General features: G+C 44.8%; 4 protein-coding genes and 1 pseudogene across 11 annotated transcripts; 2 read left to right on the forward strand and 3 right to left on the reverse strand.

Moving 5' to 3' along the window:
* Nucleotides 1–461: 461 nt before the first annotated feature.
* MAML1 (mastermind like transcriptional coactivator 1) lies at nucleotides 462–37908 on the reverse strand. Of its 2 annotated transcripts, XM_070516919.1 has the most exons (5): nucleotides 37461–37908; nucleotides 11009–12424; nucleotides 8346–8585; nucleotides 6290–6386; nucleotides 462–3975 (listed from the first exon to the last, which is right to left on the reverse strand). In XM_070516919.1, exons 1-5 carry the CDS (start codon nucleotides 37767–37769, stop codon nucleotides 2996–2998), a joined length of 3042 nt encoding a protein of 1013 aa, XP_070373020.1. In that variant the 5' UTR covers nucleotides 37770–37908; the 3' UTR covers nucleotides 462–2995. The 2 variants fall into 2 exon arrangements, with proteins under 2 accessions (XP_070373020.1, XP_044633472.1); XM_044777537.2 differs by lacking the exon at nucleotides 8346–8585.
* Nucleotides 37909–39874: 1966 nt separating this feature from the next.
* On the reverse strand, nucleotides 39875–71689 carry CANX (calnexin). The gene is made up of 15 exons (XM_014860859.3): nucleotides 71421–71689; nucleotides 56227–56403; nucleotides 55868–55941; nucleotides 55371–55429; nucleotides 54755–54896; nucleotides 54208–54289; nucleotides 53535–53727; nucleotides 51405–51594; nucleotides 48492–48605; nucleotides 48034–48190; nucleotides 46528–46743; nucleotides 45761–45880; nucleotides 44408–44534; nucleotides 44218–44297; nucleotides 39875–42238 (listed from the first exon to the last, which is right to left on the reverse strand). Exons 2-15 carry the CDS (start codon nucleotides 56398–56400, stop codon nucleotides 42185–42187), a joined length of 1782 nt encoding a protein of 593 aa, XP_014716345.1. The 5' UTR covers nucleotides 56401–56403; nucleotides 71421–71689; the 3' UTR covers nucleotides 39875–42184.
* Nucleotides 71690–75748: 4059 nt separating this feature from the next.
* LOC106843707 (large ribosomal subunit protein uL30-like) lies at nucleotides 75749–81147 on the reverse strand (annotated as a pseudogene).
* Nucleotides 78420–81695, forward strand: CBY3 (chibby family member 3). The gene has a single exon (XM_070516918.1). The coding sequence runs from the start codon at nucleotides 81146–81148 to the stop codon at nucleotides 81563–81565; it is 420 nt and encodes a 139-aa protein (XP_070373019.1). The 5' UTR covers nucleotides 78420–81145; the 3' UTR covers nucleotides 81566–81695.
* Nucleotides 81696–107176: 25481 nt separating this feature from the next.
* HNRNPH1 (heterogeneous nuclear ribonucleoprotein H1) lies at nucleotides 107177–116544 on the forward strand. Of its 7 annotated transcripts, none has more exons than XM_014860864.3 (14): nucleotides 107177–107373; nucleotides 107841–107969; nucleotides 109321–109476; nucleotides 109688–109831; nucleotides 111338–111476; nucleotides 112427–112605; nucleotides 112690–112761; nucleotides 112818–112951; nucleotides 113117–113252; nucleotides 113665–113724; nucleotides 113817–113906; nucleotides 114582–114674; nucleotides 115145–115194; nucleotides 115792–116544. In XM_014860864.3, exons 2-13 carry the CDS (start codon nucleotides 107873–107875, stop codon nucleotides 115192–115194), a joined length of 1350 nt encoding a protein of 449 aa, XP_014716350.1. In that variant the 5' UTR covers nucleotides 107177–107373; nucleotides 107841–107872; the 3' UTR covers nucleotides 115792–116544. The 7 variants fall into 7 exon arrangements, with proteins under 7 accessions (XP_014716350.1, XP_014716346.1, XP_014716352.1 ...); XM_014860866.3 differs by having other exon boundaries at nucleotides 107240–107373; nucleotides 113817–113876; XM_014860860.2 differs by lacking the exon at nucleotides 115145–115194 and having other exon boundaries at nucleotides 107224–107373.
* The last annotated feature ends 1267 nt before the right edge of the window (nucleotides 116545–117811 follow it).

Raw genomic sequence — 117811 nt, forward strand, 5'->3', positions numbered from 1 at the left:
TCTGCCACCATCATCTCATGCCCCCTCACAGTTTGACAGACAGCAATGGCTGGGTGAATGCGCCAGAGCCCATGTTCTTCACAATAAAAGGGAGACGAAATATGACCTGGAGAACTGCTTTGAGGGTAACCCTAAGAGCTTTAAGTAAAACATTTGATCTGCTAGCGACCTAAAGTACCCCTGAGTTACCTGGTCCCACTTCCCTCACGTTAGACACAAGGACACAGGTGAGCCCCAGAGAGGGGAGAGGCTGGTGGCCCTGAGTAACGTCAGTTCTCATTTCATAGCTGTCGTCACACAACAGAAGTTACTCTGAGGTAAATCAAATCCCCGGCCGCCACCACCATGCAATAAGAAAGCAGCTAAATCACAAAAGAAAGCCAACCACCAAACAAAGCAGTCACGGCCAGGTCCAGCTCCTACCTGCTGGCATGGCCATGGGAAGTCAAGTACACGGGCAGTTGCATACTAGCAAAATATTTTTATTATTTTATAATGATAAAACAAGGAAAGTAAAGATTTCTTTTTGGTGTATACCAGAGTTAGGGGAAGTAGAAGAATAAGGGGATTAATAGGATTTTTATGTATTCTGATGACAATAAAAAGTTAACAATACCAACTGTTTGCCATAAAACTTATCATAGCTCCCCCAAAACACATATATAAAGGATCATAGTTTTAAAATCTATAAAAGTAAAAAATATACAGTCAGAAGCTCTAACGCTTATTCCATCTTTAATAGAAAATTGTAAACATTTATTTACACAAAGCGAATGTGTATAACAAAAGTCCGAGCACCCTTTTGAGTCATGGTTCCTAGAAGATGGGGATCTGCGCTGAAGCCGAGTCACCTCCTCCCTTGCCCACGCAAAAACCAGACTCACGAATAAAGCCACGGGCAGCTCCCTGGGGGGACCCCAGGCGTCACATTTTATTGCTCTGACACTGCAGCAAGTGAGCAGCCTGGTGTCTAGGCAGCCTCAGGACTAAGGCAAGGGCAGTCCTCCCTGGGATGGGAGGCACAGCACCCCAGGACAGAGGTGAGCAGCAGCCAGAGGGAGACCAGGAGAGGAGGAAGTGCCCATCACCAGCCTTCAGCCCACGATTTTTGGTAGAAAACCTACTGAAGTCACCCTCCTTCCCCTTCAGATTGGGGAACTCACTCAGAGGGTGGAGTCTTCACTGGCTTAATGATTCATTCCCTTCTTTGAGAGCTAAACTCAGCATTTGGGCAAGGCAGGGAGGGTATTTAAAGGGGAAATGGCCCAAACACCACCTGTGGTGGCAAATGGCTATTAGAGAAGAGGATCTGAGGGCCTAAGTACCCCCATGAAAGGCACTACTGGTGCAAAATAATTACCGAAGTGTGTACAACCCTTCACCCCCTCAAAGCCATTCAGGCTGGCTGTGTGAATATGTTCCTTGGCTCAATTCTTTACATACGATACTCCTTGAATTATCCATTTTGAGGCTCCAGGGAAAACAAAGCGGGGTTGTGGTTTCTCCGAGACCACTCTGCATATAAGCCACTCTATTCAGTGTACTATCTTCTCTCCAACACTGTTTAAAAGGGTCTCACCCTGCGCTACCATTTTGCTTTTATTATACCGAAGTGCTCTCTCCGTCTTTGCTTTCCACAAATAGCCCACAGGTAATCGCCTGCTTTGTGGACTCTCAGCTTAGTCAACTCCACTAATTGAGAGAGAAATCCATTTGAATCTTTATAAAAGATGTATTAGTGTTATAAAGCAATTCTCTTTAAAAAGTGCAAATCATATGGTATGGGAGTGGAAGGAGTAGTACAGCAGAGCGGAAGGCCGTTCTCTGACCAGGCCTGCAGACTCCCTGCAAATGGGGCCACCTCTTTTCTCCCTCCCCCAAACCTTTCCTTTCTGGGGATGGGATACCTTCTTCCCTACAATGCCAGGGCCTCCTAGGAATTTCACTGACTCTCTCTTTTCCCCTCCAATCTAGTAAATCTTTGCTTTAGAGGTTTTCCATTTGGGCTGGAGAAAGGAGGAGAGGCAGGAAGAAAGGACGTGGGAACTGACGATGGGGTGAAGGAAAGACATCTGTGCGCAACTCAACAATGACCACCTTCCTAACATGTTAAACGTAAGTTTTCAGAGAAACTGCAAATGGCGGGAAGTTACAAACAGAAGAACACATAGGAATCCCAAATATGCCATTTCAGCATTTAGCCTGGGGGTTGCCTAGGATCCCACTACCAACGCCCTGGGGAGGTCCTTGACAGGTCCTGGTAAATGCCAACCTGGAAGAAGAGCGTTCTAGAAGGAGGAGGAGCTGCTGGAAAGATCTGTCACTCGCTCTGCTATCTCACGGCATCCTGTTCCTTTTTGGCACATGCAGTCACAGCCTGCACTTACACAAATGATTTTCCAGTGACCCTCATTTTCCCCTGAAAGCTGACAAAGAGCACGAATAAAAAAGGCTCTTAATCAAAAGGAAACCCTAGGTTCCCAATGCCACTTGATCAATTTAAACCACCACCTATCCTAATCTGTTTTAAAACCTTTTTAAAAAAATTTTTTTCTATGCTACAATTTGCAAATAGTTCTGCTATATAAAGTTTCAACAGAACCTGTCCCCAACACTAGGGCACGTGGAGAAACCTTGGACTGAGTCAACATGATAGCAGACTTTTACAAGCCTGACATCGTGGGGCTTCACTGTCGTAACTGTTGGTTTTGGTCACTTGGATAGAAAACCACCTGTAGAACCCTGTCCTGCTGTCCCAATACCAGGTACTGATGCCAGCAGAGGGGCTGGGGCCAGCCCAACGGACCACAACTGCTGGCTCAGAGCCTCGGGCCCCACAGGTCCTGGCAAGGGCCGGGCCTCAGCCTCAGGGCTCTGGCTCTACCCGTCCAGCTCCCTGGGCCCTGTGCTTTTGGTCCAAAGTACTTGCTCTTTCTTGAATCTGAGAACAAAAATACAGGATGTATAAACACTGAAAACACCACAAATTCTGCTGTTACTGAGGCCCTAAAAGGTCATCCAAATCATTCATCCACTCTTCCGAAGTCCTGTTCTTCAGCAGGGAGTCGATCAGGTCGGCATCTCCAGCCATGCTGGCCAGCCCGCTGCTGCCTGGCTGCCCACTGTAGGCAAAGGGCAGCTCCTGGCCCGCGGTCCGCACGGGGTAGGCCTGGGTGCAGTGCAGCCCTGCCCGGCCGCCCATTGGTGGAGCGGAGCTCTGGCTGAAGGCTCCCAGCTCAGGCCCTGCTGGGCTCAGGCCTGGCAAGCCCTGCTGCGGAGCTCCCTGGGGAGGTGCTGGGGCAGGGGCACTGGTCCTCTGCTGTGTGCTCACAGGGGGCAGCATGGATCCCGCTGCAGCTGCCGAGCTCATGGGGGCCATGGGCCTGCTGGGCATCGCCTGGGAGAATTGCGCACTGGACATTTTCAGGTGGGCCTGCTGCAGGTGGAAACTGGAGGCTGCAGTGAAGGGGCTTACGGTGTTGTTCCCTGGGGTCTGGCCACTCAGGTTTGCCATTCCTTGATGTTGCCATGAGGGATTCTGGCCTCCCATGGCCGCTGACACCCTTGGGACCTGTGGCTTAGTTAAACCAGAGTTCAGGGTTCCCTTATTGTGCTGTTGGGAGAGGCCAGAGCTCCCCAGAGAGTTCTGCCCATAGGCAGCTGAAACTGAGGTGTTCTGGCCCACGCTGGCCTGCCGTGGAATGTGGGCATGTCCGTTGGTGACCTGTGGCGGGGGCTGGGCAACTATCTGGGTTATGCCAGAGGCCATGCCATAGAGGCTGCTCTGTGGCATGCTTTGGGAGCCAGCGAACTGAGCCACACCTCGGTCCTGCTGGCCTGAGTTCGACGGGACAGAGGAAACTGAAGTGTGCCCAGGGCCCATTGGCATCAGATTCCCGGCTGAAGGGAACACTCGAGGACAGCTGGAATTAGATGGACCCAAGTTGTTCATGCCAGGCATGGCAGCAGAGGACCCTAGAAGACAGAGAAGAGTCTGTCAATCAAGCTGGCATTTCTTGACCACCACTGTGGAGACACCTTCAAGACCCAAGCTGCAGCTGCTACCCTACAGGGAAGAGAGGCAAAATCAGAACCCAAGATATCTCATGGTCAATGGAACCTCAAAGAAGAGCGCACTGGGGGCCAAGGGGCAGCAGGTTTCCCACAGGGTGAAATGGAGGCTTGTCTGGAGCAACGAGGGGATTAAGACAGGCAGAGAGGAAGGGGCAAAGCCCAAGGGGAGGGCAAGCCAGTGGACTCGGTTCACCTTTCAAAGGCCCACCCCATTTCTGCTCTGTGGTAGGTCCTGTGCTGGGCACTGGGGACTCCAAGACGGACCCAATCTAGGATCTGCCTTTGGGAAGCACAGACTCCATGTGGTGTGACAGGGTTACACCAACAAAGGCTGGGCAGCAGGCTGTGGGAGTGCAGGGGACTGAAGGTTTAATGCCTGGGAAGATTTGGAGAAGGCTTCAGAGAGATGATGACAAATATATTGGGTTTTAAAAGCGTAGAAGTTTAGTAATTAATAGTTTAGAGCAACAGTATTCTAGACAGAGAAAAGAACATGCAAAGGCACGGAGTTATGGAAGGCAGTCTGTGTGGGGACTCTGTGGCTGGGGCGTGGGGAAAGCATCCAGTTGGTTAGAGCTAAGACTGAAGAGACAGTCCTGGCCAGATCCAGAAGAGCTGCGGCTGCCACGTGAAGGGAAGAGCTGCAAGGCCAAAGGGTCACTGGACCAGGATTGTGGTTTAGACTCTGCTGGGCAGAGCTGTTAAAATCACTTAGGTGAGGGGCTCCTCCAATGTGGCACGGGGGGTAAAAGAGGGAGAATGTGAGCTCCTATTCCTTACACCACAGAACAAGGTGGTCGTGGGAGGGAGAAGTCTAGACTGACGTTGGCAGATGTTTCCCAAGCACCTGCTCTGTGCGAGGCGCTGTGCTGGAGAGATAGCAGGGAACGGGAGGACAGAGAGGTCCCGTCCTCAGGGAACCTGCTGTCTGGGGCTCTGCCTTCAGCAACAGATGCACAAGTGATAACACTGAGACAAGCTTTTGTGGGTAGGAGAGTGATTGTCCCAGGGCTGGCCACGGCTCAGTGCTTTGTTTCTCTTCTCTCCCTCTCTACTAGCACCTAACTGAAAACTGGGCTGAAGAAAAGAGGAGAGCTGAAATAGTCTGTTTCACTCCCACTGACAGCCCACAGCCACATTACGGGGGGTGAAGGCAGAAGAGCTGGCTGAGACCCAGGCTTCTGAGATGCCTGCAGATTTCGACTCCACAGTCTCAGTTAGCACACACATAAAACTCCATCTAGTCTCCTCCAGAATGCTCAGCTGTAGTCAGCTTCTCTGAGACACTTTATAGTGAGAGTCATTAACCAAGAAAGGAAACGTTTTGAAGATATTCCAAGAAGAGCTAGGAAGGCAGGTACAGACAACATTTTACTGCACCTGTCAACTAAAATCTATGTATTTCTGGAATGACAGCCTGAGCAACGGCAGTCAGGTTCCCTTGCATATCTGAGACATGACAGCTAAGACCTCAAAGTGCTTCCTGCCCTTTTCTGATGCTGCCACTCGTGACACCAAAGTGAGCAAACAGGAAGAAGTGTAAGGCCACACAGTGCGTTGTCTCTCCTTATCTGGAAAATAGGAGAGGGTCATTTTTTGAAGAGACAGATAACGGCAGAAGCAAAGAACTTTCTTAAGAATTACAGAAGCCGTTTCCTATTGATAAGATATTCTCCAACTAGAAATGATTTTGCTTCAGGGGCCGGCCCGGTGGCGCAGCGGTTAAGTGCACACGTTCTGCTTCGGCGGCCCAGGGTTTGCCAGTTTGGATCCCGGGTGCGGACATGGCACCGCTTGGCAAAGCCATGCTGTGGTAGGTGTCGCACATATAAAGGAGTGGAAGATGGACAGGGATGTTAGCTCAGGGCCAGTCTTCCCCAGCAAAAAGAGGAGGATCGGCAGCAGTTAGCTCAGGGCTAATCTTCCTCAAAAAAAAAAAAAAGAAACGATTTTGCTTCAGAAGAATGTATAGCCAAGGAACCAGTCAAAGTGCTTAGCCACAGCAGTCTGCCTCAATGACCCTGTTTCCTGGCCTGCGGGGTAAGTAGAAAGCCAGGCTCCTTAGGCAGACTGAATTTACTTGAGTGAGTAAATCCATTTAGCACCTAGCGTGAAGCTAGGCAGACAGCAGGAACTCAGCGCAAGTGGACCAGACCTTTGCTCTGTCGGTGCCTGCCTCCCCTGCCCCTACTCCATCGCCTCGGATGCCCCTCACCTGTGAACTGTCCAACCTGTTGTGGGAAGGTGCTCTGTGTCGGGTCTTGGTACTGGGGTGGTGGGCGGGTCAGATGGCGCTGGAACTGCTGCTTCTCCTAGAAAATGCCAACAACAACAGAACAAACCAATAAGATGCACATAAAACAAAAACAGAGTTAAATCAGAGAAAAGTGGACTACCTAACTTTGTTACTCACAGAAGGACTCCTGTGGAGATAACGCTGGTGATCTCATTTGGGGGATTTTACAAAAACAGTATAAAACAGAAGGAGGGGGCAGGTCTAAGGAACGACGATTTTAAAAAAAGGTGGTATTATCAGGTTAAAGAAATGGAGGGCAGATCAGGGAAATGCAAATCAAAGCCACAGTGATACACCACTCCACACCCACCAGCATGGCTAGAATCAAAAGCCAACTATATGGGGCCAGCCTGGTGGCGCAGCAGTTAAGTGCGCACATTCCGCTTCGGTGGCCCAGGGTTCGTCAGTTCAGATCCTGGGTGCGGACATGGCACCACTTGGCACACGATGCTGTGGTAGGCATCCCACATAGAAGTAGAGGAAGATGGGCATGGATGTTAGCTCAGGGCCAGTCTTCCTTGGCAAAAAGAGGAGGATTGGCAGTAGTTAGCTCAGGGCTAATCTTCCTAAAAAAAAACAAGTAACAAAAAACAAAAAACAAAAGCCAACTATATGTGGCAAGGACGTGGAGAAACTGGCATCCTCGTACACTGCTGTGGGAACATAAAGAGTGCAGCCGCTTTGGAACACAGTCTGGTAGTTCCTCCAAAGGTTAAACATAAGAGTTACCATACGACCCAGCAATTCCATCCCTGGGCAGAACACTCATGAAACTGAAAACCTATGTCGACAAAAAGGGGAAACAACCCAAATGTCTATCAACAGGTGAATGGATAAATAAAACACAGCATACTCATACAACAGAATATTACTCAGCCATAAAAAGGAGGGAAGTACTGATACAGGCTACATGGTTGAACCTTGAATACATTTATATGAAATGTCCAGAACAGGCAAATCTACAGAGACAAAAAGTAGATTAGTGGTTGCCTAGGCCTGGAATGGGGCAAAAACTTTTAATGGGTATAGGGTTTCTTTTTAGGTGATGAAATGGTCTAAAGTTGACTGTGGTGATGGTTGCACAAGTCTGTGAATATACTAAAAACCAGTGAATTGCACACTTTAAATAGATGAATTGTATGTCATGTGAATTATACCCCAATAAAAAATGGCAGAACTGAGGCAGTGATGTGGGTTTTAAAGTCGTCCTCAATCAACTTTACCCTCTGGGCAGCTAGTTCTCCTCTTGTCTTAAAGATGTAACTTAAAATCCTGAGAACTCTTGTACTTGGTGCCCGTACGCTACACTCGATGACCAAGTAGGTCAACTGCAGGACTTGGAGGGGGCTTGTCGGTCCTGATTCTAGGATCCTAGGACCTCAGGGACATTCCCCTGCTTCACGTTCTGGCTTATAATAAACTATATTGGGGCCGGCCCCGTGGCCAAATGGTTAAGTTTGTGCGCTCTGCTGCGGTGGCCCAGGGTTTCACCGGTTCGAATCCTGGGCACGGACATGGCAGTGCTCATCAGACCACGCTGAGGCAGCGTCCCACATGCCACAACTAGAAGGACCCACAACTAAAAATACACGACCATGTACCGGGGGGCTTTGGGAGGAAAAATAAAATCTTAAAAAAAATAAATAAATAAAATAATAACAAACTATATTTACAACAAAGCTGGGCCCTGCAGGGAACCAGCGGACCAGTTGGCTTAGTGCTTTGGTAGAGGCCAACAAGGGTCATGGAAAAAGGTTCCCAATACATTTAGCCACAGATTCTGCCTCCATTAATCCCCCCTAAGTGACATAATGCTGTTTCTGACACAGGCCACCACTGTCTGAAAAATGCCACACTCCTGGAAAGGGGTTTAAAAGGGCAAAGCACTTGAACAGTGGACATGCCGCCACTGTGCTGACCTGGGAGGCAGGCAGAGGTAAGGGTGGTGGGGCTTTTATTCCACCTTTCTTTTTACCTGTTCTGCCAGAAGGTGCTGCTGCCTTTGCAAGAACTGCTGTTGCTGCAAATGCTTTTGTTGCTGCTCCCTCTGTTTCTGCTGGTCCAAAAGCATTTGATGCTGCTTCATTACAGCTGCCTGCTGCTGGCTACTGAGATAGGGGGTGCTGCTGTGAGTACTGGCCACAGACGCAGTGGGCGGCTGCGCCCCACCGCTGGCAGCCTGGGCTGGCACAGGGACATTGGGAGGGTTCTGCTCCTGTCAACAGAGATAAGGGGGTCTCAAGTCAGGTGGGACACAGTGAAGTCTACAATCCCAGATTAGAGCAGATGAGCTCTGCCCAGTGAGAGCCTGGCTCAAGGCTTTCTCTTAAAGCCTCGGTTTCCCTGAAGACGATTCCAGTGCAACCATCCTCCAGGGCTGGACTGGAGACCCAAAGAGCTAACACCAGAGTGCCCAGGCCCAGCAATGAACAGTCACTGGCTCCAGGTTAGCTTTGCTTCCTATCATTCACCAGTGTTAAGGTGTGATTTTACACTTAAACTTGTATATCTGCACACAACAGTTCTAGTATGCAACTGTAGCTTAGAAATGCTTGCTTACTGGAATTGCGTGAGTGCAGATGGGCCCCCAGAGGAGGAAGGCTCTGAGGGGCTCTGGTGGATGGAGACACTAAGTTCCACATGTGCAAAACGTGGATCCCTGGCCGAGGGGCTGGCCCTGAACCTCCTGAAATTGTATAGTTTGTCGACGTGTGTACAGCATTTCTATGGTTTGTCCACGTGTGTAGAGCATTTTCCTGGGAAGAGACTGCTTGGCTTTTGTCAGATACTCATGCTTAAAAAATACTGCATACTGATGAGAACTTTAACCAATATTCTCTATTAATACATAGACCAATAGTGACAGTCATGTCAAAGGTTACCACAATATTATCCCAACACCATTACTTACATTTTTAAAGAAGGGGAAAATTTAACTCAAAACAGGAAAAGGTAAAAAGCAATGATCACTTAAGTTCAACTTTATGAGCTCTTCTCCAATCCTCATTTGTTTGTATACCTAATCTTTACAAGATTCTAATGTCAGTGCAGATAGATTCTGATGTAATTTCTTCACCCCAATCAATGGAAGCGTATGGGCTACACGAGTGCTCTGTGAAGGGCAAAGCGCTACTAAAATCGCAGTTGTCACTGTGCTGCCCTTCCTGAAGGTCTCTGTTAGTGGCTGTGCAGCAGTTTAATTGCTGAAAGTGGAAGTATCAATACTGACACATGCATTCTCCTGTTCAGAGATGCTTAAATTGCTTCTGGTTTTTGGCTATTAGAAATAATCATGCAGGGCCGGCCCGGTGGTGCAGCAGTTGAGTTCGCACGTTCCACTTCTTGGCGGCCCGGGGTTCGCCAGTTTGGATCCCGGGTGCGGACATGGTACCGCTTGGCAAAAGCCATGCTGTAGTAGGCGTCCTACATATAAAGTAGAGGAAGGTGGGCACAGATGTTAGCTCAGGGCCAGTCTTCCTCAGAAAAAAGAGGAGGACTGGCAATAGTTAGCTCAGGGCTAATCTTCCTCAAAAGACAAAAACACAAAAATTAAAAATTAAAAAAATAATAAAATAAAATGACACTATTAAAAAAAAGAAATAATCATGCAATGAATATCTTGTAGATCACTTTCTTCGTTTTTTGGATTATTTCTTGCAGGGGTATAATGTGTTGATGCTTATGAAAAATATATCATGCCAAAATACTTTCCAAAAGCAATGTACCCATTTAGACACCACCAGTATATGAGCGTGTCAATTTCCTCATGCTATCACCACTACTGAGTTTTTAAATTTTTTAATATTTTAGAGTGTGCTACAAATATACAAACTACACACAAAGGTATTCACTGCAGGCTTACAGTAGTGAAAAACAGGAAGCAAGGCAGTACGCCTACACTCTGGCACATTACATACTGCTGTCACACAACTGCTAAAAAGTATCAATGGATCTGCATACACAGATGTGGAAGACAGTCCAGGACAGCGTGGAGGGAGAAAGCAAGCGTGCTTCATCTCTGTGGAAGTCCGTGTTTATTTACTGTACAAGCTGCAGCCACGAGAAGGCTTCCAGGGAGGAGGCAATTTAGAACATATTTAAACATGAGTGGAAATGCCAATAATGATCAGGATAAAACTGGTACTTGGCCATTCTCCACCCTACAGAGCCACGTGATTCTGTTAGGTTTGAGCGTCATGACTAAAGAATCACGGAGTTTAGATGTGCTGGGAAGCAGTACTCACCTAAAATGTTATAAGTGTTCTAAAACTTAAGGTAGTTTGAACATAGAGATCTGAATCATGGTTAAAAAAAAGCACAGCCTCTAAGAAGCAAATTAAATATGATCTTTACCTGCAAAATACAGCCACAAATGACTTAAACTGTGTAGTATCAAAGAGACATGAGACTAAGTGCAGTTGATTCCTCAAATGTGTGTATACTTAAAACCAAGTATACTAAGGACTTTTATCCTATTTTTGTTTATTAAGAATCAACCCTGGCTTGCTCGACCAATTTTCACTCTCAAGGGGGTTAAAGGATGATGGTAGTTGCTCCCTCCCTCCCTCTGTTCCTCAACTACCTGGGAGTTGGTAACCAGATGGATTCCAGGAACAGAGAATAAAGCCACATGCTCACCTGGCTAGGCGGAACCAGTGATCGGAAGGGCATGTTTCCCGGCGGCTTTGGTTTCATCAAAAACAAGGAGTTCTGCTCGCTGCTCAGATGGGGCAGCTGCTGGGGAAGATAAGCCATCAGGGCCGTCTTGCTCTGGCCAGACCCAGGGCCACTTTGCCCACAGTCTGCTTTGTAATGAGAAAGGGGTTTGGTATTGCCATAATCCAGCACTGACCCTTGGTTAGTCACAGCGTTCTGATTCAAGTTACTTGGTGGCTGGTGACTCAGCAGGTTCACATGGCTGGGCTGGAGGTAGGGGCCTCCGGGCCGAGGGGAGCTCTTGTTCACACTGGGCATCATGAGCAGTTTGGAGTTGGTGAAGTCTTGCTTATAGCCAGGAGGGCTGGCAGGCTTCTCCATAGGATAAGGGACATTTAAGGGACTGTGGGAGGGGCCTGTCTGCTGCCACGTGGACATCTGGCCTGGGGCTGCTGCTGGGGCAGCCTGCTGTGGGTTCTGGATCATCTGCTCACGCTTCTGCTTGGCAGCAATCTGCTGGAGCTGGTGGGCAGAGGATAGCTCTGAGGCCCCTCCTGGGCCCTGGCTAGGTAATACCACACTGGAGAGGGCTCTTTGCGCATTCTGGGCCTGGGCTGATGCTGGCATTAGGTTAGGACTGGGATTGTCTGGCCCGGGCTGTCCAGAGGCATGGAAAAGAGGCTGAGAGGCCCCTAGGCTGGGTGAATCTGTGCTCACAGGGCCAGACGAAGGCCCCATAAAGGTCTGTCCTGCAGACCCAGCCCTCCCTTGTGGAGAGCCTAACTGTTCTTGCTCAAAGGCTGCTGGAGAGAATTCTGTCTTAATATTAATGTCCTGTGCCAAAGGGGTCTGTGTGGCAGAACCAGAAGACTCTGGGTCCTTCTTTTCTTCAAAGTCCTCATTAAACAGATCCTTCATGTCTTCATCGGGCACTGACCTGTTCAGCTCCTCAATGAGCTCCTTCCACTCCTGCTCGTTAAGGTTGAGATCAGGCATGAGGTTGCTTTGAGATATGGAGCCTCCGGCCCCTGCGATCATGCAAGGCAGGTCATCGACTGGCTCCTGCTTCAGTTCTTTATTCAGGCTCAGAGGAAAGGAGTCTCCGGGGTTGCTGCCTCCGTTCAGGTGGAGGCTTGAGTCTGCTAGACACTTCTTGTTGATGGAGTCCAGTCCCAGTGAGTGCTTCCCGCTGGCCTGGAGGGCCTCTGCACCAGGCTTGTCAGGCTGACCAAGAGGGGAGGCCGGAGGCAGGCCATTAGAAGAGACAGCTACTCCCAGAGGGGTCTCCCGGCGGGTCTTCTTGTGCCCAGGAAAGAGATCTCCATAGCCATTCTGTTGATCGCCATTCTGAGGGGAAGTGGCGCTATCGAGATTTCTCTTCACTGTATCGTGGAGATGCTGAAAAACATGGAAAAGAGTTACTTAAGTACACAATGTCATATATGAGGCCCCTCTGCTTCTAACAGTGACTTAAATCATGGGCCTTCTCCTGATGATTTTGCTTGCCCAGTTTACACTCCTCACTTCTGAGAACACACCCCCATTTCCCCTCTGGGGTTGCCTCTCGCTCCCCTAGGTTCTGTCACCTCGCCTGAGTCAGGATGACTAGCTCAGCTGTGGGAAAACAACCCAGCTGCAGCCAATGCATCATTCCCTGGACTTATACAGCCCTCTCTCTTTGCAGGATACGAGCCTGGTGCTGGCCATAGTCATCTAGTCTGAGGGTGTACCCAAGAATGGAGCCAGTGAGAAAGGGCCAGAGGAGACATATACCTTCTTGAGGGTAGCGTTGGAGTCCTGGATCTACTTATACTCAAGACCAGCCATTCCCCTGGATTTTTCACTTATGGGAACCAATAAATTCCTTCTTGTGTGTAAGCCAGTTTAACTTGGATTTTTCTTGCTTTCAGCTGAAAGAGCCCTGGCCAGTACAGCCCCTTTCTCAGACGTTGGTGCGGCTGACCACAGCCCCAGGCCTCCATCTTGTTACACAGGTCAGTTTTCATGCCCTTCTCAGCCTTTCTAGGATCCCTTGCCTAGCTCCACCCCTTCTCTCCAGGCTGGACAGCTCCTAGGCCTCCATACCTGCAGGCTCTGCCTTTTGGTTTTTTTTTTTTTTTTTTTTTTTGAGGAAGATTAGCCCTGAGCTAACTGCTGCCAATCCTCCTCTTTTTGCTGAGGAAGACTGGCCCTGAGCTAACATCTGTGCCCATCTTCCTCTACTTTATATGTGGGACACCTACCACAGCATGGCTTGCCAAGCAGTGCCACGTCCGCACCTGGGATCCGAACTGGCGAACCCCGGGCTGCTAAAGTGAACGTGCGCACTTAACCGCTGCGCCACCAGGCCAGCCCCTGCCTTTTGGCTTTTGTCCCACTCTCCTCCCTGCCAACCCGAGCACCTTCCTGAGAGTGCAGGGGCAGGAGTGGGGGTGGGAGGAGAGGAGGTGGTCTCCTTCCACTCTTTCGCCAATCTGTGGTCAGCTGTCAGGACAGAACTCCTCCACTCACAGCCTCTAAACTGGTGCTACTCCTTTCCTATGTTCACTTTCATTACATTTTTGTCCTTCACCCCCAATCCCAATTCCATCCCTCCCTGCCAGTGATCCTAAGCATCTATGCTATTTGCAAAGCTGAGCTATTTACAAAGTGACAACAGCCTTCATGTTCTTTACACCAATTTCAGAGGAGTCAGAGAACAGCAGGCAGCACTCTGCACGCAGTTCTCTGGCTGCAGAGAAGGGCCACACTGAGCCCCCACAACAGCCAGAGGAGCCTGAGTGCAGGAGGACTTCTCCCTGGGCTCCACGGCACTAGCTTTCAGCTAGACCCAAATGCTCAACGAACAAGAAAACAAGGAGGGCAGTTTTCTCAGTCTCTGAGTCCCAATTCTTTTTTTATTTTTTTAAGACATTTTATTTATTTATTTTTTAAAGATTGGCCCTGAGCTAACATCTGCCACCAATCTTCTTTTTGTTTCTTCTTCTCCCCAAAGCCCCCAGTACATAGTTGTAGATTCTAGTTGTGGATCCTTCTGGCTGGGCTATGTGGGACGCTGCCTCAGCATGGCCTGACAAGCAGTGCCATGTCTGCATGCAGGATCTAAACTGGTGAAACCATGGGCCGCTGCAGCAGAGCACGGGAACTTAATCACTCTGCCATGGGGCCGGCCCCTGAGTCCCAATTCTGATGCTCTCATTCCTTTTGTTCCTCCACTTCAAGACTTCCTTAACTGTTAAAGCCGACTACACAGTGCTCTATAAATCCTGGCTGAGACAACAATTTTAAAAATCCGTATCTTGGTACCTAAGTTAGCTCAGAAAAACTAGGAACATTCGGGAAACAGAAGTGCAGGGCAGAAGTGTGAACAAAAACACAATCCTAGGACCCAACTCAAGAACAGGGCCCTCTAACAGGACATCTGCTGTACTTTCAAGTAGGTTCTTCTGCTTCTTGCTGCCACCTAGGGGTCAGAGGTGGGAAGGGAACCACGCTCCGAAAATGGACACTATAGATGGATCCATTGTTTGAAGTTTCCTTTGGGAAAGGTAATTTGTACTCATTTACTCAGTCTGAAGGAAATCAAAATTAGTTGCTAATTTTTCTAGGATTTTAATTCATTCTATTATTTAAATTCTTTTTGGAAAATCATTTGTTCCTCAGTGTCAGGTTCGGGCTGTCTATAAGCTCGGGAGCTCAGTTTTCCATTTTCCTAAGGGGAAGATGGAAACCTAAGAGGTCAAGGCACTTGATGAGTCAGCTGGGTGTCCCAGATTAGAAACAGAATCCTTCTTTGCCCAAACAATTAGAAAGGCTATCACTCCCTCTTTCAATATCCACATGCAAACAGCTGCAGACAAGTTCCGAAGTAACAACCCACTTTTGCAATACCAACTGCTTCTAGCCAAAGGAAACACCAGGCCATTTTCTCAACTGCTCACAAAATGTAACTGGAATGGTGTAGGCGGGGGCTTGGAGTGTAGAGTGTGGTGGCTCTGGCAGATTTTTAAGCCTTGAGCATTTGCAGGAGTGCCTGATATATACAGGGCACTGGAGAAGAAGGCAAAGATGAGTAAACCAGGGAGCCTAATCCCCAGGAATTTACAAAAGAGATGGAAAAATGGCCTGAACAGATTATAAATTATAGAAGGACAAACAGAGTAGGAGCTATAAAGCATACAAGGCTGGCTGCCATGTATAAATGTGTGTGCTTGCTCTCCAGCATATCTGGTACTTCTGGGCGCTCAGCTCAGAGGTTCCTATTTTAACTACCAAATGGTCTTGTGGTACACGGGGTTCCAGTAGGATCCACTTGCAGGATAACATGATCTGGTGCTCACTTCCTCTGCAAGGGGGTTTTGCTGAAGAATACCACATGCCTGATGGTAAGCTGAAGGCCTTGAATGCTCACTATCTTCCACCAATGCATTCTGCAGGCCTGACTCCTACCATAGCCTGTGTCACCTGCCATCTTCCACTCTGGGAGAGGGGCCCCAGGATGGCAACGCTGCTCTCAGTCAAGCTGGAGTTGCCACACTTTGTGGACACCAAATCAGCATCTTGTCCCCTGCTTGATGCACTAGTCTAACTGGACAGTCCCTCACCTAGTCTCTACTTCCTCCCTCTTACATCACCCACTGATGAGGATCAAGGCCGCCCCAGGGAGAGAAGCCAAAGGCGTCCTGCCCTACATCCGATCTGCATCATCCTCCAGAAACATAGGAGGTCCTGGCCTGATCTGATCTGACTCTTATCTAAAGTTATAGGACCACCCAATAACCAGACCCCACCTCCTACATTTTAATGACTTTTTTACATAATCTGTCCTTTGTCTTGTAAAGAGATAATTCATATACCTATGCCTTAACTTTAGCCCTACCCTCAACCCATGTTTGCAGCTCTGACTGCCCATGGGTCCTGTCCCCATGCTATTCTCTGAATAAAGGAGTACTACTACCAGACCTTGAGAGTCCAAGAAATCTTTCTTTCGACTCCTCGGCTCGCTGAGCCCGCATCACCACCACTGAAATTCTAGTGTGCTTTGTAGTCCAACACTCCAAAATGATAACACCTATACTCTTCTACTCTGAGTTAACAGATGCGGCTGAGACACAGGGATGGCTCTCTCATCAGTGCTCCTTACACACTAGCAGCCACCTGGGGCGGCCACCTGTGCTTCCTGCCCCTTCTCACTGGGCATTCGCTTTTTCCTCCTCCTCCCTCTTCAGTCATCCTCCTATCAAACAATACCCCTGCCTCCCCAACAGCTAGCATCTTGGTCCACTGCAATATGGCTTCCATCCTTCTGGAAACTGACAGGATGTTGGATGTGGGGGTAAAAGAAAGGAAGATTTAGGAGGACTGCTTTCTCTGAGGCTGGCAATGATCTTCATGCTGCCAAATATAGTCCACATTTTCAGTCTTTCCTTTTCCTTCTCCCTCCATCATCTGCCACTTAATAATTCCCTTCATCTTTAAAGTTCTCTTTCTTCATATTTCTTTACCACATTATCTTGCTTTCTCTTCTACTTTTCTGGTTGTTTCTTTTCAGTCCTTTGAGGTAGATCTTCTCTTCAAATAAAAATATCAGAGTTCTCTCCTCTTTTCACTCTATACACACTCCAAGTGATCTCATCCATTCGCCTGTCTCAAATTCCCATGGTTGAACATCGCACTCAGAATAAACCCAAGTGCCCAGGGACCAAGTGCTGATCTATCACCTCCTGCCCGCCTCTAACCTCCTCTCACCCTCTCACTGGCCTCTCTATTGTGCACCATGCTTGACTCACTGCAACCTCACAGTTCCTCAAATGTGCCTGCTCATCCCTGACTCAGGGCCTTTGCACTTGCTCTTCTCCTTGCCCAGAACACTTCTCCCCGCCATCTTCCCAGAGGTGGCTCATCTCATAATTCAGGTCCTTTATCTCTACAGTCATTCTCTGATCACCTACTCCTCCACCACAGTCACTCTCTATCCTATTTCCTTGTTAATTCCCCCATGGAGGCACTCATTTGAATGGGTCAGCTCCCCTCATCAGAATGAAAAGCAAAGACCCCAGTACCTAGAACAGTGCCTAGCACTTAATAAATATTTGTGAAGGGGCTGGCCCGGTGGCACAGCAGTTAAGTGTGCACGTTCCACTTCAGCGGCCCGGAGTTCACAGTTCAGACCCCAGATGTGGACATGGCACCGCTTGGCACACCATGCTGTGGCAGGCATCCCACATATAAAGTAGAGGAAGATGGGCATGGATGTTAGCTGAGGGCCAGTCTTCCTCAGCAAAAAGAGAAGGAGTGGCAGATGTTGGCTCAGGGCTATACTTCCTCAAAAAAAAAAAAAAAAAAAATGTGAATGAATGTGCTATCTCTAACCCACTCACGTCTACAGAGCTCCAGACTCCTGTTTGTCCAACTACCTAGCTGGTGCGCTCTACTAGGGTATAACACAGACAACTCAGACTAAATCTGTCCAAACCTGAAGCAACTTCTCCCCAGTCACGTTTCCCTTTCCTCAGTTCTTGTCTCAGAGAATGTCACTACTACGCCCCCAGTCACATAAACCACAATCTAGAGAGTGGCTATTGCTCCTCCTTCTTGACTCCCCTCATCCAATCAGCACCCTAGCACTACTGAGTCCACCTCCTTAGCACTTCTTGAATCCATACACTTCTCTCCATTCATTAACACCAATTTCTCTTGCTTGAATTATTTTAACAGCGTCTGAAGCTAGTCTTGTTGCAACCCCAACTCATGTCTATGGTCCCAGTGATTGTGCTGAAGGGCAAATGCTCTTCAATGGCAGCTTGTTGCCCTCAGGTCTTAATAATCCTGGGCTTGGCCCCACCATCCTGCAGGCTCTGGCATGGGTTTAATGCCCCACTAACTTGCAACCACACCCATGCTGCTTTCTAGTGGCATGGCTCACTGGAACTCCTCAAAAGTACAGGCTGAAACATACAAAATTATAACTTAGGTAACAATGGTTAAATATTGGCAATTTCAACCTAACATAATGCTTGCTTTTCCTTTCCCCATGAGCTCTTCTAGCACCCTGTATGTATACTCAGAGGACCCTAAGGAGCCCTGATCATTATTGAAAAAGACCTCCTTTGGGTAAAGTGGACCTATTTTCATGCAACATTCAAGGTTTCAATGATTTGAGGAAAAATCCACTAAATCCACATCAAGCAGCAACTTTGATAAGGCACAAATCTGAGGCAAACGCTACAAGGACAAGTCATTCCTGCCTTGCTGTGCCTCACAGACCACTCAGCACCTGCACTCACTATGCATGTTGTTTCAGAAGCTCACTCGACCTTTGAAGGCACCCTGAGGAGGAGAATTATTGTTCCTGTTCTCCAGCAGATGGAAGTCAGACAGTGACACAAGGTTTCCTGAGGCTTGAGCATTCCAAGGTCTTGGGAAAGATCTGCTGCAGATCCCTCCAGCCCTGGCCCTCCCCTGCCAGACTGAGAAGGGCTCGAATTAATCCCACTGCTGAAAAAGGAGTTTGTATGCTCGTGGATGAAGCACCAGCAGCAAGGAGTGAGTCAGTTTCAAACCAGAGAAAAGGAGCACCTCCCTGAGGCCACACACAAAGAGCTCCATCAAGGTGTCGTTACCAGAAAAACAGGCTGTGCCACGAGGAAATCCACACACCATGGCCACAGACGATTCTTTGTAAAATATTTGAAGAAAAAGAAAAAATATCACAGAAGCTTCTATAATCTGCTACTAAAGATTTCCACTTTATGACATTACTTGTCTTAACAGTTTGGTGTCATCACTCATTCAGAAGCATGTGAACACCAAAGAGATCTATGAGCACCACTCCTTGCCACTGAATCCACCATCAAGGACATAACAAAAATAGTTCTGAAAAAAGCCTTTTCCAGAAAAGTTTATAGTTTGGTGCCTAGACAGTTTACCATCACCTTTTTTAACTTTTTATTTTCAAAGAATTATAGATTCATAGGAAGTTGCAAAGAGAGCACCCCTCACCCGGTTTCCCCCAATGGTGTTTCTTACATAATTAAAAGCACGCCTTAAAAGCAGGAAGAAGATATGGATAGTTCTTCTACCCCTGTGTGTGTGAATAGTTCTATGTCATTTCAGCATATGACTATCACTTTTTTTGACAGAAAGCTTTTTAAAAGCTTTAAAAAAAAAAAGCTATTTAAGAAAGTAAGGCTATATATTTAACACAATGTAATCTCTTCCTGCATGATTATAAAGCAGAAAGTTAAAATTTATACTCTATATTGAGAAACAAAATTGCTAATAGATTGGTTCTTGTTGGCAGAACAGTCCATACATTCTCTTTGTGATAGAAAAACCAAATTGGGAAGCCCCATGAGGGTCAGAAGGTTGTGTGGCACAAATGAAAACACAGCAGATTATTGCTTGTTTATTTATTTATGTATATTTTTTTTGAGGAAGATTAGCCCTGAGCTAATGTCCGTGCCCATCTTCCTCTATTTTGTATGTGGGATGCATGCCACAGCATGACTTGATAAGTGGTGTGTAGGTCTGTGCCAGGGATCCGAACCAGCGAACTCGGGATCGCTGAAGCAGAGTGCGCAAATTTAACCGCTATACCACTGGGCCAGCCCCAGCAGGCTATTGCTAACTGGCTCTGTAACCTTAGTTAAGACACAATCCTTCTAGGATCTGCTTTCTTGACCTATAAAATGGAGATGCTGGGTAAGATGACCAAAGTTCTACTCAGCTGTAAAGGTCCATATTCTACCCTTCTAAAATCAATTATTGCCCTGTGCAGGGAGATGTCCTCAGGGTCCATACAGTAGTCATTCACCGAGATCCTACTATGTGCCAGACACTGCCCTATAGAGGCTGTGCACAAAATGATGGTCAATTCAGATATTCACCAGATTTTTACCAAATTCTAGGTAGGGCAATAGGCACTAGGGATAGAAAGATAAATAAGATACAGCTCCACGCCCTGAGATGTGATGGAGAAGCTATGGAGGCAGGCCAGAATATTATGGGAGGAAAGAGAAGGGAGGGTAGGACAGGGTGGGGATGGCAGGGCTGACTTCCTGGAGAAGGGGACACCTGTGTTAGGTAATAAAGGAGCAGAGAAGTCATCCAAGAGAAGGGGGAAGGCATTTAAGGCTGAGAGATGAAGGCAAGGACACACAAATGAGTATCCAGTGGGACTGGATAGAGGGAGGCAAGCAGAAAAAAAGTTTCATGTTGCTGAAGTGTAAGGGGCACAAGACAGAGTGCTGAGAGAGAGGCGGGGCATGGACTGTGAGGGCCCCAAAGTGTGATTCAGTGGAAAATTTCAAAAAATACACAACACTAGAGAGAACAGTATAAGGAACCCCCATATGCCCATCACCCAACTTAAACAACTACTAGTATTTGGCCATTTTGTTTCACTTCTCTCTCTCTCTATCCTCCCCTCCCCAAAACATGGATTATTTAAAAAACAATCCTAGCATAAAATATCATTTAATCCACAAACACTTCAGTATATAGCTCTAAAAAGTAAGAACTCTTAAAAATATATGCATGTTTGTATAATATCACAATATCATCATCACACCTAAAACATTAAGAATTCTTTATTATCACTACCTCAAATCCATGAGGACGGCTACTATCAGAAAACCAGAAAGTAACAAGTGTTGGCAAGGATGTAGAGAAACAGTGCACGCTTGTGCACTATTGGTGGGAATGTAAAACGGTACAGCTGCTATGGAAACAGTATGGTGATTCCTCAAAAAATCAAAAAGTAGATTTACCGTATTATCCAGAATTTCATTTCTAAAAGAATTCCATTTCCAAAAGAACTGAGAGCAAGGACTCGAACAGATATTTGTACACCCATGTTCATAGCAGCACTATCCACAATAGCCGAAAGGTAGAAGCAACTCAAGTTTCCATCAGTGGATGAATGGATAAACAAAATGTGATACATACATACAAGGGAATATTATTCACCCTTAAAAAGGAAGGAAATTTGGACACGTGCTATGATATAGACGAACCTTGGGGACATTATGTCAAGTGAAATAAGCTAGTCACAAAAGGACAAATACTGTATGATTCCACTTACATGAGGTACCCAGAATAGTCAGATTCAGAGAGACAGAAAGTAGAATGGTGGCTGCCAGGGACTGGGGGAAGGGGTGATAGAGAGTTAGTGTTTAATGGAGTTAGTGTTAAGGTGCAGAGTGTCAGTTTTGCAAGATGAAAAACATTCTGGAGATGGATGGTGGTGATGGCTGCACAACAAATGTGAATATACTTCATGCCACAGAACTGTATACTTAAAGTTGTTAAGATGGTAAATTTTATATTTTACCACAATTAAACAATTTTAAATTCTTTATTATTAACCTATATCCCATCAGTGTTCAGATTTCCCTCTCATCAATACCTTTTGCAAACAAACAAAATAGCCCCTTTATTACGGAAAATTTCAAACATACACTAAAGTAGAAAGACAGTATAATGATCCCCCACATACCCACTGCCCAAATGAAATAATACACGGCCCATCTTGACTTACTCACGCCTGACCCACGCCCACTGGGCTCACCTAGGAATCACACCATTCTCCTTAAATACTTCAGCACGGATCTCTGAAATATAAAAGCTCTTTAAGAAAATAACAACACCATTATTGAATGTTTAAAAAAAAAAAAATCAAGCCAGCCCTGGTGGTAAAAAAAAATCAGATTGTTGTTAACAGGGGCTGGCCCAGTGGCACAGCGGTTAGGTGTGCACGTTCCACTTCAGTGGCCCAGGGTTTGCCAGTTTGGATCCCGGGTGTGGATCGACACACCGCTTGTCAAGCCATGCTGTGGTAGGCGTCCCACATATAAAGTGGAGGAATATGGGCACGGATGTTAGCTCAGGGCCAGTCTTCCTCAGCAAAAATGAGGAGGATTGGCAGCAGATGTTAGCTCAGGGCTAATCTTCCTCAAAAAAAAAAAAAAGAAACAGGTGAAGCTAATTTTAGTAATATATTTTACTTAAAACAATATATTACCATTTCAAATGTAATTAATATTTTAAAAAGAGAGATTTTGTATTCTTTTTTGGTACTAAGATATCAAAATCCAGTGTGTGTTTCACACTTTTGGCATAATTTAACTTCGACTAGGCACATTTCAAGCACTTAACAGCCTTCCATGGCTGGTGGCTACCGTACTAGCCAGTGCAGCTCTAGAAACTAGCTTTGAAAGTGAGTTTTTGGGACAGCACTAAGAAAAAAGTAGGCATCCCTGAACCTGCCCCCTGGTTCTAGCAGCAAGCTCCTTACTGCATACAAGGCTCCTCACAGCCTGCCCTCCTGTGTCAGGAGGCTGAACTTCAACACATCAGGCCCCTCTGCGCCTCTCCACTGGCAGCTTCCCTGCCTGAAAGTAATCAACCTTGGCCCTCCTCTCTTTTCTCCCAAGAGCCTTCTCACTACCTCACTCAATGTATTCAGTAAGGATCTACCGAGCCTCTTGGAGCCGGCCACTGTGTGGGCCCTAGAGATACAGCAGGGAACAAAAGCAACGCTTGCTCTCCCGGAGCCTATGTTCTAGTTGGCTTTTGCTCCCAAGAAATTAAGCACAGAAAGGGAGTTTGTGGGGAGTTTTTAAAAAGGCACTCAGCAAAGGGCTTGTGGAGTGTGAGAAGTCTGAGCCAAAGTCTGCAGGAGATGAGAGTAAGCTGTACCAACATCCCCAGAAGAGGTTCCGGACCGAGGGAAAAGCAGTGCAGAGGCTGAGTGGGAGAGTGCCTAAGTGGTGATGGTGGGAGCCTGAAGAGAAGGTGACAAGAGGGGACACAGGGGGAGGGGAGAGAGCGAAAGCTGAAAGCAAGAGAGGGCAAGAAAGAGAGCAGCGCCAGACTGAAGAGGGCCTGAGGGCCTTGGTTAAGGGCTGGCTTTTCCCTCAGCTGAGATGGAAAACGCATAGTGGTATCCCAGCAAGGGAACAAGATCATTTTGGCTGCTGGGCAGAGAGTAGACCACAGGAGGGCTAGGGCAAACAAGGAGACCAATTAGGAGGTAATAATCCAGGTAAAAGTAACAATGGCTTAGACCCGGGTGGTAGTGGCAGAGGTGGTGAGAAGTGACCAGTTCTGGATGTGTGTTGAAGGTGGAGCTCCATGTCTGTCTCTGTCAGCTCTAAGGGCAGGGTCACTCCCTCATTCACCTCTGCCTTTTCAGCACAAGAATGGGACATGACTGGTCATCACTGTTCAGTAAATAGACCCTAAATTCTGCCTGTTGGTTGGGACTGGCTAACTTGCCAAACCAGGAGAACACCCCATGGTTGGCCAGGTCTTCTGGCAAAAGCTCATACCCTGTTAACAGAGGTAATTAGGAGATCGAAAACAACAACAAAATAAACAAATGCTTAAAAAGAGATCTCCTAAATCAATGAGAGCTACCATTTATTAAGCACTTAGTCTGTGTTGGCAGAGCAACTCTGCAAAGCAGGTGTGGTTATTACCATTTCATAAGGAAGGACACTAAGGCTTGGAGAGGGTAAGGGGAGCCCAGAGGAACAGATCAGCGGTAACTGTCGCTGAGAAGCAATGTCAGTGTGGGAATGTGTGGAGTGAAGAGGGGAGTGATAGTTGCTTGCATCTTACCATCCTTGAAGGAGCAGCAGAGAGCACTGGGGGCGTGAGCTGCACACATCACAGCTCGCTGCCTGCCATACGAAAGGCTGGTAGAGCACACAGAACACACAGACGTTCATAACTCTCCACAGAACAACTTATGCAGGCTGAATGCATGTGCTCAAATTGTACCACAGATCCCAACTTATAACACGGATTCTAAAGTTTCTCTAATAAAAACGCTTAGGACAAAAAACAAAAAAACAAAAAAAAACGCTTAGGACAAAAGTGCAGAAAGGTTGTATTCCCTTGAGGTGAAATGGACAACCTGAGGGGTAAACTATAAATGGATCAGTGCAACGTTAACAGTGCCCCTTAGGCAAGGTTCCAAAGGGGCTGTGGCTGAAGACTTCTGAAGATTTGGAGCTGTGGATTAGCTCCACACCTGATGACCCCGCTACTCCTCTGCAGCTGCCTCAACACAGGTCACCCACGAGCCTCATACGGCTAAATGCAACTTCTCAGCAACCCCCAGCCTGACAGGGGCTCTCCTGATCCCTTGTGATCTGGAATCAGGAAAACGAATTTCAAAAATCAGAAACTCCTTATTCATCCCTAACTCCTCATACTCCTTCCCAAACTTGCAATCAGTCACCACATCCTGTTCATTTTACCATGTCAGTATCTCTGGAATCTGGCCGTCACCTCTATTGCCACACTGCCACTTTCTAGCTCATCATTTCTTGCCTAGATCAATAAAATAGCATTTTAACTGGTCTCCCTGCTGCCAGCCCTTCTCTACCACCTATGTTCACCCCCAATCCATTCTTCACATCACTGCAAAGATGACCTAAGGTACAAATTTACTCATGGTTCACCATTATTTAAATCCTTTAACTGGCTCTCGACAGTACACAGAAAGAATCAAGTGCAAGCTCCTTGCTACGGTATGCAATGGTTGTTTTATGCATCCTCTTGACTGGGCTATGGGGTGCCCAGTATTTATTTATTAGTCAAACGTTATTCTGGGTGTTGTCTGTGATGGTGCTTTCTGGGTGAAATTAACATTTGAATTGGTACAATGAGTAAAGCAGAGTGCCCTCCCAGATTTGGGTGAGCCTCAACCAGTCAGCTGGGGTCCTGAATAGAACAAAAAGGCTGAGTAAGAGGAACTCCTCCTGCCTGACTGCCGTCAGCTGACACATCAGTATTTTCCCTCCTTTGGACTAAAACTGAAACATCGTCTCTGTGAGGGGGGTCTCAGGCCTGCCGACATTCAGACTGGAATCGCATGATTGACTCTCCTGGGTCTCCAGCTTGCCAAGTGCAGATTTTGGGACTTACTGGCTTCCATAATCACGTGAGCCAATTCACTATAATCAATCAATCAATCTTTCTCTCTCTATATCTCCTAATAGTTCTGTTTCTCTGGAGAACCCTAATACAGTATGTAAGGCTTTTATGATTTGACATGTTTGTCTCCAGGCTTATTGCTCAACACATCCTTCTTATATATTGCCTTTGCAATTATAATTTTCTTTGTTGTGAAAGGTATCATATGCATATGCATACATAACATTGCAAGGAGTAATAATATAATGAACACCACGTACTAACTATTCAAGCTAAGAAACAACAGCATTTGGGGCTGGCCCTGTGGCCGAGTGGTTCAGTTCACTCGCTCCGGTGCAGGCGGCCCAGTGTTTCGTTGGTTCAAATCCTGGGTGCGGACATGGCACTGCTCGTCAAATCACACTGAGGCAGCGTCCCACATGCCACAACTAGAAGGACCCACAATGAAGAATATACAACTATGTACTGGGAGAGTTTGGGGAGAAAAAGGAAAAAAATAAAATCTTTAAAAAAAAAAAAAAAAAGAAACAACAATACCAGCACTTTAGACCCCTGACAAAGTGTGGTCCCAGGACCAATGGAATCGGCATCACCTGGAAGGTTAAAAAATGCTGAATCTCAGCCTCTGCCTCCTTTGCCTCAGATTTTTAACAGGATCTCCAGGTGATTCATCTGCACATTAAGTCTGAGAAGCTCTCCTTAGAATAAGCCTCTGCCTACCCTTTCTTCAACTCCCCCAAGAGATACCTAACATCCTGATTTTGTGTCAATTGCTTTTCTTTGTAGTTCTATCACCTTCATGTAATCTATCCCCAGGCAATACACCGCCTAGTCTTGAAAACGGAGGGCAAGCACCCACCAGCCTTGTAAGGAGAGGGCAGCACTGTCCCGCTGGACAGAGGCTCCAGGTGGAGGTGAGCGGAACAGTCTCCTGGTCATGGTCTGCCTTCTGCTTCTCTGGGAGTTGACAAGGCCCCTTCTGGGGAGGTCGTGAGCAAGATCACGAGTGAGTCTTGGGAAACACAGGGCTCTCTGCAGTCGGGCGCCCGGCAAGACGGAGGTGCACACCAGGCACTGGACACGCAGCAGGAGTACAGTCAGAGGGAGCGGGCTGCTCTGCACTTTCCGCTTCTGAGCCCACCGTGGCCTCCCTGCAGCCCTCAGGGAAAAGCTGAGAACTTCTGCGAGTGATGTGCGTGCCCTCAGCAGAGCACGAGGGAGAGACCCTCCTCAGCCATGGCCAAGACAAGCCAAGGGCCGATGAGACTCTGGGCCAAGCTCTCCTGGGCCTTCTGTCCTCGGGGTAAGAAGACGGCCCGATGGAAGTGGGGTCTTAGTGATGACAGTCCATCTCTTGGGTCCCACTGCTGCAGTGTGGCTCAGCTGCCCTCCAGGTCTGGTGCAGAGCTGCCATCTGGGGATCGCTTTTCATCATCATTTCACCAAGGGATTCGTGGTTATTTTTTTCTCTGTTGGGTCTCCTGTTTTCTGTATCTCATGTCTTACTCTTTCTTGATTTATTCTTTCAATTTGGTGGAGTACATCTTGCAGTAGCTTCCTGAGAAAGGGTATGTGACAGTTAAATTTTTTAAATCTTTAATCTCTGAAAATGATTATTCTATACTTATTCTTGTATACTTTGCCTACATATAGAATTCTAGGTTAGTAATCATTTTCCTTCAGAATTGTGAAGGCATTGTACTATGGTCTTCTTGCTTCCTATGTTGCAGCCATGAAATCCAAACCAATTCTGATTCTTGATACGAGACCTAGTACCCTCCCCATCCTGGAAGCTTGTAGAATCTTTTCTTTAAACCCAATGTTCAGAAATTTTATGATTGGTGTGGGCCTATTTTCTTCTTCAGTGCTAGGCACACAGTGTGCCCTTTTAATCTAGCAACTCATGCCCTTCAGTTCTCAAATTATTAATCATTTCCTGTCCTGTTTTCTCTCTTCCTATAATTTCTATTATTCAGATGTTGGATCTCCTACACTGGTCCTCTAATTTTCTCTCCTATTTTCCATCCATTTCGTCTTTTTCCTTTACTTTTTGGGAAAATTATTCATATTTCATATGTACAGTTCACACACATATTTCATATTTTAAAAATATTTCCATTTTTTGCTTTCTGAATTTTTTTAAATTCTTTTTCCATAATTACAATATATCCTTTTATCTCTCTCATTAACATCTGATTTGTCAAAGCAAGTCATATGTCCAAGCCCCAAACCAGGGGTTGGGGAAGTATACTCTGCTTGCTATGAAGCTATGGCAAGGGTGTGGGTTTATAATATGACCTTAAGAGTGAAGAACTGAGACCAAACGTTTAACCTATCCCCACATAACTAAGGGATATGACATACTCCCATTAATAACAGAGACTCATTTTAGCAGCAATAAGGGATAAAAGACAGGGGACAGGTGAAGGACAGGGGGCATCAGTAGGCAAGCAGATATATAATTAAGAAGTGCCCCCAAGTAATTCTAATATATTTGACCCTCTGCCACAGACAGTGTCTTTGGCTGAAAATCACTGTTCTATACTAAGTAACATATTAACCAGTAATTTGTCTCTAAATAAACTTCTAATTTTTATAAAGTTCTTTCCCATGTATGATCTTATCTGCAGAAGCTAAACACATAGTGGACAAATAAGGAGCATTGGTACTGGACTTTGGTTTGGATTCTGGTTCTATCACTGAGCTGGCAACCTTGGCAGGTTAACTTATGAGTCTTAGTTTTCCTTATATGTAAAATTGGACACAGTAATATCTACCATATAAGACTGCTGCAAGGACTAAATGATAAGATATTTAAAGAGTCTGGTCCTTTTAAAATTTTCTTTTGATCTGACCAGCCAGGCTACTTACACCAAAGCAGACCTGACTGCATGCCATGATCCCAAGACAGGCACATTGTATATAAATAGCAGAAGCAACTGAAGGCAGAATCTCAAGACGGCTGCCCCATTACACAGTAGACCACCTCTAGCCAGCCCAGGGCTTCCTTAATGGAAAGGTCCTAATATCATCAGCGAATCAGCAACACTCAGAGACTTTGCTTTCCCAGTAAGGGAAGAGACAGTTTGTGGTCCTCTGACTTTAAAAGAATCACCCTATTTTTCCTCCCCTGACCCACTCCCCTCAAAGCCTAGACTGTGCTAGATTGGGTTCTCTGCTTGTAGGTAAAATTTTTCCACTTAGTTTACAATCTTTGGTCTCTTAGATTTTTTTTTTCCTTAACACCTTCTCAAGATGAGGAAGTTGGAGCAGAGAGAGAGAACTGCCATGCCTACAGTCACACAATTACTTTAGGCCCAAATTGTCACTGCTTTTGACTCCTGACCCATAACTAGCTTCATCCCTTCTGCATGCAAATCTTGCACTATCTTCTTTCCCCTCATTAGTAGCACCCTCCTTCCCTGAAACATAGGGCCTACTGTCTTTTTTTGTTTTTGTTTAGATTAACTGAATTTATTCATAACTACACAGCAAATCAGATAATATATAGCAATCGACATATATGCATATAAATTTTTTCCATGTTTTATATTTAGGCAGAAAATCTATCACATCTTTGATTGATTTTAAAAGTGACTCTCGTCTCTCCAATTTCACTGATATGCCTTTATTAAGCAGCCCTTAAAACTGCTAGAAAATTTTCAGGGCATGTGGTTTGTAAAATTACAATTTTTGTAATTTTTAAGTAATTTTTTAAAAAATTGTCGCCAAAACCCATATCATAAAATTTACCAACGTAACCGTTTTTAAGAGTTCAGTACAATAGTGTTAACTATACGCACATGGTTGTACAACAGATCTCCAGAATTTTTCATTTGCGTAATGTCCCCAAGGTTCATTTAGTATATGACAGAATTTCCTTCCTTTTTAAGACTGAATAATATTTCATTGTATGTATATACCACATTTTCTTCATCCATTCATCTGTTGACACTGAGGCTGCTTCCACCTCTTGGCTATTGTGAACAATGCTGCAATGAACATGGGAGTGCAAATCAGGGCCTACTGTCTACCAACTCCACTTCTGAAAAGATCTCAGCCTAAAAATATATAGCTCTGACTCCCAATTCAGAGCTCCTTCTACAATATCATTAACATTCATTCAACAGATGCTTGCTGATGGCCAAATATGCGGCAGGTATAGTGCTAGACTCTTAGTCTTGCTCTCAGGTTGCTCATAGTCTAATGGAGAACAACAAATACACTAATTACAGTTCACTGCAGTTGTTCTGGCAGAGGCTGAGCACCTAGTCCAGCCTGAGGAAGAACTTAGGGCAAGGGTTCTGGAGGAGATGACATAGGAGCAGAGTTCTGAATGGTGAGGAAGTGTCTGACATTACAAGACTGGTGAAGGATACATGTAAAGACACGAAGAGAAATTAGGCCATTTTCAAAGAACTGCATTCAAAGTATTTTTGGGATCTTGGAGTATTGAACATGGCCTTCATTCCCGTGGTACCAGACTACACATAGTGACATGCTACTCCAAATGTTCACCGTGTGCTATAGTTTCTTCTGCTGTTCTGCTCAAAAGTTCTCCACAGACCTGATAGCCTTGAGCACTTACATGGCCAAAGTTTGGCCTGTGAAGTGGGATGCTTTGAATTCAGATATACCAGAGAGTGGGCAGCAGGAGTTGTGATATTTTTCACTCAAAGACATTACTCTTCCACCATCAACTAATCAAACAATGTACAGCTCTTTGAAGGAACACTTCACAAGAACGCAGAGAGAACATGGGTAAGAAACATGAAGGCAATGCCCGTATTTAGTGCAGGCAACAAAACTCATGACAAGAGTCCATGCTCTTTAACTCTCTCCCTCAGAATTCAGAAGTGAGATGGTAGTCGTGGGGATGTATATTTATACGTATATTTGAAAAACGAAGTCAAACTTTTTCTGACACAGAGCTGAGTCTGATTTGGCTGATTCATTTGACAATGAAGACAGGTTTTGCCAATTAGGTTACACGGTAGACATTTTCCATATATTAAACAAGCTACAGTCACAGTTCTACTTTTGATGAAAAAAATACTTCTATATGCTTTAAATATATTATCAAAAATACTGTATGGGCAAAGGTGTATTGAAAGGAACAGTATTTTGATTTTCCCAACCAACTTTGAGTATATTAGCTTAAACAAAGTACCTCTAAGTGAAAGAAAAATAGGTATAATCAATAACCAACTGATAAGACTTGGTAAAGCCTTTTTGTTATATTTCTCAGTAAATGAGAAAGTGAATGAGTAATGACTAGATTCTTTGGTAAGTCAAATGGTTTCTAATTCTTTGCTTTCAATAAAATTGAAGGAGTACCTAAGCAAGTTGTAAGCTAATTAGTAAACTAATTTTTGATGACACGTTACGAGGCGATTTTTGGCATACAACTCAAATTTCAAGAAAATTAAACAACATTGCTATATATGTCTTCCTCTCTTTTATATTTATGTGAACAAATACTTCTGGGGCTTAAATTTATAAAAACAAAACATAGGAATAGATGGGGCTGGCCCCATGGCCAAGTGGTTAAGTTTGAACACTGCGCTTCGGTGGCCCAGGGTTTCGCTGGTTTGGATCATGGGTACGGACCTAGCACCACTCACCAAGCCATGCTGAGGCAGTGACCCACAAAGCAGAACTAGAAGGACCCACAATTAGAATATACAACTATGTACAGGGTAGCTTTGGGGAGAAGAAGAAGAAAAAAAAGCTCAGGTGCCAATCTTACAAGAAAAAAAAAGGAATAGAATTGAGAACTCTCATTTTGTAAACAATATTCACCCATGGTTACATGAACAAATTGAGGAGGGGGAAGCCTTATCTGTCTGATTAAGGGAGTTATTTCTAATAAACTACTTTTTTGCCTAAAATTATTTATAAAAATTTATAATGCATTTGTTTTTTGCTGTGTATTAAATTACTACAACTCAACTTAGTGAAATAAATCTACATAACACACACAACCTTACAAATGCTACATATATTCTTCTTTCGCAGAAATCACCTTTAAAAAAAAGCAAAAATATACGTAGAGCTTTATGGTCAAAGTAAATTGAAAAATTTTTAACTTCAATTTTTATACCTTTTTTGTTGCAGAGAAATATGCTAGAGTGAGCAAATAAAAGGTCTTAAAAAAAAAAGCATACATTATGTTAGAATAAAACTGTGTGAGGCAAGTGTAAAAGAAATACAAGTTCCAGGAGAAAAAAGAATGATTTAAAATTTCTGTTAAAGAAAAGCATTCTTTACATGGTTGATGAAAGCGTATCACTAAGCTACTCAGAGTCCACCGGCTACATTTTAAAAAGTGACGTAACCTTGTTTTTATTTATTTATTTTTTCCTTTTTCTCCCCAAAGCACCCCCGGTACATAGTTGTATATTTTTTGTTGTGGGTCCTTCTAGTTGTGGCATGTGGGATGCTGCCTCAGCGTGGTTTGACGAGCAGTGCCATGTCCGCGCCCAGGATTCGAACGAATGAAACACTGGGCCGCCTGCAGCGGAGCGTGCGAACTTAACCACTCGGCCACGGGGCCAGCCCCTATTTATTTATTTTTTAAAGACTTTTTTATTTTTTTCCTCAAAGCCCCCCAGTACATAGTTGTATATTCTTCATTGTGGGTCCTTCTAGTTGTGGCATGTGGGACGCCGCCTCAACATGGTTTGATGAGCAGTGCCATGTCCACGCCCACGATTCAAACCAACGAAACACTGGGCCGCCTGCAGCGGAGCGAGCGAACTTAACCACTCGGCCACGGGGCCGGCCCCGACGTAACCTTGTTTTTAAATGTTAGTATTTACAATTCTCTGAAAGTTACATCCCCTGAAACTATAAATAGCATTTCTTGCCCTTTTTCTTTTTAAAATAATTCATTCATATTAAATATATGTAGCACGTATAAGGTTCTATGTTACATAAATTTCTTATTTCATAGATTTCCCTTAAATTGAGTTACGGTAATTTAGTATACAATTGATTGACACAATAAATTTTTGATAAGCTTAAAAACTTAGGATGAAAGTTTTAGATATCAACCTAAAAATGCATGAGGGGGTTCACAATGTTTCAAAATTATTCAGCCCAAACACTCAGTGTCAAATACAAGGCTTTTCACGATATGACTCCTACCCTTCCAGCTTTATCTTCCAGCCTCTGGCACTTTAAGTCCCAAATTCAAAGAACCACTCACTGCCATAATTTTGGCTTTTGCTTAGTTTCCCAAAGGGATCAAAGTCCTATTAGATACCCCCTGATAAGAGCTCAAGTCCCCATGCATATTAGCATATTAAAGGTTTGGAAATGTCCTGAATAAAGGAAACTTTAAATTTGTTTATCCCAGTATCTCCAGAATTTGTTCAATTCTAGACCTCTCTTAATAGCCCATGAGATTAGTGTGCCATGGAACATCCTTTGGAAAAAGCATCTGGCAAAATATTAAGATCCATTTTAAAAATCAAGTCTTTGACACTTTTCTAACTTCACTCAAGAGGCATTCCTGCCCCCAATATTCCCACAGGTTTTGCAGCCTTCAACATGGCTCTGCAATCACCGGTTACCACGTGCTCCCCATGAGGCTTCGTGACAGCTCTGGGTACCAGCAAAATTTCTGGCTCCTAGGAGGGGGCTCAATGTTGGTTGAACAAATGACCAACTGAAAGCTAGAAGTGGAGGAAAAGCCCGGGTAATTCCCAGGATTCTACTTTGGATGACTGGACTAGGGAAAATACTCCTAAGGAAAATAATAATGGCAGGAAAAAGGGAGAGTCTATTTTGGACATGTGGGGAATCAAAGTGGAAATGTCGAGCAGACAGTTGGAGGTGAACACTGGAAGAGAGATCCGGAGGTCTGAACAACCTTGTTATTACAGGTGATAGATGAAGCCATGAAAGAATCAATGATATTGGAAAAGAAGATTGAGTAAAAAAAGTAGAGGATGTAGTTGCCTGGGGAACACTAGTATTTAAAAAGGATCCAAAAAAAGTTTCTCAAGCCAAAAAACTCGGAATTCCCCTCAACTCTCCCCCTTTCTCTCACCTCTCATCAAATCCACCTAGTCCGTCACCAAGCTCTGTCCCCTCTGTCTCAGGAGCTGTTCAGAACCAATCTCCTCTCTGCACTTCCATTACCACCACCAGCCCCAGCCTAGGTCACTGCAAAAGCCTGAACTGCATCCACTCTTGCACACACCAACCCCAGACATCCTCCAGCTAGCACCAGAATGACCTTTTAAAAAACAAGTTAGATCACATCTCATTTCTGCTTAAAATCTGGCTCTTGCTTCCCACTCTGTTTGATCTGATCTGTGCTCACCGACCTCTCATACCAGCTGCCTACCCACCAGACTTCTCTGGCCACACTGACCTCCTTTCTGCTCTGCATGCAAGTGCAGGGCGTTCCTGCCTCAGACACTTTGATGGTGATTCTCTCTTAACTGGAACGCTCTTTTCTGAGACTCTCAGCTGACTGATGACCTCCTGTCACTGAAGCCCAAATTAAGACAGGGTCTTATCTAAAGCTACTATCATATAAATCACATAATATTGCATTACTCTTAATTTTTTCTTGGCATCTATAACTTAAAATTAATTTTAAAATTATTGATCTCTTCTCCATTAGAGTCGAGTTTTAAGTTGTTTTGTTTCCTGCTGTATCCCTAGTGCCTAAATATGCTCTGGGCCACAACAGGCACCCAAATTTATTTACTGCATGAATTAAGGAAAAGTAGGAAGGAGACTAAGAAAAAACAGCCAAAAAGTTGGAAAGAAAATCAGAAGAAAGTAGAAGCTAAGAGAGGAGTCTTAAGGAGGAAGTGAAAAAGAATGATGACTAAGAAGCCACTGAATTTGGCAATTCTGTCTTTGGTGTCCTTTAAGGGGGCAACTTCGGAAAAGTAGAAGAAGTAGAAGGCAGATTACAATGGGCTAACAAGTAAATGGGAAGTTCAGCAAAAAGGGCAAAGGGAAGGAAGAAGATGGAATACTATTTTGAGGGTGAGAAAAGACAAAAGAAAGAAGACTATCTGCTCATGTTTTCGAGCTGCAGGGAAGGACCCAGTGGGAAAGGGGACACTGAAGAGAAAGAAGGAAAGAGGCTGCTAAGACAAGGTCCTGGATGTTACAGAGAAAAATGGAATCCTAAAGCCACATTAGTCATCTTTTCTCTAAAACTATGCCACGTGATTACAGTACAATGTCTGCTTTATGTTCAGAAATATCTACTCCCTGGAAATAATTTATTTTCATAATTTTTACATAAGTTCAGTCTACAAAATCATTATTAAAATTTTACACATCTTTCTTAACTCTTAGAAGGTACACACTGGGGTGTCTGAGGGTAGAAAGCCATGAGGTGTACAGCATCCTCAGGTGGTTCAGGGGAAAAAAGTGGTTTTTTTTCCTCCTTCTTCTCCCCAAAGCCCCAGGACATAGTTGTATATCCTAGTTATAAGTCCTTCTAGTTCTTCTACGTGGGACACTGCCACAGCACGGCCCGATGAGTGGTGGTGTGTAGGTCCCCGTCCAGGATCGGAACCTGTGAATCCCGGGCTGCTGCAGCAGAGCACACGAACTTAACCACACGGCCACAGGGCCAGCCCCCCAGGGAACAAAAGTTTGAGAGAGAGAAACAGAGATGTAGAGAGGACAGACAGAGTATACATGCAAATGATAAAGCAAATGGGGCATAATGGTGATAATGGCTGTAATCTAAGTGGAAGACATGCAGATGTTTTTGTACTATTTGTGTAGATTTTCCCTAAGTTTTAAACTATGTACAAATAAAAAGTTAGAGAAATTTTGCACAGCTTAACTAAGCGGACAAGGCAACTTCCATGAGTAGTTGGCATGCAATTGTCAAATTTCTTTGTCAACTATCACCAACTATTTAAAGAGTAAGCAGCAAAAGTGTAACAATGGTGGATAAAGGGACATAGCAGAAACCTTTACAGCATTTTACCAAAAGAAAATGTTCAAGCTACTGCAAAGACTATTTTCATTACGGAATAAGTGTCTGCATAAAGTAATTAAATAATTCTCTATAATCTAGCATTCCTAATAAAAGGAAGTCAATCCTGTCATTAGAAAACTACTACTTGATTTTTTTTTTTTTTTGAGGAAGATTAGCCCTGAGCTAATATCTGCTGCCAATCCCTGAGGAAGATGAGCCCTAAGCTAACATCTGTGCCCATCTTTCTCTATTTTATACGGGGGACGCCCGCCACAGCATGGCTTGATGAGCGGTGCATAAGTCCGCGTCTGGGATCTGAACCAGCAAACCCCAGGTTGCCGAAGCAGAGCGCCCAAACTTAACCACTGTGCCACAGGCCTGGCCCCACAACTTGGTCTTTAAAGAGCACACACAATATAAAGAAAACCTAAGGGCTGGCCTGGTGGCACAGTGGTTAAGTGCGCATGTTCTGCTCTGGCGGTCTAGGTTTCGCAGGTTCGGATCCGGGTGCAGACATGGCACCCCTTGGCAAGCCATGCAGTGGGAGGCGTCCCACATATAAAGTAAAGGAAGATGGGCACGGATGTTAGCTCAGGGCCAGTCTTCCTCAGCAAAAAGAGGAGGACTGGCAGCAGTTAGCTCAGGGCTAATCTTCCTCAAAAAAATAAAATATAAATAAATAAATAAAAAGAAAACCTAATAAGGTCATTCCTTGACAACTAGAATAGAAAAAATGTCTGAAGCACTGTTTCTGATCCATCTTCAACAGAGTAAGCAGACAGTGGTTAAGACTTTGTGTGGTGGGACATCCTAAGAAGGGAAAACATAACCTGAAGGTGAACTCTATTAGTAAATTTGATCCCTTTTCGGTAGTGCAAATGGTTTGCTGATGGTAACTCTGGCTGTGAAACGCCCAAGTACTAAAAAGCACATTTGGAAAAAAATAACTAAGAGTATTCCTTATGTAAGGAATATTAATTAGATGAAACAATACATAAAATTGTCAAAAATAACAATGAATAAGAGGCACCTTCTCTCCTCCATCCCTCCGCAAAGCTCTGCTCTCTCCCCAAGCCACCATCCTACCCGGGCAAGGACTCTCTCCCCCTCCGAACTAAGGGAGCCACTACAACGCACGATGTCACTGTTTTCTTAGTGACACTTATCTTCCACTCCAAGGTCTATTCCAGGGCGGAAGAGCTCAGCTGGAATCGCTCGGAGACTGAAGTGAAGGGTCCCTCTCCCCAGCAGGGAGGCGGAAGAGCGCCTCCACTGTACGGTTCAAACGCCTGCAATGCACGGGTCAAGGTTCAAGGTGCCAAGACATCGACACAGCCCGGCGCATCTCCCGAGGCTCCGACACCCGCGGGCGCGACCGCCCAGCCGGCTCCAGTTCCAGCCCTCGGCAGCAGCCTCGCCTCAAGCGGCAGCCCAGCTTCTCTCCGGGGGTGGGGACCGAGAATGGCACCGAGGACCTGAACTCACTCTCCGTCAACAAACGGAACCACTACTGACATACTTTCCAGGGGGTGTTCAAGGCAACCATTCGCGTGCAAAACTAAGGTTTCTATGAGCTTTCGGTATTTACTTAAATCGGAATGCCCGCCCAGTACTCTTCAAGTCTCTCCTTAAAACCAGGGCTGCTCGCAGCGGCGGCGCACCACGCGGAGCCGGCCGGCCCTGTGAGGCGGCGCCCAGCAGGACGGAGGACCGAGGACAGCACTGCCGAGCTTAGCCTCGCTCACTCCACAGGCACGCGCCCAGCCCCTCCGACGCGTGCGGGGCTCGGCCGAGGCCCCTGTCCCCAGGGCTTACGGTCCAGCTGGCAAGACACGACCTGAAGCAGTGTGTGGCCGCGCTAAAAATAAGAGACAGACAGCCCGCTTCCTCCGACTGACCACCGAGCCCGCCCGCAGGGAGCCGGGCCCGCGCGGCCTCCCGTCCACAGGCGCGGCCGCAGCCACACGCCTGCCTTCCGAGTCCCGTAAGAGTCTGCGGGACAAGCAGCCGAGCGGCTCCTCCGCTGGGAGGAGAGGAGCGCGAACGGGAGGCGGCGGCCGGGGCCGCCCGGACGCCCCACAGGCCGCCAGCCCCGCCGCCTCCCTGCACGAGCCAGCTTCAGGAGGAACGCGGAGCGGCGCGGCTCCCGAACGGCAGCCGCGAAGCCGCGGGGCGTGTTTACCAACAAGCTCACACCGTCGGACACTAAAAGGAGGCTTGCACGCCACAGCGGGCGCCGCCTGTCAACAGCCTCGGTGCCTGGGACGCAGCCGTCCAAGGGCTCCGGACCGTCCCCTCAGGACAGCTGGGTCCGGGCCGCGGGAGGCGACGCGCGCCCCCACGTGAGCCGGCCCGCCGGCAGCAGGCGCCCACGCCCGCAGGGCAGGGCGCCCACCCGCGGCGCGACGCCGGCCGCCCGAAGCAAGCCGGTCCGGGAGCCGCGCCGCCCGCCCCGCGCGCTTCCCGCAGCTGACAGGCCCGGGGCCGTCTCCGCGAGGGCCGCGCCCGCGCCCTACTCACCGCGACGGGGCGGCCGTGCTCCGGGCCGTCGGCTGCGTCGAGGCGCGGGGCCGGGGCGGGCGCCGGGGCCGGGGCGGGCGGCTGCCGGTGCTTGCCGGCGCGCTTGGCCTTGGCCTGGATGCAGCGCTGGTGGAGGGCGAAGGTGTGCTGGCGCTCGAGCTCCAGGCGCTCGGGCGACACGGCCTCGTAGCGGGCCTCGCAGGTGCTGTGGTGGCGCCGGCACAGCTCGATGCGCCGCCGGAGGCGCTCCATGACCGCGCTGTGCCGCGGCAGCGCGAACTCCGCCATGGGGCAGGTGGGCAGCACCATGGGCCGCGGGCTGCACGGGCCGGGCCCGGGGCGGGCCTCTCAGGCCGGCTGGCACTGCGGGCTCCGCTCTCGCCGGCGGCCCGGCCGCCTCACGGCCGCGCCATGGCCCCGCGGGGTGCGGGGCGGGCTAGCGCGCCGCGCAGCGGGTCTTCCTGCGGCCCCGCTCGGCCCAACCCGGGCCGGCGCTCGCTGCCCACCTCAGGCCGCGGCCTGTCCCCGCCGCCCCGACCCCATTGTTTTCCGCGCCGCCGCCGCCGCCATCTTAAAATTGTTTTCAGGGCTCTCGGAAGAGGGCGGGGCCCCGGCGGCGATCCCTGCGTCACGGCTGACGAGCAGGGACTGCGGCCAATCAGAGGAGGAAGAGCGGGCCGCCCGAGGGGCGGGGTCGAGCACGCAAGAGGCGCGGGGGGCTCCCGATCGGAGTTTAAAAGGAACCCTCGCGATCAGGGCGGAGGGAAGCCCTGGGCGGCCCTCAGTCCTGGGCGGCGGGCCGAGGATGACCGAGCAGAGCCGGGCCTAAGCGCCGCCCTCGTGGGCAGGCCCTTCCGGGTCCCAGGAAAGCCGGGCAGTGGGCACGGTGGAACCGGCCAGACCCAGACGCCCGCCTGGCACGACAGCGCTTCACCCTTTTCTCCTCCTGCAGCCTTTGTGAACTCGGCTTTGATAAGCTCAAAAGTAGCCGCGCTTTTCGATGTCAGCTGTTTTTCTTCGACCTCATTCCTTACACCCAGCCTCGTAATTGGTCAGAATGAGTGAACTGGCAGAGGTTTCCCCTTCCACCATTCTGAATCACTGGGACTATTTCCACTTACATAAAAGTTGAACACGTTTCAGAAGTTCAGAGTTACTACTTTAAAAAAAATCCCAGCAGATGTGAGGGACGCAGCTGTGAAGGACAGTCTAGCTCCATTAGTGGGCACTAGAACCGCAAAGGACGATGCTTCAGTCAAAAACAGGAAGCCTGCCCTGCAAGCTTCCCATTTAAATGGTGACCGGTCTGTTCGGTAAAACTGAGTCACTCAACAAAATCCAACCAAAGACAATTAAGCTCTAGTATTTATAACTAGTCCATAAAGGGGGTAGGACACTGTAGGAGACAAAATAGGAGCAATGAAAAAGTATTAAAACTAGATAGTCTGTTTTGGCTCAAGAGATACTAGGAACAGGTACTGGCACCCTAACTGCTAAAAAGTTAGACGGCAGGTGCCAGGAGGATGCACCTGAGGGGCACCATCAACAGCTCTCACATTTCTTAGTTACTTTTAACTAGGCCCCAAGAAAATGTTTATTTTAAAATCAAAAGAAAAAAGTGAGTCCTTATTCAAACTGTTTTTATACAAATGCAATAAAAAATACAAGGGGCTCACTAAGGCAAAATGTGTCTAGGGCTCATAAATGCCATAATGTGGTCCTGCTTTTTACCAGTCTTCAAACATAAATTTTACACCAGCATTAAATAGTTTCTTTTCCAATCGGAAAGAAAATAGTAACTAGGAGCACTACATTTTGTATGTTTCTCTTCAGCAGGCAATCCAAAAGCCTAATAGCACATATGAAAAATTAGTTTTCAGCTAATTTTCAAAAACATCCCAGAAATATGTAAAAGATGGAGTCTGATTCTGAACAAGATTTTATTTTCTAATAAAAATTTAAAACTTCAATGGTTCCCAGAAATATTAAAGAATACAAATTACTACAAATTACTTCTCCCTTTTTGAGCTATCCTTTAAAAAAATAGAAACTACTGAACACTGATCCAGCAGGAAAAGGAGGCAAAACCTGCAATGAACTGATTGGATCAAATCCAGGTGCTGAGATGAAGTAATTATTCCACCGTTGATAATACAGTTGGGCCCTCCTTATCTGAGATTTCTGCATCCAGGGATACTGACTTGAGCATCTGTGGATTTTGGTATTAGAGGGTGTGTGTCCGTGTGTGTGTGTGTGTGTGTCCGTCCGTCCGTCCTGTGGCTACCAAGAGAGGACTGTAGCTTCTGCAATTAGCAAACTCTCATGTAGCAGCCAATTAAAGGAAGATTAACCCACTTTTGAAACAGTAAAACAAGCCAATTGACGGTTACCATGAAGAAGTTGAGTCAAAAGCAGACACTTAACACAGGGCTTTAATGTAATACCATTTAGCAATGTGACAATTTGAGAAAAGTGGAGAGTATTTTGTGAATAAGAGGAAGTGAGGAAAACATCTGATAGAGTGGGCATTTTACAACAATGGGACAGATAACCAGCATGTAAAATCATAATGTAAGTGCTTTTTAAAGAACTGAAAACTGCTGCTGGTCGTTCACTAATGTGTAAGACATTTAATCAGAGCTGCACCTTCTACAAAGACAGTGAAAAAGAAAATCAAGAAAAGACTTGGTTTTTCTCTTTTTTTGGACCAACTTTGCTAAATAACCCTGGAAAGGCAAATGAACACTCTACTGATTTATATTTGTCATTACACAGCTCAGCTGGAAGAAACTGTGAGTGAGGTGTGAAATAAGGGCAATGCAGAGTGAAGAGAGATTTCTGGACATGCAATGATCCCACATATTTGCTTCAAGGAGAAACCTGCAGACGTATTTTCAGGTCTTGCTAAGTAACTGTTTATTTGCACTCAATACATTTGGGAAAGTCTGCTACAGAGCTAAGGTCACTGTGACCACAGAACAACAGATGAAAAGGAGAAAGCACTGAACAGCAAGAAAAATGCATCCTACCCTCATAAGAATTTAAGTGAACCAGTAAAAAATTGAAGATAAACAAAATAAACAGATACACCCTTCATCTTTTACGAATATACTTCCTCCCCAGCATCTCCCCAATATAAACACTCTGGAGTGTTTATATACTCAGTGCAAGGAACAGTATGATCGGTACATTTGAAACACCTCTGAAGAAAGAAGAAAGCTAAAACGACATCTAATCTCTGAATACATTTCAATGTGGTGTAATAATGATATTATTACACTATAGTGATGGGGGAGAGGCTGTGATAGCACCCATCTGCATTCCACATGAAAAAACAGACCTAAGATCGCTTTTTAAAAAATTCTACAAGCCACATACTAAAAGAGAAATTCCTTTTGAACAGGACTGCTTTATCATGTAATTTCAGACGTAACTGTTACATGAACTGCAAATGAAGACTTAAAAGGTTTAGCAGCTATAAAAATCAGGTAACTCATGCTGTATGTCACTGCTCCCATAAATACTTTTAGCCTGTGTTCAATTACAGTCAATTCTGAATTGGCTTGCCTCTGGATTAGACTTCTGAAGTCTTTACACAGAGTAAGAGAAATGGAGAAAAATGAAAGATAGTATTCTATCCTGTACTTTGACCCTGAAAAGGTGTGGGTCTGCTTGAAAAAGGAAGAAGAAACATACACGTAATCACAATAAAGCTTAACACTATGCAGAGTTTATAATCATTTTCAGCAACGGACTGCAAGCTGCGCTGTGAAGAAAATGCATAGCAGAGGAGAAAGCTGGGAACTTGGGGAAACAGGGAAGGAAAACAGTGTCAACACAGTGGAAGAAGTGATCAAACATGTGCATCTCTCTAGGGCTCACAGGCCCCTGTAGCGTTCCTTACAAAGCCACCTGCTCCAGAAGGCTAGAGCCGAGACGCCCAGGGGGTGAAGTATGAACGCTCGAGTGCCACATTGTGCCTCCTCCTCTAACTGCAAAGCTGTCTGGGAAGTGAGCTGTTCCAAGGGCAAGAGAACACACACACTTTACAGTCTAACCAACATCAAGTGCAAAGATTTTTTTCTTTTCGTATGTCTATTTTTAATACAACTTCAACAGAACTTCTGAATAAATTTGGGGTTCCATCCAATCCTTCTCAATTTCCTTAGGAGGAACTGAGTAATGGAAGCAAGCAAAACAAGATTATAACCACAAGTGACAGCACTTTAAACATGATTATCAATTTTAAGGGATAGAGACACTTGAATGTTTTGTAATACCAAACTTAAAAAACAAAACTGGTTATAAAAACTGCAATCCATCCCCCTAGCATTTCTAAAGGTGGTGGTAGTTCTGCAAGGATAAATTAATATATTAAATTAAGCCAAGATTTTAAAGGCTGGCAAAGTTCTATCACTCTATCTTAAAAAACAAAGATGTTCAAAAACAAAAAAATACATGTTAGTTGCCTCATGTTACATTTCACAACCATTATGTTAAATGCTTTCTTTCTACAAAAACAGGGTCCTTTATGTCACAACTGGAATTATTTACTGCTAGATGTTTAAAATTACACGGGGCTAGTGTTCAACTGGAACCTGTTGATGGTGACATCTGGAGGTTTTCTGAGCTTCAACCTAAGGTGTGCCAGGTCCTCTCCTAGGACCACATTTGCAGGGAGAGGGGAGGGAGAGGAAATCACAGATCAAGTTCTTAAGATTGTTTCACTCTCTTCTTGGCTTTCTGTTTCGTGGTGATCTGTTCAAAATTTCATCCTCCTGTTGGTTGAATAAACAAGAAATTTACTATAATCAGCATATTAAGAAAAAGTAAAAGTTCACCAAGTTTTCAAGATCAGCCAGGCTGAGGCTAAGCCATCTGAAGAAAAAAACAAGAAAAATGATTAGAAGAAAATGCACCAAAACCAACGATTGTCTCAGAGGTAGTGGGATTATGTGTGTTCTAATTTATTCTTTTTTGTTTTCCATAAACATGCACTATTCTCAATCTAACCCATAAACATTTTCTTTAAAATGGACCAGACACCATGCTTTCACATGTTGTCTTGCTTAATCCTGAATAATCTACTGGCCTGTGGGCACAGCAGCCCCATTTTGAGGCTGACAAAGCTAGGATTCATGAGGACTATCCAAGTTGAGTCTCACAGAACACTCAAGACTACAAGCCCAGTGCTCTTTCTGCTCTACATACCGGCTTCCTATTGTGTAAGCAAGTTTGGGGAACATAAAGAAGTATGTGAGACTGGTTCCTACCTGAAAGAACTCTGCATTCTGGTTGAGACAGAACATATCCATTGAAAATATAAACAGCATTGACTGTCATCAATAGAAGGGCAGAGTTGTGATAGCTGGAAATGGAAACTGGGTAGTTTTCCAGGAAGGAACAGAATGACATAGAGAAATGCTTGGAAAAGGAACCGTGGTGAAAAAGGTGCCAGCCATTCTCTTTCTCTCACACCTCATATCCAATCCACCAGAAACCCCAAATCCAGAAGTCCACTGAGTTCTCCCACCCTCCTCTCTCTCACCCTGCTCAAGCCCACCATATCTTGCCTGCATTATTATAGCAGCCTCCTAACTAGTCTCCTTGATTCTCTCTGGTCTGTAGAAAACACAGCAGTCAGAGTAATCAGATGCGGCCAGTCCCGTGCAACCCCTGCCCATTTCACGAGGAGGAAAAGCCAAGGCCATATAACAGCCCAGGAGGCCCTCCCTAATCTGGAGCCTTGCTTGCTTCCTTTCCTCCACCCTCTTGCTCTACTGCCACACCATCCCTGTAGACTACCACTTCAGGCCCTGGACTAGCTCTTCTCTCTGCCAGGAATGCTCTTCCCATGGGCATGTCCATGGCAAAGTCCTTTATCTTGTGCAAGTCTTTGCTCAAATGTCACCTCTCCAATGAGGCCTACCATCTTTGACATTGCAAACCCTCCCCTCTTCCAGCACTTCTAATAGCTTTTCCTATCCTACTTTTATTTTTCATGGCCCATCACTTTTTTTTTAAATTATTCATTCTTTAAGATTGGCACCTGAGCTAACAACTATTGCCAATTTTTTTTTCTGCTTTTTCTCCCCAAATCCCCCCAGTACATAGTTGTATATTTTAGTTCTGGCATGTGGGACCACCGAAGCGGAGCGTGTGAACTCAACCACTCAGCCACGGGGCCCGCCCGGGCCCATCACTTTCTAACACACTATTTACTTCCTTATAACATCTACTGCTTATTGTCTGTTTCCTCCTACTAGAATTTAAACTCCCCTAAAGGCAGGGTAGTTTTGTCTTGTTCACTGATAATGCTTGGCACGTAATGGGAGCTCAAAATATTTGTTGAATGAATGAATCCATGAGCAACAGGGACAAAAATTTTAGAATGCAGTGATTTGTTCAAGAAATGCTTTTGCAGGGCAGAGTGAGGAGAGGTAGATGATGAGACAGAACTGTAAAATAATCTGAAGTCGCCATCTTAGGAAGCATTTTGTTAGTTTTCCCCAACAACCTTCTGCTTATTCCAGAAAACCATTTTCAGCACATGAAAATACTTCCAAGGTTAAGATGTAATGTGAAACTATCAAATGTTGACCTGTATTGCTAAGAATTCCACTTTTACAAAATTGGCATTACCAGAATTTTTACAGCTACAGCCATTGAAAATTACCTTACGAAAATACTCCTTCTACTTAAATGTACCTTCAACTCAGTTGCTTGAAATACAAAATGTACTCCCCCTTTCTATTACCTCTGCTTTAGGTTTTCTGTCTTCCTCCTCTTGACTGATCATGCCACCATCTTCTTCAGCATCACTTTTTTGCTTCTCCTCTAAGACAGAAGTCAAAGAAAAGCAACTGAGCAAGAACTTACTTCTAGGGGTTTGAAAAAACATCTTTGGGTCTCGGCTTAAAGCAGATATTTTGGGGTTTACTTCTTACCAAGTTTCTCTTCCCCTTCCTCCTCATCTCCCTTGTCTTTTTCCTCTTCCTTGTCTTCTTCTTCTTCTTCCTTTACATCTGGTTGAGGAGCATCAGTCTTCTTGTACTCCACAGGACTGGACTGCTTCTGAAATATTCCCCCAAAGCACAACAACTTCGTTCACATTTTTATGTATTACATTATCACGTAATTACTGAATTACTGTTAGTGCCATCAAGTCAATTCCGACTCCCAGTGACCCTGAGTATACAGCAGAGCAGAACCCTACCTGGTCTTTCTGCAGCATCCTCTCAACCTTCTGGCACTATATCAGACAATGCTGCACTGCTATTCATAGGGTTTTCATGCCCAATTTTTTTGGAAGTGGGTGGCCAGGTTCTTCTTGCTAGTCTGTCTTAGTCTGGAAGCACTTCTGAACTTGTCCACCATGGGTGACCCTACTGCTGGCATAGCTTTCACATCACAGCAACATACAGCCACCACAGTGCGACAAGTAATAGACAGTGGTGTGGTTCCTTGACTGGGAAACAAACCCAGGCCTTGGCGGTGGCAATGCTAAAAATTAACCACTAGATCACCAGGGCTGGCTAATTATTGAATGCCTAGGAGGAAAATTCTGTACTATATACTGGGGTAGATATAAAGAAGTAAGTAAGATGTAATTCCTTCCCTGAGAGCTTTCTCTTCAGTGAGCGTCTATGTGGTTCAAGGCAGAAGGGACAGTAAGAACAAAGGGGTCAGGCAGGAATGTGCAGGTCTAAATAGTCTGTGTGAATGAGGCACAGACACGAAGAACAATCGCGGAGGATAAAGTTAGAAGGGGACTTCAGGATCAGGTTAAGAAACATCGTGAACACATATTTCTTATTTAGTAGAAGTAGAGACCCTGAATAAAATTTCTCTTTTTTTGATTGTATATAATAAAGGCTAAACAAGAAGAACCAAAATAAGGCTGTATTACCCCTATATGTATTTGGGGGAGGGGGAACAGATAGTGAGAAATCCAAGATCAAATTATAAATGACTACAAACAGCTATGCCAGGAAATGCTGATTTGTACCCAGATGGCTCTTTTTACATCTGAGAGCCCCTGCTGCCCACGGCCCCCAGAAGCTGCTGACAAATATTAAGGAGACTAATACAGTGGGCTTAAATACTAGTGGAAACTGCTCCCATCTGGGCACAATAAATGGCCACTGAGAGTAGTGAATAAAGTTTCAGAGGCTGACCCAATGTGGCCCAGCCATTACTGAGCTGCTACAAAGAAAACCTCAAGCAAAATATTTCAGCTATTTTTAACATCATAAGAGTTCTTTCTAAAAGTGACTCAAAAAACCCCACAAAACTCGTACCTTTCCAGAACAGCAGAAGAGGATAACAAGAAACACGGGCAGAGCTACAGTCAAAATGTAGACCACCCAGAGCCACGGGCGCTCCTCAGCTGCCTCAATCATCTGCCCCACTACACCGGGCTGAAAAACAAGACAAGACTGATTTCAGGTTCTGGCTTTTGACAACAAATATAGGCTGCACTGTTCAATTACTACACGGCACTACTCAGGCTCCTCCTTTTTCTACGGGTTCAAGCTGAGATGTTCATACAACATAAAAATGAACTATGAGAAAAGCCCCAATTTGCCTATCATCAAGGTGATTTCCCTTTAATAGATGTGAAAGATTGCTTCTTAATCATCTTTAACTTCAGGGACCAGTGAATGAACAATTTCTTGATCTCAATGTCTCTGGTTCTCTAATTTGCAGCTCAGCCATATGACCAGCTGTTTGAAAATTCCGTATTTTGGGTAAACCAAGATTCAATATTTAAGAGTGCATTAAAATATACCCTAAATGGCAAATTTTGTTAAATACATTCAACACAATAATAAAAAAAAAATACCCTACCCATAACACAAATAGAGACTCTAAAGCTACTGCATTAGACTAATGAAGTCAAGCTCAAAATCCTGATACTTTGTCTTTGGCAGGCATATGATCACATTTTTTGTGACAATATTCCCAAAGAAGGGAAAGACAAACCCTAAAAATAGTTTTTAACAAAAGTTGCAATTAGTTACTGCGATAACAGATATAAATGCACAAGAAACAAGCAACCACAAACCTCGGCAGCCCCATCAGCAGCTTTCTTCAGACCCCATCCATCATTGGCCCAATCATCAACTACTCTTCGATCACCACAAACAATAAAGTTGTCAAAAAAAATGTCTGAGGTCATGGACCACAATTCCAAACCAATCGCACTAAAAGGCGTCATTTTGAAAGGTTCCAGATCTTCAAAGAAATCTGGATTTGCTATTTTCCGGGGTTTCCAGATTCCCTAGAGAAAAATATTTTAAAAGTCATTTCAGATAATGATCAACACAAATTTATGGTGAACCTAAGTAAGAATTAAGATGAGTTCTGCACGGTCAATGAAGGTAAGTGCTGACTTGGTAAAACTTAATTGAGTAACAGGAAGAAAACAATAAATGCTACTGATGTTTCACACACTCTGCCTCTAAGATGCCTGGATTCCAACTACAGCCATGCGTCACGTAACGATGGAGGACGTTCTAAGAAACGTATCGTTAGGTTATTTCGTCACTGTGCGAGCACCATATAGAGTGTACTCACACAAACCTAGATAGTATAGCCTACTATACACCTAGTATAGTAGGCTATGTACATGTACAAAGATTATTGCAGCAAGGGCTCAAAAAGCAAAAATGGCAATTCACCAAATGGCCATCAACAGAACAGCCAAAGGGCAGATTTTTCTTAAAGGGCAATTTTTAATTTATCTTATTGTTCACACAATTAAAAATACGTTTATAGGGGCCAGCCCAGTGGCGCAGTGATTAAGTGCGCACATTCCGCTTCGGCTGGCTAGGGTTCACTGGTTCGGATCCCGGGTGCAGACATGGCACCGCTTGTCAGGCCATGCTGTGGGAGGCGTCCCACATATAAAGTAGAGGAAGATGGGCACAGATGTTAGCTCAGGGCTGATCTTCCTTAAAAAAAAATAAAAAGTTTATAAATAGGAAAGTATACACATGGTGTATGCATATAGACACATACCTACACTTTACATTTTAAAGTGAGACAAAGTGGAAATTAATGATTATAAATAATCTGACCATGACAGAAACAGGAGAGAGACCAGGATCTGAGTGTTTACATGTCCATAATAAACTTGAAGCTGTATAACATTACCTCCTGTATTCTTATCATCTCATTTGAGCCTCACAGTCTTTTTCCAGTTGAAGATACTGAGGTCAAGGAGCCAACTCCCATCACAGCCCTCCACCCACCCATCACACAATTGCCAATTTGCATCCAGAGGCTGCAGCAACCCTGCCACACGATAGCAGGGTGCCCAAATTGCAAGTTTCCCATTATTCTTTTGTTTTTAAACATAAGTTACAAAACAATTATGAAAGCTCTTCTTTCCAGTTTCTAGATTTATCTTCTCAATATTTAACATATTAAGCTCAATTTATGAAGTTTACTTTGTTTTTAATTCAATAGTGTGAATATAGTGATCAACCTGGCAGCCTCACTACAGGGAAAACTTCTATCTGAACACAAACAGATCAATGAAGCAACTCAACCATCAAGAGGCACAAACCTGGTAGTTAGGATTGTCAATCATGGGAGGCTTCCATTTGCCCTTATAATTAGGGTTGTCAATCATAGGGCGCTGCCAGACACCACACCCAGGGGCCGACTCACATTTAGGATTGGCAATCTGAGGGGCCTCCCATTCTCCATCCATATCTTCATCCCTGTAGAGATATAAACAAACTACAAATGGGTTCTGTGATGCAGGACTGTGAACAGCTTTCCCTGGGCTCCCTTGAAATCCTGCAGGAATGCTTTCATACTGTCATACTGCAGAACATTATCTTGTTTCTGTATTCCCAGTAACAAGGGTTTTTCATGACATTAACAGAAAGAGAGAGAGACGAAAATGTAATTAAACTTGTTAAGCTCTACAGTTAAGTTTGGGCCTTTGACTGTATTTAACTATTAACTTTTACTTCAATAAAAAAGCAAGTAATTTAAAAAGATAACAGAAGCTCTTACCAATCCTCTGGCTTCTCTGCATCTGGATCAGGTACATATTCAGGTTCATCATCCAACCAGCCCTCAGGCTTTGTGGCTTCTTCATCTGGAATCTTAGCAGGGGCATCTTCATCCCTTAAACACAGAGAAAAAGCCAGTTATGACAACCCTGGGCCAGAGACCACAATGTGGTCCAACTGTGAGAATGTGAAACAGGGCAATCTCCAAGTATTTAGTTCTTACTTAACCTCAAAATAATTCTTCCTAGAAAATATTTGTGAATCATATACCTGATAAAGGTCTAGTATCCAGAATAAAGAACTCTCACAACCCAATAATAAAAAGACAACTCAATTGAAAAACCAGCAAAGAATTTGAATAGACATTTCTCCAAAGATATATAAACGCCCAATAAGCACATGGAAAGACGTTCAACATCATCAGCCTTCAGGCAAATGCAAATCAAAACCAGAATAAGACACCACTTCGCATACATTAGGATGGCTATAACAGACTTATTAACAAAAACAAGTGTTGGCGAGGATGTGGAGCAAATGAAACCCTCATACGTTGCTTGTAGAAAGCAAAATGGTAAGCAGCTTTAGAAAACAGTTTGGCAGTTCCTCAAAAAGTTAAATGTAGAATTACCATATGACCCAGCAATTCCACTCCTAGGTAAACAGCCAAGAGAAATGAAAATGTCTATCTACCCAAAAACCTGTACATGAATGTTCATAGCAGCATTATTCACAACCACACCCAAAAAAGGGCAACAATCTAAATGTCAATCAACTAAGGAATGGATAAATAAAATGTGGTATTATCCACACGATGGAATATTATTCAGTCATAAAAAGGAAAAACGTACTTCAACATGGATAAACCTTGATAACATTATGCTAAGTGAAAGAAGCCAGACACAAAAGGTCACACAGTATCTTAGTCTATGTCCAGAATGGGCAAATCCATAGAGACAGAAAGTAGATTAGTGGTTGTCAGGGGCTGGTGGAAGGGAGAAACAGGGAGTACCTGCTTAATGGGTTTGGGTTTCCTTTTAGGTGATAAAAATGTTCCAGAATTAGACAGTGGTAATGGCTGCACAATACTGTAAATATACTAAACCACTGAATTGTAGGCATCAAGAGGGTGGATTTTAGTATGTGAATAACTCAAACAGCTACTCCTAAAATAAAAGTTCGTCAAGAAGTACCTAATTTTAAAGTTTTATGCAGTTACTGTAAGACAGTGCCACTTTAAAGATTTTATTTTTTTCCTTTTTCTCTCTAAAGCCCCCCAGTACATAGTTGTATATATTTTTAGTTGTGGGTCCTTCTAGTTGTGGCACGTGGGACACCGCCTAGCATGGCTTGATGAGTGGTGCCATGTCCATGCCCAGGATCCGAACGGGTGAAACCCCAGGCCGCCAAAGCAGAGCATGCGAACTTAATCACTCAGCCACAGGACCGGCCCCAGGACAGTCCCACTTTAATAGGTAAGCAAAGACATCTCCATCTTTCACCCTTGGTCAGGATTATGCTTATTTTTGAACTATGCTAGTTTGTTGTTGTTTTTTTTTTCTGAGGAAGATTTGCCCTGAGCTAACACCCACTGCCAATCTTCCTCTTTTTGCTTGGGGGAAGATTCACCCTGAGCTAACATCTGTTCCAATCTTCCTCTATTTTTCATATGCGCGTCACTGACACAGCATGGCCAACAAGTGGCACAGGTGTGTGCCTGGGATCCAAACCCGCAAACCTGGACCACCAAAGTGGAGCGCGACTTCACTACACCACGGGGCTGACTCTCTGACCTATGCTAGTTTTAAATTAGTTGTGTGAGAACTTAAACTTGTATAACATTCAGCTGACCCTTTTAAGCTGAACATTCACTTTCAACCCCCAAGATAAAACAGCTAGTTAAGGAATACAATACTGAACTACGCTGAGTCCACATCCAACGTTCATCAAATATACAAATAAACTCAGCATTTACACTAGTGCGGCATGAAAGTTCAGGTACACATTTATCTTAACTTTAAGGAAAAACGTAAGCTAGAATTTAATTGCTAAGCCTAAGAGGATAATTTTACAAATGGAAAAGTCAGTTTTATTATTTCTCTTTGTTCACTTTCTGACATTTCTAAAAGTCGCTGACTGGAGTTCAAACATGGCCAACCCGTCCTGTTCTCATTTCTCATCACTCCCCAGCTTGCACCCTCTATGGAAGGCCACGTCTACTCAATCTCCCTCATACATGCCAAGCTTACTCCTGCTCCCCTACTTTTGCACATGATGCTATTCTTCAACCAGGAATATCACTTCCCATCTTCACCACTTAGTTAACTATCACCCCACTTTCAAATCTCAGTTTCATTTGCCCTGCTCCAAGAAACTATCCCTGGATTAGCTATACCTCGTGCTCTGGTCACCGAGCTAACATCCACCATGAGACCACTCACCATGCACATGCCAACTTTATTTGCCTGTCTCACAACTGTGTAGGCAGCTGGTGTCCTTGTGGCTTTATATTCTACTGCCTGGCACAGAGCCGACATCTCAAATACTGTTTAAATAAGAAAAAGTTATTTTTCAAGTTAAAATTTAAAATTTGAGGACTCTAGCTTTAAATGTGACTTCACAGAAGCATTGGAAAGGCAAGACCAAGAGACTCAAGGTTCTGCCACAACCAATCATGTTACCACAGGCAAACTATAGCATCAGCTTCGCCATTCTGTGGCTTGTAGAATGGTGTGAGGCAATCCAGATGATCACCACAGCCCCTTTTCAGCTACAGTAGTCTACATATTTTTCTTACCATTTAGACTGTATCACAGATTACTGAAATCATCAGATCTCAACCAACATTTAGTTGTTCAAGCCATATGGACTATACGAAATGCTCCAATGCACTCAAAGGCAGGTCCTAAGGACTCACCAGTCATCTGGTTTGATAGCATCGGGATCTGGTATTTTTGGTCTTTCATCCCAATCCTCAGGCTTCTGGTCCTCTGGGTCCTCAATTTCAGGAGAAGGATTTACAGGAGGAGTCATGTCGTTTAGCAAATTTCCACTGTTGACAACAGACTGGTCCACTAATATTTCAAAACTATTATCTGGATTCAAGACTGAAAAAAAATCAAATGCAATTTGAAAAAGTTAATTAACCACTCATTCTCTTCACCAAAGCACAGAAGATCACCTTTCTAACAGAGAGCAGAAGCACGGAGTAAAGACCTCGGCCTCAGAGTCAGAACATGGTCTCAGGGCCTTAGGCAAGTTAACCCTCCTTTCCTTATTTGTAAGTCATAACTATTAGTTCCTCAGGTTTTTAGGAATTAAAACAAAGGACAGATAAAACTTAAAACACCAAAATATTTCATTTACAGACATTAAAAACCAAAGGGACATAAACTAATGCACTAGTGGTCTGACACAAACAGTTACAAACCAGCCAATAGGCAAATAAATTTATTTATTATAACCACCCCTCCAGTATAAAAGGCCCATTTCCTCATTTTTTAGCTGGTATTACCACCATCTATGTTCTACTTTTGGAATCCAATGGAAAACGAAAACACAATTTGAAATCCGTAAAAGTATAAGTGTGACTTATGCTAAAGCCTAGATCCCACACATAAATGTCTCATGGGCAATTGACTAGGTGACAGCACATCCAGAACACCAGACAGGACAAGAGTGCCATACTGCCATCCTCAGTGACAACAAAGACCAGCGACACTGTCAACGACACAGACACCTACAGAAAGATTCTCACACTTGTGTGAAGTTAAGAAGGCACGGGAAATAAAGCATATAAGTTTTACTTAAAAATTACGTGTCTTCTGTTGGTGGGAATGCAAACTGGTGCAGCCACTATGAAAAACAATATGGAGATTCCTCAAAAAGTTAAAAATAGAAATACCTTATGACCCAGCCATCCCACTACTGGGTATCTATCCTAAGAACCTGAAATCAGCAATTCCAAAAGTCCCATGCACCCCTACGTTCATCGCAGCATTATTCACAATAGCCAAGTCATGGAACCAACCTAAGTGCCCAGCAAGTGATGACTGGATAAAGAAGATATGGTATATATATACAATGGAATACTACTCAGCCATAAAAAAGGACAAAGTCGTCCCATTCACAACAATATGGATAGACCTTGAGGGTATTATGTTGAGTGAAATAAGCCAGACAAAGAAAGACAAACTCTGTATGACTCCACTCATAGGTGGTAGTTAACATATGGACAAAGAGAACTGACCAGTGGTTACCAGGGGAAAGGGGGAATGGGGGGAGGGCACTAGGGGTGAAGTGGTGTACCTACAACATGACTAATAATGATGTACAACTGTAATTTCACAAGGTTGTTAACTATCATAATCTCAATAAAAAATAAAAATTTTAAAAAATTGCGTCTTTATACACATACACATGTTTATTCACATATGGCCAAATACATATCACAATGTTGATATTTCAGATAATTTTAAATGTCTTCTTTTTGCTTATTTCTATCTTTTGAATTTCTATACTGAATATGTGTTAATTTTGTTATAAAGAAAAAAGGTTATTGTATTCTTTAGGAAAAGAGGCATATCTATATGTGATTTCAAACCAGCAGGAAAAGCTTCATTAAAATAAAAAACCCATTCCAATGTCCAAATGATCGAACTCAACTGCCCAACTGTTGGAGCATCCAAAGTGCAACCAAAAGATAATTTGATAAGATCGTATATATTTCCATTGTATGTCCTATTATTTAACACTTCATCAACGAGAAAATAGACAAAGGGAGGAAATGAAGGGGATCAATAAAGAAGCTCTTTATAGGAAATAAAAGCTTATTCTTAAAATTGTCTCAAACCCCAGTTCTCAATTCAACTTATGGAAGAGAAGCTTCTTTTAGTGCTGAGAAATTAAGTTCATTTCACCACTAAGATAGTAAGTCAACAGAGACTCTTATTGCAGGCTTGGGTCTTCTCCAGACATGCGGTCTTTAACTTAAATGGATGACGGACGTATAGTGTCATAAAACCCCCAAATTAATGTTTTTTCTTACTTAATGTATAAAGATGCGTTTTCTTATCAGTAAAATAGGTCTTCAGATCTGCATCTGGCCTCTTAGCGTGCTTTTCTTCATATGTCCCCGTTTTTGGGTTTTTGTGGCGGAAGATGAAGTGCAATTTATAGTCCTCTCCACATTTATCCGGACCAAACATAATCGTATAAGGGGTCTTGTCGTGGAACTGATCCTTAAGAAACAAAATGGATTATCTTAAGTAACTCAAAGTGTTCAAAAGCAAGCTTTCAAAGGGTGGTATTTCCTCTTATTAAATCCCAAATAAATTAGTGTCACTTTAAAGGAAAAGCTGATTCATTTATGACGTTTGTACAGATACCAGTGGAAATAACCAGAAATTACCAGGGAATTTTACATGAGAATATATGAAAGTGCTTACAAAAACAAAGTAATGCACACATCTAGATAAAAGAAATAAGTGTGCTAAAACTAAAAATTCCACAGAACAGAAATCAGGGATAAGAAAGCTTTGAAATTCACATTTCAAACAAAAAGCATAGAAGTGTCAAACTCAATATTCCCAATCCTCCAAACTATTTCAACAGCAGAAGAGGCTTTATTTTCACAGGTCTTACAAAGTTTTCTTTCCTTTTCTCTGAGATTCTTAAAAGATAACTGTGGGTGGCCAGAAAAAAAAATAGGAAGCACCTACCAGGTTGAGTTCTGGGGTTTTAGAAAGCAGTTTCACATAGGCACCACCACATTCTATTCCATTCTGGAAATTAACCTCATACCTAATTTCAGAGAGAAAAGCAGAAAACCATATGGCATTCTGAAAGATCACATTTCTTAATTTATTTCCCCTTTCCCCCATCTTGGTCACATGTTTTATCACAGGTCACATGTTCACAGTTAAGAAAGATTCCATCTTCTATTGCTTTTAAATGGTTACACAAGACCACAAAAATAAGTAAGTAAAATAAAATAAAACCTTAACAGAGATTCTCAGTAAACACTTTTTGCAAAATCCAGAAGATCATTTGCTATCAGGAAGAAAAATAGCCAATTTGTTCCAAAATAATTTATGGAACAGGAAAAAAATGTTAGATCACAGGAAGCTTAAATGCACTCCAAAATCCCTATTGTAACATCTAATAATTCTCATAATTTTTTTTATATAGAGTAATAGTTTTACAATATAACGTCTTCTGAAATCACCCTTTGTAAAAAGCTTCTATCAAGCAAGCGTTTTCACTCACTGAACAATGAGAGGCTTGGTATCAAACAGGAAGGGCTTGTTCAGTTTAGCTGAGATGGCATGATGCTTGGCCCGAGACATCAATACCAGTCCTTTATCGCCTGGAAGCTTTGTTTCCTTCATTTCATCTACCTCCCATTTTCCTGCAAAACAACAAAATAAAGTTCCATTCCTGAACTATACCTTTGAAGGTCCTTTAAATGGTAACAAACAAAACTCCAAGTTGTGCAAGTCTGTCATACTGACAAATTTCTAACATGTTCCATTTACCTAAAAAAGATGGCCTAATAATATCACACACACATATTTCACAAATATTAGGATGAGGTTTTTAAAAACTTGTAGCATATTCATTTTACCAATGCCTAGAAAAGACCTTCCATTTCCAACATGTAGCACACAGGTGATAAATTATCTTTCCACTGTATGGTATAAAACAAATACTAAACAGGTTTAACCCTATAAAATATAATGGAACATACAAAGATAGCAAAACATCCAAGGAAAAATCTTAAAATGTATACATGCTCCTTTTTAAACTAGTCTTAAGAGATACCATGGAAACAACATGTCAAACCTCAATCTGCTATTACATCTAAATCAAATGGAACTCTCACCATCATATTTGGCAATTTCATCATCAGTATCATCTTTCTTGGCTTTGGATAAAATCCACCTGTAATTAAGACAAACCCTAAAATTAAGATTCAAATGATAGCTGGCCTGTGAAAAGAAACAATGTAAATACAAATAAACGCAGGATCTATCCAGCTGTTCTTAGCCTACTTAATCACTCTTTCAACTTTCAAATCTGTCACACAAGTAGCAATAATATATCGTCCTCAATTCACAAACCTGTAAGAAAAAGTACTAAATCCATGAAATAGTCTACTCAAGAGAAAAAATTTTTCTCAAAGAACAAAATACAGGGTGGAGAAGAGAGAAATGGAAGCAGAAGCACATGTCTAAAAGACTGTTTTCCCAAATGGGCATGAACACTGGGGATATAAAATAGTATTTCACTATATAAAATGCTATACAAAAAGGAATCCACTATTCCATATTGTTTACATGATGTTTGCCTCTAAGATTTTTTCCCCTAAGAAATACTTACCCTGACAGAGTTCCTCTGTCAAAGGAATCAGCAAAATAGACTTCCCCTGTTGGAACTGGAGCTTTGTAGGTGACCTGTGTTAAATACAAAAATGAATTAAGAATTGAGACTTTCAGCAACATTCCTTTCTTAGTAGGATTTATTCTCCTGGGTTTCTGTCAATTATCACACAACTTTCACAGCTGGCCCCCAAATTCAATTCACATAATTTATCTTTGGCAAGATATAACAAAGGTTGCAACAAAGACCAATGACTATTTTAGCAAACTATGCTTTCCCTTTGGAAAGGATGTAAATTTACCTTCATCCTTTGATTATCTCAAGAGGTAAAACAAATAGATTCAAAGACCACATCAAACCTTTGGAGATGGAGGAGTGCTGGTCTCTGGTTTCGGTTTTGCGTCTTCTACCTCTTCAATGACATCATCGAGGTCATCCTCAATGTCAATCACATCATCATCATGTCCATCATGAGCCTCAACAACAGCAGTTCCAAGGACCAGTAACACACACAGCAACCGCCTCCCTTCCATGATCTACATGGAAAGAGTAAAGTAAGTTAAACATATAGCCTTCTTTAAAAAGGTCTGTAAAGGCAACTAACTCCTCTTGATTAAAATTAAGGCTTTGGGGTCAGCCCAGTGGCACAGTGGTTAAGTTTTTGCACTCTGCTTCAGTGGCCCGGGGTTCACGGGTTCGGTTCCTAGGTGCAGACCTACATACCCCTCATCAAGCTATGCTGTGGTGGCGTCCCACATACAAAAAATAGAGAAAGACTGGTGCAGATGTCAGCTCAGGGCCCATCTTACTCAGCAAAAAGAGGAAAACTAGCAACAGATGTTAGCTCAGGGCCAATCTTCCTCACCAGAGAGAAAAAAGGAAAAGAAAAAATAAGACTTTAAAATTAGAGCTCAAGAGAACTTTATTGTGGATATTTATCTTTACAGATTAAAAACGTGAACCCAGAGAGATTAAGCAGTTTTCCTAAAATCAGGTAGTTAAAGGATTCACTTTAAAGAAAATTTTAAACTAAAACTCAAACATAAACAATTGTCCCCACATAGAATATCATGCTGGCTACAGAGACCTAGGTCTAGGTGTTCAATACAATTTCAGACTAACCTCCTGCGTTTGTAAAGAGCTGGACAATGCACAAAAGCCCCTGCACATTATTCATGTTACAATGAGTACTGACTACAACACCACAATGGATGATGAGAGCAGGGCTAACTAGCCTCACACTAAAGACTTAACATAGATCCTAATGCTGTTGTTCAAAGATCAAGTGTAGATGTGGTTTTAAATTAGCGATTTAAGACTCAACAAGGAAAATATGAAAGCAAGAACCAGCCACTTTTATCTCCTATTTTCTAAACACTTAAGTGCCTTGTGTACTGTCTTAGACTGTCAGGGGTAGTAGTGGGTCCTCTTTCCAAGCACCACAGATCTAAAGACATAAAAACTGAGCCACCTGGATGCACAAAAGGATTTGGTAGGACTTAGTATAGTTGCAATTCTGGGCTGGCCTGGTGGCACAGCGGTTAAATTTATACACTCTGCCTCAGCAGCCCGGGGTTCGCGGGTTCAGATTCTGGGCGCAGACCTACACACTGCTCATCAAGCCACACCGTGGCGGTGTCCCATGTACAAAATAGAGGCAGACTGGCATGGATGTTAGTTCAGGGACAATCTTCCTCACACAAACACAAAAAGAGTTGCAATTCTGCAAAATGAAGAGAGTTCTGAAGATGGATGGTGGTAATGGCTGCACAACAGTTGAATGTGCTTCACGCCACTGAACCATACACTTAATAATGGCTAAGATGGTAAATCTTACGATATGTGTTTTTACCACAATAATAATAATAAAAAAAGATTAAACAATAAAAAGAAAACAGCTTAATTTTCTCGGTCTCTTGTTTACAAGGCAGACCTTTCTTTCTCTTGCAAAGTCCAAAAAAAAAACCAGGAAAGAAAGAACTTCTTAAAAGTAAAATAAAATGTGGTAAAGCACAAAACCAATGGATTAATTAGGACTAAGTACTGATGCTGGGACACACTGTTGCTCAAGGAAAAGCTAATCAGGAAGATGGGGTCCAGGAAGCTAACTCCACACTTACCTTTAAAAAATGTAGGACCAACTTTTTTCCTCAATAATTTTAAATTTGTTGATTTACTGTTGTTATGGACTGAACTGTGTTCCCACCCAAATTTATCCATTGACGCCCTAACTCCCAATTTGACTATATTTGGAGATAGGACCTTCAAGGAAGTAATTAAGGTTAAAAGAGAGCATAAGAGTAGTAGTGCAGTGTCCACACAAGAAGACCAAGAGCCGCCAGGAGTGCTCATGCACACAGGAAAGTCCATGTGAGCACCCAGCGAGACAGCGGCCCTCTGCAAGCCAAGGAGTCCTCACCAGAAACCAACCATGCTGGCACCTTGATCTCGGACTTCCAGCCTCCAGAACGGTGAGGAAATAAATTCTGTTGTTTAAGCCGCCCAGTCTGCGGTATTCTATCACGGCAGCCCAAGCAGACTAATGCAATCGTCCTTAGGTGTTTTAGGTATGATGTTGTAGGGCAGTGCTTCTTAAACCTGAGCAGGCTTGAGCGTCACCCAGGGGGCTTGTTACAACACGGCTGGGCCTCATCCCGAGTTTCTGATTAGTAGGTCGGGGCTGGGCCCCAGGCCCAGACCTCACCTTCCTAACAAGTTCCAGGGAATGCTCAAACTGCTGGCTCAGCAACCTCACTTTGAAAACCACTGATTCGGGTTTATGAATAATCCATTTTTGCTTTGTTTTCCAGTTTATAAAGCACTTTCACATACATTGTTCCCTGTAAACCTCCCATGAGACATTACTTTCATTTACTTTATACATTAGGAACAAAGACTTAGTGAAAGTATAATAATCTACTCATTATCACAACCACTAAGTGAGATTCAAAGAATCCAAGTCCTATATTTCTATTACACTAGACAAAATGTTACTATGTAGTTGAATACTGAAGAGGTGTGACAGAGACGGGACAGGAAAATGGTCTGGAAGAGCACTAAAGGGAGTGATCCAGAACGTGGTTTAGTGAGGGAGGGTACAACGGCAGAGCAGCCAGCCAGGCTGGTGGACCAAGGACCTGGGAGAAAGAAGGCATCCACGTGGGGGAGGGAGAATGGCCCAGGGACAGGAAGAAGTCTTCAGGCAGCAGAAGGGTACTGGCCCTGTCAGGAACAATACAGGAAGTCTCCAGGAAATGCCCTTCTCTCCTACCACCAATTCCCCTACACCCCTAGTTGCAGAATCTGGTTTTTCAGGTATGAGAAGTGCACAGGCACTCATCTGTCACTTTCACGTTATCCAGAGGGTTGTTAAAGCTGTGAGAAACCACTATTGCCAAACCACGAGAAATCAATTCTCATAGGTGTGCATGTATGAGCCTTAGCCACTGCTAGCTTTACTTATGCTGTTTTTTTTGTTTGGTTGGTTTTGAGCAAGATTAGCCCTGAGCTAATATCTGCTGCCAATCCTCCTCTTTTTGCTGAGGAAGACTGGCCCTGAGCTAACAGCCATACCCATCTTCCTCTACTTTATATGTGGGACGCCTGCCACAGCATGGCTTGCCAAGTGGTGCCACATCGGCACCTGGGATCTGAACCAGTGAATCCCGGGCCACCAAAGTGGAAAGTGCACACTTAACCGCTGCGCCACCGGGCCGGCCCCTACATATGCTATTTTAACAACCATAATTTGCCAATACTCCCAAGAAAATGCTACAGTAAATACATCTAGTTATAAGGGCCACTGTTAAGCTAGCTTAAATGTTCCAAATTTTGGCAGAGACCTGTTCACACAAACAATTCAAGACAATGTATTTTAAGATGATCTTAATTCTCTGCTTCGTTAATGAAAATCCAACATTACCAAGAAACAAAATGTCCCCTCATTTCAGTCCTGCTACTCACATTCCTTATATCAACTGAAGTCCAAAAGGTAGCACCTATTCAGTGGGTATATAAAAAGGACATTGCACTATTATGCTTTCTAGAAGAAAACACAGTAGAAAATTTAGGTGATCTTGGTTTGACAATGAGTTTTGCATACATCAAAAGCAAGATACATGAAAGAAAGATGAACTTTATTAAAATTAAAAACGTCAACTCTGTGACAGAGACTCAAAAGAATTAAAAGACAAATCCTACTAGGGGAAAATATTTGCAAAATACATATCTGATAACAGAGGGGTTTCCAAAATATACAAAGAACTCAAACTCAACAATTAGAAAACAAACTACCCAAGTGAAAAATGGGCAAAAGATCTGAACAGATACCTCACCAAAGAAGATATTCAGATGGAAAATAAGCACATGAAAAGATGCTCAACATCATCTGCCATTAGGTAACTGCAAATTAAAAGAATGAGATACCATCAGACACCTATTAGAATGGCTAAGAGCCAAAAAATGGCAAGGATGTGAAGCAACACAGGAACTCTCATTTCATTGCTGATGAAAGCGCAAAACAGTACAGTCACTTTGGAAGATAGTTTGGCAACTTCTTACAAAGCTAACCGTAGTCTTCCCATGAGATTCGGCAACTGTGCTCCTAGGTACTCACCCAACTGATCCAAAAGCTTACAAGTGCACAAAAACCTGCAGGCAAATGTTTATAGCAGCTTTATCCACAATCACCCAAAACTTGAAGAAACCAAAATATTCAATAAGTGAATGATAAACTGTAGTATACCAATACAATGGAATATTATTCAGCAATTCAAAGATGAGCTATCAAGCCACAAAAAGACTTAGATGAATCTTAAATGCATACTGCTAAGTGAAAAAAGCCAGTCTGAAAGGCGACATGCTGTACAATTCCAACTATATGACATTCTGAAAAGGCAAAACTCTAGATACAGTAAAAACACCAGTGTTTGCCAAAGGTTTTGGGAAGGGGATCAGGTTGAATAAGCACAGGGAATTGTTTAGGCAGTGAAACTTTTCTGTATAATGCTATAATTATGGATACATGACACTGTGCATTTGTCAAAACTTATAAAACTTTATAGCATGAGTAAATCTTAATGTATGAAAATTTAAAAAATCATTTAGAAGATCGAGTGATCCAAGGATGGCATGCAGGATGTGAGAAAACAATCTCACTGTACTACAAATATATGAAATAACCTCACTGAAAGGGGTGGAGGGAAAAGATGCTGACTCAAGTAACTTTGGAAATGAGTGGAGTCTGTAAAACTAGACTGTATCAAAGCACTGTTTTAGTTGGTAAGTTGTTTCACATGGGTGTACAGGTCAACAATTCTGATACTGCCATACATGTATATTGGAACTGACAATTAAGCGGATGGTGGAAGCCACTTTCACTGTTAGGTGTGGGAATTTACAGGTAAGCAAAGTAAAGAGACTAGAATAATCCACACGTTAATGGGAGAGAGCTGGAGACATCAGTATAAACTCATGTTTGGTGTAACATACAGAGGGTTATATATAGAAGTATTTATAGATAGGTGCATATATACCAGTTAGTATATATGCATAAGTTTCCTTGCTTTGTCAGCTGAGAAGGCCTAAAACAAACTACACCCTAGTGGCAATAAATACTCCTTGTACTAAGATCTTGGTTTCTAATACTATCTCCAATAAAAGGAAACAGGGCTCCTTAGACAAACAGCTGACTGTAGGATTAGGGCAGGAAATACACAAGACAAGCCTGGAGAATCTTGTAAGGTCAAAAAGGAAAGAAGCGTCCAAAAAAAACCAGAAACAGAAACAACACACCCACAACGATGGAGGGGTCTATCTAAGGAACACGAGAAAGAACAACGGCCGAAGCTGGAACAACAGGAGCAATCAAGTAAGTGGTACTGGCTTATACCCCAAGATTACAACAAACGTCCACTCCTTACATGTGGGCTGCCCGCAGCAACTTCTTTCCAGAGAGGTCAGACAGGATGGAAAGCGGGAAAAACAGGGGAACTTCATGTGGACAAAAGGCAAACACTACCTCAGGTGATCAAGGTCAACGTCAACAGCGACAGGTCATGTTGGTAGCATTTAGCCCCAATACAAAGTGATAAAAACAGAACTTTAACCTCTGTGGTCTTCCTCCCCAAAATTCCTATCCCCAGTCTACTCACGAGAAAAACATTAAACAAATCCCAACAGAGGAACATTCTACAAGATAACCTGACCAGCAGTCCTCAAAAATGTCAAGGTCACCAGAAACAAAGCAAGTCTAAGAAACTGTCAGAGCTAAGAGAAGCCTAAGGAGACGTGACGACTCAATGCATTGTAGAGTCCTGGAACAGAAAGAGGACAGTGGGTAAGACACAGGAAAGCCAAATTAAATATGAACTTTAGTTAATAATTACGTATCAATGTTGGTTCATTAATTATAATACACATACCATACTAGTAAGTTGTTAATAGGGGAAACTGAGTGTGGGTTACATGGGAAAACTCTGTACTATTCCCACAATTCTCCTGTAAATTTAAAACTGTTCTAAAAATTAATTTATTATTTTTTTTTAAAAAGATGTTTCACTACAATGCCTCAAATGTTGATCTCACCACTCCTTCAAAAAAATCCTGGGGCTGAAATACACTATAGGAATCTAGTCGAACTCTCCTTTTTGAGAAGAAACTGAAGTACAGAGATTGACTTGCCAAATATCAGTTGTTGGCAGAATCAGATGAGAAGCCAAACTTTCTGTCTCCCAATACAGTGCACCCTACTTCGTAATTCTATACTGCTTTTGTTGTAAAGACACAAAATGATTTTTCACATATTTTAATGTGTAAGAGAATGTCACACTTTTTTCCTCCCTTTTAAGCCCTCCTTTGTCTCTACACTTACAGACTCCTAGGCAGAGCAGACTTCTCTGTTGTCACCACTGTTTCTAAGACTATCTACAGGGAATCTGTAACAGTAGCTCCACCACAAAGCAATCCTGATTTTAGAAAACAAAGAGCAGCACACCTCCCCCCACCATCCCCAAAGCCACAGAGCAAGTGGTACCTAGATTTGGAATGCTCAAGAATAAAAGGGAATGAAGAAACTATCTTTAAACCAAGTAACAGTTTCCCGCAGTAGAGACACATTTACCACACTTGTGACGTCACAGCTCATGCTAAGATACATCAGCTCCGGCGGGGAAGCTTTCTCACACTCCCGATGCCATGACAGCAGTGTCCCTCATACTTTTACTTTCTGCTTGAAAGCCATCACCTCAGAGCACTCCATCTTCTGGTTTTTAGGAGACATTTTCTCCTTCCCTCTCAGAATTTTTATTACTGCAAGACTGTTACCTAAACTCTACAGCAGAGCCGCTCTGAGCCAGGGTGCAAAAGCTGGGTGGATGTATAACGCATAACAAGCTACTCAGTGCTACACAGCTGTCTCAGTGGGCACATTTAAATTCCTGTCTTGGCCAACTTACAAATTACCACAGGCATGGGCCTTCAGGAGAGCCAGCCATGAAAAATCAAAACCAAAGGATGAAAATCTTTTAACAGTTATGAGTCTACTGAAATGGAAAATTTTTCTCAAAAATACTAAGTTATATGAAAATATGAGTTTTGTGTGGCTTTGTCTTATGATATCCCTTAACATAAGCAAAGACTAACTGGATAAAACCAATACTATGGGGGCCAACACAATATAGTCCAAGCAATGATTTCTGTTGATCCAGGACTTGATCTAAAAATGAAACTTACAATACCTAGGTTCTAGAGAAATGAACAAAACGCACATTCCTCAAATACTCATCAATAAATCTCAATGGGCTTTTGATAAAAGTGGGGTAGCAGCGTTCTAGACTGTCTTTTGACAGTCATAAGCTTGGACTCGGGAAATTCTGTCACAAAGGAGTTGACAGGGAAAATGCATATGGATCCCCAGCAGAGTCTGGCACATACCAGATACTCCATGAACGTTTGCTGACAGCATTCAATTCCATGAGTGCCAACTAGATATTAAGCATTAAAAAAAAAAAATTGGTCTTTGACCTTCAGGAGCTCAATCTATACAGGGTGTCCATTAAGTCTGGAAACAAAAAATTTCCATAGATTAAAGGTGACCTTTTTTTTTTTTGAGAAAGATTATCCCTGAGCTAACATCTGCCACCAATCTTGTGGTTTTTTTTTTTTTTTTTTTTGCTGAGGAAGACTGGCCCTGAGCTAACATCATGCCCATCTTCCTCTACCTTATACACGGGATACCTACCACAACATGGCTTGACAAGTGGTGCATAGGTCCACACCTGGGATCTGAACCAGCGAACCCCAGGCAGCTGAGGCAGAACATGCGAACTTAACCACTGTGCCAGCCCCTAAAGGTGACCTTGATGACAGTGGAATATTTGCCCATGTTTTCAGAGTTTATGAATATACTGTAGTATCAGTTCTACAAATTAAGTTTTTTGGTTAATATCACAATAAACTCATAATATTATAACTTTTGTTATCTAACTGGCAAAAAAATGCACACGTTTGTTAGTACTACTTATGATCCATGCTAGTACCTTCCTTCTATAAAAAACAATGCCAAAAAAGTAAAAATTTCAAAAACAAATTACGGACAGATAAAACTGCATAGAGCTATATACACACATGGGCATGTAAAACCTGGTGAAACCTGAGTAAGATGAGCAGACTGTACCAATGCCAACTTCCTGGTTTTGATATTGTACTATCAGTTATGTAAGATGGCACCATTGAGGGAAGCTGGGTGATGGGCACAAGGGACCTCTCTATTTTTGCAACTTCTTGCAGGTCTCTATTTCAAAATTAACAGCTTTTGTTAAAAGATGTATTACTGGGCCAGCCCAGTGGCGTAGTGGTTAGGTTTCTGTGCTACACTTTGGCAGCCTGGGGTTCACGGGTTTGGAAGCTGGGTGCAGATCTACACACTTCACATCAAGCCATGCTGTGGCAGCAGCCCACATATAAAGTAGAGGAAGACTGGCACAGATGTTAGCTCAGGGCCAATCCTCCTCAAGCAAAAAGAAGAAGACTGGAAACAGGTGTTAGCCCAGGACCAATCTTCCTCACCAAAAAAAAAAAACCCTCCAAAAAACAAAAAAACACGTATTACAGAATCAGCAAAGATGATTCTTTAAACTTGATCAAAGTTGTCTAGAAACCAACGTTAAATTGACCTGGTCCTCTAAAGCACAAAACTACAAAGGAAGAAGACTCAGAAATTTGAGCAATACTAAAGATTTTATTTTATTTTTTTTCCTTTTTCTCCCCAAAGCCCTCCAGTACATAGTTGTATATTCTTCCTTGTGGGTCCTTCTAGTTGTGGCACGTGGGACACTGCCTCAGCATGGTTTGATGAGCAGTGCCATGTCCGCACCCAGGATTCAAACCCACGAAACACTCGGCCTCCTGCAGTGGAGCGCGCAAACTGAACCACTCGGCCAGGGGGCCAGCCCCTCTGAGCTATATTAGAAATCTGAACTTGATATGGTTCAAGTCTTCCTCCCTTCCTCCCAATTATAAGAGTTTTGTTTTTGGTAATCAAATATAATTATCCACCTATATCCAAGTCAGAGAATCTCTACCTTCTGGGATCACATGATGTACACAAAGGCACGAAAACAGGAGCAAAACACATGCACGTTTATAATATAAGTGATTTCTGGCTTATTTCCCAAGGCCAGAGCAAAAAGCCCAGCTCTCAAAATCTCAGGGTTAGAAAAATTCTTCGAGAGTACCTAATCTACTCACTTTTAATATTTGAAACTACTCTTTTAACTTTTTTTCCCCAACCTTCTTTTTTTTCCTTCTTCTCCTCCCCAAAGCCCCCTGGTACGTAGTTGTGTATTCTAGCTGTGAGCATCTCTGGTTGTGCTATGTGGGACGCGGCCCCAGCATGGCTTGACGAGCAGTGCCCTGTCCGCGTCTAGGATCCAAAACAGTGAAACCCCGGGCTCCCGAAGCGGAGCACACAAACCTAACCACTCAGCCACGGGGAGGGCCCCAACTCTTTTCACTTTTAAGAGTGAATTTATCTTGAATTCCAGAGATAGAAATTTCCTATTTTAAAACTGATGACTCAGAAAATTAATTCCTAATACAAAAGGCAGTGCAGTGTGTGTGGTGGTATAACCTGGGTTGCAGACTCCCGCTCCACTCTGTGGCCCTGCTCAGCTTATTGGATCGAGAGTCTTCTTTCCCTATTCTACAGATGGGGGCAATAATGCTACTGGCTCAAAGGCTTGCTGTGAAAACATAACAAGATACTACAAAGTCTATCAGAGTCCAGTATTTCACAGGTATATGCAAACGGTTTGCGCTTTGATACCTAAGTAAAACCACAGTGAATACATTTTCAATTCTCATACTGAATCGAAAGGACTAATATGCCTGCCTACTCCTCCAACATATTTCAACAAGGCTGAATGATTTTACATAACAAGAAAAACCCGCTTTGCTCCAACTGCATTACACGATTTCTCCTTTAACTCTTCTCTACAATGGTATATAAACAATTTTAGCATTTGGATACGGAAACGTCCATGTTTACCTGTGATTTGTTTTCTGCTGTCATCAACTACTTTTACGAATTCTCCTAAACTGAATTTATTTTTGGTTAATAATAATTCTGTTCTCAGAACACAGTCTAAAAAAAGACAGTCCAGGGGCCAGCCTAGTGGCTTAGCAGTTAAGTTCTTGCGCTCCACTTGGGCGGCCTGGGGTTCACATCCCAGCAGGGACCGCCATACTGCTCGTCGAGCTACGCTGTGGCAGAATCCCACATACAAAAAAATAGAGGAAGACTGGCACAGATGTTCGCTCAGTGACAATCTTCCTCACCAAAAAAACCCCCAAAAACCACAGTCCATATTATTTTAATATACATGTTTAATAACGTACATGAGACTTCAAATGAACACAAAATGTTCTATATAACAGAAACAGATACATTCTGCATCAAATTTTAGCAAATCCAGACAACTATTTAGATCAACCTTAGGAATGGGCAAACAGTAAAGAAAGATTAAATCTGTCACATCTCAAAGGCAGAAACTTTATCTTCAGTAAGGGTCCACTCAGAAAAAAGATCTTTAAAACAAAAGGAGGCTCAAATTAGTTTTGTTAAATTTAAATTTTTATATTTTATCTTTTCAAGTTAAGTCTATTCTTGCCATCTAATTTCATAAGAGACATTGTTCTCTGCTTTTCTTTTCTTGTGAAGTCTGTCTGCTTCTAGTATCAGGGCAAACTGGCCTCATGGTATGGGCTGGGCAGGGTTCTCCCCACTTATCTTTCGGAAAGGTGTGTGAAGGATTGGTGCTAATTCTTCTCTAAATATTTGGTAGAACTCACCAGTGAAGCCGTTTGGTTCTGGGCTTTTCTTTGTGGGACTTTGTCTCTTAAAAGAAGTTAGGAAATTTCAACTCTAATACCTCTAATCCATGAGAAATTAGAAAGACGAACAGAAATCCCAGGAAAGGGATTCTCTGTCTCTTGATCAGGGTGAGGAAGTTCCTTTCTGTTCCTAGTTAGTTGGGTGCTTCTATCATGAAAGGGTGATGCATTTTGCCAGATGCTGCTTCTGCGTCTATTGAGATGATCACGCAGGTTTTGTCCTTCATTACTGTGATATATTACATTCGTTACTGTACGCTGAACCAACCTTATATTCCTGAAATAAATTCCAGTTGGTCATGATGTATAATCCTTTTATATGTTGCTCGATTCTGTTTGCTAGCATTTTGAGTATTTTTGTATCTATTTTCATAAGAGATATTGGTCTACGGTTTTCTTTTTTTGTATAGTCTTTGTCTGGTTTTGGTATCAGGGTAATATTAGCCTCAGAGAATAAGTTGGGAAGTGTTCTCCTCTCTTCTATTCTTCGGAAGAATTTGTAAAGGATTGGTCTTAATTCCTCCCTAAATATTTGGAAGAATTCACCAGTGAAGCCATTTGGTTCTGGGCTTTTTCTTTGTGGGACTTTGTCTCTTAAAAGCAGTTAGGAAATTTTACTCTAATTCTTTTAATCCACAAGAAATTGGCAAGAGGAACAGAAGAAATGACCTAGCTAATGTTCCCGGTTGCTTAAAATTTAAAAAAAAGAAAGAAAAGATTTTTTTAAAGGCAGTGTGCAATAAAAAATGAGGCAGTCTTTCTTTCACATAGGCTATCCACTCTTCTATTAATATGCCCTTTTAAAATTTTAAGTCTTGTGGGTTTTAGATACCGTAGGTTGTCTAATTTAGTCCTCACAAAAACCCCAGGAGGGTCTATCATCTCCACCTGACACATGAGGAAAATAAGGCTAAGAGAAGTTACATTAACTGTCCAAGGTCACAGTTAAGCATATAGTAGTGTTTATGAGCAGGAACCCAAAAGTCACAATCTCTTGTCAGCTACTTAACACTTGGCATATTGGGTGAATCACTAACTTCTGGGCCTCAGTTTCTTCACCTCTAAAATGAGAACAACAACACTATATACTTGTTAGAATTGGTGCATAAACAAAATGCACGTAAAGTGCTTATGACAGTGTCTGGCTTACAGCACACGCTCAACATGAGCAGCGATTTCTACCATTACTAAGTAGTGCCCAGTCACATCATTTAAGTTTCAATGGTTCTAAAACTGAGTTTTAAGGCAAATCAGAAATTTTACGTTTTAGACTGGAAAGGAACCAGTTAATATGATCTGATTCCAAAGAAAAAGAATTTTACTACTACTTTTTGCATCTTCTGATTTTGCTAGATGTGCATCTAGTGGGGAATCTCCACTTAAGGGGGGAAAAAAAGTACGTAAAATTCAAAGTGGTATTTATTATAAAAGCTCATCCATTTAAAAATAGATCTATACTGCCTTGTCTACAGTTTTTAATTTTGTTTCTCACCGACAGGAACATTAGAATTCATTTTTCCACAGCACTTTCTTTTTGCTAAAAACTAAGTAGGTTTAAAATGTTAACACTCAAAACATATTACTAAAGGGGCCAGCCTGGTGGCGTAGTGGTTAAGTTCATGCGCTACGCTTCAGCGGCCCAGGGTTCGCAGGTTTGGATTCTGGGCAGGGACCTAGCACCACTCATCAGGCCATGCCGACACCGTGTCCTACATACAAAATAGAGGAAGATTGGTACAGATGTTAGCTCAGGGCCAATCTTCCTCACTAAAAAAATTTTAAAAAGAAAAAGAAAAAAACCGTATTGCTGAAGATTCTCAAAATTCTTTAAAAAACAAAATTCTCCAAATAATTTTCACAGCTCACAGTTAAGCTTAATTTAAAAGTACATCTGTTACAATTAAAGCATTCATCAGTACTTTCCTCACAAAGTTCTACAGCAAGCTATAGAGTCTACAACTATCTTCAGGCACTTTTATAATTTCCTAGGAGTTGTTATGAGCTGCCAATTCTTCTATTTGCACAGTTCATTACACTATTCAAAGCAGTTATTTGTCCATCTCAATAGTCCCCCTAATGGCAAAACATCCAGCACACTTCTCATTTCCATTTTATTTTAAGATTTTATTTTTCCTTTTTCTCCCCAAAGCCCCCTGGTACACGGTTGTATATTTTTAGTTGTGGGTCCTTATAGTTGTGGCATGTGGGACACCGCTTCAGCGTGGCTTGATGAGCGGTGCCCGGTCTGGGCCCAGGATCCGAACCGGTGGCAGCCGCTGAAGGGGAGCACGCAACTTAACCACTCCCACTCGGCCACAGGGCAGCCGCTCATTTCCATTTTAAAGATGTGGAAACCAAGGTGGTTCACAAGCTGGTTACCATGCTGGGCCTGGAATTCAAGTCTGTTGAGTGTGCATTTATGCTCACCAATTACCACTTCATTCCCTTCAGCTATCTCTGAGGGCAAAGTGAACTCTGTAACTGAAAGGATGAAAGAGTTTGATTGCTAAAACTGCAGGACTTCTGTCAAAACGTTTACCCCTCATGGTCCTTGAAGATAAAGTACATAGTTTAACTGTTGAATTAAGATAGTAAGGTGGGAAGGGATGCTGACACCCATTTTCAGATAGGTCAGAAAATGTGTCTGTTGTGCGATACATTCACTCCAAGAAAAAGCTCCCTCTGGCCTTCTCACGATCCTGTTACCTGGCTTATTTGCTTGTGCACTCTCGCTGGTGCAAAGGAGAACTCCCACACAGTTCTTTACCTCTGCTCTAAATATAATTACAGCAAATGTACAACACAGGAGTGATTCTATTCATGACCCTCAAACACTGCAGGAAAAAGAGTGAAATACAGAATGACTTTAAAGATTAACATAATTCTTCCCTTAAAAAAACTCTACTCCTTAAAAAAAGAAGCAAAATGTTTCATTTCCTAAATTAGAGATAAAGAGACTTGACTGTGGTTCACCTTTGTCCCCCCAAGCGTTTAATGTTCAGCTCAGTTTAACCTCCTTCAACCAGCATTCACTTGTCATGCCCAGCAATTAATCCACTAGGTCCAGTTTCTTCCTCCCATCACCATAAATGTGACTTCAGGTCCTGGGAAACAGGACTTAACCAACTCAAAGAGATGGCTGTCAGTGTAGGAGACCAACAGTATTCAGACTGTAATTATTTATTACAATCATTATTTATCGAGCAGTTAACATGTATCAGACTTCCCTGTCCTATTTCATGAACATCTTAATTTAATTCTAACAACTCCGTCAGGTATTACTATATCCGTTACTTGGGGAGGCCTGGGGCACAAAGTCTAAGCAAATTGTTCAAGTTCACATACCAACAAACGACCTACTGAAGTACTGGAAGCAGGGCCTTCACCTTCACCAGCACACCGAAACCGCCCGGCCCTCACTAGAATCCCCAAGTGATCATAAAATTAATCGCATGACCTTGGGCCAGTTATATCCGAGCTCTGGGCCTCAGTTTCCTCCACTATAAACGACCCGCCCACAGCGAGCTTTCGGGTGCGTTCCTGCTGTTAACGTCCGGTGAATTTCCGACTGGATTACTCCCCACCCCCGATGAGGTGTAAACGTTAAGACAAGTTTTTCAACCATGGCGCGTTCTAGTACATTCTCCATACTGTTCCGGGCGCTAGGGTCCGGTCTTCGCTTTGCGGTTTTACTTTCAGACACTGAACCTGTAACGTCAGTCCTAAATACTCTCCCGGTCAGCTATCACCTTTCCCCACTCTCAGGGGCACCGACTAGGCCCGAGCCCACTCCAGGCCTCTACCCGGTCACTCCAGCCCACCTCGCGGCTTCCCAGGCAGCCAGCAAAAGGCCTACGAAAGCCCGAGCAGCAAAGCCGTGGGACGAAGTTAGCCTTCCCAGAGGTCAAGAGACGCTCCAGGGCACCTGCCACGCCTCCCGACCCCGGCGCGCGGCCTGGGCCCCGCGCCCCAACCGAAGCGGCCCAGGCTCGGGCCTCCCCATCACGGCCGGCGCTTCCGCCGGCGCCTGGGTCCTGGAAACCTAGTCCGACCCGTCGGCCCCGGCCACGCCCGGCCCCCTGGCCCTTCGGCCGCGGCGCCGCGCCCCCAGGCCCCCAGGGGTCCTCACAGGCCGAGGACCCGCGCGGGCCGCCCGTCTCACCTCGAGCTTCCCGGGACAGCCGGCTGCGCCCGCGCCTCCTCCCGCCCGCACACCTAGCCCCGCGCTGCAGCAGAGACAGCGGCAGAGGCAGCCGACCGTCACGTGCCGCAGATGCAAGAGGCCTCGGCTGCCGCCGCCGCCGCGCGCGCGAGCCCCACCGCACGAAGGCCGGCCCCGCGGCCGCCCCTCGCTCCTGAATAGCCACGGCCAGCGCCAAGTCCCAACCCCCCGCGCAAGCTCCGAGACCCGGTTGGTCGGCGCGGCCTTCGCTCTACTCACCTTCCCATACGCCCCCTAGGGCTATTCTTCGTGGAGTGTGGTGATTGGCTGGGAGCGAGGCAGGAAGTGGCTCTTGGTTGGGCGGGAGGAAAGGGGCGGGCCGCAGCGCAATCGGGAACTGCGGGCGCGCGCGCCCTGGGCACGGCCCGCCCGGTAGGCGTTCCCGCGCCCGGGTTCCCTGGTGCCTTAGTGGGAGCGCTGCCCGGCGTTTCATCCTAGCCTCTGTGGTCGCGACCCATCTGGTGCCTGGACCCAGGCCCCGGGACGGGCATCCCATTCCTTTCACTGAGGGTGCAGATGGCAGCCGGCAGAAGCGGTGGGAGGTCCGGTGGGCCCTCGGAAAGGGCCAGTTTCCCGATGCAGCGAGTGCGGGGCCCTGACGGGAGCCGCAGGGGCTCTCCGGGCCGGCCTGGAGTCATGCACAGCGCTGTGCAAGAAGGCGCCACCGTTCCTGCAGAGTCATCGCTCTGGGCCCAGGAGCCTGCAGCCGGCTCATTACCCAACATAAAATCCAGGCTGGAATACTATACAGGGGCCGGCGGGTGGCGCAGCGGTTGAGCTCGCCGCTCCGCTTCAGCGGCCTGGGTTCACCGGTCCCGTCCCGCGGGCGGTTGTACGCACCGCTTCTCAAGCCATGCTGTGGCAGGCGTCCCACACACAAAATAGAGGAAGATGGGCACGGATGTTAGCTCAGGGCCAGTCTTCCTCAGCAAAAAGAGGAGGATTGGCAGTGGATGTTAGCTCAGGGCTAATCTTCCTCAAAACAAAAACAAAATAGAATACAATAATCCAAGGTGATTTCAACTTTCAATTTGTGATGTTTCCTGAAGTTAGATTAAACATAAGGGCACAGAGACACGATAGGATTGGGAGAAAACGCTGGTGCAATAGGAGGATTTCAAACACACCACAATTTTTGTAACCCACTTCTAGCACGTCTGATACTGGCTCAACACAAGGTTGGCATACGGAAATTCATATTTTAGAAAAGAAACCATACTGTAACTTTGTTGTTGTTGTTGTTCCCTCCCCATTTTAGGTATGCTTTTTATTTTTGTTCTTGGTGAGGAAGATTGCCAATATATATATTTTTTTTCCTCCCCAAAGTCCCAATACATAGCTGTATATCTGACTTGTAGGTCCTTCTGGTTCTATGTGGGATGCCTCCTCAGCATGGCTCGACAGTGGTGCTAAGTCAGTGCCCAGGATCCGAACTGGTCAACCCCAGGCCACAGAAGCAGAGTGCACAAACCTAAACACTATGCCAACTGGCCAGTCCCCTATACTGTAACTTTGAATGACTTCTGATTAACTAACCCAGATATGCTCTGTAGATTTTATGACCCCTGCAGCTGCTATAAGTTGATAACTTTGTTCTTTTGAGTTCCTTAGGAACGTAGTCATCCCAGGGAAGAGAGTCTATACTGACAGCCATCATCAATGACAACTGAAAGATCAGGGTATAGGGCGTTGCTCTGGTCTCTGATGCATATCCAGCAAAACAAAGACTATCAAGAACTGAGACCAGATGTCTGCCCCACCTGCAGATCAGATAGAGGCCCTACTGAGATTAGGTCTATTTTTCAGGGACTGTTAAAATTTGGGTTGTCCTTCTGGTCCGATACTTGATTATAAATGTGACTTTAGATTTTGTTCCAAAACTGTTGAGCAAGGTACAAAATTCTAATAATGCAAAATGTCAACCTGAAGCGAGGAACAAGAGAATATTTCCAAGTGAATGCTAAACAGTTTCATTCCTCTAACCCAGATCTGTGCCTCAATTCAGCATGAAGTAGCTAGATCAGTCGTTGCCCTGAATCCCTCAAGAATGAGGAATGACCAAGGAATAGGAGGATTGAAACCAGCAAACGGCACAACCAGAGGCACTCACAACTAGAACATACAACTACGTGCTGGGGAGCTTTGGGGAGAAGAAGAAGAAGAAAAAAAAAAGAAGATTGGCAACAGATGTTAGCTCAGGTACCAATCTTTAAAAAAAAAAGAAACCAGCAAACAGTTAGCCATTGATGATTAAGTAGCTACTAACTAAAGTTTTTTTTTTTCCTTTTTGCAATTACTGATTATAGCTTTTAGTTGTTCACTAGCCCATTGTTTTTTTTTTTTTTTTTTGGTGAGGAAGATTGGCCCTGAGCTAATATCTGTTGCCAATCTTCCTCTTTTTCTTTTTTTCCTTCCCAAAGCCCCAGTACATAGTTGGATATCCTAGTTGCAAGTCCTTCTAGTTCCTCCATGTGGAATGCTGCCACAGCATGGCTTTATGAGCGGTGTGTAGGTCCGTGCCCAGGATCTGAACCAGTGAACCCTGGGCCACCAAAGCAGAGCACGCAAACTTAACCACTCACCAGCCCATTGTTAAATATGCTGTTTAGGCAATATGCTATCTGACTCCCACTAGGCTCCTATAGATAACATCTCCCTGGAGCCTGAGTCACCCTGGTAATGGGTGTGTGGGCTGTTCTTCAGGAATTAGAACTCCTTGTCCACTCCAGGCCAGTTGAGAACACCAACCCATCAACTGGGCCCATGCAGATGTCTGATAAGCGAAATTTCGACATCAAGAGGCTAAAAAACTCTACCCTCAGATCATGCTCACACTGCCATTTTGTGAACCTGGGTCCTATGAAGAGCCATGGAGTCTGACTACACTTTCGTACATCATCGACTACCTCACCGCTCCTCACCTCCAATCACTTCTCTCCACATTTCAGACCACCTTGCCCCCACCCCATAAATATCCCTCAGTCCCTATTTTCGGGGAAGGAGTTTTGAGATTCATTCTCTTGCTTCCTCACATGGCTGCCTTGTGATCAAACCCTCTCTCTGCTGCAATCTCGTCGTCTCAGTGTTTAGCTTTCTGGGCAGCAGGCAAAAACGAACCTGGCGCCATAACACATCGTCAGTTTTCAATATGCTTGGAACCTCAGAAAATGGAAGTGGTCTACAGTTTTTCTAGACCTTTTTAGGTCGTCTCTGTCTCCCATTTGTTTAGTTACCCAAAGGCTGAATCCTAGGGTGGAAAAAACTAGAATCAGTAGGTGTATCACCTATCCTAGGAGCCAGTTTTATTCCCTCCTGCCATCTGGAAAGGGAAAAGAGAGGTCAGAGGTTGGTGTTTACACGAGTTTAGTATTCTCCAACTCTCAGCCCCCAAATTTGTGTGAGAAAATTTTGCTTTCCTTTTACCTGGGGAAGTGGATATTCAAGGCAGAATAATATTCTGAATGCCACATGTTCCAGACAATGAGCTTGAAATGCAGTTACAGAAAGTGTGTATGTAAGCAAAAGGGCTCCTCCAGCAGAGGTAAATGCTAAAAGGTGGTGGTTGTGAAGAAAATTTAATGGGTTTTGAGCTGGGAGGAACTGCTGTCATTTCCAATGGACAAGGAAAGAGGTAAAACTTGAGCTGGACCTAGTAGGATATGCAGGATTTCTAGAGGTGGAGACCTGAAGGAAGGCTTCTTTAGATAAGGGAACAATGTACACAAAGGCAGGAAAGCGTGTATTGTGTGTTTGGAGACACCACATACAAGAGTGTTTTGGCTGGAGAAAGGTGTCCATGAAAGAGATGTTCCAGAGTTGGGCTAAGAGCAGGCCTTGAGGGCCTAACCAAAGAGTTCGTAGGGAAATAGTTTATATTTTAGATTTGGGTCATGATTGAGATGTTTAGGAAACATTGTATTAACATATTCCAGGGAGGTCTGAAAGAGAGCCCAGCAGCTAGGAGGCCGGTGAGGAGACCACTTCTTACAGTTGATTCCAGGGCAGGATTAGGTACTAGCAGCTTGTATAGAAACAAAAGCATTAAATGTTGATGCTGAAGAATGGATTCAGGGGGCTAGGGAAAGAGAGGAACCAAAGCCAACACTCAGAGTATGAGCCTGGGTGATTGGAGGTGAGGTGTGGAGTCCCCAAAAAAGAGGAAATTCCAGATTGGCTGATCCTGGGATCCTGGGTCTGGAACCAAGGCAAAGCAGGACTGGAGATCCTGCTAAGGGTCCTGCTAGGGGTTTTCAGGTAAAGTATAACGTTCTTCAAAGGAGGAAGCTGAGGATACTCCCCTGAAGAAGAAGATCTTTTTTTTTTTTCCATTTTGAAAGCAGTCGCCATTTATTAACTGACCAGATTACAAAAATAATTGTGGTAGACATTTCAGTTCATCCTTCTAATGAGGCTGTGGATCTGGTCTCCCTGTTGCCACCATCTCCACCTTCTACAAAATGGTGGTCTTTTTCTTCATTTCACCTCGTGAAGAAGATAGTTTGAAGGGCCGCAGGAAGTTGTTCGCTTCTTTGAAGTGTTTTCCAACAGTATAGATCTCGAGAATCAGATCCTCCATGCAGATGATGCCAAATTTACCAAAGGATGGAGCAGTCAAAGTGTCATCTGTCAGGGCGATTCGCTGCTTGTTGATTTTGCCATAACTGTGCTTGGAGGTCCATTCATTTTCTGACTTCACCTTTGGGGACCCCCTGTGATACGTGGTTCTACCATCCTCAGCATGTTAATGGAAGCCTTATTGAGCTTAACAAAGGTGCCATTGAAGATCTAGCAAAGAAGAAGCTGCAACGATTTTCAGATCTTTGTGCTTACTCCACTGCTACCTGAGATCCTGATGAGAATGCCCATTTGGGTCCCACAGGCACGTAGAAGTTGCCCACTACTCTTGCCATCCTCACCATTCAAATCTCAGTTTGATCCATCTGCCTATATTCCTTGTGACAGTGCTGAGGTTTTCTCATAGACAAACTTCCTCCTTGCCTTTTGAAGCGAGGGGCTGACCCGAGCTATCAGCTGTCTTCAAGAGCAGAAGAAGAGAGGGCTTTCAACGGTGAGCATGAGAGCTTATTTGTGGAAACTGACCTTCTATTTCCAAAATTAGGATGGAAATTTAATGATATGGAATTGAAATTATATGGAAAGTCCAAGGACCTAGAAAACCAAAGAAATCTTAAAAGAATATTATTGGAAGATTTACACTACCAGATATGAAGACTTACTGTAAGCTACGATAATGAAGAAATACGGTATTGGCGCAAGAATACAGAGACCAATAAAAGAGAACAGAGAGCCCACAAACAGTCCCACATGCACAGTCACATGATGAACAACAAAGACAGAAGTGCAATATTGGGAAGGGATTGTCTTTTCTATAAGTGGCACTGGGTCAACCTGACATACATATGAAAAAAATATTTACTCCTACCTCACACTATAAACAAAAATTAACTCAAAATGTAAAGCTAAAACCATAAAACTTCTAATTTGGCAAAGTGTCCTTAAATATGACACAAAAAGCATGAACAAGAAAAAAACGATAAATTGGACTTTATCAAAATTAAAAATTTTGCTTTAATAGGCAAGCCACGGACTAGGAGAAAATATCTGCAAAACATATCCAACAAAGGACTTTTATCTAGCATTAAAGAACTCCTTATATTCAATAAGACAAACAATTCAGTAAAAAAAAAAATGGGCAAAAGACAAACAACTTCATCAAAGAGCATTAACAACTAAGCATATGAAAAGATGCTCAACATCACTAGCCATTAGAGAAAGGAAAATCAGAACCACGATTTAGACACACCCACTAGAATGACTAAAATTAAGAAGGTTTACCACACTAAGTGTTGGCCAGTATGTGGAGGAACAGCAACTCTCCCTGCTGGTAGGGATCCGGTACAACCATTTTGGAAAACGTTTGGTGCCTTCATAAAAAGGTAAACACATACCTACTATATGACCCAGTCATTCCACTCCTAGGCATTTATCCAAGAGAAATCGAAGCATGTGTCCACACAAAGACTTATACACAGATGTTCCTAGCAGCCGTATTTGTAACAGCCCCCAACCTTGGAAACAATGCAAATTCCCATCAACAGGTGGATGGAAAGACAAACTGTGGTATTTCCATACAATGGAATACTACTTATCAATAAAAAGGAATGAATCTCAAAATAAAATAACTTTGCTGTAAGAAGCCAGTGAAAAAAAAGAGGACATACTAAATAATTCCATTTATACAAGATTCTAGAAAATGCAAACTAATCCATATAGTGGAGGGAGCAGAGGAAATTTCTGAAGGTAACAGAAACTTTCATTATCTTCATTTTGGAGATACATCAAATTATCAAAGCATATCAAATTATAAATATATGTAGTTTATTATGTCAACTATAACTCAATAAAACTGTTTTTATTTATTTATTTATTTTTTTGAGGAAGACTGGCCCTGAGCTAACATCTGTGCCAATCTTCCTCTACTTTATATGTGGGACGCCTCCCACAGCATGGCTTGATGAGTGGTGTGTAGGTCGGCAGTGGGATCCGAACCAGCGAACCCTGGGCCACCAAAGCGGAACGTTCGAGCTTAACCACTGTGCCACTGGGCTGGCCCGTATTATGTCAATTATAACTCAATAAAACTGTTAAAAAAGTTTCCCAAGAGGTGACACTACCACCTAGCTCTGCCCCATGTTGTGAGCTCCCCTGGAGCTGGGTGACCCTTTGTAGGGCCACCAGGAGATTGGATTAACTAGGTGGCCCCTACAAGAGGCCTTTGGGGTCAGGAAAGCCAAGTAGAGGTGATGGCAATTGACTGGGCGTGCTTGGTAGGTAGGGCTGACTTCTTTTTTAAAGACTGGCCCTGAGCTAACATCTGTTACCAATCTTGTCTTTCTTCTTCTTCTTCTTTTTCCCAGAGCTCCCCAAAACATAGTTGTGTATTCTAGTTGTAGGTCCTTCCAGCTCTGCATGGCTTGATGAGTGGTGCTAGGTCTGTGCTCAGGATCTGAACTGGTGAACCCTGGGCCACCGAAGTGGAGTGCGCGAACTTAACCACTCGGCCATGGGGCTGGCCCCAGTAGGGCCAACTTCCTTTCAATGCCTCAACACATCGCGCTTGTCCTTCAGACAAGCCCAGCCCCTTTCTGCCTCTAGCCTGTCTTGATGTAGCTGGGGGCTCCTCATCATTCAGGTCTTAACAGGAATGTCAAGTGCCTTCACTGAGCACCATGTTGAATTTGGTTCCTAGCCTTCTGTCCAAAAGTCACATTCTGTATTTCTTTATTTTCTTCATTGCACGTATCACAATCAGAAACTCTTATCCATTTGGTTATTTCCTTTCATTTTTATTATCTTGTCTCTTCCTCCCTCCTCTACACTGTTGGTACCCCATAGATTCCTTTCACTGGGGGGGCACCCATCCCACAGGTGCCTTACATGCTGGCTAGCTCACTGTTGCCCCTGCTGATGATTGACTGAAATGGAGGGGGGGGGGGCGTACAAAAGACTGGCTCCCTTGCGATAAGGAGGCCTAACTCTGGTGCAATTTCTGCAGCTCCCCGTGGGATTGGGCCACAGCTGGTCTCCACTCGAGGCCACACTCTTGCTTAGCTTTAGCTTTTTGCCCTGCCCTGCCCTGCTTCCCTCGCTCCCTTCTCCAGAGAGCACTTCCTCAATAAATCACGCAAACTAGAATTCTCGCCCCAGGCTCTGCTTCCAGGGAACCTGACCCACGACAACCTAGGTCGGCTTCATGAAGAACTATCAGGTTCATGGCCCTGGAACGAATTCCTACCCCAGGCTCTGCCTATGACCCCCTCCCCCCAAGAATGAGAGCTTGATGAGGGAACATCTTTGTCACTTCTGTAGAACAGTGCCTGGAGCACAGCAGGTGCTCAGTAAGTGTGCTGAGGGAATACAGAGGAGAGCCCAGGGTCTGTTTTATAGCCTGGCTTTCAGTACCCCTTCTGTTCTGGACTGATCTGGCCTGGAGGCATTGTGAGTCATAGATGGTGGACAGCAGCTGAGGGGTTCAGAGATGGGGCCAGGCCTAGGACAGCGGCTTGGCACCTCCAACACATCCTCCAGGTGAGGTATTATTGTGAGAATTATTAACATGTGAGGATTATTGGGGAAGGGTCCTCTGGAAACATGCAACCTCAAGGGTGGGCCTAGTTGCATCTCTTGGGCCTTCTGTGGGCTTCCAGAGATGCATCCCTGAGCCAGATCTAGTGGATAGCACCACTCGGCATCTGCCCAGCTATGTGTGAGAAATAAGTATGTGTGGAGTTAATGAAGGCATGACAAAGGGAACTCTGCCCCAGAGTTCTTTCCTTTTTCACCCTCCATGAGGAAAAGAGGAATTTAAAAGAGAGCATATTGTCCTCTTTCTCACAAAATAGAATCAGCACTTACAGGGGTGGGGGGGTGGAGGGAAGAATAAGACGTGACCGTTACCTGGACTTTAGCTTCCTTGAGGATGTAGTCTACTTGAGACAAAAGTCATGTCTAGTCTGCACAACCCATTACCTCAAGCCCTAAGCATAGGTCCTAGCCCATGGCACATGCCCCCAGGATGTCACTGAGCACACTGGACTGTGATTACACACCCATCGGGCTCCCCAGCTGGACCAGGATCATCTTGAGGGCAGGCACGGGCTGTGCTGGGACTCCCTGCCCAGATCAGGCAGTGGCACAGAGCAGGTGCCAGTTCAAGGTTGTAAAATAACTGAATGATGAGGGCAGTAACGCTGTTGGACATGCTAGACATCCCACCACATACTTTTAAGAATACAGATTTAGCCCTTGCTTTGCAATCCTTCAGCAGTGCCCTCTTACCCGCAGAATGAAGTCTAAACTTCTAAGCCTGTCTGTACAGTGCCCTCACATAGTGCCTTGGTCCCCCTTTCCAGTTTCCTCTTCTGCTATTCCCAGTCCGGTACCCTTCATCAACCCTACCCAAGCTGCTCTTCACATCTGGAACATGCAAGCCTCCTCTGGCTCTTCACTCTGCCTAGGGCTCTCCATTATCCATCCCAAATCTACGTGGCAAAGGCCTGTGCATCTTTTAAGTACTTATTTGTTTCTGCTGTCATTCTCTCCTTCGGGCCCATAAGCCCTCCAGCAGCCGCCTAGCGCTCAGAGGACAGGGGTCTGGTCCTCCATCTGTGTCTCTGTCCCCACGGCCTGACACACAGTGGTCTTTGGGGAAGGTGGTTTCGTGGAGACTGCCGCTAGTACGAGTGTGCAGGGATGGGCTCCTTACTGGCCAGCTGCTGGTTTGCTCTGAACGGCAGCGTAGCGCTAAGCCCGGTTTGCTGGGCCTCGGGGTTTGCGGGGGCAGCCTGTACTGAGCAGGCTGCTCACCCGGACTCTTGCTCCCCAGTGCCCCTGGCTCGCCTTCATCATTCAGGACACCGGGACTCCCGAGAAAGGGGCACAGCCCTGGTCGCCCGCGTCTTCGCGGCTCCGTTCCGGGCATCCGCGCGGCCTTCGAGGCCCTCCTGGTCCTCGCCCTGGAGGACTTCAGGTGCCCGGTCTCGGGCCACGCCAGCCGCCTGTGGGAGCAGCTGCGGCAGTTCTGGGCCGACCACTTCTCGCGGCGCTTCTCGCCTCGCCGCCCGCCGCTGCGCCGCATCTCCTCCATGTCCACCTTCTACCTGCTGGACCACCGCACGCGCCAGGCCGAGCTGGGCCTCAGCTACGGCGCGCCGCGCACGCGCCTCAGCGACGAGGCCTTCGTGTTCCGCGGCGGCCGGTGGAAGGCCGAAGGCCCGCCCGGTCGGCCGTCGCTGCCCTCGCCGACCATCACGGGCTGGAAGGCGCAGGTGCAGCGGGTCAAGGGCCAGGTGCTGCTGGAGGAGAACAACTACCTGAAGCTGCAGCAGGAGCTGCTCATGGACATGCTGACGGAGACCACGGCGCGCATGCACCTGCTGGAGAAGAAGCTGGACGCCGAAGCCGGCCCGGCGGCCGCGGCGCGCGCCTGGCAGAGAAAGATGCGCAGGCGCGAAGGCGCGGGCGGCGCGCTCATGTTCGAGCCGCGCGCTCTGCAGTCGCGGTGACGCAATAAAGCCCGCGCGGCGCGCGCCTCCCTCCTCGCCGGCGTGTGGGGCCCGGCGGGTTTGTAGGGCGCGGGCGGGCGTGGGGCGCGCCGCGGGGACCGTCGCTCGGGTCACGGTGTGGACGGGTGACTCAGTTAGCAGCCCGTCTCGAGAGGGTGCGATAGGGCCCTGGGGGAAGGTGTGCGCCGGGCGGGGCGGGGCGGGGCGGGGGGGTGCCCGGCTCGCAGCAGGCAGCTCCCGGGGGCCGGCGATGGCAGGCGGTGGCGGGCGATGGCCTCGGCCAAAGGACGGGGAGCGAAGTCCGGGAGGCAGCGGAACCGGGGTGCAGGGTGCGGTGAGGCGACCAGGGCGGGCGAGGTCCGGGACCTGGCATTTGGGTCTCCCGGCCGCAGGCGCGCGCGCGAGGGTTTCAGCCTGTGTCTAGGGTAAGTGTATTTACGGCCGCGAAACTATTCCCGGAAAGAAGCTTTCGTGAAACTTTGGGCTCTGCCTCCCCTACTTGGTTGTGCGGCTTTGGGCGAGTCGCTTCTCCGTTACAGGCCTCGTTTTCTCCTGTGTAGAATGATGGGTCTGTCCGACCAAGGGTACAAAGGACCTCTCTCCGGGGCTAATGCTGTGCACAGATAGGATTTGCTCGACCCACGTTATTTTAAAATTTTGCATTAGTTGCCAACATTTAAGAATTTGGAGATTTCACCTCAAAAACCCAGATTTTCTGTGTTGTCTTGAGAAACCTAAGGACTTGGCCACCCTGGACCTTCATCCTGCCCAGCAGTAGTTGCCTTGAGCTGAATTGTGGCTGCTACCTCCTGGTCAGCTTCACTCCTTTCCTTCTCTAGGCGTCTGATTTGGATCTTCTAGAGCCGTTCTAGACGGGTGTTTTCTCCTAGGACTTGGGGAGCCGGCTCCCCTCTCCCCTGTGTACACACAAGGTATATAAAGTGCAGTGGGTAGCGTGTGGTACTTATGACTGATGTGGCTGCACAACAAAAGTGTTGACACTGCTCCTTGCAGTCTGCAACCTTTTCCATGGAATGTAGTCAGGCCATTTCAGCATCCACAGAAACTTAAACAGCTGGGACTCTGACCCATTTCCTTAGGGCCATATGAAACCTGTGAGAGAAGTGGGTGGCCTGCCTCAGCCTAACTTGCTTTCAGGAGTAGACTAGGGATTGCTAAACTACTTTGTATAAAAATTGTCAGGGCCAGCCCGGTGGCGCAGTGGTTAAGTTCACCCGTTGCACTTCTCTGCGGCCCGTGGTTCGCTGGTTCGGATCCCGGGTATGGACATGGCACGGCTTGGCAATAAGCCATGCTGTGGTAGGCATCCCACGTATAAAGTAGAGGACGATGGGCATGGATGTTAGCTCAGGGCCAGTCTTCCTCAGCAAAAAGAGGAGGATTGGCAGTAGTTAGCTCAGGGCTAGTCTTCCTCCAAAAAAAAAAAAGTGACCTTTTTAATTAAATCAGCAAAACAACACAAAACATCTTTAGACACAAAGCTTAAAACATTTTTTGAGTACTCTTTTGTATTTTAATAATTCTATATATTTATATAGATTAAATAAAAATATTTAAAATAGTTCTGTCGACAAAAATAATCCATAACCAATCTATAAATGAAAATTGGGGTGAGTTTATTCTGAGCCAGATTTGAGGACTAGCTTAGCCTGGGGCCTGCCGTCCCCGAGGAAGGAAGGACACCAAAGAAGTGGAGGTGTACAGAGTGGTTGTATACCATCAAAGAGCATGTGTCACATATGATTGAAATGTCCCTTTTACAATAGTCATGAGACTGCTCTGTCGGCACAGCGATTGATAGACACAGCAGTTTGTAGGTTTGCTGTCTCGCTGGGCACAGCAGGGTGGCAGGTCTGTTGTTTCAAGCTGGGTGGTCACAGGTGAGCACAGCAATCAATTCCTAATCTAGGGAGAGATGCTTATCCTTAAGGAAATGCTGATGTGGGGGAAGTTGCACCTTTATCGTAAGGGCATTTGTTCTTTTCTTTGGGACATAGGAAATGCTTAAAGGAGATATACAATGCGTGCTCAATGGCCACATCAGGCCCTTTTAGAAAAATGAGGTCATTGGGGCCGGCTCCGTGGCTGAGTGCTTAAGTTTGCGTGCTCCACTGCGGCGGCCCAGGGTTCGGATCCTGGGCGCGGACATGGCACTGCTCGTCAGGCCACACTGAGGCGGCATCCCACAACTAGAAGGACATGCAACTAAGATATACAGCTGTGTGCAGGGGGGTTTGGGGAGATAAAGCAGAAAAAAAAAAAAAAGATTGGCAGCAGTTGTTAGCCCAGGTGCCAATCTTTGGGGAAAAAAAAAGGAAGATTGGTAACAGTTGTTAGCCCAGGTGCCAATCTTAAAAAAAAAAAAAAGGAAAAGAAAAATGAGGTCAGGCCAAATTAGATTTACACCAAATGGCTTCCTCATATACTCCAATATATCCTATTGCTTGCCATTTGTTTGTCAGTTGGGATGGTGAAATAAAATTCTCTTTTAAAATAACAAAGAAAATAAAAAATATACAGAAAAGTAAATAAGAATGGAATCAAAACAATACACTGGAAAAAAAAAAGAAGGCACTAATGGTGAAACCATACTAAGCCAGACACAAACACATATTGTATGGGTCTGTTTATGTCAAATACCCAGAATAGGCAAATCCGTAGAGACAGAAACCAGATTGGTGGCTCCCAAGAGCGAGGGAGAATGGGGGGAGGTGGGGGGGGACTGCATAAAGAGTGCAGGGTTCTCTTTGGGTTGATGAAAAATGTTTTGGAACCATAGTGGTAATGGTTGTACAACATTGTGAATGTTCTAAAAGCCACTGAATTGTACACTTTAAAATAGTGAACTTTGTTGTAAATGCACATTTGGAAAGCGAATGTCTTCTGTCTTTGTAACCCTGGGGAAGGATACAGTATCTACAGAGTATCTCCCAAATGATTAACAGAAGTCAACAGCGTGAAAAGCAGGCGCTGTGGCAACTTCTAGTTTTATAATTTTGTATTTTATAAGCATGCATTACCTTGATAACAAAAAGCATAAAGCAAAATGTACAGGCAAAAGTTATCTTCACATAATTTAAATGAGAATTGACTTTGAATAAAAATGTAAGGTTGCTGAAAAAAAATAGTGAACTTTGAATTTCACCACAAAAAAAGAATTTTTAAAGGAAAGTGCTTTACATGAAAACATGAATTAAAAACTATATACAGCATGGGGAAATAGCAAAAAATCATAAAGATCATCCAAGAAAGCCGAAAGTTTAGGAAATATTGCTTTGGCCAGAGTACTTGAAAACAGTAGTTCTAGAGAAAAGTGTCTGCGCTGCCAGACCAGCAGTAGCAGGCAGGAGGCCTCCTCTTTAGGGAGGGGCGTCCAAGTGGATGAAGGGGCAGGAGGATATTTTGAGATATCTGACTTTGTTCTTTCTGCTCTGGAATTTCACCCCCTGACTGAGGCAGGCGAGCTCATTGCCCCAGGGAGGGAGCAAAAACAAGAAGAAAGGACTCTTTGTGGCTTTCACCTCCTACAGCTCAGAACCCTGTGGGGAAGAGAGCTTTGCAAAAATATTTTTGGGCTTGAGGAGGGAGGTCAAAAAGGCTGTAGATTTGTCTACAGCGAGGGGACAGATGAAGACAAATGGGAGCAGAGACCCTGGTAGGTCTCCCATCTTGGAAAAAATCCTTTCTTGACCCTACATTGCCTTCCAGCTACTGCCCCATTTCTCCACTTCCCTTTATAACCAAACTCCAAAAATTTGCTTAGATTCATTGTCTTCAATTCCTCCCCTCCTTTGTGCTTAATCTCCCTGAACTGTGGCTTTCTCACCCCTGCCACACGCCCAGTCCTCCCACCCCCCCCAGTCCTGCCCCTCCCCCCCCCCCCCCCCCCCCCCCCCCCCGCCCCGCCACCCCGTCTGCTCTTGTCAAGGATGCCATTCACCTTCAATGTTGTTAAGGCATTTGGCTAATTCTCCATCCTCACCTTGGCCCATCAGCAGCATTCCATGCAATTGACCCCTGCTCCTCCTCGAAACACCGTCTTCTCTTGGCTTCTAGGGCACCACACTCTTCTGATTTCCCTCCTACCTCACAGTTGCTCCTTCTCAGTGTCTTGCTGATTTTACTCACTCTCACTTCCTTCAGCTGTTTGCTAAATGTCACCTTTCAGTGAGGTTTTCCCTCATGACTATTTCAGAGCATGCCTTTTCCACACCCCCAACCAAACCAGCACAACTTCTATCCTGCTTTGTTTTCTACCATCTGTCACCATTTGACTTGCTATGTGCTTTATTTATTTTCAGTCTCCTCACTTCTAGATTGTGAACTTCATAGGGCCTTTTATTCTGTTCTCTCGTTTCTCAGTGTAGAAATGTTTCTAGCACTTGTTAGGCCCTCTCCAGATATTTCTAGAATGAAGGTGAGCAAGAGAGGGCCTCCTAAATCTCAGGGAGCAGAGGTTGTTTGGCTTGTGGCATTGTCGCAGGTTTCTGGTCCCCTAGGAGGCACCGGATGCTTTTGGAACTTTTGGTTACATCTGATCATCCCACCTATGATTTTAGCCACAGCTATGGTGACACAGCTACTGTGTACACTGTCAGTGCCTCATTTCAAGTATCCACTGTGGGTCTCTCTGCTTTTCTGCTTCAGAGCTTTCTCCTATGCCTCAGGAGCTCTCTCAACCCACAGGCATAGTCTGGGAGTGCGGGAGAGTTAATGCCTTCTGGGGCACCCTTCCACCAGTAAGGGACAGAAGCCAAAACACACTTGGTTGAATTTTCCTTCTATCCTGTGTCATTCTCCTCCCTTCCTGCCTCTCTTTCCCTGGAATCATCTATCAAATAAACTACACCCAAGTTCTAGACTCATGCTCTGCTCTTATGGGGATTCAAGCTCAGGCAGGTAGTAGGAAGTAGCATTAGAAGGCAGACCATAGGGATAGAAATCTAGAACTGGACCACCCACCTTTCGGAAGGCAACAAGACCTCTCACCACTGTTGGTGGGGGGTGGTGATGACCCTTAGTGTCCAAGTATAAGACTCTTACCTTTGGTAGACTGGAAGGAGAGAGAAGTTGAAGAGAAAACTTGGCTCATGTAGTAGCTTTGGCACTTGAAAGATGTGGAGGAAGCTGTAATTACAAGGATTATGGAGGTTGTTGGCTTTTCTAAACTGCCTTAGAAGCTTTGAAGAAAGAATGAAAGATTCAGGTTGGTCTGCTCAACTCGGCGTGAGGTGAAAGCCAGAAGGTCTCCCAGGACAGCATGTACAGTCATGCTCACTTCTGTGGCCGGGAGGCAGAGCATGCTGAAAACAAGGCCCAGAATTTCATCTTAAGGGCAGCAGAGCTGCAGACAAGACCCATATGTCCTCCATAGTTTTCTCCATAGTTTTCTTATACTAAAGGTGGGGCTTTTGAAGGGAAGGAATGGGACCCAAGGCCTGGCATGGGGATGTTTGGGTGGATATACCTAAGAACCTTGGGCCCCAGAACCCTTGAATCCTCCTGACCAGCAGTAGCTGCCTCCTTCCCCTTGATAGAGAACAGCCTCATTTTGCCTGGAGGCAATGCAAAGATCTCACCTGAGGTGAATGTCTTATAAAAGATGCTAATCCTTCTCAAGGTCCACCTCTCATTGCCTCCAGACCAATAACTAGGATGGGTTCTTAGCATAGCCCAACAGTGAAGCATAGCCCCTCCTCTAGGAGGAAACAGCTTGATCACCCATGTTTAACCCACGTCTAGTAGGACCAGGGGGAACACACGTGGGAGTGGATCTTGAGAGTACCACATGGCGTGAGATATGTAAGACTGGGTAGGGAGTTGATTGACATGGGAGCATTTCCCATGATTCCAGACTTAAAGTCCTGCCCAGAGCACCCAGAGCTTTTCCTCATGTACTACTGGATGACTCCACAAGCTTGGACACGATGGTGGCCTACAGTCAATGAAGTGGAAATGCCAGAACTGCCTTGGCTGAGTTTTAAAGAAGGTGTCTGAAGGCTCAGGGAAGTGGGAATGTTAGAATGGGTTTATTACGTGAGACCAGAAGACCTGCCATTGACCATGTTCTCTGGGAGCTGCCCAGAGGATGCTCCCTTTGCTAAGGCAGTACAGGGAGCAATGTGTCACTGAGAAGCTGTTGGTGGCTGTCACTTGTAGTCCAGGGCTGACAGCAGGAGATGCTGCCATGAAACTGGGCTTCTAGTGTCATTGGGGATGATGGAATTCTGGGATGGCATTTAACCATTCCAGATGGTGATATTTACCCATCAGAGGCCAGGAGGGCATTCTTACCATACTTTGCAGCAAGACTGCAGTGGTAACTAGGGGGTCCTTGCTTCTCAGAGACTTGTGCAATGATGAGAATAGGCCATGGTGTTGATAAGGGGAAAATAAATGGGTGGCCAAGGGAGGCAGGGGTAAGTGGTAGAAAGGGTCAAGGAACAAGGAGGAGAGACAAGCAGCAGAGATCTGACAATCTCGCTATTAAAATGCCTTACAGGCCGGCCCCACTGGCCTTGTGGTTAACTTTGGTGCACTCTGCTTCGGCGGCTCAAGTTCGGTTCCTAGGTGCGGACCTGCACTGCTCTGTTAGCAGTCATGCTGTGCTGGCGGCCCACATACTAAAAAAAAGGGGAAGATTGGCACAGATGTTAGCTCAGGCCGAATCTTCCTCAGAAAAAAATAAAAGCCTTAGTATTAGGTCAGTATTTAGACACACCCTAGGAAAGGTAGGTAGAGAAAACTCCAAATGGTGGGGAATCATCTACCATTGCACTGAAGCGGCAGGTTTGACTGACAAATTGAGTGATAGAAAAACCTTTAAAAACTGCTTTTCTTTGCATGCCAGAGAATGTGTACCAGCCACAAATACTAACAAGGAGACTGGGCAGTACCGGATGCTGAGGCACAGCATGCAGAGAAATGAATGGTCAATGACTGAGCAAGTTCAGGCCTTTGGGGTGCTTATTTCCAGCCACTATAACAAAATACCATAGATTGTCTGGCTTACGTATGAATAGAAATTTGTTACTCACAGTTCTGGAGGCTGGAAGTCTGAGAGCAGGGTCCCAGCATGGTCAGGTGAGGGCCAACTTGTCATGGTCTCCTCATGGCAGAGAGTAGAGTGGGGAAGCAAGCTCTCTTGTGACTCCTATAAGGGCACTAATCCCATCGTGAGGGCTCCCCATCATGACCTCATCTAATCCTCATCACCTCCCAAAGGCCCCACCTCCTAACAGCATCACATTGAGGGGTAGGGTTTTGACATATGAATTTGGGGGAGCACATTCACCCCATACCCGGAACTGAAAGCAGGCTCAGCAAGCAGTAAGTGATGAGAGCAGGACCTCTACCTGAAGCCAGGGTGCTCTGCTCCTCAACCCACCCCATCACCCAGGTGATGGATGGCAGCTGGGACTGTAACATGGGCCAGTAAAAATGGTCAGTGGTTTCAGTTTTACAAGATGAAAAGAGGTATGGGAATGGCTGCACAACAATGTGAATGTGTTTAATACCACTGAACTGTACACTTAAAAATGGTTGAGATGGTAAATTTTATGTCATGTGTATTTTACCACAATAAAAAAATGAAGAAGAAATGGCCAGTGGTGACCGTGTAGAGATTGCGGTCCAGAATGGAATATTAGCTAGAGGAGTGTAAGAAGCAGCACAGCAGGGCCAGGCCCGGGGCTGAGTGGTCAAGTTCAGGCGCTCCGCTGTGGGGCCCAGGGTTTTGCCGGTTCAAATCCTGGGTGCGGACATGGCGCCACTCGTCAGGCCATGCTGAGGTGGCATCCCACATGCCACAACTAGAAGGACCCACAACTAAAAATACACAACTATGTACTGGGGGCTTTGGGAGAAAAAGGAAAAATAAAATCTTTAAAAAAAAACAGCAGCACAGCTATTAAGAGAAAAAGCAAACTATATCTGAAAAACAGTGTCTGTCTGGGAAACAGCCTGCAAATCCTGGGACAGAAGTGCTGGTGAGAACACGTGTAGGATAAAGGGAGAAGAGCAGCTGTGACTGCCTAGCGCGTGCAGGTGATGATCACGTGTCCGGAGGGCTAGTGCATTGTCTTTGCATTCGCTAAGATGGGGGGCTGTGCCCTCCTGCCTTTCGTAGGGCACCCCGGCTGTCTAGTCATACCTGGCTGGGGGTGTTTTCCAGAAAACCACCTGCTTGCCCCATGTCTAGCCAGGAGCAAAGTGTTCCCAGCCTTGCCCCATTTTCTACTTTTCTAGCCCCATCTGACTTAGCTCTGAACACCTCCCATCATCACTTTACCCTTGTCCCTGCCTGTCCCGTCAGTTCCAGCACACGTATGTCTCCTCTCTCACCTCATGCTCCTGGGACCACTCCTGCCATGACTGACCCCCTCGCCTGGTCAGTCTGGGAGGCCGTCTGTGTACTGCCTTGCCTGCTGATGATTCTCAGCCATGTCTAGCATGGGGACTCAATCACTCAGAAGCCTGTGTCTGCGGTGTCCCATGTGCCTCTGCACACGTGTGGGACAGGATTACCATAGAAGTCTATGGTGACCAGAGGGGACTGGGCAGGGACCAAAGGCTCACAGAGCCTGCTTGGTCACCGGGAACAGTGCCAACCGGGAGGGAGGGGGTCTCTCATGGGACCCTGGGAGCAGGAGTGGCGTAGGGCTGGGACTGGCCTTGGCTGCCCCTGGAGCTACAGAGCAGGAGGCTTGGCCCCTGCCCCCTTGGGAGCCACCACCAATAGCAGGTCTGCAGCTTTCTGTCCCCTCCTAATATATTGCACCTACAAAAATTTAACAATACTGTAATATCATCAAATATTCAATCCGTTTTAAACTGGTCCGTGTCCAACCTAGCTCTAATCAGCTACTGCCGAATTGAAGTAAGGGAAGTGGGGTCACAGGGCCTCTGTGTGCTCAACAGGGGCTGGGACTGGGGCTGGTCATGGACTCTCGAGATCCGTGTCCTGGGGCTACGCCAGCATCATCCCACAACTCCACAGAGAGAAAGGACAAGGCCAGTCAATGGCTTGGGTGTGGCCTGAGAAGTGAAAGACAGATGGGGGAGTGGGCCCTGGAGCCTCAAGACTTGAGCAGATCTATGAAAAGACTTAAGAGATGTATCAACCAGTCACAGAATGTGGACATTATTTGGCTCCTGATTTTCAAACAAACAAACTAAAATATAATACGTACTACCAAGAAAGACAGCACAAGACAGTCAAGGAAAGATGAAAATGGACTGAATATTTGAGCATGTTATATAGGGTTATTATTTTTTTAGTCCTCATCTTTTAGAGAGTGTGAATATTTACAGATAAAATGATAAGATTGATACCAACCTCTTAATCTCAAGTTCGTGTGCCCCTGCACAGTAAGCCCATCAGTGAGACAGGCTGCTTGGAGATGGACGAAGGTTTATTCAATTGGCCAAAATGAGAAGGCAGGAGGCTAGGTTCTCTCAAATCTGCCTTAACAATAGAAGAAAGCAGAGTTTTATAGAGCCGAGGGCTTGGCAGGAGGAGTTTCGGAGAAACAAAGGGATAATCTGTGTGTCTTTCAATCCAGATAAGCCCTTGGGCAATGCTGGGGGCTGGTTATCTGGTGATCATAACTTCCTTGAAGGTGTTCTTTTCCTTCTATAAAACAAGCTCATAAATCCTTGTGACCCTTGAGTTACCTCTCAGGTAAAACAAGAAAACAGCAAATTGACAAGATTAACTTGTCTTCAACTATGTCTGTGTTGGGAATAAGTTCAAAAGGTAATCATGTTCTTATTGAATATGTACAGTAACTCTCAGGTACCCAGCTTCAGGATGTCTGGAAATTTGCTTCCAAATATTCTAGGATGTGGGTGGGGGTAGTGGGTGGGAGTATAGATGAAAAAGGTTTGGTCATAAGAAGTTATTTATAGAAGGTGGGTGATGGGTACATGAGGGTTCCTTAGAGTATTCTCTCTAGTTTTGTATATGGTTGATATTTTCTGTAATAAAATTTTTTCAAAAGGAGAGAAAAAAAGGAAGCTTCAATTTTCCTTTTAACCATTAAAGAGATTTAATTAGAAATTAGAGAGGGCGGCCACGTGGCGCAGCAGTTAAGTGCACACGTTCCAATTCAGCGGCCTGGGGTTCACCGGTTTGGATCCCAAGTGCGGACATGGCACTGCTTGGCAAGCCATGCTGTGGCAGGCGTCCTACATATAAAGTAGAGGAAGATGGGCACAGATGTTAGCTCAGGGCCAGTCTTCCTCAGCAAAAAGAGGAGGATTGGCAGCGGATGTTAGCTCAGGGCTAATCTTCCTCAAAAAAAAAAGTTGTGATGAAATACACATAAAATTTACCATCTTAACCATTTTTAAGTGTCCGGTTCAGTGGCATTAAGTACACTGACACTGTTGTGCAGCCATCACCACCTTCTACCTCCCGAACACTTTTCTGGAACTTGGTAATAAAAAACCAGAATTTGGTTTGCAAGAACCATCTTGCAAAACTGAAATTCTGTATCCAGTAAACAACAGCTTCCCATTTCTCCCTCCCTTCAGCCCCTAGTAACCACCATTCTACTTTCTGTTTCTATGAATTTGACTAAGTACCTCATATAAGTGGAATCATACAGTATTTGTCCTTTTGTGACCAGCTGATTTCTCTTAGCATAATATCCTCAAGGTTCATCTATGTTGTAGCATGTGTTAGAATTTCCAGACCCCTTTTTTTTAGGGCTGAATAATATTCCATTGTATGGCTAGACCACATTTTGTTTATCCATTCATCTGTCAATGGACACATCAGTTGCTTCCATGCTTTGGCTACTGTGAATACTGCTGCTATGGACATGGGCGTACAAGTATCTCTTTGAGACCATGCTTCCAGTTCTTGTGCTGCTTGTGAGAAATATGCATGCTCTGCTATTTTCGTAGCCTTGGCTTATACGCAGACCTTCCTATTGTGATAAGGCAATAACTTTGTTCTTTAAGTTTTCCCAGGGGTGTGACAACCTCCGGAAAAGAGCCCTCCACTGGTATCTGTCACTTGTGACAAGAGAAAGGGATGATCTGGCATCTCAAGGACTACAACACCAGATGGTCAACATTCTGAGACCCCATTTTCAGCCCATTTGCCCTATAACTGCTTCAAAATGTTTTAGTTTTAAGATGGTTCTTTAGGACGCTAGTCCACCATCTTCCCCCTTGCTAGCAAGCTGTAATAAAAAAGACCCTTTCTCTCCTACCACCTTGCCTCTTGACTGTTGGCTTGTCTTTGCAGCAAGTAAAGGACCCCTTTTGGCGGTAACAGTAATAGTATGGGTGGTTTCCTTAGGGTCCTCTGTTTCCTTTAGGTCCCTTTCTTAGATGGGGTTCTGAGGTCATGTGCACCTCTTCAGACCCTCTTGCTCCCACTCACTTTTTATTCCAGCCCCTCTAGGAGACCATCCTGGGTAGATTTTGCACAGGTGCAGGTGCACAGAACTCTGCTGCAGCCCTGGAGTGCGGGCTCACCTTCCCCGCTGGAGCTTGCAACTCCTAGCGTTCCTTTCGACCAGGTGCCCTTGGCCCTCTGACTGGCTGGCATGGTGGAAGGGGCACTGGGTTTGGACATGGCCTGTAGTCTAGTTCCACTCTGCCCACTCTCTGACTGTGCACATCTCTGAACCTGGTTCTTGGGAGTTTGGGATTTCTGAGAGGCCCCAACGAGGCAGAGATGGTGAAGCACCCAGCAATGGGGTCTGGCCCTGAGATAGTCATTGAACCTAACTGCCTGAACTTGCATTCCCTCCCCCTCTCCCTCATAACCCAGCTTGTGAATGTCCCTCCCAAAAGTGATTCCTTCTGCTCAGCTGGAAGGCACCCCCAAACACTCCCTCCCACACCACTCCAAGTGACTTTGCTCTGCCCTTGGGCCTGACTACGGGCTTCCCTTTATCTTTTAGACTAGCCCAGACTCTTGACTCAGCAATAACTCAACTCTAAAATAATTATTTATCAAAGTCCAGGACCAAAACACTAGGTCTTATCAGTTGACAGACTCAGCCCTGAATGGGAAGAACCCAGGGGGAAGGGTGTGGAAGGTGAGGCACACAAGGACTTTAGTGCAGCGTGGGTGTTACTGACAGGCCAGGCTCTCTGGGGACCCACATGTCTCCTGACTGATTGCTTGATTGGGCGGGTTTTGGCTGAGCTCAGTCATTCAAAGGCTACATGAGATTAAGCCGTGCTGCCAAACAGGTGCTCTGTCTTTCCTGTGAGAGGAGACACACCGCCGAGGGTGGTCATTCCAATTGTTCACTGACACATCTCATTCCTCTCCTTTCAGGCCCATGGGGAGCTTTCACCTCCGGCCTCCTGAGGAAAGCTTTGGCCATGTGACTTATCTGGTTAATGAACTGTTGGCGGAAGCATATGTGTCACTTTTGGGCAGAGGCCTCTAAGGGCCATAGTGGTGGTTCCAGATGGTGGAGGCTCCATCAGCCTAAGCCTTGGAGGGAGGTGAGATGGAGCAGAGCCCCTCGACTGAAGATGGGTGTGTGGGATGAGCAGTGAGAAATCAACGTTGTTGTGTTAAGCCGCTGAGGTTTCGGTGGTTATTGCAGCACAGCCTGGCCCACGTTGACGAGTGCATCCTAAATTCTTTCTGAAACCAAACAGGGTAGAAGCGAACTAGCACACAGGCAGCTAGGCCGATTATTTCCCTTGAGACTGTGAGCCCCGAGAGTCCAGAATTCATTCCTGAATGATGGATGGCAGGTCAAGTGTCCTCGAATCCAAGCTCGTCCTGCTCTGAGCCCCATTCCTCCTGAAGGGAACAGAGCACACTTGCTCTGTAATGGTGACGGTCTCTCTGGATGTAACTTAGTCTTTTGGGTAATTCCTCAGTCTTTCAAATTTTCTTCCTTTTCCCCTTCCCATTCCATAGCAGACACTGGGCTGCCTGCATAATCCTTATTTCCCACTTCTGTGCCAACAGAACTCTGTTTGGGTTCCACCATCGGAGGAGATGCCCTGGTTCAGGGGTAAATCCTGACTTGTCTAAACCAATCATGACAGAGCCATCTCCCTGCCTGCGGTTGGCTGGGGCTGAGCTCGTGACCGAGATTTGACCATGGAGACAGATGTGGAAGTACTTGCCATGGGCCTTCTTGTTAAAAATAAACACAGGTAAAGAAATTGAATTTGTTATCCAAACCTTCCCCAAAAGAAAAATCCAAGCCCACTGATTTCACTGGTCAATTTTATCAAGCAGAAATAAATGCCTATCTTGTTTTGTTTTGGTTTTTTTTTGGTGAGGAAGATTGGCCTGAGATAACATCTGTTGCCAATCTTTCTCTTTTTTTTTTTTTACATGAGGAAGATTGTTTCTGAGCTAACATCTGTACCAGTCTTCCTCCACTTTTTATGTGGGACACCACCACAGCATGACTGACGAGTGGTGCTAGGTCCATGCCCAGAAACCGAACCTGTGAACCCAGGGCCGCTGAGGTGGAGCGCGGGAACATAACCACTACGCCACCAGGCCAATAAATGTCAATCTCATACAAACACTTGCAGAGAATAGAGGCGGGAGGAACACTGATACTTTCTTTGCTGAGGCCAGCATTACCAAGGACAGAAACCTGGGAAGGTATTGCAAAAAGAAAATTGCAGGGGCCGATCCCATGGCTGAGTGGTTAAGTTCGCGTGGTCTGCTTCAGCCGCCCAGGGTTTTGCTGATTCGGATCCTGGGTGTGGACATGGCACTGCTCATGGGCCATGCTGGGGCAGCATCCCGTATGCCACAACTAGAGGGACCTACAACTAAAATATACAGCTATGTACTGGGGGGATTTGGGGACCAAAAAAAAAGCAGAAAAAAATTTTAAAAAATTGCAGACCATAGCCCTCGTGAATATAGACCTAAACATCCTTACAAATCACCAGCAAATCAAATCCAACATTACGTAAAAAGATAACACATCATGGCTGAGTAGGATTTATCCCAGAGATACTAAGTTGTTTTCATATTTGAAAATCAGTCAATTCGTGCTTCTCTGCCTCTGCATCCTTGACAGCCCTAGAGACTACAGATCTATAAGCTCTCATTCAAAATCTTTACTTATGTTTCAGAATGCAGAATTTCCTGGATTTTAGGACGTTATATGACACCCCCATCAGACTCCAAGGCAGCACCTCCTGATGAAACACATTAATTAATGGTTCTGCAGCAGAATGTAAAAAATATTCTTATCAAGCAAGACGAGTCAAGACTGCAAATACCTGTGGATTAGTCCACATTGAGTCTTGCTGCTGAATGAAATAGCCTCAAACCTAGCAAAGCCCAGACATCTTTCTGGTCTTCAGAACTTTGTGAATTTTGGGTTGAGGATAGGGACTGTGGACATGAATCATTCTTCAATGCTTTCGTCTGCATTTCCCTGACTACTTGAGATGTTGAACTGACACTGGCCCTGATATTGGTCCCCGTGTGTTAATCCAGCACATGTGGGGTTAAAACCGAAAGCACTCATCCCCTTTACTGCTTACTCTTTGGCTATCTGGCACCAGAATCCTCCCTCCACGGAGGCAGACAAGGACACCCACCTGTGGATTCCCTTAGCTCACCAGCCCTTTTCCTACAAGCAGCCACATTCCTTGCAAGCTTTAAAACCCCTTGCCTCCCATCTTTTGGGGAGATGAGAGAAATTTGAGGGCTCACTCTTGTCTCCCGGCTGACATCGCCTGAAATAAAAACCTTTCCTTGCTGTAAGCCTGGTGTTCAGGTTTTATTTGGCTCCTCTTGTGTGGTGGGTGAAGAACCTATATTTGTGTCCAGTAACATAACTACTATTCATAAGCTTCAGGCCATTCACACGTCCTGGCTTCTTACTGGTCTATTAAAATCATTAGTACCATTGCACCTTAGGGTTTTTTTTTTTTTTTTTTTAGGAAGATTAGCTCTGAGCTAACATCAGCTGCCAATCCTCCTCTCTTTGCTGAGGAAGACTGGCCCTGAGCTAACATCCATGCCCATCTTCCTCTACTTTATACGTGGGATGCCTACCACAGCATGGCTTGCCAAGGTGGGGCCATGTCCGCACCAGGGATCCAAACTGGTGAACCCTGGGCCACCGAAGTGGAATGTGTGCACTTAACCGCTGCACCACCAGGCCACCCCCCCGCACCTTAGGGCTCTGACCTTTTGTTTTTCACATATTTTATAAAGTTGGTCTCAGTCTATCATTTGCTTATGTTTCTTATTGTATCTTTTTCTGGGAAAACTTAAAATTGGTATGTAGTCAAATACGTATTTTTCTTTTTGTCTTCTTGGTTTCCAGACTTACATAGGGAGGTTTTTTCCACCCCAAAGTTATGCATTTTTTTGTTTTTTCTTCTATTATCTTAATTGTTTTATTTTATTTTATTGAGGAAGATTAGCCCTGAGCTAATTGCTGCCAGTCCTCCTCTTTTCGCTGAGGAAGACTGGCCCTGAGCTAACATCCGTGCCCATCTTCCTCTACTTTATATATGGGACACCTCCCACAGCATGGCTTGCCATGTGGTGCCATGTCCGCACCTAGAATCCGAACCTGCTAACCCAGGCCACCACCGAAGCAGAATGTGTGCACTTAACCACTGTGCCACTGGGCCGGCCCCTTAATTGTTTTATATTTAGATGTTTATGGTGAAATCTTTAACACAGTAGAAAGGTAGTCTGGTGTTTTGAGTTATTTTAGAGCATGATTTCTCAACCACGGCGCTATTGACATTTGGGGCCAGGTAATTCTTTGTTGTGGGACCTGTCCTGTGCATTGTAGGATGTTTAGCAGCGTTCCCAGCCTCTACTCACTAGATATCAATAGCACCCCTTAGTTGTGAAAACCAAAATGTCACCAGGCATTGCCAAATGTCTGCTGAGGGGCAAAATCCACCATTTGTTTTTCCCTGTAAGCATGGACAATAACATCAGCACCATCCATCAAATAAATCATCTCTTTTTCCACTCAGCAGAAATGCCGTCTGAGCCATATATTATTAATCCCTCATATATATCTACTGCCATTTTTTCTTTTGGAGGAAGATTAGCCCTGAGCTAACATCTGCTGCCAATCCTCCTCTTTTTGCTGAGGAAGACTGGCCTTGAGCTAACATCCGTGCCCATCTTTCTCTACTTTATATGTGGGATGCCTGCCACAGCATGGCTTGCCAAATGGTGCCATGTCCGCACCTGGGATCCAAACCGGTGAACCCCAGGTCGCTGAAGCGGAACCGCGCACTTAACCGCTGCACCATCCAGCCGGCCCCTCTACTGCTATTTTTAAATTCTGCTTGTCTGTGTCTTGGTCAGTCTCCGCCCCCATTTTTCTATTCACAATATTCCGGGATCTACTCAGGCATTTATTCTCCAATTGAACTTTAAAATAATGTAAACCCGTTCTAATTGCATTGTCTAGCTAGACCTTCCAAACCAATCTTAAACTGTAGTGGCTATCCCTGTCTCGATCTGGATTTTAGTGGAAACAACTTTGATATCCCATTTAGTTTGCTTTATCCTTTTGGGTTTTGGTAAATCGTCTTCATCCTATTTAAGTATTTTCCTTCGATTCCTATTTAACTTATAATTTTATTAGCAATAAATAGAGAATTCTATCAAGTGCCTTTTTGAGGATATAATCACATGATTTTTCTTAATTTCTGGGAAAATGAAACATCATTTTTATTTCCTGGAATAAATCCTGTATTGGTTTCCTGTTTCTGCTGTTCAGACTGGATCTACTGACACACCCGTCTCTTCTGCCTGCCTCCAGCTCTCCCCATCTTCGTCTACTCCAGGCACTTCATCCACTTCAAGGCACTGACCTTCATATGACCTTGTCCCTCTCTCCCTTACTTCTCCTCTTATCCGGCCCGCACTTGATGCCTCCTGCAGGCCAGGCACTCCGTTCAGTGCTGGTGATAGCCGTTTAACCGACATTCTAGTGTGGGGAACAGGCAATAAAAAGTAATCACATAAATAAACAAGATAATCACGGAGTGTAGAAACACTATGAAGGAAATGAACAGAGGAGCTTAATAGAGAGAGACCCGAAGAAGGAGCTGGTAATGATGAGCTATTGGGGAGAGTGCTCCAGGCCGAGGAAACATCATTTGCAAAGGTCTGTGGGTGGAAAAGAGCAGCCAGGAGGTCAGTGTGACTGGAGTGTAGAGAAGGGGGCAGACAACGAGAGGAAGGTAATGAGAAGACGAGGAGGTATGGAGAAGTGACATCATGCAGGACCTTGTAGACCATAGCCAAGAGATGACTTAATTTGAAGTTGGTGAGAGCCACTGAAGGACGTAAAGCAGGGGAGTTACGCCATCCGATTTGTGGTGTTGAAAGATCACTCTGGACTGATAATGGTTATAGGGTTTCTTTTTTTAAATTTATTTTTATTTTTTATTTTTTTGAGGAAGATTAGCCCTGAGCTAACATCTGCCAATCCTCCTCTTTTCGCTGAGGAAGACTGGCCCTGAGCTAACATCCGTGCCCATCTTCCTCTACTTTATACGTGGGACGCCTACCACAGCATCTCGTGCTAAGTGGTGCCATGTCCACACCCGGGATCCAAACTGGCGAACCCTGGGCCACTGAAGTGGAACGTGTGCACTTAACTGCTGTGCCACCAGGCTGGCCCGGTATAGGGTTTCTTTTTGTGGGCGATGAAAATGTTCTAAACTTATGTATGTAGTGATGGTTGCACAACTCTGTGAATATACAAAAGAAATTGTATGATATGTGAACTATATCTTAGTAGAGCTGTTAGCAGGAAAAAAATCACTCTGTGATGAGAGTGACCAGGTAAAGGACAAGAGTACAGCCAGGGAGATCAATGGCACTCATCAGATGACAGAGGGGTGATGGAGCGGGGTCCAGAGCAGTGCCTGTGTGTGCAAGGCAGGATGCGGTGAGTGCTGGAGGGGGACAAAGGGGGACTCTTTATCAAACGATTCTTGGCACAGCAGCAAGAACAATCTTTGAAGGATGTGAATTGGGTCATGTCACTGGACAGCTTGAGCCTTCAGTGGTTCCTGCAACAAGAGCCAAACCCTCTGGCCCATCTGCCCTCAAAGCCAGACTCCCTCCACCAAGGCACTCTGCCCCAACACTTGTCAAATTCCAGGTTAAGCACTTTCTTAGCAACTTTCTCCAATCCCCAAATTACATCAGGGGTTCTTGCTATCCTGCACAGCACTTGCCCAAACTTATAGCCACGGACTGACTTGCATACTTATTTGCTTTTGTTCCCCTCTTCCTCTAGACTGCAAGCTCCTCCAGAGCAGGGGGCTGTTCTCCCGTGATCATCCCTGTAGTGCTCAGCCCAGAGCATAGCACAGGGAATGCACTAGAACATCTGTTGAGTGAATGAATGTGTGAAACGAATGCATATGCAAGAAGCTAGTCAGCAGTGGGTCAAGGAAACTTCCAAAAGGACAGTGAAATTACAAAGACTCAAAAATTTAAGGAACAACTCACAGAATGAGAGAAAATATTTGCAAATCATAAATCTAAGAGATTAATATCCAGAATATATAAAGAACACCTATAACTCAACAACAAAAACTACAACCCAATTCAAAAATGGACAAAGGACTTGAATAGATATTTCTCCAAAGGAGATATACAAATGGCCAATTAGCACATGAAAAAATCCTCAAATCACTAATCATTAGGGAAATGCAAATCAAAACCACAGTGAGATACCACTTCACACTCAATAGGATGGCTACTATCTAAAAACCCAGAAAATGACAAACGTTGGTGAGGATGTGGAGAAATTGAAAGCCTCGTGCATTGCGGGTGGGAATGTAAAATGGTTCGGCTTCTGTGGAAAACAGTTGGGTAGTGCTTCAAAAAGTGAAGCACAGAATTACCACAGGATCCAGCAATTCCACTCTTGGATATATACCTGAAAGGATGGAAAGCAGGGATTCAAATAGATACTTGTACATCAAAGTTTAAAGCAGCATTCTTCACAGTAGCTAAAAGGTGGAACCAACCCAAATGTCCATCAACGGATGGGTAAACAAAACGTAGTATATGCATACAGAATATCACTCAGCTTTAAAATGGAAATTCTGAGTTTTTTTGATGAGGAAGATTGGCCCTGAGCTAACATCTGTGCCAGTCTTCCGCTATTTTGTATGTGGCACGCCACCATAGCCTGGCTTGATGAGAGGTGTGTAGGTCCGCGCCTGGGATCTGAACCCACGAACCCCAGGCTGTTGAGGTGGGGCAGAGGACTTAACCACTAGACCACCAGGCCGGCCCCTGGAAGGAAATTCTGACATGTGCTACTACATGAATAGACCTTGAAAACGTTGTGTTAAGCGAAATGAATCATTCACAAAAGTACAAATATTGTATGGTTCCACTTATACCGGAAACGTAGAATAGGCAAATTCCTAGAGACGGAAAGTAGAATAGAGGTTCCCGGGGGGCTGGAGAGGGGGCTGGGGAGTTAGTGTTTACCAGGGGCAGAATTCCAGTTGGAGAAGACGAAAAAGTTCTGGAGAGGAGGGTGGTGATGCTTGCACAACATTGTGAATGTACTTAATACCAGTGAACTGTACACTTAAAGTGATAACTTTTATGTTACGTACATTTTACCATAAATTTTTTTTTTAATGTAAGGAATGACATTGGACACCACTACATTCTGAACACATGGCTGAAGCAGTCAACCACAGTGAGTGACCCGGAGGAAGCGCTGGGACGCCGGGGCCAATACCGCGAGGGTTCAGCACCAACGGTTGTTCCGGCTCGGCCTAAGGGAGATGCGCGGGGCGGACCGCAGAGGGCGCGTTAGCGGCGCGTCCAGGTCGCGGCCGGCGGGCCCGCTGCTCCGCCTCCGTTTCCGGCGCGCCAGGCTCCTGTGTGCGGCGCCGGAGCCCGCCCGAGGCGTCCGCGGAGCGCGCTTATTTAACACCACCGCGATCACACAGGCGGAAGGCACGGCCGCGCTGCGCGGGGCGCGGGGCCTGGGACCCCATACCCGGGCACTACCGCGAGCCACCGTGGCTCCCTTTCTGTCTCCAGCTTCAAAAGAGCAGTTCCAGGTTCCGGCCCCGGCCCGGTGGCGCCGCGGTTAAGTTCACACGTTCCGCTTTGGCGGCCCAGGTTCGCAGGTTCGGATCTGGGTGCGGACGTGGCACCGCTTGTCAAGCCATGCTGTGGTAGGCGTCCCACGTATAAAGTAGAGGAAGATGGGCACGATGTTAGCTCAGGCCCGTCTTCCTCAGCGAAAAGAGAAGAGGAGGATTGGCAGCAGTTATCTCAGGACTAATCTTCCTCCAAAAACTCCCCACAAAAACCAAGAACAAATAAAAAACCGAGCAGTTCCGGAGGGGGCTGGGGCTGCGGTGCCAGGAGGATGGGGGGAAACAGCCAGCCGTCCTGAGGTTCTCAATCTTTACTGCTAAGATAATTGTAAAGCTTTATATCTAATTGTAAAGTTTTATATAAGCAGGTGATGAGTATTCACCACGAAAACAATTGAAAATATCAGGAAGCCAAAAAAAAAAAAAAATCACCCATGATCTCACCACCCAAACGTAAAGTCCCTGTAAACATTTTGGAGTATATCTTTTCCAGATACGTACAATTTTTCTATGCATGTGTGTAATTATATATATGTCAGAAAACTGAGCCATACCATGTTATTGTTTCATAAGTTGCTTTTTTCGCTCAAGAAATATTGTAAACATCTTTCCAGTAAAAAATATACTTCTGTGTCAGCATTTTTAATAACTGCTGAGTAATCAATTATATAGATCAGTTTTTTTCAATTTTTTGTTCCATGATCGCCACCCAAAGGAGCATTTTTAGACAATTTTTCCCTAATCTCCCCCAGCCATGAAATTTTAACAGCATAGATATTCAGTATATCTTTTTATGTACTGTGGTCCTTTGAAGGGCTACAAACCATTAGAATAGCTAAGATGTATTCAGTGCTGCCACACTCAAGAACAAATTTTTGCCCCCATGGGGGATGATATTGCCTTAAGTGAGAATGCATGATAAAGATGCACCACGATTTATTCACTTCATCATTAGACATTTAAGTTGTTTTCGGAAATTTCCCTATTTCGTGCTGCAACGGATATTGTTGTAATGTAAATCTGTGCAAAACTGGAAGTGGCATGTATGGATCAAAGGGGATGTATATTTTTAAGACTTTGAATATGTATTGCAAATAGGCCTGCAGAGAGAGTATACCAATTTACATTCCAACCACAATGTACGCCCATGGCACCTGCCTGCATCCTTTCCAGCTGTATTGATTATTTTTAACAGTCATTAATTTGAAAATTAGTGGCAAAAGGCATTGCATTATTTTATTTAATTTGTATTTCTTTGGTTACCACCAAGGAGATACTTTTGTGTGTGTGTGAGGAAGATTGGCCCTGAGCTAACATCTGTTGCCAATCTTCTTTTCTTTTGCTTGCGGAAGATTGTTGCTGAGCTAACATCTGTGCCGATCTTCCTCTGTTTTATGTGGGATGCCACCAGAGCCTGGTTTGATGAGCCGTGCTAGGTCTGTGCTTGGAATCTGAACCTGTGAACACGGGCCGCTTGAAGTGGAGTGGGGGAACTTAACCATTACACCACCAGGCCAGCCCCAGGGAGACACTGTTCGTGTATATTGATCATTTGCATTTCCTCTTTTGTAAATTCTGTTCCTCTGAGGCTTTATGGTCTGGGATTCCTAGCTGACTAGTTGCTCAATCCCCATCCCGCTGTTTACCAGCTGTGCAGCAGGAGCAAATTTCTCTAATTTCTCTTTAAGCTACAGCTTGCCTATTTGTAAAATGGGGATAATAATAGTGCATGTCTCTCATTGGGTTATTTTGGAGATTAGATGAGATACTGTGTGTAATACACTGGACAGAGTAAGCATTTCATGTGTATATGTGCACATATGGACACATTTATGTGTGTTCTTTGTGTTTCATATGTGTTGCAAATTTTTTCTCAATGGTTTTCAATTCTCTTATTCTATACAGAATTTTAAAACTTATTTTTATGACGTAAACGTACCAGTCTTTCCCTTCGTGGTTATGTCTTTGATTTCATACTTAGAAATGCCTTCCTCATCTCAAAAATTTATAAACACATATGTACACACATTTTATTTAGTACTTTTAGCTTTATATACTTTTAAGTTTAAATCTTTCTAATCTATTCAGTTCATTTTGATGTACAGTGTGAATACTATTTTTTCCCAAATTTCTAGTCATTGGATTTAACACCATTTTTAGAAAATTCTTTTCATTCTCATATGAAAATCACCTCATTGAATACTGATTTCCCAAATACTCCTTGGACCTGTTTCTAGATTTTGTCCCATTGAGCTGTTTCTTTCTGTGCTGGTGCTATAGTGCTTTAACATAATATTGACATAGTTTTACATGGTTGATATACAACTCATTAATTCTGTATTCTGTTTTTTTCCTACATACCATTATATCACAAACATTTCTTCACACCATTAAAAAAATCTGTGAAAACATAGGGGTTGGCCTGGTGACATAGTGGTCAAGTTTGTACGCTCTGCTTCAGTGGCCTGGGGTTCACAAGTTCAGATCCTGGGCATGGACATACACACAACTCATCAAGCCAGGCTATGGCTGCATCCCATATACAAAGTAGAGGAGGATGCACGGATGTTAGCTCAGGGACCATCTTCCTCAAGCAAAAAACAGGAAGATTGGCAAGAGATATTAGCTCAGGGCCAATCTTCCTCACACACACACACACAAAAGGTCGATAAAAACATAATTTTAATGGCTTTAATGTGTCATCACAAAAATTAAATAAAAAAGTAGAATATACCAGTTTCCATCGTCTAAGATGTCATCAGTTTTAAGACACACCATTATTTGTGTAACACCAAAAAAAAATGCTGCCAATTAAATTATGACATGCCATTGATTTTTAAGACATATCACTATTTTTTTCTTTAAAGATTGGCCCTGAGCTAACATCTGTGGCAAATCTTCTTTTTTTCTTCTTCTCCTCAAAGCCCACCAGAACATAGTTGTACATTCTAGTTGTAGGTCCTTCTAGTTCTGCTATCTGGGACGCTGCCTCAGTATGGCCTGATCAGCCATGCCATGTCTGTGCCTGGGATCCAAAGCAAAACCCTGGGCTGCCAAAGTGGGGCATCAGAACTTAACCACTCAGCCCCAGCATATCACTTTTTTATTTTTTTGAGGAAGATTAGCCCTGAGCTAACATCTGCTACCAATCCTCCTCTTTTTTGCTGAGGAAGACTGGCCCTGAGCTCACATCCATGCCCATCTTCCTCTACTTTATATGTGGGACGCCTGCCACAGCATGGCTTGCCAAGTGGTGCCATGTCCACACCTGGGATCCAAACCGGCCAAACCCGGGCCGCCGAAGTGGAACATGCTAACCTAACCATTGCGCTGCTGGGCTGGCCCCAGATATCGCTATTTTAGAAGAGTTAAACTGTGAGAAAACGTGTTTTAGAATAGATAAAAAAGATAATGAATAAATATATGCTTCATCTCTGTATAGGGAAGGGTTTTCTGAGCTTAAAGACAAACTCAAAGGAAAGTATCCATGGCTTCATCAAAATTGAAAACTTCTGTATGTCTAAACATAACAAAACAATAACAACAATAATGATTAAAAGGTAAGTGAACAGAAAAACTTTTGGGGCAACTATGGCCAAGGGTTAATAGCTTCAATAAAAACCAAAGATCACTGGAGAAAGAAGTCAAACTGACAGTTTGTTTAAGAGGGAATTGGGTATAAGTGCATAAAATTTATTCTACCTTGCTAGTAACAAACACGCAACTTAGAGATATGGGTTTTCTCAGTACTAAATTAGCAGATTAGAGGAAAGGACATTTTCAGTGTTGGCAAAACAAGGGGATATGGAATCCTCACACCCCACAGAGAGGCTTGTCAAGTGCTATAACCTTTTATTACTAGTAGCCCTAAAAATACGCAGACCTTTCATTGAATAATTTTACTTCTAGAAATCTATCCTAAGGAAATGACCTAATCTTTCTATGATGACTATACGTGACATTTACTCTTATTATGAAAGAAAACCCCAGAAAACTTTAGAAAAAAATTGGGAAAAATAAGCACTTCAGAAACGTGCCCTTGTTAAAAAGGGTAAAAAATGTTTTTTTATGCACTACAAAGGGGCTCAGGGTTTTCCCTTCATCTAATCGAAAACTAGCGTTGTTGGTCATTTAATAAGATGAGAAGTCTCAAACGCTGTAAGCCTGTTAAGAAGACTCGCCTGGAGGAGTTTCTGTGATGTCCTGGAAAGAGTATCCAAAAGCAAAAGGTGTTCTCCTTGCTTTGGAATTACCCAGAGATACACCCCCTGTCTGGAGGACTTGGAAGTCCCACATTTCGGCGGCATCAGTCGAAACGCCTTCCATCTCCTCTAGCTCCCTCTGCGGCTGAGCGCAGGCGGCGTCATTCACCCTGCCATCTGGGTCCCGCTCGCTCCCAGCGACCGTTTTCCTTTACAGACAGCTTCTCTGTCCCTGCCGAAGACCTGCCACGCCCTCCCGGGCGCTTCGAGTTACCACCCTCGCCAAGGCCTCAACGGCCCTTCCAGATAATTTCGAGATCCGGCCCTGCCTACCCGTGGGATCCTATCTTGGATCACCCTCCCCATTGTTTCACTGATGTCTTCTCTAGTTTTCTCAAACCTGTCAAAACTGGCTTTGGCCTCCAGACTTTGCGCTTGGGAGGGAACGCGCCTCGTGCGCATCTTCCCGCGGTGGCGCTCGGAGGCCTTCACTAACGGCACTGCCTGACGGTTAACTCGTCTACCGCCTCCGTCCCCCAGGCCTGCAGTGGCGAGGGCAGCCGGGTCAGAGAAGCGGAGGCCCGGGAGGCCACGGGCATCGTCTCGGTCTCCCGCGGTCCTGCTGGACATCGCGAACGTCGCGGTCTCGTGCAATCCGCGCACGCGGGGCGCCCGTGGGTCACCTTCAGCATCTCCGCCCGGGAAAGGGCTGTAACGGTGCCTACTCGGCCCTGGAGAGCGAAGCCGGAAAGGGCGGCGCGCGCCGCGCTGTGCCGGGGCCGCGACCCCGGGGCGGGCAGCGGGGCCACAGGGGCGGAGGCGGGTGTGGGACGGAGTCAGGGCGCACCGACCTCGCGCGGGGCGGGCCCGGGCCGGCCGGCGGCAGGTAAGGGGAGCGGAGCACACACGCCTGGACGCGCTCCGGGCCCGCGGCCGCAGGGGAGGCCCGGCGGTTGCCGGCGGGCTCTAGGGAGAAAGGGGAGACAGACGGTGCAAGGGCGGGGAGCCTGTCCGTCAGGTCGGCCGGGAGCGCTGATAATAGACTGTGCGTAGTGGCAGGAGGACGGCCTCCTCAGGCCGGGACTGTCAGGCCGTCCCTACAGGAAACCGACTGCCGCCATTCCCCTCCCCACTGTGGCGGGGAACGCGAGAGAGCGGTTTGAAGGAAGACGCATGCGCATGAATCAAAACTACTGTCTAAATCGCTGAGGCTCGAAGTTCAATAATTGCGACAAGGCGCAGGCGCAAAAAGACCCGGCGCGTTTAAGGTTGGCGGGGCTGAGCTCAAGACGCATGCGCGTAATAATACTGGCTGGAGCCGGGCCCGCTCATGAAATTACGCGTGCGCTCTAGGTCTGTGTGACGCAAGGGGGCGGGGCGGGCCCCTGGCTGCGCGTGCGCAGAGCTTGTTCAAAGGGCCTTATTTAGGTTGCGCAGGCGCTCGCTGGCCATTTCTTCTCAGCCACGCCGGAGTCCTGTGTTTAGGTGAGTGTTTCTTGCGCCGTATTCGCCGCCAGTGGTCTCCGAGGACGCCGTTTTCGGCAGCAGTGCGTGCGCGCAGACCTCTGTAGAACCTGGGGGTTTGGGCGAGGCGCGGGCCGCCGCTGGGAGCCGGGAGTGGCTCGCCGAGGCGCGCAGGGCGGCCGAGGCCTGCAGGCCCCGCCGCCTCTATTGTGTGAGATGTCGGAGGAGGCGGAGCGGAAGCGGCCGCCGCCATTTCCTCGCCTCCACGCTGGCGCCCGGCCGGGGCCCCCTCGGCTCGGGGCGCTGGTACTTGGTGCCCACAGAGGCCTCGGGGGCCGGCGGCCGGCGGGGAGGTGGTGGGGGTCGCAGTCGCCGGGGTTGGGGCTTGCGCGCCGGACCGGCTCTTCGGAGACTCCGGTGCGGCCGGTGCCTCGGGCCGAGGCCGTTGGTGGGACGTTCCGCGGCCTGAGCGTCGCCCCGCCTTGCAGTCCGCTCGGACGCCAGCACCCCCGCGGAGACGATGATGTTGGGCACCGAAGGCGGAGAGGGCTTCGTGGTGAAGGTCCGGGGCTTGCCCTGGTCCTGCTCGGCCGACGAAGTGCAGCGATTTTTTTCTGGTGAGTTGGCGCGGAGGACGGGGCGGCAGCGGGCGGCGGGAGGTGGGAGGTGGCGGCGGCGGCGGCGGGAGATGGCGGCGGGCGGGGGGTGGCGACGGGCGGGCGGGCGGGCGGGCGGCGGGCGGGGCGCCCCCTGGAGGCGGCAGGCGGGGTCGGCTGCTCCCGCCGGCCGCGGTTGCGCAGTGCGTGTCGCGAACGCCCCCGCCGCCGCCCCGGGGAGTGCGGCCTCGCCGGCCGGCCTGCATGCTCGCTGCCTTCAGGCGCTAGTTCTGCTGTGAAGGTTTTTCGAAAAGGGTGAGTGAGATTTCTTCCTCGGTCTAAAGGAAACTACGCAGAGGCTGGGCGAGTAACAGTGACGTTTTGAAGAGTCTTGCGAGTTGTAATTGCGAGTTTCCAATTTTGAAAGTACGTTCTCCACAAGGGGCGTTGTGCTTCGGAAAGTTAAAATGTCACTTCTTAATTTCAGACAATTTCCTAATCGAGATTGGGTAATTGAAGAGTTCTTGCTCCTCTAGTTCTTGGTCTGGCTCACTTTGCGTTTGAGGACACTGAAGCCCAGGGAAGTTTGCCTGTGTAGCTTTTACCCGGTGGGAAGGTTTCCTGAATAACCTCTGCCGAAGCGTTCTCGTTCTCATTAGCGTGAGACTAGGCTGGTGAGGGTGTTTGCAAGAAATGCACAGGCTTTGGAAGGACACGGTAGTGTTGCCTTCTGCCTGAGTGTAGCGTTGGTGCCAGGACGCGACCTGTAAGCGGGAACCCAGTGCGCCGGGAGCCCCTCCGCTGGGCGGCCCGGCTTCAGCTCAGCTGTGCAACTTGGAGCCTTTTAGCTTGGTAACACTGACCCCCTTTCAGGTGAGTGTTGCCCCTGCGATTTGGATTCGAAACAAACTGTAATGTTGCTGCTAGTAAGGTAAAACGGTCAAATGCCCCAGACGAGGACCTGAAACTCGGTATATTGAGGAAATGCCACAAAATCACAAAGTCCAGACTGAATTTGCTGAGAAGGTACAAATGTTTAATGGAGACACTTGGGTAGTGAGGACTTAAGACGTAACTTTGCTAAGAGACTGCTTAGAATACTGGATTTTTTTGATTGGGAATGTATCATCTAGGGATTAAAAAGGTTTGATCAGATTGGGACTATACCATCTAGGGAATAAAAGTTTCATTGGGAGAGGCTAACTGCCTAGTTAGTGAACAGAAGCATCCTCAAAGTTGGTAAAAGTCTTGGTCATTCTAGGCTTCACAAATGATCTCCTTTGTAGTGGGGGCATGAGCAGGCGTTTCATCTGTATCGCCCAGAGGTGGTTTTAAGTTTTAAATTCTGTATTAACGGTTGTTTTCTTTCCAGACTGCAAAATTCAAAATGGGGCTCAAGGTATTCGTTTCATCTACACCAGAGAAGGCAGACCCAGTGGCGAGGCTTTTGTTGAACTTGAATCAGAAGATGAAGTCAAATTGGCCCTGAAAAAAGACAGAGAAACTATGGGACACAGATATGTTGAAGGTTTGATTTATGTTGCCCTAGTAACAGTAAATAAAACATTAAACACATAGAGATGTATCTTACCCCTTCTGAATTTTAGGTATTTGACCGCATGGAAATGGTCCTCTAAGGGAGTTTATGGCAGCTCTTCCTAGATTATCTAAAGACCCAGGAAATCTGAACTTTGATCTCTGACTTTCCAAAGTTGACTAATTCTAAGCACCTCTTTCAGTATTCAAGTCAAACAACGTTGAAATGGATTGGGTGTTGAAGCATACTGGTCCAAATAGTCCTGACACGGCCAATGATGGCTTTGTACGGCTTAGAGGACTCCCCTTTGGATGTAGCAAGGAGGAAATTGTTCAGTTCTTCTCAGGTATGTAGTCCTGTTTGTTGCTGAGCAGCGAGTTCTGGCTAGCTTCTGGCAACATGTGATTAAATAAAGTTTAGCAGCTTAGACATTTAAACAGGTTGTGAGTATGTGCAGATGACTTAATGTTTTCTTCTTCCTGGAGACCTTCAAATAATTTAAGCCCATCTTAAAGGTGGAAATAAAGTACTTCCAAAATGCTAACTTTGCTTATATTTAGTATTATAGTTCAGAGTAGATCTTTGAGGATTGTCCTCAACAGCTTAACTACTTTTCCTCACAATGCTGTTCAGCAAAGTGTACTGCAAGTTAAAGGTAAGATCCCTTCACATTAGATTAGCGTAAGTTAGGTTGTGATTTCTGGCAGGTGTCTGTTGTAAGACACACTGGGTCGTGGCACCAGAATTGTCTCTAATGGTCTAATTCTCTTTATGCAAAAAAACCCCGTTATGGCAGCAACTGGTTTAGCCAGGGAATTATAAACTTAATGAAAGTCAATCTAATGTAAGAGTAGGTTGAATGTAGTCTTAGTATCTGAAATACAGAAAGTGTTTTGAAATTGTTCTGGGCCTAAAGTATTTGAATGTTTTTATGCTGAAGAGCTGATAAAAATTGCATGTTTAGCAGAAATGTTACATTGTATATTTTAAGTACTATTACTTAATCATGATGTGATAAACTGGAGTTAAGAACAAGAAATCCTTTCATGGTTTACTGTAGTATGTATGAAAATCTTGACTATTAGATGTGTCTCAAGTCCTAATATTTTGCCAGAATTTTTGAAATCAAGTCTGTTTTGTTTTTGTCTAAATTGGTGAGAATTGAATGCTATCTGTCAACGTTAAATATGAACATAATTTCATATCTTCTAGGAGAGTGCTTTAAGCCCTTTTTGTAAGCTTGGGAATGTATCCACGGAAAGGATTTTTCATAGACGGAATTTCCAGAAGTGAATCATACTACTGTTAGAGCATAAGAGTGCATGATTGTGTTGTGTAGATCAGTTTTTTGTTGAAAGTTTAGATTGTATGTTTGTCAATGATATGACTTGAGCAATGTTTCAATTTGTATATAAAATGTTTGAACGTGTAAATTTGTTTTAAACTTTTTGAAGTTCCACTAACTTAAAACATTGAAATATAAAATGAGGTAAAAGGTGTGTCTTAAATTTCATAAAACTGTTTTACTTAATGCTTGAAACTATTAAATTCTTGTATAATTTTCTACATTAAGTTGCATAGATACGTATTCTTAATTGTTGAATTCTTAATGCATCCTGTGTTCGAGTTTTTTCTTGTATACTGTGACATGGGGTGTGTTAAGAATTGCGTTGTGATTTGTAATAATGGAACTTCATATTACTGCAATGCATATTTAAAGAGTACTTGTTGAAAGCATACCGTTCACCTAAAGTTAAAATTCTGGTTTATTTAAAGCTATAAGAAGAATCATTTCTGGGCTTGTGATGTTAATATTGCCCCCCTACTGGGGTTATTTGTCCTTGGGTTGAAGGGTTGGAAATCGTGCCAAATGGGATAACATTGCCGGTGGACTTCCAGGGGAGGAGTACGGGGGAGGCCTTCGTGCAGTTTGCTTCACAGGAAATAGCTGAAAAGGCTCTAAAGAAACACAAGGAAAGAATAGGGCACAGGTGGGGATGGATGGTTGGTTGGATTTGTCACTTTTCTTATGGTAAACAATTAAATCCATATTCTCTCTGCTTAGAAGGAAGAAATTAATCTATGACCTAGTCCCCATTCATTGATGTTTTGCCAACAATTCTCAAACTTTTCCTATGTCACAGTCCCATAGTGTATTCAGATGAAATTTTAAAATTGTCCCCAGTTAATTTGGTCGACTTTACAATTTTGTACGATTCGTAATTAACCCCAGTCAATGGAGTTGAGAGACTATGGCTTTAAAAAAATGTTAATGCAAACCTGGCTTTAGCTGTAATAACACCCACCTAGTAAATTAATATTACCATAAGAAAATGTGATACTTTCTGATCTTGTTTTTAAAGTTGAAATGCAACAAACTTTTTCTTGCTGTATAAATATTCTGCATATGTATTAATAAGCATAGCTTTCAAGAAATTGTCACAAAAGGTGTTATTCTCTTTGCTTGTGACTATTTTTCATTGAAGCATGCGCTTGCCTATGCTGATTCTTACTAAAAGCATAGGCTGGGGTGTTTATTGGCGAAAGGAAATGTGTAGTGTGGGCTAGACTGTTGGTGGAGGCTGGCATTTTAGCCCACTTGCTATACATGCTGCCAATGGATTTAAGACATGAAATGTTGAAAGTTGAGTGGAATTCTTTCCCTCCTGAAAATAATTTTAAGTACTCCTCTCTACCCCTAAGGTTGGGCGCTCTGCCTCAGAGGAGTGAGTTTTTTTCCTATGAAGTTTACATTAAATAATCTTAAAATTGAGTGATTTTCTGGTCATTGCCTATGCAAATATAAAAAATCTGGCTTTAAATATTAGTCAGTTTCATGGCTATGACTACATTGTTTTCTTGTGTAACTAAATACCTGTATAAAATGAACTAATGTTTTCTCTCCCCTCCCCATCCCCTTCCCTCGTGAACAATGCTTTAGGTATATCGAAATCTTTAAGAGCAGTCGAGCTGAAGTTAGAACTCACTATGATCCACCACGAAAGCTTATGGCCATGCAGCGGCCAGGTCCTTATGACAGACCTGGGGCTGGCAGAGGGTACAACAGCATTGGCAGGGGAGCTGGCTTTGAAAGAATGAGGCGTGGTGCTTATGGTGGAGGTACGTAAAGAATATGTAGGTGTCATCAGGTCTGTTGTGTCTGTACCTGGCTTTGTTTGATGGATTGTACTTTCTGTCTTTCAGGTTATGGAGGCTATGATGATTATAATGGCTATAATGATGGCTATGGATTTGGGTCAGATAGATTTGGAAGAGGTAAGGTAAGAATTAAATTTCTCAAGCGAAAGATATTTACACTCTTGTCCATCTAGACCTCAATTATTGTTTTTCAGGAATGTCTGATCACAGATACGGGGATGGTGGTTCTACTTTCCAGAGCACAACAGGACACTGTGTACACATGCGGGGCTTACCTTACAGAGCCACTGAGAATGATATTTATAATGTAAGTGCAAGATAAATTCACAAGTCATCTGTTTCAGTATAGCAGTAACAACTCGGTGTTCAGCCTACGTAGGTGAAAAAGCATAGCATGTTAGAGGTTTTATTTGTTTTTTGTAACAATAGATGTTTGACTTGATTCTCAGAAATATGTTGTGTTTATATTTAGTTCTTTTCACCGCTCAACCCTGTGAGAGTACATATTGAAATCGGTCCTGATGGCAGAGTAACTGGTGAAGCAGATGTTGAGTTTGCAACTCACGAAGATGCCGTGGCAGCTATGTCGAAAGACAAAGCCAATATGCGTAAGTGTGATTTCAGTATCTGGGAGGCTCTGTCAACAGGTGGTTGTGTGACTGACGTTTATGATAGAGGAATAGTAAGAATGTGTGAGAAATTTGTTCCCTGATAGTATGTTAGTTCTTCGGGATGTGTTTTAAAAGTTTATGATTTTTAAAATTAGTATGACTGAAAGGGATTTGTTCTATGAACGCTGACTTGAAGTATGTCTTAATTGACAAACTTAAAGCAATTTAGGTGAATGTTTAAAACAAAAGGCTGGTTTTTGAAGCTTGGATAGTTAAGGTAAATCACTTGAGAAGTAGCTATAATTTTTTTTACCAAAAGTATTTGAAGTTCATGGATCTACTTGTTTAAGTGCTTATCTTGTTTTCTTTCACCAACAAACATTTTCAAACTTTTTTTTTCTCATTTCAGAACACAGATATGTAGAACTCTTCTTGAATTCTACAGCAGGAGCAAGCGGTGGTGCTTACGGTAGCCAAATGCTAGGAGGCATGGGTTTGTGTAAATATCACTTTAGTGTCTTTTTTTTAAGCTAACCTTGTATACCTTTTCTCTCATTTCAGAACACAGATATGTAGAACTCTTCTTGAATTCTACAGCAGGAGCAAGCGGTGGTGCTTATGGTAGCCAAATGATGGGAGGCATGGGCTTGTGTAAATATCGTTAGTTTTTTTAAAAACCAAAACATTTATATCTATAAGTCGATTATATTAGTTAAGTTAATTTATATTTAATGAGCTTAGTATAATTAAGTTAGGCAAAGAAGTTTTGATTTGAATTTTGTGTGTGGCTTACTTAAATTCTTGAGTTATATAAAACTGCTTAGAATAGCTTTTAAGTACTTTTGGGGGAGGGGACTACAGAAGGAAACTAGGTGAATTGTCTTGAAGTATGATGTATAAATCTGAAATTGATATACCCAAATCACAGGATCAAAATAACCTTAAGTTTTGGGCATAATTAGGTGTTGAGTGATACCTGTGTATTGACATAACCTTAATATATCAAATTATGGGGGAGGGAACCTCCCACTAAATCCAGTTAAGCAGTTTTCATAGGGTCTTAGCAAAATGCCTCTACTTGTGGAATCATGTGGATTTAGTCCTGCTGATGTGTATACTGTTGGCCTTTTGGTTTATAAAATGTTTGATTAGCTCAAATGATGGATAGAAAGGTTAGTCTGGTCATAGATAATAGGCAGAAGGAGGCAGAGGGTTATAGTAATGTAAGATCAAGACTGGAAAATCAGATTTAGAATTACAAGCCCGGTACCACCAGGTACCACATTACATAAAGAACAAGGTTCTAATGTTCTCTTAACTTAACAGCAAACCAGTCCAGTTACGGTGGCCCAGCCAGCCAGCAGCTGAGTGGTGGTTATGGAGGTGGCTATGGCGGCCAGAGCAGCATGAGTGGATATGGTAAGTGTGTATTTTTATATACTTAGAATAAGTTTTAGGCAGGTTTCTTTAGTTGGGGGAATATGCAGGCTCTTTTTTGTTGAAAATGGGTTATTAAATGTATGCTTTTGATCCTAATGTTACTGTTCTTAATAGCTTAATTTTCAGAACCAGTCATTGGGAGGGGGAAGTGTTCTATAAATTAAAAATAGTCATTACTGCAGCTTGGAATAATGTCGAGCCAGAAAACATCTGCCTCCATTTATTAAAATAACAATAAATAAAGTAGTTCACCTTTTCTGTCTTTTGGTTAGCAATGATTCCATTTTAGATGGAGGGAGAATTTTACATAGTAGAATGGTGGTTGGGTTCAGAACCGTATTTACTAGACAGTTAACCTAGGATGATTTTATTTATTAACTTTTTTTCAATTGGTCTAAAAGAATGGTGATTTTGGTATTATAGTCTTACCCTACAAAATCCTTTTGCAGACCAAGTTTTACAGGAAAACTCCAGTGATTTTCAATCAAACATTGCATAGGTAAATATTTTCTCAAAAAATATAACTTAAATTCCCAATAGCAAATACTGATATGTTGTAATAACACTATCTCTATAGCAGTCGATGGCTCTGACTTAACTCCATGGAGGCTGCCATTTTGGGCACAGTGAGTTGCCTTTAGTCCAACTTTGTTGTCTCACTTCCTGCCCGCCATGAATAGGAAAAGCAAGAGACTGCCCCTGTGCTCCCTATTCATATATGCCATTCGATGGACACACTGTGAATGTTGATGGTAAATTTTTTTTAAAATGCCTTGTTTAGCTTTAAAAACAACATGAAGTAATTTTGCAATTTTTGAAAAACACTAGTTTTCCTTTAAACTTAATTTTCCATGTTGATCTTCAAGCATCCAATTAAATGGTAGCACAAGAGTCTGGCAAGTTGGTACTGCAGAGAAAAGGGGTTAATTGAGACTTGTTTGGAGTCGGGAGTCCCCTTTCCCAAACATGCTTCTCGCCACTTGGACAGCAGCCATTTGTACTCGTATACTTTTTAAACTTTTTCTTGGAATGCTATATTTCGTTTGACTGACAGCCTGATAGCTTCTCCTGACTTGTCCAATCGATCTCTTTGCAGGCAGCCAAGGAGCAGTGAACAGCAGCTACTACAGTAGTGGAAGCCGTGCGTCTGTGGGAGTGAACGGAATGGGAGGGATGTCTAGCATGTCCAGTGTGAGTGGTGGATGGGGAATGTAATTGATCCTGGTCACTGACTCTTGGTCAACATTTTATAAAGAAAAAAAACTTAAGTTTAACAGTTTTGCAGTACAAGCTTGTGATTTATGCTTACTCTAAGTGGAAATCAGGATTGTTTTAAAGACTTAAGGTTGAGTACTTTCGAGCACATTCATTCATCTAGGATGTAACAACTAGGTTGAGTAACTGTAACTGTTAAAACGATTTTCAGCTTTTCTCAAGTTAGTTCTCTTGTAGGTTGTCCTTAAGCAGTAAGTGTATTTAGGTTAAAGCAGTTGAATTATGTTAAATGTTGCTCTTATACCACATTACATTGAACACTGTTTGGATGCATGTTGAAAGACATGCTTTTTTGTAAAACTCAATATAGGAGCTATGTCTAAAATGAAAAGTGAAACATTTGGCATGTTTGTTAATTCTAGTTTCATTTAATAACCTCTGAGGCACGTAAGTTTAAGCTTTTTTTTTTTGTTAATGGGGAAAATTTGAGACGCAACACCAATACTTAGGATTTTTGGTCTTGGTGTTTGTATGAAATTTTGAGGCCTTGATTTAAAATTCATTGTATTGTGATTTCCTTTTAGGTGTATTGCGCTAAGTGAAACTTGTCAAATAAATCTTCCTTTAAAAAATTGCACTTTGTCTTGTCTATGCTTCAGTGTCATGTGGACTGTTTCTTGATGCTCTCTTCCTGCCTGGGGCATAGGTGACAGTGGCCCACGTCTCTGGCTGTGGCAGAGAGGCTCGGCAGTTGAGGCTGTTGTGTAGATATCTTCAGACTTCTCTTCCCTCCAGTGCAACTGAAGGTAAACTGTAGCTTTGGGGCCCTTGTGGAGGGGCTCTGTGTTGGTCTGGCTGCACAGGACCTGATGTGAATGGCCTTTGACTTCCTAAGGTCGAAGTGCCCTCACTGCATGCTCTCTGCATGTCCACAGCCTTCAGGCATGGCTGAGAAGTGCCAGAGGCCAAGGGTAACTGACTGGGAGCTGCCCTTCCCAGTGATGGCATCATTTGAGTTTTCCTTATATGGGGTGTCTTAGAGGAGCTAGCTAGCTCACAGATGGCTTTCAGATTGAGGTTTCAGTCTTTATATTTTTTCCTCATGCCTAAAGATCAAGTCCATTTAAGAGCAAAATTGAGGGGCTGGCCAGGTGGCGCAGTGGTGAAGCGCGTACATTCTGCTTAGGTGGCCCAGGGTTTGCCAGTTTGGATCCTGGGTGCGGACATGGCACCACTTGGCAAGCCATGCTGTGGTAGGCGTCCCACATAGAAAGTAGAGGAAGATGGGCATGGGCGTTAGCTCAGGACTGATCTTAAAAAAAAAAACACCAATTGATTCCCTTAACAAGCTAAATACCAAGTATTTCTGAGAGCAAAAATGACTGGTTTAAATCAGTAATTGAAATCAATTTCTGTTTTGGTAGATTAGAATTCACATGACCTTTGCTAGAAAATACTTGCAAGTTGTTGCATTAAGCAGTTCTTAAAGGTGGTGTTCCAGAATTCCCTTCAGTAGCTAGACTGCAGTGTAACTGCTACTCGTTCATCATCCTTCTAGACTCAGAGTTAGCTGTATTGAGATTAGAATTTAGAATTAGAGCTGCAGATACAGGCTTGTGCTGTTTGAAGCCAGGTGTGTGTACAGTTTTTACTCACGGAGAGTGAAGGTTTCATCCTAGCTGAGGTATGGTGAGTGGACTCAAACACAGCTGAGAGCCACAACCGTTTCTACCACTAGGTGGCAGCATTGTGGGAAGATGTGCATGAAGGCCTGCCGACCCTCCTGCCCTGCATGCTCTGAGGCCTGGGTGCACATCTGCTGGCTCGGGCGGCTCGTGCTGCTCCACACACACGGTGGAGAGGTCTGCAGTTGGGCTGGGGATATGGAAGTCTTCCACTCA

Source organism: Equus asinus, chromosome 9 (genome assembly GCF_041296235.1).
Source record: "Equus asinus isolate D_3611 breed Donkey chromosome 9, EquAss-T2T_v2, whole genome shotgun sequence".
NCBI classification, from domain to species: domain Eukaryota; kingdom Metazoa; phylum Chordata; class Mammalia; order Perissodactyla; family Equidae; genus Equus; species Equus asinus.

Excerpts from the sequence above, each read along its gene's own strand:
- MAML1 (XM_070516919.1), bottom strand. The coding sequence starts at position 37,769 with ATGGTGCTGCCCACCTGCCCCATGGCGGAGTTCGCGCTGCCGCGGCAC. Across the intron at positions 12,425-37,460 it reads AGCACGGCCGCCCCGTCGCG|CATCTCCACGATACAGTGAA; the intron begins GTGAGTAGGGCG and ends CATGTTTTTCAG. Across the intron at positions 6,387-8,345 it reads AGCACCTTCTGGCAGAACAG|GAGAAGCAGCAGTTCCAGCG; the intron begins GTAAAAAGAAAG and ends GGCATTTTCTAG.
- CANX (XM_014860859.3), bottom strand. The coding sequence starts at position 56,400 with ATGGAAGGGAGGCGGTTGCTGTGTGTGTTACTGGTCCTTGGAACTGCT. Across the intron at positions 51,595-53,534 it reads AACGCATCTTTATACATTAA|TCTTGAATCCAGATAATAGT; the intron begins GTAAGAAAAAAC and ends ATTTTTTTTCAG. Across the intron at positions 48,191-48,491 it reads GCAGAGAAGCCAGAGGATTG|GGATGAAGATATGGATGGAG; the intron begins GTAAGAGCTTCT and ends ATATCTCTACAG.
- CBY3 (XM_070516918.1), top strand. The coding sequence starts at position 81,146 with ATGTCCACCTTCTACCTGCTGGACCACCGCACGCGCCAGGCCGAGCTG.
- HNRNPH1 (XM_014860860.2), top strand. The coding sequence starts at position 107,873 with ATGATGTTGGGCACCGAAGGCGGAGAGGGCTTCGTGGTGAAGGTCCGG. Across the intron at positions 107,970-109,320 it reads AGTGCAGCGATTTTTTTCTG|ACTGCAAAATTCAAAATGGG; the intron begins GTGAGTTGGCGC and ends TTTTCTTTCCAG. Across the intron at positions 112,762-112,817 it reads GTCAGATAGATTTGGAAGAG|ACCTCAATTATTGTTTTTCA; the intron begins GTAAGGTAAGAA and ends TTGTCCATCTAG.